At 38.6% G+C, this 144,179-nt stretch overlaps 2 protein-coding genes and 4 long non-coding RNA genes across 10 annotated transcripts; 3 read left to right on the forward strand and 3 right to left on the reverse strand.

Moving 5' to 3' along the window:
• Positions 1 to 312: 312 nt before the first annotated feature.
• LOC141385611 (uncharacterized) lies at positions 313 to 5,446 on the reverse strand. The gene is made up of 3 exons (XM_087254194.1): positions 3,987 to 5,446; positions 3,267 to 3,673; positions 313 to 3,052 (listed from the first exon to the last, which is right to left on the reverse strand). Exon 3 carries the CDS (start codon positions 2,115 to 2,117, stop codon positions 1,038 to 1,040), a length of 1,080 nt encoding a protein of 359 aa, XP_087110320.1. The 5' UTR covers positions 2,118 to 3,052; positions 3,267 to 3,673; positions 3,987 to 5,446; the 3' UTR covers positions 313 to 1,037.
• Positions 5,447 to 10,224: 4,778 nt separating this feature from the next.
• Positions 10,225 to 55,894, reverse strand: LOC108180265 (uncharacterized). Its single transcript, XR_015491817.1, has 3 exons — positions 55,644 to 55,894; positions 11,579 to 11,619; positions 10,225 to 10,734 (listed from the first exon to the last, which is right to left on the reverse strand). It is a non-coding gene; the product is annotated as an uncharacterized LOC108180265 (long non-coding RNA).
• Positions 26,626 to 31,158, forward strand: LOC110439790 (uncharacterized). The gene is made up of 4 exons (XR_015491816.1): positions 26,626 to 26,703; positions 26,831 to 26,874; positions 28,820 to 28,957; positions 29,033 to 31,158. It is a non-coding gene; the product is annotated as an uncharacterized LOC110439790 (long non-coding RNA).
• A 1,151-nt stretch (positions 55,895 to 57,045) lies between the features above and the next one.
• Positions 57,046 to 57,923, forward strand: LOC137495635 (uncharacterized). Its single transcript, XR_015491818.1, has 3 exons — positions 57,046 to 57,130; positions 57,428 to 57,483; positions 57,877 to 57,923. It is a non-coding gene; the product is annotated as an uncharacterized LOC137495635 (long non-coding RNA).
• An 8,695-nt stretch (positions 57,924 to 66,618) lies between these two features.
• Positions 66,619 to 72,785, reverse strand: LOC147844401 (uncharacterized). Its single transcript, XR_015491815.1, has 2 exons — positions 66,945 to 72,785; positions 66,619 to 66,767 (listed from the first exon to the last, which is right to left on the reverse strand). It is a non-coding gene; the product is annotated as an uncharacterized LOC147844401 (long non-coding RNA).
• A 48,968-nt stretch (positions 72,786 to 121,753) lies between these two features.
• On the forward strand, positions 121,754 to 125,520 carry LOC103911119 (uncharacterized). Of its 5 annotated transcripts, XM_087254189.1 has the most exons (6): positions 122,321 to 123,511; positions 123,598 to 124,068; positions 124,464 to 124,633; positions 124,728 to 124,982; positions 125,063 to 125,314; positions 125,394 to 125,520. In XM_087254189.1, exons 1-6 carry the CDS (start codon positions 122,851 to 122,853, stop codon positions 125,490 to 125,492), a joined length of 1,908 nt encoding a protein of 635 aa, XP_087110315.1. In that variant the 5' UTR covers positions 122,321 to 122,850; the 3' UTR covers positions 125,493 to 125,520. The 5 variants fall into 5 exon arrangements, with proteins under 5 accessions (XP_087110314.1, XP_087110311.1, XP_087110312.1 ...); XM_087254188.1 differs by having other exon boundaries at positions 121,754 to 124,068; XM_087254187.1 differs by having other exon boundaries at positions 122,730 to 123,511; positions 124,728 to 125,314.
• The last annotated feature ends 18,659 nt before the right edge of the window (positions 125,521 to 144,179 follow it).

Below are 144,179 nucleotides of genomic sequence, written 5' to 3' on the forward strand. Positions count from 1 at the left end.
CCCCCTTATTACCCAAGCTTTACAGTTTGTTCCCTTATACCTACGTAAACGTTATTTATACTTACACTATACGTACAGAAAAGTACACCGTTATTTCACTGTACTTACGCGGTAATTTTCGTGATGAACATCTGGTTGTTACCCCCTTATTACCCAAGCATTACGGTTTGTTCCCTTATACCTACACATACGTTCATTATACTTACACAGTACATACAGAAAAGTACACTGTAATTTCACTGTACTTACGCGGTACTTTGCGGGTTGTAAAAGAAAGCGTTACCCAGAAATCTTAGAGATACTGAATCGAGTGGCTCAAGGGGATCTGCTCGCAAACTCATGAGAACGAGGGCGAGATGCCAAGAGGGCATGAGAGGGAGACGAGATGGATTAATTCCTCTAGCACCCCTAAGGAACCGGATGATGAGGTTATGGTTTCCCACAGTGCCGCCAGCTACCGCGTTATGATAAGAGGAGATGGCGGCCACGTAAACCTTGAGAGTGGAGGGCGACAGCCTGCTGTCCAACTTTTCTTGAAGGAAAGAGAGCACAACACTGATCTGGCAGTTTCGGGGGTCTTCTCTGCGAGAGACGCACCATTCAGTGAATAGACTCCACTTCAGGGCGTAGGCGCGCCTCGTGGAGTGTGCTCTAGCCTGAGTGATGGTATTAATCACCGCAGTCGATAGGTTACCTAAGTCTTCCTCGCGTCTAAGGACCACACTTGGAGGTTCCAAAGATCGGGGCGAGGGTGCCAGATGGTGCCCTGTCCCTGAGAGAGTAGGTCCTCTCTCAAAGGGATCCGCCAGGGGAGGGCCGTCGCGAGGAGTGAGAGCTCTGATATCCAGGTCCGGTTGGGCCAAAGGGGCGCAACTTAGCAGAACCTGTTCCTCGTCCTCCCTGACCTTGCACAGTAACTGCGCGAGGCCAGTGCATCCGTGCTGAGAGAGCCTTCGGTCAGGGAAAAAACAACTGGCAATGAGCGTTCTCGGGGGAAGCAAACAGATCGATCTGGGCCTCCCCGAATCGCACCCATATCAGCTGAACAGACTCGGGGTGGATTCTCCATTCTCCATGCTGCACGATTGAGCGTGCCTGGAACGTGAATGGCGAGCAGGCGATTTTAGCCGCGGGTGACTCCAGAGGAGCAGACGGCGGGTGAGCTGAGACATGCGGCGAGAGCGCATACCCCCCATGCAGTTGATATACATCGCCGCCGACGTACTGTCCATTCTGACCAGCACGTGTTGCCACTCCAGCACCAGTAAAAAGCGGTGGAGAGCGAGGAACACTGCCAACAGCTCTAGGCGATTGATATGCCAATGCAACTGGGCACCCTTCGCTGCATGCCTGCGACACACGGCCCCCCAACCCGTGTTGGAAGCATCCGTTGAAACAACAACATGGCTGGACGCCTGTTCTAGAGGTTCACCGGCCTGTAGGAACGAGGGGTCGTTCCAAGGGCTGAGGGCGCGGCAACACAGCGCAGTAACAGAGACCCGTTGTGTGCCCGCGTGCCATGGGCGTCTTAGGACCCGATCGTGAAGCCAGTGCTGAAGTGGTCTCATAAGGAGCAATCCGAGCGGCGTGACGGCGGCTGCGGATGCCATATGCCCCAGGAGCCTCTGAAAGAACTTCAGTGGAACCACTAGTTTGCTGTCGAGCTCTCTCGGACAGTTCAGCAACAGGCGAGCGCGTTCCTCGGAGAGTTGCGCTACCATGGTGATCGAGTCCAGCTCCATCCCGAGAAAAGAGATCCTCTGCACGGGGGTGAGTTTGCAATTTTCTCGGTTGACCTGAAGCCTTAGTAGGCGGAGAAGAAGGATTGGTCGTGACCCACCGCTCTTTTTGGGAACGATGAAGTATGGGCTAAAAAACCCACTCTCCATCTCGGCTGGAGGAGCTGGCTTGATTGCACCCTTCGCCAGGAGGGCAGCAATCTCCTCTCGCAAGACAGGGGCGGACAGGGGGTTGACCCTGGTGAAATACACGCCCGTGAAATTGGGGGGCCGCTTCGCGAACTGAATCGCGTAACCGAGTCTGATTGTGCATATGAGCCACCGCGAGGGGCTGGCCCGCACTAACCAGGCAGGCAGAGCCCTCGCTAATGGAGTCATCGCTACAATCTCTGACGTACCAGCGGTGGGGCAGCGCGTAGTGGGTGTGCTGATCCGAGAAGCGCGAGGGTCCCATGGAAGAGCTGGAGGAGAGCGATTCGCTCTGGCTCCGCACCCTGACTCCGGAGAGGGGGCTGGAGGGTTGAGGGAAAGGAGACCGTCCCCCCAGCGCTCGTGAGTTCCCTCTTCTCCAGATGGCCTGTCCCAGGGACGTTGCTGGACTTAGCAGCATTCTGGGCAGGGGGGGCTGCCTGCTTCCGAGGTGCTCGACGCACTCGCTTCGCCAGAGGTGTGTGCGGGGACGGTGCAGCTCTCGTAGGCGGGCGCCTTCGGCGAGGAGCAGGAACGAATGGCACGGCGGGCGGAGCGGGCTTACGGACCGCCAATAAGACATCACTCATCAGACTGCTCTCTCACCGCCTCGAATTCCTGGGTGAATTCACAGACGGTGTCGCCGAACATGCCTGCTTGGGATATGGGGAAAGTCAAGAAAGCAAACTTTGTCGACTTTGCGCATATCAGCTGGGGGTGGCGCTCCTGGATCACTAGTGTGGACATTGTCCTCCCCAACGCACACGCAGCGGACTTAGTGGTCCGAAGAGCTTAGTCGGCGGCGGTGCGAAGCTCATAAGCCTGGGTTGGACCCACCCTCATGCAGCTCGGCCAGCGCCTGCGCTCGGTAGCGCTGGTAGGTGGCTATCGCATGCAAGGCGGAAGCAGCCTGGCCCGCAGCCTTGTAAGCTCTAGCTCCGAGGGAGGCAGATAACTTACAGGCTTTGGATGGGAGACAAGGCGGACCCCGCCAAGAAGAGGCGCCGCGTGGATTGACCGCCATCGCGCACTCAACCTGAGGAATCGCCACATACCCTCTGGCTGTTCCACTGTCAAGAGTGGTGAGGGTGGAGGGACACGCAGCACGAGCAGAAAAAAGTGCCCTTCAAGACTGCGTGAGCCTACTGTGCACCTCCAACCCACGGCCAAAGCAGCCCTGGAAAGCATGGCTAACATGTCCATTTCAGGATCTGTTTTGACAGCACTCACCTGCCCGGAGGGGGTGAGCAGGTCTGGATCATCATCGGACAATGAAAGCCCACCCTCCGATGCCGCGGTGGACGTCTGGTCTCCAGTGTCATCGAGCGTAAGGGCTACCATCTGTTAGACGGATTGCTTCCCCCGCCCGAAGCTTGGGTGTAGCGCTTGGAGGAGCGAGAGGTCCGGGGGGCCCGTGGGGGATGGATTATCTCTCGCTGAAACCCTCAGATCTGCCCGAGTGCCCGCTGCAGAGCAGGGGACAACTGGGGTGGCTCGCCCTTTTGCAAAGGATCTTTACTGCGCAACAGTCATGGCATCGCAATGACGACATGAACTGCCCGCGAGCAGCGCATTAACATGCTGGACCCCCCAGGCATGCAATGCAGTGCCCGTGCCCATCATCAGAGGACAGGAAACCACCGCATCCAGAAACGCACAGGACGTGAAATTCTGCTATTCAAAAAGGACGTGCTGCACTACTGTGTTGCTCTTTCTGTATAGTTTACAACTTTATACGCACCGCTCTGGAGGACCGGACCCAAAGAACGCCAGGCAAGGGAGAAACCCAGCTCGACCGTCTGCCGCTGCGTGTACACACTCTGGACCGGGAGAATGCTCTCGTTTGCTCAGAATCGCTGGATCACAGCAGGAGGAACCTTCATCGACTCGATCAGAAAGTCTCTGAAGCGAAAAGGATGCCGTTTGCTCGCTCCAGGTGTGCTTATATGCTGGGATAATTGGCAATGCAGCACACCTGCGCAAGCTTACGCCGGCCAATTAATTGGCCCATTCAATAGTCTTTCAGACAAGCGGCTTCTGAACCGAATCCTCCCATACGTGGATTTTCCCAAAGATCAAATGCACTGTATAGCACTGAAGTTCCCCAACCGAAGGGGAACCCTATTTTAAGGTGTTGATGACTGAATTATGCTTATATATTAGTAGTATCTTAGTAGAGACTGTCTAAATAAGAAAGCCCTACGCACTTAAAAACTTTGTGAACACTATAATGTATTTATTTGATTATTACATATGTACATTTTGTATATTTGTATTTGATTTATGCTTACCCCCTGGCCTGTATGTTTTTGTACTGTTAAAATGTTATATATAAAAAAATAAAAATAAAATAGTGGCTCAAACTCGTTTATTTTAAGGCAGGAACGTTGGTAAGCATTAACATGTGATTTTTGTGTTAACATGCAATTTACGTGGTAACACGTTTTTGTTTTTTTTAAACTAGTCTCATTTTTTAAAGCGCTATCATTTACTTATTTCTCCAACCTGCTCATTTTAATATGTATAATGTAATTTCACTTACATCACAATAAATGTTTTGCGATCAATGATCTGTAGCAGATATTTAGAATTATGAAAGTCCAGACATCTTCTGTAATGTTATGTGTAATGGCCTGGAACATAACAATGTTTGTTATTCAGCTGCTGAGATTTCTGTGAAATATGTGTCCAGAGAAATCAGTATGAGCTTTATTTGACAAGTGTGCACAATCACACAAAAAATGTTTTTTTTTTTTTTTTCAGAAGCACAAGACACATACAGTACATACATACAAATTAACACAAGAATACAGAATAACATTGAAATAAATGGATATAAAGTAAACAATAAAACATTTCGGTAACAAAATCATAAACAGTAAAGGTTGTGTATATTTATGACCATAAAAAAAACAGGTAGCAACTGATCTAAAAATAAATATCTATAGAGATAAAGATGTGCAAAGATCTAGAGGTTGGGCAGGTGCAAAGAAATAATCCTCTCCGCTGTCTTGACAATCCTCTGCAGTCTTTTTATGTCTGATTTGGTGGCTGATCCGAACCAGACAGTAATTAAAATTTTGTCATATGAAGTGGCTGCAGATTTTACATTCTCTTACTGTATATAACGTGATAAATTACTAAGCACATGAATGATTTAATGCAAAGTAGCCTATCTTGGTGAGGTTTATGTTGTAAATAATTCACATATTGTATAACTACACTGTAAAAATGTCTGTGATTTTAACAGTAAAAGTCTGTACTATCTACAGTGAAAACCTGTTAAACGATCAACAGCTAATTTCTGTACCAAATACGGAAAATAACTGTGACAGATCTAACCTTTGTTTTTCAGAAGCTAATTAGAGTGTCTGCAATCTCACCATACACCCTCATTCACTAGTCCCTAAATTATTCAACTGCTGCGAAACTCTTAAGCAGCTGTAAAAGTGTAATTTGTAGTTGTGAAAAATAGCTACACATGTGTATCAGTAAATTTGTACTTGCAGAGCAAATTTACAAATGTGTAGGTATTTTTTGTCTCCAACAAACACAACGCAACATTTACACCTGCACAAATCCTTCAGTACAGGTGCACAAATCCCATCGGACGAATCACAAATGCAGAAACTAATCTGCTCATGTTCTTTGCTACTATTGTTGCAGTGAATATGGTGCAAAACACATTCACACACCTGCATCCAGAAATTTGAAGTCACAGACAAAACTTGCACATCTGTAGATTAGAATGTGTATCCGCACAAAGAAAGCTGAACCTGTGTAGAATGTTTGATTTATATTTTTTCCAAGCACAAACACAAATATGTTCCTGCAACTGCTCAAATCTGCCGCTACGAGTTTCAAGCGCTGTTTTTCACTTGCAAATCTACATTTCCCTCTCTCGCTCTTCTGCACCAAACATCACTGTGACATTTGGTGCAAAAGTGACTTGTGCATCTGCCAACCAAAACAAGGGCTCTCAGAGAAATTCAGCCAATAGGGGATGGGGCATGACATCACTGCTTTAGCGCTGCGGAGGCGAGTAAGGGGAAGTTGCAGGCCCGGAGACCCAACTTTTATTGTTTTTTAAAGTTTATCAATTATTTATAAGTTCTGTAATGATTACAAACACGTTTTTTTGGCATTAAAATATCAGTTAATCTGCATAGAATTTACAATATAAGCTCTCTTAGGTGAAAACAAACATAATTTGCTTGTGGTGTGTATTTTTTCCCTGATTGATATTACATTTAAAAAGTGGGTCTCTGCCACACTAATACAATGTACCAAAGACTGCAGATATTTCCAGATTTTTACTCTAGTAATGAAAAATCTCCTCAATAAGAATGTAAAGCATTTATTTTATTTGATGTTATTTTCTACGTAAAAAATAATTATTACTCCAGTTATTATTTTTCACCATTTTTCTATGCATTGTTTACAACTTGACTTGTAGGACCTCATGAAAAAGTACATAAAATTAAAGTTTGTTGTGAGAAAATTACTTAGAGTACTATAATTGTATGTGAAGAAATTTATAGTATATAAAGATAATATTCATTCCCTCAACTCAATAGGAAAAAGTGATAAATCCTTAATGATAAAAAAACAACAACAAATGTCTGAAAATATTGAAGTAACTAAACAATATCTATTTACAAATACAATTAATAAAAATACAACAGAATTAATGCATTAAATCAAAAATCTAGGTAACACTTTACAATAAGGTTCATTAGTTAATGCATTTACTAACACAAACTAATCATGAACAACACATGTACAGCATTTATTAATCATAATTGAACATTTACTAATGCATTATTAACATCCAAGTCCATGCTTGTTAACATTAGTTAATGCACCATGAGTTAACATGAACTAACAGTAAACTCCTGTATTTTCAATAACTAACGTTAACTAACATGAACAAATACAGTAGTAAATGTATTGTTCATTGTTTGTTCATGTTAGTAAATGCATTAATTAACATTAACTAATGAACCTTATTGTAAAGTGTGACCAAAATATAGTATGTTTAATATTTCATATAATAATCTATTCAATCATAGCCTAATATTTTATAGTAAAAAATATTTTAAATTACAATTTAGAAGCAGCTGAAATCAGGTTAGTCGATCTTTTAAACAGCAGGTGGCACTGTGAAGGTCTGGAAACGCAGGTCTAGCTGTCTCAGCGAGGTGTGAGCGTGCAGTTGGGTCTCCGGGCTATCAGCTTCATACTATTAGCGGAGGCTAAACTTTGAAACCGAAACCCCCTTTGCAAGATTCGCCGCATCTATACCTGATTTGCGTTCAAAAATACCTGCTTAATTATTTCATAGTAGGAGCAAACATGGCTTAAGAAAAGGAGTACGTTTGAAACTATAGTAACCATATAAAGTCCGCCAGGTGGATGCCTTTCTACTCCAGGAAGCCGCAGCATACGACCTAAAGGAGGAAGAGGATGCGGTCAGTTTGAAATGTGAATATTAAACCAAAGACAGTTCCTTGTGTTAAACTCGTATTTGTTGAGCTACTGTACAGTGCACTGTAGAATTGCTGAGGGTGTAAAGAGGCTTTAAACTATAGTCTATTTTATTTCGATGTAAACGTTGATTACGTAATGTTACGTTCTCCAGTTAGCACATATAAAGTAACGTTTTAAAAGAAAAAAAGATTATTATTAAATGTCTGACAGAAAAATGTGAAGTATTGCAGATCACAAGACTAAACAGACATCTGAGTGAGTGATGTATTTATGCAGATGTAGAATCTGCTGTCAATTGACTGTTGCCAATACTGTTTAAATTGGATACATGTAATCTTAATAAATGAGAATAAAGGGTCATTTGTTTAATCTGTGCATCAGTGTAGTTGATCAATTGAGTAACTGTGACCGCGTGAGCTTAAAAAAAAAACACGTTTTGGCAAGCCAGACTCATTTACAATCTTGATTAAAGTGTTCTGTTTTAATAATTTTAAACAATTCAGGCTGCAAAAGATGAAAGAGAAACTAATTCAGCATAGAGCGCAGATTTCTGTGCGCATCATGCGTCTGAATGCGCATCGCTAAATGAGATCGGGTAAGTTGGTTTTTAATATCAGTTCATGCAGTTGTAATTCATACAATAGAAAGTCTTAAAGAACACAAACGGTTAAACAGCACTGTGGGATAAGTGAGAAATGTATATAATTAAACATTATAGAATTTTTCTCACGGAAAGAGCTAATATTAATCTGTTAATGACTCACAGAAACGGACAGATCACAGGCAGTTTCAGTAGTAAAGTTCGTGCAAAGTGCAACATACACAATTCAAACACCAGTGCAAAGCACTTTATTGCAGTTTGTGTCAAAAATCAATATTTCGACACATATCCACACATAATCTTGCTTTCGCTTTCCTCTCTCTAAATGCGCGCTCTTCTCTTGACGCGCGCTGCTGTGTGTACCTCATCTGTAAATTTGGAGAGGTTAGTAACTGAACTCATTTCAATATCACTGACTCGATTAATTAAATACGAAAGCCGTGTAACGTGTCATCGATTGACGTGCTGTCTTTTTTCCCCTTTGAATCTCTCAAATTATCATATGTGATCTCTCTGTTATTGGACTTTTAAACTGATAAGGGAAAAACGTCAAAATCATACACAAGATATCTTAAACTGTTACTGTTCACTGTTGTGGTCAACAATAGTGCAATACAATATTAAAAATTCAGAATTCAATAATGAATAAATCTTAATAATTCAAGATGTTTCAGGGAGCAGGTCGATGCACACAAAGAACGCTATGATAAAGCATGTGAAACGCCATGTGTGTGTCGATTAAAACATGTTATATGCGAAATAAATTCAGAATTTTTTTGATAGGCTATAAATGATACTGTATTAGCTATCTACCACTAATAAGTAGGTTAATATGCAAAGAAATTCTGCTATTCAAAAATTAGTTTGTTAGTTATAAAAAATACTAATGTCCATATTGGCTCTGGTGCATTAAATAATAATAATAACATTAAGATTTTTTTTAATCACAAAATATAGAAAATGGTATGGAATGTTGATATTTTTTAAAGGTATCATCTTAAAGTTGTAAATTCCAACACTACAGTTAAAACATATTTAATTTTTATAATTCTGCTTTTGCTGAACAAATGATAAAATTTTTTAATTTTAGGGAATAAAAAGTTTTATATTGTTTGTCAACTCTGTCATGGATGATTTTAGTAATGTTTAGAAATAATAATAAATCATAGCAAGAAAAATTGTAATGTGTAGTTACTAAATTTAAACTGAATTGACCATAATTTACAGTATTACAACTTTTTAGCCAAACCTTCTACTTGCTATAACTGCAAAGATCACATGATACTAATGAAATCAGGATTAAAATATTTTTTTTTTGTAAAATATGTAATTAATGAAATATTCAGTTTTCCTTTTGTAATTGTGATAATAATAGCATTGACAGTTTACAGTTTAAACGTTTAAAATTAAAATATTGGTGAAATTGTTTTTTAAAGAAAAGCAAAATAAAATATTTTTGCATGATGGAAAAATGCACTAATTCGTAAATCAAGAAATCGTGATTTTTTGGTAATATGATCTTTGAAAATGATGAACACATTTTAAAAATAATCAAAAATGTAACAATGTAATGTAACAATTTTTTAAAAGCTGAAAAAAAGGATGGCTTTGGTCACTAAATGTACCTGCAACTACAGAATCACCCATATAGTTCATGGAGAGCAACATGTTTTTCTGGAGTTTTCTTGCAAAACTTGGCAAACATCACTTAAGCAAGCAAACGCTGACATAAATATAATCTGCAGTTCAAATACTAGTTTTAAAATAAAAGTAGTTTGCTTTATTAAAATGACAGAGAATACTAAAAATTATTTTATTACCTTTAAAATAATTGTTTATATATATATATATATATATATATATATATATATATATATATATATATATACTGTATATATATATATATATATATATATATATACACACACACACACACACACACACACACACATATATATATATATATATCCAAGTTTCAAGCTGGAGCCGGGCCTGATCACAGAGGTGATTTATTCTAAAATCGATGTTACAGGGAGGCTTTTATTGAGTACAGTAGAGAAATTAAAAAAAAAACATATTTTACATTTGCTATTTATTGTTAGTTAATGTATTTTCAAACAGTGATTACATCAGCTTTCTGATTGCTGATGGAGCTGGACCTGTAGACAAGGGAACTGACACATTTGAGGAAAACAGAATCCAAAATAAAAGGTAGGATAATTTTATTACTAGCACTACAGAAATCAAATGACACATTGTGCAGTAAGATGACTTTGTTTTTTAAATGTTTTTTATGATCTGAAATATCTGTAGATTAGTGTGTGTGGTGAGGGTAAAGAAGTCCACAGCAGCATCCTGGAAATGCTGTAATGCAGGGGTGCCCAAACTCAATTCTGGACAGCTGGTGAAGTTTAGAGTCAACCTAAACTAAACTCTGCAAGACAGCAGCAGTTCTGGACTGAGTTTGGCCACTCCTGTTCTCCTGTAGTGAATTGAACGAGACTCTGCATCAGTCCACCTGTCCTTGTGTCCTCATCTGGACCAGATGTTGCTGTGGTCTCTTCATCATCCCTATCTCGGGCATGGACTGCCATGCATCACCGTCCTGTTTCAGTCTGACTGCAGCAATGAGGGATGTGATGATGGCGAACTCCCTCTGATCATCTGCAGAACTGGCCCAGCTGTGTGAAGACACAGCAAAACATGGGCTCCTGCCTGTAATACATCTCTGTTAGAATATAGCTTGGTTTCATGCGTTGGTGACTTGTATTTATTTGTCATGATTACTTATATTCATTCTTTTCATAATATAATAATTTTTCTGTTTGTTTTTAATAAATAATGATAATACTTTCAATATTGTATGCATTTCCATTGTTTAACAGAAATGTAAGAAAATAAGATGCATTGTCCAGTGACTTCAAGTAGATTTACTTAGTTAATTGTCCACATTTATCATTACTAGCAATGCATTCTTGGCTAAAATGTTAAGTAAACATACATTTTTTGGAGTGTAAAATTAATCATAAAAAATTGTAGCATTAGTTATTAAGGTAAAGTTTGTTTTATATTTGCACATTTAAACATTTCAATGGTCCCTATGTTGTTTACTATGGTACTTTAAATATTTGGTTTGAATGACTTCAAAACAACATTAGCACTAATATTCAATTGACAGTGGACAGTGCTGTATTTTGATAATCATTGGCTTCTAATATGATTTCCCTATATAGAATTTGAAAATCTTTTTCTGAAATTACATTAAGGAGAAAGTCAGAATGAGCAACTATAAAACCAGCTTCACCTCAATGCATTGGATGCACCCTGGTCTGCCAGTTTTCTAAAACAAATATAGCCTATGAATTAAATAGTTTAATCGTACTATGTGATAAGACTGAATAGCAAACTTGACATTAGGGCAAGCTAGCCACGTTACCTTTCGTAAAACAAGAATTGTTATCCTAGCTATGAATACTGATCACTAACATAGTTTTATTTAAACTAACATCAAACTGTACAACTATAAGTGGTTTTATAAAAAGAAGCAATGAAAACGTACCTTAACTGTACTGCTGCTTTCAGGATTTCATCGATTCAGCTCTGCAGAAAAAGCACACACACACCAGCAATCAGAAAGCTGATGTAATCACTGATTGAAAATACATTAACTAATAATAAATAGCAAATGTAAAATGTGTTTTTTTAAATATCTGTACTGTACTCAATAAAAGCCTCCCTGTAACAGAGACTAGAATAAACCACCTCTGTGATGTCACACTGTTCAAAGAAGACGTGGAGACCCAAATGCAAGCGACAGTTTATTTACAACTCAGAAGAGACAACACAGAACAAAGAGAAGCTGGCTGGGTCCGTGTATCATCCGTTCATTTGATTATTCCTTTTATTACGGAAAACGAAACATCAGAAAAACGATGAATATTTCGTTTTTCTGTTTATTCTGTAGGCAGAAAAAACGGAAACTCATCTGTTATTCTGCTTATTAACTTAAAACGAAATATTAAAACAAACACAAAACCAAAACGAAATAATGAGTCAAAATATGGTCCGTGTGCGGTCCGTGTACGTTTTGTTCATTTGTTTTCCATTTTCAAACGGAATAAAGGAAATGGAGAAAACGGCCGTTTTTCCGTTTTTCTTTTGCTCACGAGAAAACGAAAAAACGAGATTTTGGCTGGATTTTCGTTTTTTTGGATTAGGGTAGGAAAACGGATAAACGACTTTAAAATTCATTTTACACATGTAGGCGGTGCTGAAACGCCCACTTTCCTCTAATTGGTCAACCAAATCTGCGCTCGTGACGTCACCCTCAAAATAAAAGCCTTACACGCAGGCTTTTAATTATTATTATTTAATTATATATATAAACAAAGTTTACATATTCTATCATTTGAACCACACACAGTTAGCAGGCTTACATTCATTGCGTATGTATAAATTAAATAAAAACGTAAATCAGCAGTATTCTTAGACATTTGTCATTAAAATAAGGTCATAGTTCACTGCCAAGCTTCTTGCTGCTGTGCACCTGATGCTGAGCAAAGAAAGCCATTTCCGAGCAGCACCTGGTTTACATGATTGTTTTAGAGCTATTGTAGGCCTAAATATTAGCCTACTCTGTATAAAATAATAATTTATTATTATTATTATTATTATTATTATTATTATTAGGCCTATTATTATTAGTATTGTTATTATTATTATTTACTTAGTTATTTAATGCTTGTAAGAACACAATGGACCCTGCATGGGGCTATAATAAATGGTACCATTTGTTTCTATTGGATTTTCTCCTATTTTAATTTAATATATGCCTTTAGCCTATTGTAAATATTTATTTGATAATTAATACTTTTTTATTGCAACGTCAAAGTAGGCCTGTCTTATTATTATTATTTTTTGTTATTATTTTGTCGTTGTTGTTGTTGTTGTTATTATTATTGTAGCAGGGACATAGCCACAGGTGTGGCAGAGTGTGCTGGTGCCACCCAAAGTGGCATCTTGCACCTGAAAATAGATGCCTTCGCGCTCAAGCGCGCGCAAAAAACTTGCACAGGCAAAAGTAATGATGAATGTGTTGAAGGAAAAAAAAACATTCTAATTATTTGTTAATAAAATAGTGCAACATTATTCTCAGTCAGTGTAGGCTGAAAAAATTAAGATCGCCAGCATTTCAAGGGTGGTTTTATTTTTAGTTCATTGCTGTGACGCGCTATATTTCACTAAGGCTGCATGAGACTGCGCATCTTGCTTATTTTCTCTATTTTACATACAGAACATATCAAACAGTCCAGGTTCTACCGTTCTAGTGAGTGTGGGGCATTGCTTTACGGTGGTAAAGTGGATTATTTCTTGGCAAATTCATAATGATTCACTTTGTTTAGTAATAAATTTCATAGTCATAAAATAACTACATTTCAAGAATATGTTAACACTTTCAACTATTTAGGATTATTTATTGCATCAAAAGTAATTTCAAAGTAACATTAAATGTACGTATAAACTGCTTAATTTGTGTGTGTAAACACCTAAGATGCAAAAAGCTTATTTAGACCAGAATAGGCCTACTAAATGCAACGGTCAATGTATGTAAACTTATGACCAAAAATGTCTTAAATTACTAAATTTAAGTCTTTTTAAGTTTTTAAATAATTTAAGTTTAACATAAATGATTTAAACTTTAAACTTCAAATTAACAGAGTATGGCAAATAAATTGTTTATTAAATGGAGGTCAGGTGTCTATCTTAATTATAATTATTAAATATTATGACACTACAGTGGTGTATTGGAGAGTAAGCACCTTTTAATTAATTAATTTTAAATAAGTGGTTTATCCTAAATAAAATGCAATGGGATCGGTGTGCAATGAATAGTTTGAAAACCCCTGGTTCAGACTAGACGAGCTAGCTGTCTGTGCGCTGCGCTAATAACTTGGCATTTGCTCTTTTCGGTGCTGCCAGATGCATTTATAGTGCATAAAAAAAATAAAAAAGGTAATTCGGTAAAGCGCGCGATGCGCGCAGAAATAAGCGCACTATATGCATATGTCGAATTAAGTTCTCTTTTTCTTTAATCAAGACTTTTCCATTCGAGGAATTACAGTTATTAATAGCTTAGTCCTTATAAACGATCAGTTTATAAAATACACAATTTACGGATCAAGCCTAATGAAGAATAAGAAGAATATGCAACGCATTATGATCCTTGAATGATCAGAGCGCATTTATATAAACTATAAATTTTATATAATCCATAAATATTAAAAAACATTATACATTTAAAGTAATGGAACATTATATGTTATAAAATCTAAACTATTATTTAGGCTACAGGGTGTTCAGCGCGTGCGTCAAAGAAAAAACATGACACAATCTCTATAAAAACTAGTTGTTTATTTACAATATCTAAAGGGATATAAAACATCTAGCATGCATCTCCATTCTCAACGAGTTTCTGTGTCCTGCATCCTTCACAGACCGAGGTCTCATTCCGAGGTAATCTGTAAATGTTCTGGCACATTCTTGATTAAAGGTGAAACTGACCGGCGCAACGGATGATTTGTCATCTAGGGTGACTACAGTTATAATACAGGTTATGGAACTATTTCACTTTAATTTCATATTATTATTTTATTAAACAAACAAACCAGTTTTTGTTTTGGCTCTGCATCCAGCGTATTGGATCTTTGAAGCATTGCACTTCAAATGTTATTCTTTTTTTTTTTATTGCATTTTTAATATTTTTAATTATACAACACAAAATTGGTTCTAAACAGATACATTTTCCTATAGGCTATGATGAAGTGTATATTTTTGTTCACACAGGTCCTATACAAAACTGTGTGGATGGATGATTTGTTTCTCCGTGAAAATCACTCATTTAATAAGCAAAACAGGCCAAAATGTTGTTTAGCTTGCGTCAAACTGGATGGACAATTTACAAACATATTGAATACAAAGGCTGGTTATTTTATGCAATGAGGGACAATAGGCCTATTACAAATTAAATAAAATTATTTGCATATTAAAACGAAAATATAATACAACAACAGATCCTACCTCGTAAGAAATGACTTTAGATAATGTAAATAAGCATCAAGTTTTTTTTGAGATTGTGTGTCTAATTCAGTAGTGTAGTGCGTTCGCGTGGGTTTCCTCCGGGTGCTCCGGTTTTCCCCACAGTCCAAAGACATGCGGTACAGGTGAATTGGGTAGGCTAAATTGTCCGTACTGTATAAGTGTGTGTGTATGTGTGGATGTTTCCCAGAGATGGGTTGTGGCTGGAAGGGCATCCGCTGCGTAAACACTTGCTAAATAAGTTGGCGGTTCATTCCGCTGTGGTGACCCCAGATTAATAAAGGGACTAAGCCGACAAGAAAATGAATGAATAATGTGCAATACTAATTTAAAATACGTATCACTAACCTTATATGTGAAATAGCAGGGCCCGCTGTAGCACTTTCTCAAGAAGAGCAAATGTCAAATTATTAGCGCAACGCACATGTAGCGAGCTCATCTGTTTGTTGGAACTACTAGACACAAATTTTTTATCAACTATAATGTGTTTAATTAGTTAATTTGAAATTTATTTCATTATTCCAGCAATAATTGTTGAGTGAAAGAATGCGCTAGAAATATGCATTGCGGCTCTCTTTATTGTACAGGCTTATTGCACTTAAACTTTTTTAGGTTCGGCTCTCGAATTAGTAAGGTTATGAGTAAATGTTATTTAAAATATTTAAAGCCTGCCATCTAGCCTACAATAACAGCAAATTTAATAATAAAAAAATAATAAGACAGGCCTACTTTGGCGTTGCAATACAATAGTATTAATTAGCAAATAAATAATTACAATATATAATTAAAATAGGAAGAAATAAATGAAAACAAATGGTACCCTTTGTTTTTATAGCAGGGCCCAAAGTGTTCTTATTCTGGTTCTGCTATCAACTATTAAAAAGAAAAAAAAAACACACCAAACAATAAAAACACTAGTAACTGATAATAATAATAATAATAATGATAATAATAATAATAATAATAATAATAATAATAATAATAATAATTATTATTATTATTATTATTATTATTATTATTATTATTATTATTATTATAAAGCCCTTGCTCTGAAACAATAATGTAAACCAGGTGCTGCTCGGAAATGGCTATCTTTGCTCAGCATCAGGTGCACAGCAGCAAGAAGCTTGGCAGTGTACTATGACCTTATTTTAATGACAAATGTCTAAGTATACTGCTTTATGTTTTTATTTAATTTATACATACGCAATGAATGTAAGCCTGCTAACTGTGTGTGGTTCAAATGATATATGTAAACTTAGTTAATATATAATTAAATAATAATAATTAAAAGCCTGCGTGTAAGGCTTTTATTTTGAGGGTGACGTCACGAGCGCAGATTTGGTTGACCAATTAGAGGAAAGTGGGCGTTTCAGCACCGCCTACATGTGTAAAATGAATTTTAAAGTCGTTTATCCGTTTTCCTACCCTAAACCAAAAAACGAAAATCCAGCCAAAATCTCGTTTTTTCGTTTTCTCGTGAGCAAAAGAAAAACGGAAAAACGGCCGTTTTCTCCATTTCCTTTATTCCGTTTGAAAATGGAAAACAAATGAACAAAACGTACACGGACCGTACACGGACCATTTTTTGACTCATTATTTCGTTTTGGTTTTGTGTTTGTTTTAATATTTCGTTTTAAGTTAATAAGCAGAATAACAGATGAGTTTCCGTTTTTTCTGCCTACAGAATAAACAGAAAAACGAAATATTCATCGTTTTTCTGATGTTTCGTTTTCTGTAATAAAAGGAATAATCAAATGAACGGATGATACACGGACCCTGGCTGGCTGTAAGTCAGGCGATCACAAAAGGTAGATAAAGGGACAAATAGTTCTCCGTCAACAGAGCGAATCATATGTTCATTGGAGAGAACTTCACTCCCCGTCAACTAAGCGAATCAAATGTTCATCGGAGAGAACCTCAATCGCCGTCAACAGAGCGAATCAAAGTTCATCGGATATTACTTCAACCAGCGCACAACACCAGCGAACTCAACGGGGAGAGCCTGACAGAGATACAAAGACAGGTGAGGACAACAAACTGACAAGGTGTGACAGGAACCTGAACATTTATAGCCACAGTAATGCGCTACACCTGGAGCGCAATAATCAGCTGAGCGGTGCTAGGCGACCGATGACCATGATTATGTGACCGCCCAGCTGATGACATGAAAACAAGAACACTGACAGCCACGCAACTCTCACACAAACACAGAGACAAGCGCACACATACTGGGGCCTGTTTCAGTAAGGAGGTTCAAACAACTCGGAGTTTAAACTTGAACTCTGAGTTGATTTACCGAGAGATTAAAAACTCAAGAGTTTTCGGTTTCAGAATAGCTGATCTGAGCTGGGTCAATCAACTTTGAGTAGACCAACTCAGAGTTAAGCGCGCACACCGTGACTATAAAAAGGCATTATCAATAGAGCACAGATATTATGAGTGACTATGGCAACATATTAAAAAAAAGAGATCACCGTTTCTTTTTCCGGCTGAACTTGATCTGCTCATGCAAAGTTATAGCAAATATGAGTGTATATATTTAAAAAGAAGCAACCATCAGTGAAACAGAGACAGTTAGCGTGGGAAAACAGCTGCTCAAGTTAATGCGTAATTTTTTTATTTTAAGTATTTAAACATTTAAGTATAATAAAATAAGTAATGTAATGTGTGACGTTTATACTTTTTTCTAAACTTTTATAAATTTTTATCAGTTTTAATAGATTTAACAATGCACTTGTTGTGTGTCTGCCTTTTTATTGATCAAGTGATAGAGGTTGATATAACATTAAGAAGGTAAGCAGTAATAAAATAATTTTTAGACAGAATAATAATCACGTTAATCTAGTAACAGTGCATGTCGAAAGTTAAGCTAATTATTTATGAAAAAAAGGACAAGCCTCGTACGTGACTTTGTTCTGTGTGTGACAAAAAAATGTAGGCAATAGCTGTGTTTCCATCAAAATATAGGCTATTACATATTTGTGCAAAACTGGAATAACGCCTAAAAATAAAGCAGCGTTTTTATCCAAAGAGTCGAAGAGAACACAATCGTCACTTCCTGATTAACTTGCGCCAAAAATCAACAGTAAAAACAGAATTTACTGCGATAGAATACACTGCATCAATGAATTTTTATTTAATTAATGTACCTGAGCCTTAGAAGACAATTGACACATAATGAACACGTGGGGGCGTTTGAAGCCAGACGCGGAGATCTTGACACGCTCCAGACACTCAAAGGTAATTAATAATATACACTAATACTGAAACAGTTAAGGCATTTTATAATGACTAAAACAACATTTAAGATGTTCTGCAGTGTGCTCAGTCTGCTGGTTTGTCCATTCACACACATTTTCATCATCATCTCTAACAAAGTTTTTTTTAATGTACATACTGTAATTTGTTATGTGCACTTCGTAGTTTATGTGCATCTTATCAAATAAAAGTTTAACCTACTCAGTTATGCACATGTTTTATTATGCATATGTAACGTCTCCGGTCCTTCAACTCTTCTTCCTCTGCGTTGTGTGCAATGCTCTTTAATGAAGGCCTGGACACAGTTTTTGATTACTCCTTTTTACTGATATACTGAAATAATAAACAGTACAGCCCTTTTTAGTGGATTGCTTGCTGCAGACATACAACATCCACAGCATGGCTGTCTCACAGCATCTGCTGCCTATAACATCATTAATATCCATATATTAACTGATAATCATATGAACATTTAACATAAAACGTAACATTCACAATTAACAAATAAACATTGATATACCTGAAATAATAAACAGTACAGCCCTTTTTAGTGGATTGCTTGCTGCAGACATACAACATCTAAATAAAATAGAAAATCAAATCAACCGCATGGCCTTGCTAAAGAGCACAATCCAGTAGACATTTATAAAAAGCCATTTAACTTACAAAAACTACATTTCACAAGTCAAACTTAATGCTTAATGTTAATATAACCGAATTATAAACTAAATGTTTGAAATCGCAACTTTCTTAAGCTAATATTAATAAACTAAGACGGAGCATGAAAAACACCTACCCACAGCATGGCTGTCTCACAGCATCTGCTGCGCTAGGTCACCTCCTGCCTAACTTGTATGTCTGCGGTACCCAAACAAACCACATGAGGGCGCCCTTACTCTATAAAACACATAACTGCTGCATAATTCAGGAGGATTCACAATGAAAAATATAACTTCGTTACATTCACCCCCACTGAATTCTGCTGAATGATGGCAGCGGAAGTAGTAAACCAGAAAAAAACAACAACAGTACTCTTCTATACACTGTACCGATACAGAGATACCATAAACAGGTATGCCAAACACAAGGTTATCTGACAAAGATGAAGTGGAATGAGAGGAGCGCCAATCTCTCAAACCAACAACTGGCAGTAAGATGCCTACATACATCTCACAAAGTTCCACATCACGGTATATACATAAGCAAACACAAATCAAAACAAAAACAACTGGACCATATCCAGGTATGTCATAAAAAAAAGAATTACAATTGGAAGCAAAAAGGAGAAAAGAAAAACTATATAAAGTTCAATAAATAAAACCCCTAAGAACAACATGTATTGTCTTATCCATAATCTAGAAAAAGAAAACAGATGTTCAAACAGTCAAAACTCTTCCATTCTGCATTGACACAACATTTTGTCCAGACATGGTACACAAAAGTCTATTCACAGGTTTCAGTATACGTCCAAAACGAGACAGAGGGATGATAAACGTTCTGGAGTCTGAAACAGACAACCCATCATCATCATTGGAAACATCAGACAAAGGAATTGAAATGACGGAATGAGCAGGACTTGCAACTGCAAAATCAGTAGTTCCGATAGTACTCAATTCATCAGAGCAGTCATTTTTTGGACTTACTGATAAACTGATCAAAGATAGAGTTGATCCCAAATGCGAACAACTCTTGGGTAGACCTGAAACCCAGTCAGATGTACGACCATGACCATCTGCGGAAGCAGATGAAACATTGCCGTAAAGAGACAAACCATCATTATTGCCTGTAGACACTGAAATCTCAGATGACTGTGCAATCTTATCTCTGACATACAACTCAGGATCTGGACTGTCAACAATTACGCCTGTCAAGGAATCATCAGCTTCCTCACATGAGTCAGCTACGACCAAGGAAGGAACACTATCAGATCCTTCATCTTCTGCTTTGTCTAGTGGCAAAAAGTTCACAGGTAGCAACAAGTTACGATGCACCACTTTCACTTGATCAGTGTTCACATCCCTTATCTTAAAAATGTGAGTATTGACATTCTTATCTACTACAAGAAAAATAGTAGATGCCCACTTGTCAGCTAACTTCCTCTTCCCTCTTGCAGCCTTGTTCGCTAACAGCACACGATCACCAATTTCAATGTCTTAACCCTTGACTCCCCTATTATAGAGAACTGTATGTCTGTGCTGTTCCTTTTTAGCGTGAGTCTGAGCTATGGACAAGGCCACTTCCAGATCTTTCAAAAGAGAACCTATGTATTTGTCATAGCAAGTGACTGTGTGATCTTCCAAAACAGAGCGGAAAATTAGGTCTACTGGAAGGCGAGGAACTCTACCGAACATGAGATAAAACAGTGCATAACCCGTAGTCTCATGAACAGTACAGTTATACAGAAAAGTCAAAGACTGCAACTGTCTCGGCCAATTACGTTTCGCTTCAGGGGCTAAAGCACGAATCATACCACCCAGAGTTCTGTTAAACCGCTCAACACTCCCGTTTCCCATAGGATGGTAAGGAGTTGTGCGTGATTTTTGCACCCCACACACCCGTAGAAGCTCACTAATCAGCTGGCCCTCGAAACTAGCACCTTGATCGCTATGTATGCGCTCAGGAAACCAAAAAATACAAAAGTATTTATCCCACAAGACACGTGCCACCTGTCTAGCAGACTGATCATTACACTGATAGGCTTGAGCCAACCTAGTAAAGTGATCAGTAATCACTAGGACATTGACAGATCTGTTATTATGATCTTCAGCAGACCAAAAGTCAATGCACACCAATTGTAGTGGTCTGCTGGTCACAATACTCTCTAAGGGGGCTCGGCCCTCAGGCTCAGGAGTTTTGCTGACTACACACCTTTGACAATGACGTACATGCTCTCTAACATCTCTATCAAGACTCAGCCAAAAAAAACGACGTAGAGGATGCCGTCCTTCATAACAAATTTTTCCCAATGCTTAAGGTATCTGACCACCCCAACAGATTCCTTAGCTCTCTCTCGTCTGGATGGTTTGCGATGACGCTCCACATAAAAAATTACCCTCGACAGTACACTATCTGAGAGCTGTTTCTCACGTAAATCACGCTCTGAGTAAATTAGTTGACTCTCTGGCTCAGAAACTATCTGAGGAAGATGCTCTAGGATTGACAAAGCAAGAAGTCTCGCACCTTCATCCCATGCCTCTTGTAAGTCAAGCACAGCCACAACCTCCTCCTTATCCAAGCATGTTCCAGCAACACTATTAGAATTAATATGCACAAGACCACCACAAGGAGTGTTTGGCTTTCCTTCAGATCCACAAGACCACCTAAAAGCATCCTGAACCGAACCAGCAGAGAGTCCTTGCACCTCATTTAAAAGTCTGTCATACGATTCGCTTAAAAGTCTAGAACCAATATTAGATCTCACAAATGGAACTCTACTCAAAGCATCAGCCACGACATTCTGTGAGCCCGGTATGTATTTGATGTCGAAATTGTATGCTGCAAGTTTGGCGACCCAACGCTGCTCACAACAATCAAGTTTGGGCTTGGATAGAATATGTGTGAGCGGGTTGTTATCAGTCCATACCGTGAAAACATGACCTTTAAGCCAATGACTGAATTTCTCGCAGACTGCCCACTTTAATACTAAAAACTCTAAGCGATGTGCTGGGTAATTTCGCTGAGATGGGGAAAGCGACTTACTAGCAAACGCTATAGGTCTAGCTCTAGATTCTCCTGGCTGGACCTGGGAGAGAACGGCCCCAATGCCGTCTGAAGAAGCATCAGTCGAAAGAACAAAAGGGCGGCTGAAGTCAGGGTGAGCTAAGACAACCGCCTGTACCATGGCCAACTTAAGATGTTCAAATGCCAACTGTACTTCAGATGTCCAATCAGTCACACTCAACTTCCGTGGTACACAGACTCGTTTATTTGCACGACCCCGCTTGATCTTCTGTTTCTGACCCTTTAAAAGATCAAAAAGCGGCTTGGCCACAGAGGAGTAATTGGGTATGAAATGCTGATAATAGTTGACCATCCCAAGAAACGACCTTATGCGCTTCTGGGACGGTGTAACTCCATCAGCCTCCATTAAGTCCAATCCGGTCATTTTGGAAATACTGTCCACCTTACTTGGATCTGTGGACACTCCAAACTCATCAACAACATGCCCTAAAAACTGCACAGATTTCCTTAAGAAGTTACATTTCTTGGGAGCAAGTTTTAAGTTATGTTTCCTCAATCGGCTGAAAACCATCTCAAGACGATCCAGTGCTGTAATTTCATCAGGCCCAAACACTATCAAATCATCCAAATAACATAACAAACTCAAGAAGTTTTGGTCATCGAAAATGCTTGTCATAATGCGCATAAAACTTCCTGGGCTGTTACAAAGGCCTTGAGGAAGCCGATTGTACTCATATAAACCCATAGGTGTTGTAAAGGCAGAGTACTTTCGGTCATCCTCATGCAACGGCATGTTGTAAAAGCCAGAGGTCAGGTCCATTGTACTAAACAATGAATTCCCCCCTAATGCAGCTAAACAATCGGCCTGGTGGGGAAGTGGATGAGCATCTTTCAGTGTTCTCTTGTTTAACCATCGAAAGTCTGTACAGACACGTAAATCCCCATTCTTTTTCCAGACGAGGACTAAAGGAGATGCAAACTCACTGGTCGACTTGTGAATAATCTCCTTCTCCTCCATTTCAGTCAACACGCGACGCAACACTTGATATTCGCTGCGTGCAAACGCGCCGATATGGAAGACGGAAAGGTTTTGTGTCTGAAAGATGGATCCTGTAAACAAATTCAGTAGCATTACCACAATCTAAATGATGGCGTGAAATCACATCATTCTACTGTATGACCATCTCAGCCAACTTCTTCCTACAGGAATCAGACACATCACAGGAATCTAGGTCAAGCCCTTCCAGACCAACAGATTTCAGTTTCTCTCCAATACAGCACGAACCTAAGGAGACACTATCCACTGGCTGAGTTTTCTGAATCTGTGAATATAGTGCTCCGTCATCCAAATCCTCCAGTCCAACACCTGGAAACAAATCAGCTATCTTGGCATTACACTTTAGCATAACAGGTTTGTTCCATGTATTGATTAACTTCAATGGAACCCACCTGTCTCCCCATAGATGTGTGACAAGTCTGGCTACCAGAATGCCCTTAGGTGCAGAACGAGAACTTGTGGGCTCAGTCACAACAGCACTACCCGGCGACACCACTACATGCTTAGGCAGTCTTCCCCATACAAGGTACTCACGGCCAGGCTCTAAACAAACTGCTGAATTACATCTCACAGTTCCTATTTTGTCAGGAATTTCGTCACCCATCCAACGATTCAAGCCTGCAAGCATAGAAAGGTAAGTCTCAGCCATAGGATCATTACAACGAAGAGGTGTTGAAACTATCTTCCAAAGCAAGTCACATTGCTTAGAACACCATATAATGTGCTTAATGACATTCGTACCAACAATGAATTCGTCGTGCTGCCCACTGACAACCAGGGTAGGTACCAGCATTTTACATCCATAAATCTCAAGTTGAACTGTCACAGTACGTTTAGGTTTTACCTGGCTACCACCACAACCTATTAATAGCACATCTGGGCTATCTCCATTTTGATCATTGATTATACCAGCTTCCAACAGTTTTTGCTCTGCACTTTCATTCATGGTACATGCCATAGAACCACTGTCAAGCATACCATTCAAGGCTACCTTATCATCCACCATGACTGAAGTGTAGAACAAACTGTCACTGCTGCAGATAGCATTTGTGTTCTAAAACACTACATTCTCACTACAACAAGACTCTTTGGCAGACATGAAAATTTTTTCAGCATTTGCAACATCTACGACGTTTTGGGAGTTACTATCTAAACCTGCACAACCTCCCTCCATATACAGGCTGGTCAGTTTCCTGACTGAGACTGCGGACAGGCTGACTGTGCATGGCCAGGTGAAAAGCAGCTAAAACACAACCTGTCTCTCAGGCAGTGAGACTTAGTGGAATGCAAAGTATTACCGCAAACTCCACAGCCCCTTACCCTACCTCTGTACCTGGGAATTACATTCCTTTCAGGTTGGACGTTGCTACTCTGGTGCACTCTTTCCACCACCTGTTCCAGCATACCCATCATACGATTCAGGATATGTTCATTCGAATTTCCCCCCTGGTCATGTGACTGTCGAACTGCTCTTTCTGGAAAGCAAGTACTGTGCACCCGGTCTTGCACACCATCAGACACAGGAGGGGAACTCGTGTAGTGCGCAAAACTAGCATTCGTTTCCTGCGAGCGAGACATTGGCAAAAGATTGTTACATCGTAACACATCAACATTTCTCATGTCAAGAGAGCTGGCAGATGTCAGAGACGAGCGCTGCTCTCTCTGATACTCATCCAATCTCCCCTGAACTTCTTTTGCAGTCCATTCACTGATCGGCTTGTGCTTAAAAAATCAGATAATACTGGATCAGGGCAGTATTTTACAAACATTCGAGCCACCTCTGCACTGATATCATCCATAACACGACCCTGTCTACGCAAGCCTTCATCTGCTAGATCTGCCGCTTTATTGACTCTGATCCAATAATCCACTGCAGACTCACCCACCTTAGGCCGAGTTGAATAAAAGTCTGCCAAAGGAAGGCAAGATGGTGCGATACTAAAATATTTCAGGAGGATAGATTACATTTTTTCAGGGTCACTCTTCACGTTAAGAGATGTGTCGCTCCTTAAACTAATCCGCACAATATCTGCCCATTAAGCGTGACATTGTTTCATCCGCCTGATTTTCAACAGCACACTTCTGTTTGAACAAAAGTGTTTTGGTCATTTCAATCCATTCATGCACCGGGAATTTATCACTTCCGTCTCCCCTAAAAATCACAAGGTCTTTATCAGAAGTGACATGAACTGTTACACGGGAAACATCTTGCTTGGTAAAGCTGTCAGAATTTACCCCTCTGTTGACATGAGACTCTCGATTCACAGACATTGTACTGTTCTCTATTATTTTGGCAGCGACAGCATCAATAATTTGTTCACCCAGTCGCCCAAACATATCAGTTAGACAATTTAAAATTTGACTGTCACTACTGGTATTGTGTGTCGCAGACGTATTTCCAACACTGTGCTGCGCAGTCGGATCATGAACGAAAAGCCCACGACCCACACCTTGAACATAATCAGGTGTCACATGGGACAGGCCCATCCTATTGATAGTAGGTCCATCTTTGCAAGCACTGTTAGTAATGACACCCCTCCCACGTGGAATAAAAGGGCTAATAGGAGAACTAATATTGAAACGATCTACAAATTTCTCACCCATTATTTTAAAGTTAATGAAAAAATGTCAGTTCGCAAAAAAAAGAACAATAGTAGATACAAAATCAAACAAAATTGTTGCAAATTTCCCTTATTTTTTCTTTTTTTAGAAAGTCTTAAATTGCAAAAAGATGCATCCAAATGTTCATAAATCAAATTATGTCAGACAGGGACCAAAGCAGCAACCTCTCGGCGATCTTCATCAAGTTGATCAGGTGATCTGACGAGTCACGGCACCAATGTAACGTCTCCGGTCGTTTAACTCTTCTTCCTCTGCGTTGTGTGCAATGCTCTTTAATGAAGGGCCGGACACAGTATTTGATTACTCCTTTTTACTGATATACTGAAATAATAAACAGTACAGCCCTTTTTAGTGAATTGCTTGCTGCAGACATACAACATCCACAGCATGGCTGTCTCACAGCATCTGCTGCCTATAACATCATTAATATCTATATATTAACTGATAATCATATGAACATTTAACATAAAACGTAACATTCACAATTAACAAATAAACATTGACATACCTGAAATAATAAACAGTACAGCCCTTTTTAGTGGATTGTTTGCTGCAGACATACAACAACTAAATAAAATAGAAAATCAAATCAACCGCATGGCCTTGCTAAAGAGCACAATCCAGTAGACATTTATAAAAAGCCATTTAACTTACAAAAACTACATTTCACAAGTCAAACTTAATGCTTAATGTTAATATAACCGAATTATAAACTAAATGTTTAAAATCGCAACTTTCTTAAGCTAATATTAATAAACTAAGACGGAGCATGAAAAACACCTACCCACAGCGCGTGATTTTTTTCCCAAACCAGTTCAGCGCAAACCACGCCCCCTACGCGAAAACCCCACCCCGCAGCTGTGACACGCGCGATTTCATTGGGCAACGTTGTTACTTGTCGTCTGAGAAAGAAGTTCAGAGTCAACATCAATCAAGTTCGTCTCTAATGGATCTATCGTTGACAAACGGTAAACACTTCTTGCTTAATAATGTTTAATATTAATAATTTAGTCATGGAGATGTGAGTGTATGTTTTTTTTATAGTGTTCATTTTATTTATTTCATCTTTATTTTATCATTTTCGATTGCCCTCAGGAGAGTACGATTGTAGTCCCAAAGACCAAGCTGCGGGTCTAAAGGTAAAAAATACATTGTTTTTTCATTTAACACACAAATTTAGTACACAGTCTTTCAAAAATTTGGGATCAGAAAGGATTGTAATTTTGTTTATAGAAGGATGCTTCAATTAATCCAAAATACAGAATTAAATAAATGCTGAAGTTAAAATAATGCGTTTCTTATTTACTGAAAACTAATTTAATTAAACTGTTTCCAACAATGATAATAAATCAGCATTTATAATGATTTCTGAACTATGGTGTGACACTTGAGTGATACATATAGTGTGAGACTAGAGTAATAATGTTGATAATTCAGCTTTCACATCGCAGGAATAAATGATCGATTTACATCAAAATATAAATATTACTATTAATTTCATTAACATTTCACAATAATGCAACTTTCTGTATTTTTATTAAAGTGAATGCAGCCTTGGTGAGCAAAAAAAGCTAATATTGATCTCAAACGTTTGAACAGCATTAAAAGATTTATAAATAATATAAATTATTATTATTACTTTTATTGTAATAAACTTGGCTTACTGTAAAATTTTGGGATATCTCAGTTAAAATGCTTATGTGTGAACAGTCTTACAGGTAAATTATTTCTACTTTTACAGAACTGGTTGCCTCTTGAGAATAAATACCACTTCTGCACCTATCGCTTAGGCCGTACAAACAGTAAATCACATTTGGGCCACACATGTTTCGAAGCAATTCTAAAAAATGCATTGAGAGATTTGGGAAGTAAAGGAATGGGTAAAAAAACTTAGTGAGTCTTGAGTAAGTTGGAGAGTGGCAGTGACAAAACCTAAAAAGGGACAATGTAAAATCAGTTCATTCTTTTTTACACTATATAAATGTAACTCACTGAAAATAACTTTACAGTAAATATTGTAAACATACATAATTCTACTGTTTAAAACATTTTAGATTCTTCATACAAATTGAGATGTTTATTAATATATTTTGCTTTAGTGTGCCAGTTAGAAATCTCAGTTAACATTGACTTGGTTAATGGTTTGTAATAGTCCAGTGAGATTTTTACCCTTGTGATGGCTTCAGTATTTGTATAAACTTAGGACAGGTCATATGGATAGATGACTGGATAGATAGATTTTCATATGCACAGCCACAGTGATTCTGAAATCATATAGTCTCAGCCTTAGACATCATGCCAAGCAACTTCTGATGCATATGGCACACTTTTCTGGAAATCTTTTTAAAGATCCTCAGTCGTCCTCTGATTAGTTTAAATATACATGATTTCTGTGAGTTGACAGCATACCTAGAAACAAGTCTGTGCAAATAAAATAGCTGCAATGGTTATATTGATGACAGCACTTATTAATAAACCTATAACTTTTTGAGACATTTAGTGATTTACTGCCTGCATGCTTGTCTGTGATGATAGGCATTTATTCATTGGATTTAAATGCTAAATAATTAAAAGTATCCAATATTCACTGCATAAAAGCTTTAACTCACGATATTGACAAACTTGCAGGTATGCTTGTATATATGTGTGTGTGTGTGTGTGTGTGCGTGAGCGTGTGTGTGTGTATATATATATATTTTTTTCTAATGGCAGTGTAAATCTTCAAATATTCTGTCATTTTGGTCATAAAGATAAGAGAATGACCATTCAAAGCAGCAACTGTTTTTTTATTTTTTATTTGTGGATACTCACAAAAACAACAAAACTTTGCTTTTATAGAACAAAGTAAACTTTCACATCTCATCTGAGGTGATCTTTAGGTAAAAATGCTTCATCAAAATAATGAATGAATCTGAAAACAAATGCTACATACATGTCCTACAGATTTCCTGTATGTTTTGTTGACAGATCATTTAGAATATTGCTGCATCATTGTTGTAAACGTTTGAAATTTCTAAATGTAAAATAAAAATATCTAACATTTCTGCACACTTAAACATTTAAAAATTTATATTTTTCCTGTAGGCTCATTACAGGTGCCAGCACAATGTTCATGTTCGATCAGGCATGGCTAGTCAACAACGGCTGTCCAAAAACATGCTGTGGGGCAAAAAGGGTTTGCACTTTGGTAAAGACTGTAGACAAAAGGGGAGGATCAAGTAGGTGAGTTAGAAATGTCAAAATTGTACTAATAATTTTTTTTTAAGTTTCTTTGTGTAATTTATTTTCATTTTTCAGGAACAATGAACCCCATATTCCCACTTACTCAACCTCTGTGCGCTTGTAAAATGTGCATTGAGGCACAAGGTTGTAGGGGTCACTGTAGTTGCCACCGAGTTAACTCTGTTGAGATGCCACCATGTCAGAGCCTGAGCTGCCAGTTGCCACCAGAGCTATTGATGCCAGATTCACAAGAGTTATTGTCAACAGAACCGCTTACAAAGCCTCAACCACATTCAGACCCATTCCAGCAAAACTGCCAGAGCCCGTGGTGCTAGAGCTGGCAGATCTGCTGCTGCCATAGCCAACGCTTCCAGAGCCACCGATGCCACCACCTGAGCTCCAAGATTGGCCACCTCTGCTAGAACCAACTAACCTGTAAGAGCCACTCTACCTATTTCTAAAGTGAGGACAATTTATGCTTTATAAATCTCTAATAAATGACAATTCAAGGCTCAGTGTCAAATGAACAGTACAGCTTTGTAATCCTATCTAAAAATAAAATTACTGTACAGTTTAAACATTGCCGAATAACAGGAGTGTCAAAATACGACATAAAATTGGATAAAAAAATAACAACAATATAATATTTAACAATATATTATGATACAAAATTATAATGTTATTTAGCGAAGTTTAAACTGTACGGTAACTTTATTTTAGTTAAGATTGCAAAAATGTATTTTTCATTTGATGCAGATTCATTTATGTATCTTCAAATTATAAGAAATAAATCAAGTCGTGTTTTTTCCCCTGTTTAGAAGATAACTGAGCCTTAAATTGTTATTTATAAGGGATTTATAAAGCAAAAATAGTCCTCACTTTAGATTAGGTCACAAAACTGGATGAAGTTAAAATACTAAAGCATTTATTAACATACAAATTAATTATTAGTATATGCCTGAATAATAAGATATATAAATGTTAATTTGAATGGTTTATTATTTACTTATGCGTTCTAAATGATCTTTAAAAGCCACAAAGTACTCTCAAATAATTGGTTTGTAAATGATACAATACCTAAGTATTGAAAAAATTATTATTAACAAAATATGAAAATACAATCATTAAGCACATTATAGATGTGCTTATAAATCAAGAATAGAGCATTTGTATCTGTAGTTACAAACTGCTTACTAACTTCTGTTAATGTAGAGTTAATGCTTAACAAATGATGAATTAAATTTGCTAATGCTTAATAAATTATTAGCCTGTAGTTATTATAAAGTGTTACCAAAATGTGTATTGTTTATTTATTTTTTTATGGGAGGGCTCTAACAATGAATATTATTGCTGTCCAACTGATTATTCTCATGTTCTGGTCATTAAAGGTAAAACAATAGGCACTGTGAGAGGAATCATATGATCAATTTTAACTTGTTTTCAGCATTAAATGAAAGCCTTATTTGAAAGGCCTGCAGAACATATGTTGTTCTCATTTGCAGTTATTAAACATTCAAACTCTGTATAGAAACAGGTATAGTTCAATGTACTTGTGCTTCAGTTGATTTTCATCTGATATGCAGATTATGTGCAGTGTTGGGTAAGTTACTCTGAAAACGTAATTCATTATTGATTATTACTAATTATAATTTAAAAATAAATACAATTGTATTTTAAATAACTTTTTTAATTCAATTTAATTAAAAACTTAATTACTCAGTAAATTATTACTCAATATTATAAAAGAAATATCCACAAATCCCAAAGCATAGACAATAGAAATAAAAAATTTAATTCTTTAAATTTGAGTCTAACAGGACCTGTTAGTTTCATTAAACATTATATATTTCAAATATTTTCAAATTTGATACCATATTTCATACAGACCAATAAGCATGTGTAATTGTTGGACAAATGTAACATTCTTTAATTTAAAAAATAAGTTATTTTGCAAAATATCTGAATTTTGACAACAAATTATACACATTCCTATCCCACTTCTCTGAATTAATACAAGATATTGTCAGAATAAATCTTTCAATTTAACTATTTTATACTAGACAGCGAAAGATAAAGAGGTTATGTTTGCATGCAGGGGCTGTGTTAAATTTATAATAATTAAAAATGTTTTTTAAAATAAATATTATGTTTGTGTGTTTTTTGCTGGTTTTTGTACTTGAGTAAAGTTTTCTCATTGTTAAGATGCTGTTGTGTGTGTGTTTACTTCATGTATTTTTGGCACTATTTTTATTCATTAAACACAGCTTTTTATATAAGCTGTAGATTGTTTGTACTACGTTTTATTTCATACACGCACTTTGTTAACCTTTCGTATTTTAGGTCTTTTATTAAAAAATAAGTTTGTGTTCGTTGCCATTGTGATGAAGCTGGAGCTGCTGGACCAATGAAATCGAGCCACGGACGTGATTTACAGCAGCGGGGTGGGGTTTTCGCGTAGGGGGCGTGGTTTGCGCTGAACTGGTTTGGGAAAAAAAAATCACGCACCCACAGCATGGCTGTCTCACAGCATCTGCTGCGCTAGGTCACTTCCTGCCTAACTTGTATGTCTGCGGTACCCAAACAAACCACATGAGGGCGCCCTTACTCTATAAAACACATAAGTGCTGCATAATTCAGGAGGATTCACAATGAAAAATATAACTTCGTTACACATATTTTCAAAAGTTATGTGAATCATGACGTTTCCATCAATCGTTTTTAAGGGCATCTCCAAAATGAGCTCTAAAATAGGTGTGTGGAAACGTAAGGCTAGGCGAGAAATACGCTTCATCTTTAAAAAAGGGGAGGTGACCGAAAGAAACTCAGAGTTTAGAGAATAAAACCTGCTCCGGACGAGGTTAGATTCACAGAGTAAGTTACCACAGTAACTGACTCTGAGTTAAAGTTACTTTTCTTTCAGAAACAGGCTTGACTTACCCTGATTTCTCGAGTTTAACAAACCTGCCATTTTGAAATGGAAAACCCAGAGTTTCTCTAATTTCAGGGTTAAAATACTCTGAGTTTTCACTTAACCTCCTTTCTGAAACAGGCCCCAGGGGCCTCTTTCAGTAAGAAGGTTCAAACAACTCAGAGTTTAAACTTGAACTCTGAGTTGATTTACCGAGAGATTTGGTTTCAGAATAGCTGATCTGAGTTAGGTCAATCAACTTTGAGTAGACCAACTAAGAGTTAAGCGTGCGCACCATGACTATAAAAAGGCATTATTAATGGAGCGCAGACATTACGAGTGACCATAGCAACATCTTAAAAAAAAAGAGATCATTATTTCTTTCTCCAGCTGAACTAGATGTGATCATGCAAAGTTATAGCAAATATGACCAGATATTTTTAAAGAGGAAACTATTAGTGAAACAGAGGCAGCCTGGCAAAACAGCTGCTCAAGTTAATGCGTAATTTTACATTTAAATTATTTAAATATTTAAGTATGATAAAATAAGTAATGTGTGACATTTATAAAAAAAATTAGAAACTTTTATGCACGTTTATCAGTTTTAATAGATTTAACAGTGCACTAGTGTGTCTGTCTTTTTATGGATCAAGTGAAAGAGGTTGATATGACATTTATAATGTAAGTAGAACTAAACAATAGTTTTTATAAAGAATAATAATAATCCCATTAATCTAGTAACTTTACATGTCTAAGGTCAGTGAAATTAAGCTAATTATTTATTAAAAAAGGACAAGCCATTCTCGTACATGACTTTGTTCTGTGTGTGACTAAACTGTAGACAATAAGTCTCCATCCAAATATATTACATAAATTTATGTGTAAAACTGGAATAATGCAGATGCAATAAAGCAGCGTTTCCATCCAACGAGTCAAAGATAACAAAATTGTCACTTCCTGATTAACTGGCGCCAAATATCAACTGTAAAAACAGAATTTACTGTGGTAGAAGAAACTGCGTCAATTATTTCTTTATTTAATAAATGTACTTGCACCTCAGACAACAATGTTGACACACAATGAACACGTGGGAGCGTATGAAGCCATGAGAAGAAAAGACTCTTTGACACACTCCAGACGCTCGGAGGTAATTCATAATATATACTGAAACAGTAAAGGCAGGTGTGACCAAACCTGTTCCTGGAGATCGACCTCCCTGCAGATTTCAGTTGCAACCCATATCAAATACATCTGCCTGTAATTATCAAGTGCTGTTCATTTCCTAATTAATTGGTTCAGGTGTGTTTGATCAGGGTTGGAGCTGAACTTTGCAGGAAGGTCGATCTCCAGGAACACGGTTGAGCACCACTGAGTTAAGGCATTTTAGAATGACTAAAACAACATTTAAGACGTGTTACAGTGTGCTCAGCCTGCTGGTTTGTCTATTTACACACATTTTCATCGTCATATGATCTCTTATAACAAATTTTTTTTAATGTACATACTGTAATTTGTTTAGTAAAAGTGTTTCCATTGTACTCTATGTGTATCTTTTCTATCGCATAAAAGTTTATCCTACTTAGAAATGTGTGTGCTTTTTATGCATATTTTCAAAAGTTATGTGCATCATGACGTTTCCATCAATGGTTTTTATGTGCTTATCCAAAATAAACATTAAAATAGATGGGTGGAAACGTAAAGCTAAGGTGAGAAATATCGCTTTATCTTTAAAAAAGGGGAGGAGACCGACAGAAACTCCGAGTTTAGAGAATAAAACCTGCTACTGACCAGGGGGCTGTTCCAGGGAGCAGGTTATGTGACATACCCGGGTAAGTTTGAGAGTAAGTAGGTGGATAACCTCAGCTTTGGTTCCAAAATCGGAGGTAACTTCTGGGTTTGTTAAGTAGCCATAGCAACTTACTCTCTGAAGATAACCTGCTCCGGAGCAGGTTATGTTCAGAGAGTAAGTTGCTATGTTCCAGAGTTTGTCTGTTTCAGAGAGTTTACTGAGCATTGCGTGCTCTTTTGATGAGAATATTTATGGATGTGGACACACAGATACAAGTTTTTTCGTTGTGAGAGGGTTATAAGTGCAAAGTTTTTTTCATAACCAAATTTATAATGTTAATGTATTTAACAAACCTTTTTGAAATCAAATGTGACAAACCTGGGCTGGGCTTACCATAAAAAACATTTAGTGCAGCTCTTTGTATTCGCGTCAGGGCATTTTAGGCAACTGTACAATGTGGCAGTATGACCACCTGTACAGTATGCCCGGCACTGAACAGTTTTTTACACTTTTGTACAGTTTCTTGGTCATAAATCACTGCGTATCATTACACAGTTGATTCAGAGCACGGCAATAGTGTATGGACAGTGTGTCGTTAATGAGCAACGGAGCGCACAGCGGAGCGAGTTCGAATCTAACATACAGATCTTGTGTTTTTATCTCTCCTTCTGCACCCTCACATTTTTCTGTATAATATTATAAGAAGTGGCAGCTTTGTCCTTTGTAGGAAAATATATCTATAATTTAAGATGTAGGACGTCGTTCTTATGTATACATTCACGCACACACACCTACATTTTTTTATGTAATATTTTTTCAGGGTTTCCAAATGCTATTGTGTGCATTAATTGTAGCCGATTTTAAAGCTCCATCAGTCACTAAAGGACACTGATAATATGAAATCTGTCCATAGTATAAATGTGCAGGTTCAACTTAATTTTCTGTCCTTAATCTTTTGGTGTTTCAACTATTAAACTCATTACTGCTTCCACTTACCAGCTCATATGTGATGACCCACCTCATCACTATATGTTGAGGCTAAATGGCTGATTTTCAGGAAGTAATGATTCAAGTGTATAATACAAATATAGTAAAAAATAAATAAATAAATAAATAAATAAATAAATAAATAAAAAAGTAAAAAACTATAAAGCAAATGTTGCTTTACACAATATTTATTTTTATTATATTTGTATTATTCAATAGAATCATTACTGGGCACTACATTATTACTTGCTGGAGGACAAAACATACCCTTTTCTGCCTTATACAATGACACCCTACCTGCAGCCTGACCCAGAGGAAATCTCAGTGACCCAAGCAGACAAAAGAGATGGAAGAGTGCTAAGAAATATAATTTGTCAAAAAACTGTTTAATCAAATAGTTTGGTCTGTTCATTTCTTAATTTCCTGAAATAAAAGGAAATCATCCTTTTATAGGAAATATATCCGATTATATTTTTCATATACATTTCTCACCTTAAGGTGATGCTCATGTGACTTTATTTATCTTTGAAGATGGACCCTATACAGCTACTTTAGAATTTAAATATATAGATATAAAAGATTTTGTGATCAAAGAGTAATATTCAAATATGGAAAAGTGCAGACAAATTCCTACACTGCTTGTTAGTTGAGGCAGAAGGAACTTCGTCAGCATGCAAAATAAAAAGCATAAAAAGAACCTAAAGCTACCTGACAACAATCACTTACAACAGTGACAGATTGAGTGGTTTAAGTCAAAAACTCAACCACTGATGAGCCTTTAAAGGACACAGCAGCTCCTGGGGGCTATTCCAGAAAGCAGGTTATGTGACATACACGGGTAAGTTTGAGAGTAAGTAGGTGGATAACCTCAACTTTGGTTCCAAAATCGGAGGTAACTTCTGGTTATGTTAAGTAGCCATAGCAACTTACTCTCTGAAGATAACCTGCTCCGGAGCAGGTTATGTTCAGAGAGTAAGTTGCTATGTTTCAGAGTTTGTCTGTTTTAGAGAGTTTACTGAGCATTGCGTGCTCTTTTGATGAGAATATTTATGGATGTGGACACACAGATACAAGTTTTTTCGTTGTGAGAGGGTTATAAGTGCATAGTTTTTTTCATAACCAAATTTATAATGTTAATGTATTTAACAAACCTTTTTGAAATCAAATGTGACAAACCGCGGGTCTGCGCTTACCATAAAAAACATTCAGTGCAGCTCTTTGTATTCGCGTCAGGGCATTTTAGGCAACTGTACAATGTGGCAGTAGGACCACCTGTACAGTAAGCCTGGCACTGAACTGTTTTTTACACTTTTGTACAGTTCCTTGGTCATACATTACTGGGTATTATTACACAGATAATTCAGAGCACGGTAATAGCGTAGTGGACAGTGCGTCTATAATGAACGACGGAGCGCACAACGGAGCGAGTTCGAATCTTACTTACAGATCTTGTGTTTTTTCTCTCCTTCTGCACCCTCACATTTTTCTGTATCATATTATAAGTGGCTGCTTTGTCTTTTGTAGGAAAATATATCTTTAATATAAGATGTAGGACGTCGTTCTTATATATACATTCACGCACACACACCTACATTTTTTAATATAATATTTTTTTCAGGGTTTCTAAATGCTATTGTGTGCATTAATTGCAGCAGATTTTAAAGCTCCATCAGTCACTAAAGGACACTGAAAATATAAAATTTGTCCAAAGTATAAGTGTGCAGGTACAACTTAATTTTCTATCCTTAATCTTTTGGTGTTTCAACTATTAAACTCATTACTGCTTCCACTTACCAGCTCATCACACACCCCACCTCATCACTATGTTGAGGCTAAATGGCTGATTTTCAGAAGGTAATGATTCAAGTGTATAACACAAATATAGTAAAAAAAACTATAAAGCAAATGCTGCTTAACACAATGTTTATTTTTATTATATTATAAAATAGAATCATTACTGGGCACTACATTGTTACTTGCTGGAGGACAAAAGATACCCTTTTCTGCCTTATACGATGACACCCTACCTGCAGCCTGACCCAGAGGAAATCTCAGTGACCCAAGCAGACAAAACAGATGGAAGAGTGCTAAAAAATATATAATTAGTCAAAAAACTATGTTTAATCAAATAGTTTGGTCTGTTCATTTCTTCATTTCCTGAAATAAAATGAATGATTTTGTACACTGTTTTATACACACACCTTTCAACGTGTAACATATTTTTCATATACATTTCTCACCTTAAGTTGATGCTCATGTGACTTTATCTTTGATGGACCTTATACAGCTACTTTAGAATTTTAATATGTAGATAAAAGATTTTGTGATCCAAGAGTAATATTCAAATATGGAAAAGTGCAGAAAATTCTTACACTGCTTGTTAGTTGAGGCAGAAGGAACTTCGTCTGCATGCAAAATAAAAAGAACCTAAAGCTATCTGACAACAATCACTTACAACAGTGACAGAGTGTGTGGTTTAAGTCAAAAACTCAACCACTGAAAAGCCTTTATTATAGGACACAGCAGTTAGACAGGCCTCTTTCTATTAGCTGCATGTCAGAAAGAATATTCTAGAGTGTTAAATACAGAGCTCCAGTAATTAAATATTACCTTTTATGATAATGTTTCTGTGTTTAATGACTTTGGACAGAGTTCTAGCTCCAGAAAGATTACAATTTCTATAAGCCTTATTAGTCAATACACATATTGTGGCCTTAAGAAATTAATGGTAAGAAAAATAAATGCATGAATGGTTACACAACATACTCAAAAAGGATGTTAAAGAGTAGTTTAATTTATCATTACAATAAAATGGAGGATGGCATGTGTAATTTAATGAACTAATACATTTTCTTATTATTTATTTTTTCTTTTCTTATCTATTTCTTATTCTATATTTCTTTCCTTCGTTGAAGCAGATGTGTAATCTCTGTTTAAAACCTCCAGCTTCGCCTCTGTAAAGTGCGTTGCCCTTTTTTTCTCACCGTGACTTTCTATGGTGACTCGTGAATTCGGCGATCTACTGAAAATGCCTTCAGGTGTGTGCCGTGCACGCGCATTAACCCGCGGTTATCTTCAGGAGGTTGATTTAACTAACTCTTGTCACCTGTTTTGGAACCAACATACTCGCGGTAAGCAGGTTTTGGGTAAATCAACCGAGAGTTTAGGTTTTAGCAGATGGTAAGTTAACCCAGCTTTCTGGAATACCCCCCTGGTGATGTTCATGTTGCTATTAAATGGTAGAGTCTGTTCTCATTTCGTGTAATAAAATTTACTGCTCCTATTCAATGTTATATTTATTGTTTTACATTATATGTATATATATATGGCAATGATTTCTGGAAGTTTTTAAGAATATCTTGGACAATAACACTGCTCTATGGTGTAAATTGCACTCAAAGAGACATCAATAATCAGCATATGAACCTCAATAATGGTAACAACAAATTTAACAAAATTAACTGTTTAACTCACAAACAGGCAACTGAAAGTCTAAACATAAACAACAGCAGAATCAAACACAAATAAAGAAAACTGTTAGACCATTATACAACAGCTGCGTCCCAAATCGCATACTTATGCACTATTTTACGCCATTTTGTAGTATAAATAGTGTAAGTAGTGTGTTCACATTGAAAACTCTCAAAATAATAAGTGCACTTTAATTACCCGGATGATGCACTCATTCAGCCGCTAAAATGAAGTGTGTAATGATGGACACTTCACGCACTCAACGACCGCAGGTTTGCTTACGTAGCGGAAGGGGCGGAGCGATCGGAAGCACATGTTGAATAACTTTATTTATTTTGGATAGTGAAAGCAAAATTCTCCTACGAGAGTGATTATAGCGCCTCCGGATGGTAAATGCGGCAATACTCACGGCAGGTATTATCTGATAATTCGGTCGTTTATTTCACTGATTTGGCAACAGTCAAACGTCATCAGGGAAACGGTTTGAATTTCCGCTTAGTAAAAAAACATTAGTGTGCCATTTGGGACAGCACTACATACATTTACTATCCTGTTGAGTGTGTAAGTGCATAAGTACATAGTGCATAGTGTATAGTGTGCCATTTGGGACGCAGCTAACATTTATTTATACTGCAATGCATGCTGGGATAGTTGTACAGTGCCACTCCCAGCATGCATTGCAGCATGAAGCATTTGAGATGTTACCATTGTTGAGATACAAGGTCAGATTCATGAGGTCTGAGTGTGTATTTGTCATAACTACACTATTTTTGTATGTTATTTCCTAACTGTTAAGTAATTACAGAGGTATCTTTTCTGTTTACACTTTTATTAATTAAATTAATACCTGCAACTAGCATAAAATCTATTGAATGAAGCCCTTCTTCCAGATTTATACCAAAACATTTATCAGAACTAATGTCAGATAAATAGATTTCTCTATTTTTTGACTTCCCAACTTTATTGCTATAGTACAAACGTTTTGTAAACTCCATATTCAAGCTGTTGGAAAGTCTTCTTAAATGAGTTCAAGGGTGAAGAGCCCAACTAAATCAGCCCCTCACTCCACTACGGTGACACAAAAAACACCTTAATTTCTGTTGGATCTCAATGAGAATAGTATGGAAGTCAAATCAGTCAGTAATAAGTGTGTGTCTGCTGTTGTTTGTGGAGTTGTTTAATGATCCTCTGCTGAGACTGAAGCTGTTTTATTTTATTTGATTTTATTTAATGCTGTAACTTAAGTCACTGTTTGTATTTCTTGTTTATTTTCTTCAGTAATTGTAATTATTAACAGCAGGTGTTCATCAGTGTCTGAATTCACTCATTAGTGTTTTATTAGTGTAAAACTGTCAGGTGAACTATATTAGTTAACTAGTGTATGAAATAGTGAACAAGGACACAAAGTGTAATTTCAAACACAGATTTCAAAACATCGAATCTGAACTCTGTTCGCTCACAGTTTTCTGCAGTTGGTTACTTTCTCGAAAACAAAAATGTTACCCAGAAAGCACTGTTTTTAACAGAATATTACTGTTTTAGTGAAAAAACATTATTTTACCATAGAATCTGACCGTTTTTTAACAGCAATTTTTTACAGTGTGTAACTAGATTAATGGGATTATTATTCTTTCTAAAAATTATTTTTAGTACTGCTTACCTTCTAAATGTTATATTAACCTCTATCACTTGATCAATAAAAAAGGCAGACACACAAGTGTACTGTTACATCATTTAAAACTAATAAATGTATAAAAAAAGTTTAGAAAAAAATATATAAACGTCACAAATTACATTACTTATTTTTATTATACTTAAATATTTAAATTCTTAAAAAGTGAAATTAGGCATTAACTTGAGCAGCTGTTTTCCCACGCTAACTGTCTCTTCTTCACTGATGGTTGCTTCTTTTCAAATATATACCCTCATATTTGCTATAACTTTGCATGAGCAGATCAAGTTCAGCTGGAGAAAGAAATGGTGATCTCTTTTATAAGATGTTGCCATAGTCACTTGTAATGTCTGCGCTCCATTGATAATGCCTTTTTAAAGTCATGGTGTGCACGCTTAACTCTGAGTTGGTCTACTCGAAGTTGATTGACCCAACTCAGATCAGCTATTCTGAAACCGAAAACTCAGAGTTTTTTAATCTCTCGGTAAATCAACTCAGAGTTCAAGTTTAAACTCTGAGTTGTTTGAACCTCCTTACTGAAACAGGCCCCAGGGGTCCGTTCTTCGTACGTGGATTACTCAGTTAGCTGGATTTGGATGTTGACGATTTGACACGATCCAGGATCGTTTCGTTTGTCAAAGCTGATCCGAGAGTTGTTGTCATGGCAACAGTTCTGCCAGGTCAAACCTGATCGGAAGCAGGTTCAATTCATATAAACAGGATTAGATCGGCTCAGTTCAAGCAAAGATAATACAGAAAGTTTTTTCCGAATTCTGATATTTTCTTACAGTAGTAGTTATACACACTTGGGAAAATGGTACATATTTTTTAACTATATATATAAAGTTATAGTCATTAATAAAATAAATAAAGTTATACATATTAATAAAACTTATGCAATCTGCACCCTCGAAATGAAAGTACAAAGACTGCCATCTGGTGCAAAGAGAAAACTTATTGATATGAACTTTTTAGATCGCTTTAGTACAAATTGTGTATAATAGAAATACACAATATGTGACTTTTTTTTTAAAGCAATAATACATTAATACAGTCATAAACATGTTTTGATAGTTAATATGCCAGTGATTTGATGCTTCACAAAAGTTGCAGACACCTTTACCAATATGAAAATGCTTTTGTAAACAACCAGTTATTCTTTACACCGATTAAAAAACGGCTACTATAATAAAGAAAATATTTTCTAAATGTAGAACTAAATACATTGATTTGCATTGAAATACATGATGAATACTCTTGTCTTGACAAATGAAAGAGTAAAGCCTGCAGCTCACAACAAATGTGTAAAGTTCTTGCGTGTCATATTTAACAAACCGTCGACTGCTAATTTGATGTAATTTTGCTCACATGGATAATTGAATATTAATCAGATGATGTCATTACGCTGCTGTGCCGTCAGCCAATCGTTGCATTGCTGATCATGATTTCGAGGATCGATAGATCTGTCCTTCATAACACACGCAGCGATCTCAGATCAGTTCATCCAGACATTCTAATCTGATTCGCGAACTTGTTTGAAGAACCAAATTAGCGAGAGATAAATTATCAAGATTAAAAGATCCAGGATCTGCCAAATAATCTTAGATCATTTAAGCGAGGTACAAAGAACGGACCCCAGGTCACAAACGCACCGCAAACACAAATAAACAATCGCACCACGCAGACACATCATTGAAGAGCAGATAGATCCACAACCGTGATGTGATTCACATGCTCAAATAACATGTTGGTGTAGTTGCTGATGTAAACCTTCATCAATTAATCAACTATACTGATGCACAGATTAAACAAATGACCCTTTATTCTCATTTATTAAGATTACATGAATCTAATTTAAACAGTATTGGCAACAGTCAATTGACAGCAGATTCTACATCTGCATAAATACATCACTCACTCAGATGTCTGTTTACTCTTGTGGTCCGCAATACTTCACATTTTTCTGTCAGACATTTGATGATAATCTTTTTTTCTTTTGAAACGTTACTTTATATGTGCTGAGTGGAGAATGTAACATTACATAATCAACGTTTACAGCAAATTAAATAGACTATAATTTAAAGCCTCTTTACACCCTCAGCAATTCTACAGTGCACTGTACAGTATCTCAACAAATACGAGTTTAACACAAGGAACTGTCTTTGGTTTAATACTCACATTTCAAACTGACCGCATCCTCTTCCTCCTTCAGGCCATATGCTGCGGCTTGCTGGAGCAGAAAGGCATCCACCTGGCGTACTTTTTATGGTTGCTAAAGTTTCAAATGACTCCTTCTATTAAGGCATGTTTGCTCCTACTATGAAATAATTAAGCAGTTATTTTTGAACGCAAATCAGGTATAGATGCGGCGAATCTCGCAAAGGGGGTTTCGGTTTCGAAGTTCAGCCTCCGCAATGCTAGAGCGGTGACGTCACGCCCCATCCCCTATTGGCTGAATTTCTCTGAGAGCCCACATTTTGGTTGGCAGATACACAAGTCACTTTTGCACCAAATGTCACAGTGATATTTGGTGCAGAAGAGCGAGAGAGCGAAACGTAGATTTGCTAGTGAAAAACAGCGCTTGAGACTCGTAGCGGCAGATTTGAGCAGTTGCAGGAACATATTTGTGTTCGTTCTTAGAAAAAAATAAATCAAACATTCTAGACAGGTTCAGCTTTCTTTGTGCGGATACACATTCTAATCTACAGATGTGCAAGTTTTGTCTGTGACTTCACATTTCTGGATGCAGGTGTGTGAATGTGTTTTGCACCATATTTACTGCAACAATAGTAGCAAAGAACATGAGCAGATGAGTTTCTGCATTTGTGATTCGTCCGATGGAATTTGTGCACCTGTACTGAAGGATTTGTGCAGGTGTAAATGTTGCGTTGTGTTTGTTGGAGACAAAAAAATACCTACAGATTTGCAAATTTGCTCTGCGAGTAAAAATTTACTGATACACATGTGTGGCTATTTTTTACAACTACAAACTTTTACAGCTGTTACAGCGGAGTTTCGCACCAAATATACCTTCATAGTTTAGTTCACTAGACAGAGTGAATGACCACAAATGAGTGAATTCAGACAGTGATGAACACCTGCTGTTAACAAGCACAATCACTGAAGGTAAGAACAAGAAATAAAACTATACAGACGCAGCCTTACACTAAACCAACTGAATTAAAACAGAGGATTAAATAACTCCATTAAATAACAGCATTAGCAGCTTACCTGATTACAGTTTGACTTCATTTCTTTAAGAATATTTGATAATTAACAGAGGTTTATATATTTTTTTGAAAATGTTTAATTTGACCTCACCACCATGGAGATCAGAGGCTGCTTTAGTTGAGCTCTTAAACCTTTACTCTTCTAGCTTAATGTTTCTTTGGTTGTTATAACTGTTTCTGAAACTAATTAGTTATAGATTATCAGGAAAGGGAAGTGATACACAGCTTTTTCTCCAAGAACAAATAAGTCTTATGCAGTCCATGTTTAGATTGTGAAGGAAAATATTACACCCACTCACTGCTTTAGTGTCAAAAAGGTTTGCACATTTACATACAAACTGAAGCATTTTCACTTTACTACTGGCTATCCCAAGGATATAGCCCGTGACTTATTTGAATGTTTAATTTCTGTGGAGCTAGCAGTGTGCCGCTGTTATATTGATGAAGAAATATTTCACTTTAACTGAACTCAATGAGGCAATTGCACTTTCCTTACAAATGAACATTTTTGCCGCACACCAAAGTGTTGGGGGTAGTAAACTGGGCTCTCATTAGACTTCTGCAATTTTGATTGGGTCCAAGATACCATTAAATGAACCTGCTTAGCAAATCCTTGTGACTCTAAAGGATCTTGTTGAACTGGTTTTGTCACCTGTCCACATCATTGAAGGTATTAGTTATCTTGATATCAGAACTCCAAGATATCAGAACATTGACATAAATTTATTTTTCCATATGAAAGACTGCTCCCAAAACACCAATTCTCGGAGCATTATTCTCAATTGATTGAGTCACTTGGTGCAGATATTGGATTCTAGACCATACAGTTTGAATACTAGAATATCTTTTAGCGAGTAGTGAGACATGGATGTCTCTTGCCACAAGGCGATTAACTAATGAAGGCTCACCACGCCAGTCTAGAGAAAACCTCACTGCATATTACTAAAGTTTCCAATATACCATTGAAACTTCTGTATGTATACATACAGTAGGCCATAAGGAACATTCCAAATGAAACAAGTGTCTCTTTGACCACCTACTTGTCTTACCTTGGAACACTATACAAAGTGGGCATGATTCTGCCTTATGGTGGCACTGGAGATTTACCTGGCTTTGCTGAAATAATTGTTCTCCTGTATAAATGCGACAGAATCTTATGATACAATAACGCCGCATTACAATAGCAAGGACTGGAAAAGTTCTGTCACATGTGCTTTTTCTTCTTCAATTTAATGGCGGTTGACAAACAACAAAATGGTGTATTTCCGCTTCCAACTGGTATGGAGTGTAGATCATTAAGATTTAGCCCTCACCTACAGCTTTTTTTTATCAAATCCTCCCCCATAAATGCGAATTTTTAAGATATTTCAATAAAAAGGTAAAACATTTATTTCCTGAGTTATTTTGTAGGATGTCATCTAATTTGAATTGAACTTTTATTTCTTCTAAATTCTTACTAAGTTCTCTCCTTTCATCTTTATATTTCTTGCAGAGTAATATCACATGTCTAACTGTCTCCTCTTGTCCACAAAACTCACATTGTCCTGTGCCATGTTTCTATATTTTAAAAAGTGTACTATTTAGTTTTGTGTGTCCAAATCTCATCCTGGATATTATTGTCTCCTCTCTCCTGTTTTTTCCTACACTTCTTATTTCTCCTACTTTCTTTTGAATTTTATAAAACCACCGGCCCTTTTTTCATTGTCCCATTGTCTTTGCCACCTTTCCTTCATTCTTTCCTTAATAATACTCTTGACTTCACTTTTACTTATACTTACATTTAGACTGATGTCATTATTTTTAACAGCTTGTTTTGCTTCCTTCTCTGCAATTTAATTTCCTTGAACACCTATATGCGCAGGAACCAATAAAAATATTACTAGTCCCATCATTTGAATTCTGTACAAGGTTTGCATTATTTCTAATAAAATGTCTGGTTTACTTTCTGAATTACTATACTGTAAGCTTGTAAGCAGGGTTGGATTAACCAATGGGCCTTATGGGCACAGGCCCAGGGGCCCGTGCGCACTAGGGGCCCCTGCGAGGGGAAAGAAAAAAAGACAATTTCGGAGTGTCTTTTTAGGCTAATTGCAAATAGCGCATCTAGTTGGACTAAGCTACTCAGGGTTTACGCCCATCGATGCCTGATTGATAGAGACAAGATGAGTAAAGAGCAGTGAAAAAATACAGCCGCAGTGGCGCACCTTGTAAGGCACACGGCATCATCTTTTGACGCGATTAATCATAATATCGGTTCGAATCCACCATCAATTGAACTCGTGCTACTTTTTTTTCTCCCCATTACATATCAGATTGGAAATATATTTATTTTTAACAGGAAAGAAACATTTTTTAAAAATAAGAAAATGTGATATAAAGTCACAAGTGTCTCGTGGGTATTTAATAATGTTTAGCCTTATTATAGGCGCCTGCCGCGCCTCCCTCTCTTCAAAAACTCTATTGCTCAGACAACTGTATTTCCTCTGAGCAAAAAAATCGTGATCACATATTATTATTATTATATTTAAATTGCCTTTCTTTCTTAAAAGTAAATAGAATGCTGTCAAGTGCGGAAACGTCAGTTTTGTAATAACCCGCACTAAACTGAGCGGACTGTAGTGTAACGTTATATCTGTCATAGATCAAAAATGAGTGGACAAGTGGATTTAGCAAACGCGAGAGAAAGAGGAGAGGAGGCATCTTTATTGAGGCATTTTCCATACACACCTTCTTTAAACAGACCCGTGATCAGGAGAATGAGGGTACAGAAGAAGACGTTAACTTTAAATGATGAGTAGCTAGCATTAACCAGGCGGAGGAGGCTAACGGCAGCGCAGCGCGGACTGAATTCATCATGTGAGAGACAGACAGAAAGGGAGAGAGAGAGGGAGAGAGAGAGAGAGAAAGGCCAAGAGGAGAGAGAGAGGAGAGAAGAGGTATAGTGTCTGTGATTTCGGATACTTTTAGGTTTATAATCAAGTCTTCATCACGAGAAGAGTAGAGAAAATACACGGAGAGGAGGAGAGAGACAGTAAATTAGTGTTTGTATTATGAAAGACTCAGATTCATAGAACTCAGATTCATAGAACTGGATTGGAGAAGCATTGTGCGTTATATGCCATGGCAATAATATGCTTTATAAGTTTGTAAAAGCAATACACTAAAATACCCTTAATATATATATATATATATATATATATATATATATATATATATATATATATATATATATATATATATTGTGACAAGCATCCCATGAAGCTATCAGCATCGTCCTGGAGAGGAACGAGGAACACCTGGGCCCTCTCATTCCCAACTAATCAGCACCAGCTGCAACTCATCCAAGACCGGCTACATAAGCCACACCAAAAGAACCAGAAAGGGAGAAGCATACGAAGGAAACAGAGCAGTAACATTTATTCTCCATTTCTTTCCTCTAGACAGCAGTTGGTGACCGATCGGGTTCCTAGACCCATCTCACAGACACTGAGCACCCCACGGATGAAAGAACATCACCCGCTGGAGCACCCCTTTGGATCTTGCACTCATGCACCTTTGTAAATAAATCCACCCTCTGGGATCTAAACTTTAATTCTTTTGTCGTGTGATTCTTCAGCCCATCACACTGGTGGAGAATGCAGGCAGAAGAGTGAAGAATCACCGACACCCAGACTCCCACTCATCTATTAAAAAAAAAAAAAAAAAAAATATATATATATATATATATATATATATATATATATATATATATATATATATATTTTTTTTTTTTTTTTTTTCTCTTCCTTTTGTGTGCAGGCGAGCGCTCACTCCCCCTACAGGATGGATGAACTTCTCCAGCGACTCACCGAGGTCAGCATCCGCCAGCAGCAAGTGGCCGAGCATCTGGCAGCTCGTCAGGACCAGACGGAGCAAGAACTTTTTGCCCTGCGTCTGGCTGCTGCACAACGTGTTCCGCTACCAGACCCTCGTGCCCGAGCCACTCAACTCCTTCCAAAGCTAACCCCTCACGATGATATTGAATCTTATTTACAAATGTTTGAAACCACTGCTACGAATGAAGGGTGGAATGTCGACGACTGGCCGCAGGTCCTGGCTCCCCTGCTGACTGGTGACGCCCAGCGCACCTACTTTTCTCTCCCCGATGGTGCAGCTACCACTTACCAGGACCTGAAACGGGAAATCCTGGCCCATATGGGACTGTCATCCACATGTGCAGCTCAACAGTTTTTTGAGTGGACATATAAGCCCCATCTGCCGGTCCGTGCCCAAGCAGCGGGTCTCACACGACTTGCGAGACATTGGCTCTTGGCGGAAGACCCAACGCCGAGTCAGGTAGCGGAACGGGTGGTCATCGACAAATTGCTCCGGGCTCTTCCCCGATCCCATCGACGAGTAGTCGGAATGAGAAACCCCTCAACCACCCTGGAGCTCATTGAGGCGATTGAACTGGCGGATGCGACCATACATCGGGAAGGAGGGGAGAGAGCGCCGCCTTTTCCCCAGAGGGTGGTCCAGGAGCGACGAGCACCAGAGGGCCCTCAACGACCGGTGAGCAGGCCCAACCGAAGACCTCGTCAGCGACCCGTCCTTCTGACATCAGACAGCGGGAGAGATGGTGAGTCCCCCTCTCATAATAATAACCTGTTTTATGATGTCTTTCAACAGGTCACAGGAGGGGGCTCATTTGCTAAGGAACAACAGGGAGACAATAGGTTGAAACATTGCTGGACCCAAGTCCGAGTCATAGAGGGAAAAGAAAGTCAGCCTGGTCCCCACCCTCTCCCATACTTTGCTGTCCAGAATGGCCTGCTTTACTGGGTCGCACAGCGGAGGGGGGAGGAAAAACTACTGCTGGTCGTACCCCGATCCAAGACTGAAGCAATACTGGAACTGGCCCACTCCCATCCCATGGCAGGACACCTTGGGGTGGCCAATACAGTCCAGCGGATACGGGACCGTTTCCACTGGCCAGGACTGGAGGCAGATGTAAAGCGGTTCTGCCAGGCCTGCCCCACCTGCCAACGAACCTCACCAAGGACACCTCCCCCGAGTCCTCTAATTCCATTACCAATTATTGAGGTGCCCTTCGAGCGCATTGGGATGGACCTGGTTGGGCCATTGCCTAAATCTGCCCGGGGACATGAGCACATCCTGGTGATTTGTGACTATGCTACCCGTTACCCAGAGGCGGTGCCCCTTCGGAAAGCCACCGCCAAAGCCATCGCCCAGGAGCTCTTCTTGCTCTCTAGCCGAGTCGGCATCCCCGCAGAGATCCTGACCGATCAGGGTACCCCCTTTATGTCCCGGCTAATGGCTGACCTCTGCAGGCTGCTGAAGGTGAAGCAGTTGAGGACCACTGTCTATCACCCCCAGACAGATGGCTTGGTTGAACGCTTTAACCAAACACTAAAGCAAATGCTAAGACGGGTCGCCGCGGAGGACAAGCATGACTGGGACCTTATGCTGCCCTACATTCTCTTCGGGATCCGGGAAGTTCCCCAGGCCTCAACTGGCTTCACCCCCTTTGAGCTCCTCTTCGGACGACAACCCCGTGGCCTCCTGGATGTGGCAAAGGAGGCCTGGGAGCAGCAGCCGGCGGCCCATCGGTCTGTGGTGGAACACGTCAAGCAGATGAGGGAAAAAATCGACCGTGTCATGCCGTTAGTCCGGGAGCATCTGATTACAGCACAAAAGGCCCAACAACGCCACTACAACAGAGCAGCACAAGCACGGGAATTCCAACCAGGAGATCGGGTCATGGTCCTAATTCCAAATGCAGCATGTAAGTTCCTGGCCACATGGCAGGGCCCCTACACGGTATTGGAAAAAATCGGACCAGTGACCTACCGGGTGCAACAACCAGGAAAACGAAAGGCAGATCAGTTGTACCACATTAACCTTCTAAAGAAATGGATTGGAACTAGGGTCCAACTCGCTGCCCTCGCCACTTCTGAACCCGTGGTTGTTGACATCAACCCCCATCTCTCGGCTGCTCAAAAGGGGGATCTGCGGCACCTGATCGGTCAGTTCCCAGATGTGTTCTCTTATCTCCCCGGGCAAACCAGCCTTCTCCAACATGATATACGAACACCGCCAGGAGTCATCATACGGCAGCGGCCCTATCGAGTCCCTGAGGCTCGTCGGCAGGCTATAGAAGAGGAGATAAAACAAATGCTAAAATTAGGGGTGATAGAACCCTCATCAAGTCCATGGTCCAGCCCATTCGTGATGGTCCCCAAACCTGATGGCACCCTCCGGTTCTGCAATGACTTTCGTCGGCTTAATGAAGTCTCAGAATTTGACAGCTACCCCATGCCTCGTGTGGATGAGCTGTTGGACCGCCTGGGAAGGGCCCGGTACATCTCTACCATAGACCTAACCAAAGGCTACTGGCAAGTACCACTGTCTGAGAATGCCAAACCTAAAACTGCCTTTTCCACCCCCAGTGGTCATTGGCAGTACCGGACCCTTCCCTTTGGCCTGCACGGGGCCCCTGCCACATTTCAACGTATGATGGATATCATACTCCGGCCCCACCACGCATATGCCGCAGCATACTTAGACGACATTGTGGTCCACTCGGAGACATGGGAGGATCATCTGGACCGTCTACGGAGGGTGCTGTCTGAACTCCGGAGGGCTGGACTCACGGCCAACCCTCATAAGTGCCATCTTGCTCTCTCTGAAGCGAAGTACCTGGGTTTCCAAGTGGGAAGAGGACTCATCCAACCCCAAGAAAAAAAGGTTGAAGCTGTCCGCATTGCTCCCAGGCCGGTGTCCAAAACCCAGGTAAGAGCATTCTTAGGGTTGGCAGGGTACTATCGCTGTTTTATCCCTAATTTCTCCTCTTTAGCCGCCCCTCTGACAGATCTGACCAGGAAGGGGCAACCAGAGAAGGTAAACTGGACGCCGGCAGCCGAGGAAGCCTTCAGGAGCATAAAGACAGCACTGACCTCAGAACCAGTACTTCGAGCTCCTGATTTTGGCTGTCCCTTCCTGCTGCAGACAGATGCCTCTGACACAGGACTAGGAGCTGTTCTGTCACAGGTTCAGGAAGGGGAAGAGCATCCGATCCTATACATCAGCAGAAAGCTGACCCCAGCCGAGAGAAAATACTCCGCCGTAGAAAAAGAAGCCCTTGCCATCAAGTGGGCAGTCCTGGAGCTGCGGTACTACCTCCTTGGCCGCCAGTTCACCCTGGTTACCGATCATGCACCTCTGCAGTGGATGGCCAGGGCAAAGGACACAAATGCCAGGGTGACAAGATGGTTCCTCGCGCTCCAGGACTTCCACTTCAATGTGCGTCACCGGGCCGGGACTGCCAACGCCAACGCTGATGGACTCTCTCGGATCTGGGCGGCTTTTGCAGGTCTGTCAGGGGTCACTCCCCACCCAACCCTTAATTCTCCCCTATTGTCTCATATCATCCACAGGACCAGGACGCCACTTAGGGGAGAGGAACGAGGAACACCTGGGCCCTCTCATTCCCAACTAATCAGCACCAGCTGCAACTCATCCAAGACCGGCTACATAAGCCACACCAAAAGAACCAGAAAGGGAGAAGCATACGAAGGAAACAGAGCAGTAACACTTAATCTCCCTTTCTTTCCTCTAGACAGCAGTTGGTGACCGATCGGGTTCCTAGACCCATCTCACAGACACTGAGCACCCCACGGACGAAAGAACATCACCCGCTGGAGCACCCCTTTGGATCTTGCACTCATGCACCTTTGTAAATAAATCCACCCTCTGGGATCTAAACTTTAATTCTTTTGTCGTGTGATTCTTCAGCCCATCACAATATATATATATATATATATATATATATATATATATATATATATATATATATATATATATATATATATGTATATGTAGTTTTATTAGTATTTTTATTTAATGCTTTGAAAAATAATTTAAACCTTTGCAGACTATAAATACATATGTACTGTATATCATTTATTTAAATATGTGGGCAACAAATTATAGATTCATTTTATTTAAAAATTATTATATTATTCTTATTTTTTAAATTCAACTATAGGGGTGCGGCCAGGTAGGGGGCCTTACAAGATAATGTGCCCAGGGGCCCCTGAGTTCTTAATCCGGGCCTGCTTGTAAGTGAAGAAACTCGAGTCTGAACAGATTACTTATTTCAAAGGTCTTATCTCCTCTACCCATTGAATTGCTAATAAAAGTGCTATCATTTCTCCTGTATATACAGATACTTCGTCACTATTTTTTTTCCCTACTGATATTTGAAATTCAGGAACTGTAAAAGCCACACCTACTCGATTTAAACTCTTAGATGCATCTGTATATATTTTAACATGACTGTAAAATTCATTAATATATTTTTACACATAAAATAGATTACACTCCTCATCCTTTTCTCTATTTTCTAATATTGTAAAATCTACCGATGCGTCTGGTAGTAACCATGGTTTAACTACTGGTAGGGGTACAGTAGGACTTATATTTAATTGACTTAATTTTATTTCTGTTGCTTTTTTTTAACACTGTCCACCCAAATCTTTTATTTTCCCTCCTCTCTTTTTCCCAACATGGTTTTAGCGTTTCTAATGTTGGATGTTCTTGATTATTCACTTTTAAATTTACCTAGTAACTTACTGACCGTTGGACTCTTTTCATTTCCAAAGACATTTCCACCATTTCAATTTGTAGTGCTGTAATCGGTGTAGTTTTAATTGCTCCTGTACTTAATCTTAATACCTCATGTTGTATTTTGTCTAGTTTTTTAAGAGATGTCTCTGCTGCTGACCCGTATACAACGCACCCATAATCTATCACCGATCTAATCAACCCACAATAAATTGCCTTTAATGCTTACCTATCTGCTCCCCATTCACTACCTACTAGACATCTCATTATATTTATTATTTTCTTACATTTGTTTATTATTTTCTGAATATGAACTGTCCATGTAATTCTCTCATCAAATCAAATTCCTAAAAACTTAAAATGTTTAACTCTTTCTAGTTCTTGATTATATAATTTTACGTTAATATCATCTCCGATTTTTTTCCTTGTAAAAAACATTATTTTTGTTTTATCCACTGAAAATTTAAAACCCCATTTATGTGACCATTTCTCTACATTATTTATAGCTTCTTGTAATTTCCTAACAATGTATTCAATATTCCTTCCTCTTTTCCAAACTGCCCCATCATCTGCAAAGAGTGACATTCCCAGCCCACTCTCTACCTCTTCAAACACATCATTTATTATTATCGAAAATAATATTGGGCTTATTAGACTTCCCTGAGGAGTTCCATTTTCGACTGTGAATTTTTCTGAATAACTATTTCCTATTCTCACTGTTATTATTCGATTTTCTAAAAAATCCTTAATCCATTTATACATTTGTCCTTTTACACCTAACTTCCATAGTTTAATTAATAAACCTTCTCTCCACATCATGTCGTAAGCTTTTTCTATATCAAAGAAAACAGCCACTACACTCTCCCTATTTATTTGTGCTTTTCTAATGTCATGTTCAAGGCACACAACTGGATCCATTGTATTTCTTCCTCTCCTAAACCCACTCTGGTATTAAGAAATACATTTGTTATTTTCTACATAATACATTAATCTTTCATACACCATTTTCTCCATTATTTTCCCAATATTATATGTTTAAGCAATTGGTTTGTAATTTCCTGGATTTGTCTAATCTTTTCCTGGTTTATGTATAGGTATTATCATTGCTTCTTTTCATGTTTGTGGTATTTTCCCTTTCTCCCAAATTTTATTGTACATTCTTAATAGCACTTCTTTGGATATTTCACTAAGATGACTTAACATTATGTACCATATTTGATCCTTGCCTGGAGCTGATTTCTTTGTTTTCCTCAGTAAACGATTTAACTCCGTCTTCATAAATGCCATGTTTAATTGTTCACTGTTGCCTTCTTCAATTTGTATTAGTTCCTTATAATGTTCTAATGTTCTTAACTTTCCTCTTTTTCCCTCTTCACAAATATTGTCAGATTTATGAATTTTGACAAAAACTTTTGCCAACATTTCAGCTTTCTCCTCATCCCTCACAGCAGTTTTCTTTTCATGTCTCAATACTGGGTAATTCTCTTTTTATTCCACTCATTCTTTTTATCATTCCCCATACTTGACTAGTTTCCCTTCCTACTGTATTACAGAATTTACTCCAATATTCCTTTTTTATTATTTTTTAAAACTCTTCTTACATTTGCTTGTTCCCTTTTATATTCAATAAAATTCTGAAAACTATGATTCTTTTTAATTTTTTTAAAAGCTTTATTACGCATTTTAATTGCTTTACCACATTCATTTGTCCACCATGGTACAATCTTCTTATTTTTCTTATGCCCCTTCTTCAGAATAGCCTGATTTGCTGCATAAAAAATAGCATTACAAATATCATTATTCACCTTGTCAAGATCTTCATCAACTTCAATATTTATCATTTTTTTCCTCACTTAAATCTCTGAATGTTTCCCAGTCAGCTTTTTCAAAACAACATCTTTCTGTTTCTCCTACATGATAATCTTCTATACTTATTCTTATTTCAATTACTATTGGGTAATGGTCACTTCCTATCGTTGTTTCCCTAAGCATATCCCATTAGCATATTCCTGCTAAGGAATTTGAAACAAGCGTTAGGTCAGTGGCAGTTTCTTTTCCTGATCTTACATTAATCCTTGTACCTCTTCCGTCATTTAAGCATACCATTTCTTTAATCTCCAATAATTCCTCTATAACTAATCCATTCCCATCATTCTCTTCACCCCATATCGTGCTATGAGCATTAAAATCTCCACAGCATATAATTTTCCCTTCTAAATGTACCATCAATTCATCTAAAATTTCTAGTGATAATCTTTTACATGGGTTATAAAAATTAATAATTTTAATAGTCTCTTCATTTATAAATACTTCTATTACTATTAGTTCAAAATTTTTACCTTCCTCTAAAACTTTATATTGTATACCTTTACTGTAAACGATTTCTGTTGTTTTCACAGTATTATACTGCATTTCTCAACAGTTTTTTACTGTATAAGCTGTGCACAGTGTGTTACTGTATATATTGTTGTTTTCACAGTAAAATAATGTATTTTCAACTTTTCTATACTGTGAACATGGTTAACAGTATGTTACTGTAGATTTTATAATGAATTTTGGGGAAAAATCCGTTACTGTGCATCTAAATACAGTACTGCAAATGACCAAGAACAACTCCACACACACTATATATTATGATTATTATGTTTATTTATTTTTAGACAAATTATTTTGTGAAGTAAATAACCTAACCAGTTTCTTCAGACTGTTCAGTGCATTAAACTGTCCCCTGGTTTTCCATTTTTGGGTGCACTTTATAAGGCAACATGGAAATATTAAATAATATTTAATAAACATAACTTTGTGCTAAACCAAAAACGTAAATTGGAACAAAAATAAATTGATTCACGTAACCAAAGACTGTTAAACACACAAAATGATTTCAAAGTCAGCTTAAATGTCAGAGTGACCAACCTGCTTTAGATGGATTCAAGAATATTGGCCGCCCATATTGGCCACCGTAGAGGTCACATATCTCCGCATTTTCAAAACAACATTTTAAAATACGCACTATCTTAATAAATAAACCACAGAATTGAGTTTAAAACAACTACATTCTCGCATGAAAAACGGTTAAAACTTTATTTCATAACACATTTATTATCTAGTCATCGAAGACAGGGCATGTCTCAATAATGTCTAGGCCGATTAAAGCGTGAGGTTTGCCGGATACATGAGTGATGGAGCGCCGTCAACCCCTGGAGGTCAGAATCTCCCCTATCGGCAAAGCACACTTAAAATTAGACATGATATCTAAAAACAAACCACAGATTTGAGTTTGGAAGAACTACATTCTCGCATGAAAAACTGTTGTAGCATGAAATTAGCTCATTTTATGAATATTAATAATCAACAATAACGGTTTATTCTTAATTATTAATATTCCGGCTTAAGCTTCAGTCAGTTTGGTCAAACAAACATATGATTGTAAATGATCATGCTCGCGCGACCGAGCGGATTCCCAGATTATGAATATTAATTATCAACAATAACGAATTATTATTAATCATTAATATTCCGGATCAATTTATTGTTAATTTGACCAAACGAACACAAGCAGAGCCGCCGCTCTTCCGAGCGGACACTGTAATTTATTCATTTAGAAAAAGGGAATTTAATTGCTACTTCTTGTGAAGTAGATTAATCATTCAAAAGTTTTAAACAACTTATAATAGCTAGGCAGGGGAATCTGTATTTCAGTGACATTTTCTCGTGAGGCAAACAATACAATTCATTTGATTATAATGGAATTTATTGACTAGTCAGACGTAACGAACAAACAAACGCACAAACATACATTTAACACAAAACAAAGGTAAACCACGTGGAGATATCGGGTCTATAGAACGTGTAACAGCAAAGAGAAATAGTAAAGCTAGAAAATATAGATTTCAGATTAAAGAGTGACAAAACTTTCAGTTCCACACGCACCATTACGGACCACCAAGGTTATAAAAAACACCTTTTTGATAAGGGGCACAGCTTAATCGCATAACTAAAATCACCTGGTCTTTCATGTCTGGCGGTCTCTCTTATGCGTCTCTCTTCCGTCGTGATGAAACTACTCTTGATGTCCTTTGATGCGTGGAGTTTGTAATGCAGTTCGGACGAACACGATCGCAAACTTTAAACTGAATTTACTTTGCCGGAAAATAAAGAAAGCGTGGCGGGAAAAAGTCCATGCGGCTTAGAAAGCCACGTGTGGCCCGAGGGCCACCGTCAATGATGTTCCTTTTTGGGACGTTCTCTTTCTGCCCAGATGTTTGGGGGGAAGTGTGCTTATACCTGCGGGTCACGTGACAACCCGTACAGCATTCTGACCAATGATTTCAGGGGAAAGTTTGCGCGCGAACCTTCCTTTGTCTCTGGGCTGCGCGTATGCAAATTTGAGCGCCCGCCTAAAGCATGCAGACAGGCATTTAATACAGGGCTTTAAAGAATAAAGCAATGCGAGTTATGGTCTCGATCTATGCATCATGTGTTATAAAATGTCGAGGGCATTCTATTGACACCAAACACTCTACAAGTACATCACATTAAAGGTACATTAACATAATTCCCATATCTTTACATCATTGATGCTTTTAAAAAGGCCTGAATGGAACATGCATACAGAATAAAGAGAGGTTACACAGGTAAGAAAAGTCAGAAATGAGATACAAAGTTTACAAAACATAACACATTGGTTTTGTGCTGGTTCTGGATTTGATGAGTTCATTTTCTTTCTGTCGGAACAGCCTCGTGGGGGTGTATGTGTGTGTGTGAGGGTATTTCGAAAGGAATGTCTTTGAAGTTTTCCTGCTTATCTATCCAGGCCCCCTGAACAACTTAAGCTGTCACGAAAATCCAGACTTCTTGGAGCCAGGAGTCGTAAAACCGTTCTGTCGGACCGTGATAAAATCAATAAGAAATTTTATCTGTGGACTGTACGCTACACTGTTAAAACTTCATTTCGTGACATATTAAACGCAATATTTATGATATGATCTGGCTTTTCTCATCCGCCATTATATTTGCTTGTTGGTGTGAAATGAACTCTGGGAGAAAAAAATATTAATTCTCAAAACACTTCAAGCGAACCTTATTCTTATTGTATATGTAATATTTTCGCTGGTAAAGTGAGAAGAAAAAAACAATATTACTATTTTATCAATATCACGTTTGCACTGGTTCGGTTCAGCACACAAACGACACCGAATCGGATTGAACCGTTTGCTCGGGAATTATTTTATCACACGTGTTCACAAGCACATTCAGCAATATGTGTATAAATGTGTGTGGCCGAGCAGTATAACGAAATAGTAATGATTCATTGTTGTGTCTTACAATAATATACAAAAAGGAATCGGTTTTAGGCGGATTTGACTCTTTACTGTTCTAAGGAGCCGATTCATAAAGCCGAGCCAACTCGATTCGACCTTCACCAGGCAAGCAACGGCTCTTCTAATTTGAAATCCACCTGTCGCCTTTTCTTCCAGTGAATTCATCCTCGGTAAGTGTTTAAAAGTCAAATTCTGTTCGTTAAAATATTGTTTTGTGTATATTTCCGTGTAGTGTGTGTGTGTAATTTAAAATAATTAACCAAGTTACTTTAGTTGTACTGTAAGTTAGGTACTTATGTCACGTTATTCGACGCCAGACCGTGTTTGTAGTGTTTGCGAGGTATTAGATAAGGTAATTACAGTGAGTTTATCTTGAGTGAGTTTTTGACCATAGTAACGTTAAGTTACCTGAAAAAAAACGTAACTTTTACTTTGGGTTAACTGCATTAATGAATTCTCTATTTCAGCACAACACTGAGATGAAGGCAAAGTCACCATGAAAAGTTAAACGTTTAACGTTAAGGTAAGCGTTATGTGGTCATTATGACCAAGTTATCATTATGGTTAAATTTGTAAACTGTAAGTTAGTTATTCAAACTAAACTCACAATGAAACAAGTCTAACTGTTTTATTAAATTGAGCTGATAATAAAATTCAGTTGATGTCTTTTAAGCTAACGTTAATATTAACATAATACATATTAATTGTCTATTTCTCACTGGTTAATGAGCTTATTGTATAACGTTATTGTGTCATTAATTGTACATTTTATTTTTGGTGTTCAGGTGTAGGGAATGATTTGTATACAAATTTATTTGAACCCCATACAGATTTGTATGGTTGTACCATAGATTTAGATTATTAAATGTTAAGTCTTATTTTACTCTTATTATATTTATCTTTTTTGCAACTACAGCAATTGATGCTGAAAAACTGATGCTACCAATCTCTCCTCACTTGATTTTTCAAGGTAATGTTGATGTCTTCCTCATTTTGATTAGATTTTGAAATGTGAAGTTGTTCACAGATTTTTTGTGAGGAGTTTCATGTACAACCTCTTTTTCTTCTTCTTCCAGTAGCGACGCAGTGGCACAGTAGGTAGTGCTGTCGCCTCACAGCAAGAAGGTTGCTGGTTTGAGCCTCGGCTGGGTCAGTTGGCTGAATACAATGGCATAATGATTCTGCTTGCTCACAGGAGGTACTTGATTTAGTTTTCCTCAAGCGATACATCAGTTTTTATGAGTAATGCGTGACACTTGAATTGAAGGGACGGTTCACCCAAAAATGAAAATAATGGCATCTTTGGCATCCTCCACTTGTTTCAAAATAGTTAGATTTTTTTTTTGTTCCATTGAACACAAACTCATATATTTTTTTAAAGAAATTTGGTTCAAATATGTATGTCAATAGTTTCTGGTTTCTAACATTCTTCAAAATATCTGCTTTAGTGTTCAACAGAAATTTAAATGGATTTAAAACACATGTAGTAATGGTGGCAGAAAAGTAAACTATCCTTTTAAATATTTTATTCTGAGACTTATTTAAATGTGTCTTGTCTTTTGCCATATTGTCTTTCTAGCTCAGATTGTGAAGGACCTGGAATGTGACACCAGTTACTCTTAAGTCAAGAACCAAATAAAGCACAGATGTGGAGGGATCTGCAACTAAACTAACTGGAGAAAGTAAAAAAAAATCATTTTGAAAACGAAATGCATTGATTTTATTTTTTTGCTGTTTGAAACAACTAACACTCATTTGGGGGATGGTGGGTCTCTAGCGGGGGGGGTCTTTGGAACGACCGCTGGCAAACGCTATGGATGAGCTCACCGGGGGCGTTGGTTGGACCAGGGGGAGAGCCCACCAAGCCATGCCCGGACAGAGACCACTCTCTCCGGCATGACCCGCGCCTGGAGGGGGGGTAGCGCGTCCCTGGGTTTCGCTGACCTGCCGTCGAGATTTCGATAACAGACTCAAATGAAGGACTTAGTGCAATTTTCGATTTCGCGGTTGAACGAACCAGGGGTCTAACGAGGGCCCCGTTGCCCCAAAACAAGCGTTCAAACCCGGGCAAACCAAGTGCGCGCTGCTGCCCTGGTCCTACCAAGGACCCAGGCCTCAAAGGCCGCCAAAGCTACCCCAAAACAAGCGTTCAAATCCGGGCAAACCAAGTGGGCGCTGCTGCCCTGGTCCTACCAAGGACCCAGGCCTCAATGGCCAGCAAAGCTACCCCAAAACAAGCGTTCAAACCCGGGCAAACCAAGTGGGCGCTGCTGCCCTGGTCCTACCAAGGACCCAGGCCTCAATGGCCAGCAAAGCTACCCCAAAACAAGCGTTCAAACCCGGGCAAACCAAGTGCGCGCTGCTGCCCTGGTCCTTCCAAGGACCCAGGCCTCAAAGGCCGCCAAAGCTACCCCAAAACAAGCGTTCAAATCCGGGCAAACCAAGTGGGCGCTGCTGCCCTGGTCCTACCAAGGACCCAGGCCTCAATGGCCAGCAAAGCTACCCCAAAACAAGCGTTCAAATCCGGGCAAACCAAGTGCGCACTGCTGCCCTGGTCCTACCAAGGACCCAGGCCTCAAAGGCCGCCAAAGCTACCCCAAAACAAGCGTTCAAATCCGGGCAAACCAAGTGGGCGCTGCTGCCCTGGTCCTACCAGGGACCCAGGCCTCAATGGCCAGCAAAGCTACCCCAAAACAAGCGTTCAAATCCGGGCAAACCAAGTGCGCACTGCTGCCCTGGTCCTTCCAAGGACCCAGGCCTCAATGGCCAGCAAAGCTACCCCAAAACAAGCGTTCAAATCCGGGCAAACCAAGTGGGCGCTGCTGCCCTGGTCCTACCAAGGACCCAGGCCTCAATGGCCAGCAAAGCTACCCCAAAACAAGCGTTCAAATCCGGGCAAACCAAGTGCGCACTGCTGCCCTGGTCCTTCCAAGGACCCAGGCCTCAATGGCCAGCAAAGCTACCCCAAAACAAGCGTTCAAATCCGGGCAAACCAAGTGCGCACTGCTGCCCTGGTCCTTCCAAGGACCCAGGCCTCATTGGCCAGCAAAGCTAACCCAAAACAAGCGTTCAAATCCGGGCAAACCAAGTGGGCGCTGCTGCCCTGGTCCGACCAAGGACCCAGGCCTCAATGGCCAGCAAAGCTACCCCAAAACAAGCGTTCAAATCCGGGCAAACCAAGTGCGCACTGCTGCCCTGGTCCTTCCAAGGACCCAGGCCTCATTGGCCAGCAAAGCTAACCCAAAACAAGCGTTCAAATCCGGGCAAACCAAGTGGGCTGAACACCATGGGAGTCAGGGGTCCATGGCAGTCCACCGCGCGCAAAGGCCTATTTGGGTCACCAACGGTAAGCGATGGGTCAGAAAGAGCCAGGGGGGGGGGGGGGGTGTCTTTGGTGATCAGTGCTTGCACGGGATAAGTGAGGGTGTATTGGGCAGAGAGCGCGTGACATGAAGCCTCGGAGGCCAATGGTTCACCAGCGGCACCATTTACGCACCAGCTGAGACCTAAGTGCGCTCACCGGGGGCGTTGGTTGGACCAGGGGAAGAGCCCACCAAGCAATGCCCGGAAAGAGACCACTCTCTCCGGCATGACCCGCGCCTGGAGGGGGGGTAGCGCGTCCCTGGGTTTCGCTGACCTGCCGTCGAGATTTCGATAACAGACTCAAATGAAGGACTTAGTGCAATTTTCGATTTCGCGGTTGAACGAACCAGGGGTCTAACGAGGGCCCCGTTGCCCCAAAACAAGCGTTCAAACCCGGGCAAACCAAGTGCGCGCTGCTGCCCTGGTCCTACCAAGGACCCAGGCCTCAAAGGCCGCCAAAGCTACCCCAAAACAAGCGTTCAAATCCGGGCAAACCAAGTGGGCGCTGCTGCCCTGGTCCTACCAAGGACCCAGGCCTCAATGGCCAGCAAAGCTACCCCAAAACAAGCGTTCAAATCCGGGCAAACCAAGTGCGCGCTGCTGCCCTGGTCCTTCCAAGGACCCAGGCCTCAATGGCCAGCAAAGCTACCCCAAAACAAGCGTTCAAATCCGGGCAAACCAAGTGGGCGCTGCTGCCCTGGTCCTACCAAGGACCCAGGCCTCAATGGCCAGCAAAGCTACCCCAAAACAAGCGTTCAAATCCGGGCAAACCAAGTGCGCGCTGCTGCCCTGGTCCTTCCAAGGACCCAGGCCTCAATGGCCAGCAAAGCTACCCCAAAACAAGCGTTCAAATCCGGGCAAACCAAGTGCGCGCTGCTGCCCTGGTCCTTCCAAGGACCCAGGCCTCAATGGCCAGCAAAGCTACCCCAAAACAAGCGTTCAAATCCGGGCAAACCAAGTGCGCGCTGCTGCCCTGGTCCTACCAAGGACCCAGGCCTCAATGGCCAGCAAAGCTACCCTAAAACAAGCGTTCAAACCCGGGCAAACCAAGTGGGCGCTGCTGCCCTGGTCCTACCAAGGACCCAGGCCTCAATGGCCAGCAAAGCTACCCCAAAACAAGCGTTCAAATCCGGGCAAACCAAGTGCGCGCTGCTGCCCTGGTCCTTCCAAGGACCCAGGCCTCAATGGCCAGCAAAGCTACCCCAAAACAAGCGTTCAAACCCGGGCAAACCAAGTGCGCGCTGCTGCCCTGGTCCTACCAAGGACCCAGGCCTCAATGGCCAGCAAAGCTACCCCAAAACAAGCGTTCAAACCCGGGCAAACCAAGTGGGCGCTGCTGCCCTGGTCCTACCAAGGACCCAGGCCTCAATGGCCAGCAAAGCTACCCCAAAACAAGCGTTCAAATCCGGGCAAACCAAGTGCGCGCTGCTGCCCTGGTCCTTCCAAGGACCCAGGCCTCAATGGCCAGCAAAGCTACCCCAAAACAAGCGTTCAAATCCGGGCAAACCAAGTGCGCGCTGCTGCCCTGGTCCTTCCAAGGACCCAGGCCTCAATGGCCAGCAAAGCTACCCCAAAACAAGCGTTCAAATCCGGGCAAACCAAGTGCGCGCTGCTGCCCTGGTCCTACCAAGGACCCAGGCCTCAATGGCCAGCAAAGCTACCCCAAAACAAGCGTTCAAACCCGGGCAAACCAAGTGGGCGCTGCTGCCCTGGTCCTACCAAGGACCCAGGCCTCAATGGCCAGCAAAGCTACCCCAAAACAAGCGTTCAAATCCGGGCAAACCAAGTGCGCGCTGCTGCCCTGGTCCTTCCAAGGACCCAGGCCTCAATGGCCAGCAAAGCTACCCCAAAACAAGCGTTCAAATCCGGGCAAACCAAGTGGGCGCTGCTGCCCTGGTCCTTCCAAGGACCCAGGCCTCAATGGCCAGCAAAGCTACCCCAAAACAAGCGTTCAAATCCGGGCAAACCAAGTGGGCGCTGCTGCCCTGGTCCTACCAAGGACCCAGGCCTCAATGGCCAGCAAAGCTACCCCGAAACAAGCGTTCAAATCCGGGCAAACCAAGTGCGCACTGCTGCCCTGGTCCTTCCAAGGACCCAGGCCTCAATGGCCAGCAAAGCTACCCCAAAACAAGCGTTCAAATCCGGGCAAACCAAGTGCGCACTGCTGCCCTGGTCCTTCCAAGGACCCAGGCCTCATTGGCCAGCAAAGCTAACCCAAAACAAGCGTTCAAATCCGGGCAAACCAAGTGGGCGCTGCTGCCCTGGTCCTACCAAGGACCCAGGCCTCAATGGCCAGCAAAGCTACCCCAAAACAAGCGTTCAAATCCGGGCAAACCAAGTGCGCGCTGCTGCCCTGGTCCTTCCAAGGACCCAGGCCTTAATGGCCAGCAAAGCTACCCCAAAACAAGCGTTCAAATCCGGGCAAACCAAGTGCGCACTGCTGCCCTGGTCCTTCCAAGGACCCAGGCCTCATTGGCCAGCAAAGCTAACCCAAAACAAGCGTTCAAACCCGGGCAAGGACAGTGGTCTGAACACCATGGGAGTTAGGGGGTCCACGGGAGTCAAGGGTCCATTTCTGAGCTGCTAACCCGTCTCCCAGCGTCCGTCACCCCGCAGCAAACATAAGACCCCATCGCAGACGGAGGCTAGTACGACGTGCGGCTGGTGCCCCATACACGAGCCCAGGACCGGTGGTGACCCATTCACAAACCCAAAGACCGATTGGGTCACCAGCGGTACGTCTTGGCCAGTTGGGTCACCAGCAGCACGTCTGTCTGATCCATGCGGTTTGGAGGAGTTAGTGTCCCCGGGCTTAATAGTGGGGTGCCCGGGCACGGCTGGTGATTAGGTGCAAATCTAGGGGGTCCTTTGGAACCAGCGCTTGCCGCCGGAGAGTGCGTGTACCTCGGGCAGAGCGTGCAGGGCACGGCCCCCCCCCCCACCGCTGGATCTCAGAGGCCCCAGGCCAGGGAGAGGGGCCGGGCTCGCTCCCCAAGAAGGGTGCGTGTGCCTCGGGCAGAGCGCGCAAGGCACAGGCCCCCCCCACCGCTGGATCTCAGAGGCCCCAGGCCAGGGAGAGGGGCTGGGCTCGCTCCCCAAGAAGGGTGCGTGTACCTCGGGCAGAGCGCGCAAGGCACAGGCCCCCCCCACCGCTGGATCTCAGAGGCCCCAGGCCAGGGAGAGGGGCCGGGCTCGCTCCCCAAGAAGGTTGCGTGTGCCTCGGGCAGAGCTCGCAAGGCACAGGCCCCCCCCACCGCTGGATCTCAGAGGCCCCAGGCCAGGGAGAGGGGCTGGGCTCGCTCCCCAAGAAGGGTGCGTGTACCTCGGGCAGAGCGCGCAAGGCACAGGCCCCCCCCCCTGCTGGATCTCAGAGGCCCCAGGCCAGGGAGAGGGGCCGGGCTCGCTCCCCAAGAAGGGTGCGTGTACCTCGGGCAGAGCGCGCAAGGCACAGGCCCCCCCCACCGCTGGATCTCAGAGGCCCCAGGCCAGGGAGAGGGGCCGGGCTCGCTCCCCAAGAAGGGTGCGTGTGCCTCGGGCAGAGCGCGCAAGGCACAGGCCCCCCCCCACCGCTGGATCTCAGAGGCCCCATCAATGGTTCACCAGCGGCTCCATCAATGGTTCACCAGCGGCTCCATCAATGGTTCACCAGCGGCACATCTTTACGCATCTAGCGTCAAAGGTCCAACAGGAATACGTTATGCCTGGCGCTCACCGGGGCGTTGGTTAGACCCAGGCCCGAGCCCACCAAACCATGCCCGACGGGAGACCACCCTTCCCGGCCTATTTGTGGGGACGTCCCGCGCCTGGAGGTTTTTGCCCGACACCCACAATCTCTGACCTGCCATCAGGCTTTCGGGGAAGGCGAAGAAATATGGACTTAGTCTCTGGCAGTCCAGTCGCCAGACCCTACGGTGACTGATCGATAGGAGCTAGTGTGGCGCCCCAGGGGCTAGGCCCCCACCCAGGCCCCCCAAAGCACCAATGGGGTCGGCCTCTATGGGTGTGGCAGATCCTCCCTGTCCTGGGCGCTCTATCAGGGAGGCGTGGGGGGTGTCCCTCCGCACACAGCGCCCCCCCTTCCCGCCCCGATCTGTGGGTAAAGGACCCAGATGGCCCGTCTGGCTAAATGACCCAGAGCTTGTCTGCTGCTCAGCCTGCCCGCCAGCCCGCCCCCCTGGACTCCGTTTCCCCCGCGCCGATACTCGGCCCGTGCCCCCGCCCCACGCCCCTCGCCCTGCGAGGGCTGGGGGATGTTCGGTGGGTTCGGTCGAGTCACCCGGCGTGGTGAATCGAGGCCCCAGGGGCAGCGTAGGGTACGAGCTGGTGTGGGCTTCGATTCTACCCCCGCCCGAGTGTGTGCGTCTGCATCCCGTCCGTCCGCCCGCAACGCCGCCCACCCCCTGGGTTTATCCTTGCTGGCTCCCGGCTGACCCCCACCCCGCCTACCCTGCTCCCGGGGGAGTGAGGGTGGTTGGTTGGGAGGGGAAGCTAGTGGACTCCGACGAGGTGAAACGTGCCAGGGTCAGTGGTGCCGGGGTTACGGGCTGTCTGGACCCCCCTTTCGATGGTTGGTGCGTATCCCATGTTGGTTGTAGCAGATCACAAAAGCTCAACAGCTTGACTCTGCCGAAACACTCTGGAGTGAGTCATACATTCCCGCGTTCGTCTCGGCGCCGCGATTCGGATAAACGTAACTTTTTTGTATGGAACGTATTTTCAGAGTCAAGCCTAAAAATTTACCGATCGGCGACCGACGACCCCGACCATATATGGCCTAGCGGGGTAACCGCGCGCGGGGCGCAAAAACGACCTCCGGGGGCAGAAGCCTGATCGCCGGGACTGCGCGCGTGCCGACTCTCAACGTTCTGACGCGATTCGTCAACGTTCTCACTATTGCTCAGTGAGTGAATCGGCCTCTCACTGAAAATTTTAAAATACCAACGGAGCGCGCGATCACAGTGAGATGGGCGTCGCCGCGTCCGGGCCGCTCCCCCGAGAACATCGGCATCTCGTTTGTCGACGTGCGACTTAGCGTTTTCGTTTTAGGACCAATAATGTGGTTTTGACCCCCCTCAGGCCAGACAGTCGCCGATGGGCTACTGGTCAGGAGCCGGAGGTCGGCCAAATTCTCCTTCCAATTCCCACTCTTCCGAAAACGCTGGAACAACGAGTCGGGGCTCAGTGGAAAGCAGACAATCTGAGCTCTCCAACGATACCAATTATTTGATTATAGCCTTCAAACTGGCGGAATTATGAGCAAAACGCTAACGGCAAATTTGGACTCTCGACACCACTGAAAAAAACTGCTCGGTTACAACGGCTCCTGTACAACTTCAGAACGGGATAGAGGAAGTTAATTGACCTCATTGGAAAACTGGGAATTTGCCGTTTCTGTTAATGTCAGTTGTTCGATGACAGCATTTTAACTCACATAATTATGAGTCAAATTATGAAGGTCAAATTTGGACGTTCGGAGAACTAGGAAAAAACAGCACAATTTGACAAACGATTTTGCAAGTTCCAAACAAGATACAGCTGAATCCATGGTGTTCCTGGAAAGAGGGGATTCTGGGGTTTACATTGATGTGAGTAGATTGACTGGGGCACCAAAAATGGCAAAGTTATTAATTTTTTAATACCGGCCAAATAATGTGTTCCACTACCAAACATTGTGTTCCGATGGTAATTTCAAAAGATAGGAACCTCCTACAGCTTCATGCCATACCTTGATGGAAAGCTCAGGGAAAGAGCTAAACAATGGTGTATATTACTTAATTTTTGCATAAGCACAACCAAAGTTATGAATTTTTTAATACCGGCCAAATAATGTGTTCACCTACAAAATATTGTGTTCCAATGGGGATTTCAAAAGATAGCAACATCCTACAGCTTCATGCCATACCTTGATTGAAAGCTCAGAGAAAGAGCTAAACAATGGTGTATATAACTTAATTTTTGCATAAGCACAACCAAAGTTATGAATTTTTTAATACTGTTTACTAACCGGGCTCCTGCAAATGACTGAAAACTGGCTCAATTTGAACAGGGATTTTAAGAGACAGGAACAACATAGAGCTTAATCCAATACATCCCAGGAAAGCTTAGAAAAATTGTGATACAATGGTGTTAATTTGGTCACTGTAGCATTAAGACTCTTAAAGTTATGATCAAAATACTACTAGCATAAAAAAGCCCTTTCCATAAATGAACTTGAAAAGCACTTTAAAGGTCAGGAAAAAGATACAGCTAAAAGCTTTACATTTCTGGAAAGAAGAGGAAATTTGCAGTTCATTGATGTGAGTAGATTGACTGGGGCACCAAAAATGGCAAAGTTATTAATTTTTTAATTCTGGCCAAATAATGGGATCCATGCAAATGGCAAAATTGAGCCAATTTGAATGGGGATTTCAAAGGATAGCAACATCCTACAGCTTCATGCCATACCTTGATGGAAAGCTCAGGGAAAGAGCTAAACAATGGTGTATATTACTTAATTTTTGCATAAGCACAACCAAAGTTATGAATTTTTTAATACCGGCCAAATAATGTGTTCACCTACAAAATATTGTGTTCCAATGGGGATTTCAAAAGATAGCAACATCCTACAGCTTCATGCCATACCTTGATTGAAAGCTCAGAGAAAGAGCTAAACAATGGTGTATATAACTTAATTTTTGCATAAGCACAACCAAAGTTATGAATTTTTTAATACTGTTTACTAACCGGGCTCCTGCAAATGACTGAAAACTGGCTCAATTTGAACAGGGATTTTAAGAGACAGGAACAACATAGAGCTTAATCCAATACATCCCAGGAAAGCTTAGAAAAATTGTGATACAATGGTGTTAATTTGGTCACTGTAGCATTAAGACTCTTAAAGTTATGATCAAAATACTACTAGCATAAAAAAGCCCTTTCCATAAATGAACTTGAAAAGCACTTTAAAGGTCAGGAAAAAGATACAGCTAAAAGCTTTACATTTCTGGAAAGAAGAGGAAATTTGCAGTTCATTGATGTGAGTAGATTGACTGGGGCACCAAAAATGGCAAAGTTATTAATTTTTTAATTCTGGCCAAATAATGGGATCCATGCAAATGGCAAAATTGAGCCAATTTGAATGGGGATTTCAAAGGATAGCAACATCCTACAGCTTCATGCCATACCTTGATGGAAAGCTCAGAGAAAGAGCTAAACAACGGTGTATATAACTTAATTTTTGCATAAGCACAACCAAAGTTATGAATTTTTTAATACTGTTAACTAGCCGGGCCCCTGCAAATGACTGAAAACTGGCTCAATTTGAACAGGGATTTCAAGAGACAGGAACAACATAGAGCTTAATCCAATACATCCCAGGAAAGCTTAGAAAAATTGTGATACAATGGTGTTAATTTGGTCACTGTAGCATTAAGACTCTTAAAGTTATGATCAAAATACTACTAGCATAAAAAAGCCCTTTCCATAAATGAACTTGAAAAGCACTTTAAAGGTCAGGAAAAAGATACAGCTAAAAGCTTTACATTTCTGGAAAGAAGAGGAAATTTGCAGTTTATTGATGTGAGTAGATTGACTGGGGCACCAAAAATGGCAAAGTTATTAATTTTTTAATTCTGGCCAAATAATGGGATCCATGCAAATGGCAAAATTGAGCCAATTTGAATGGGGATTTCAAAGGATAGCAACATCCTACAGCTTCATGCCATACCTTGATGGAAAGCTCAGAGAAAGAGCTAAACAACGGTGTATATAACTTAATTTTTGCATAAGCACAACCAAAGTTATGAATTTTTTAATACTGTTAACTAGCCGGGCCCCTGCAAATGACTGAAAACTGGCTCAATTTGAACAGGGATTTCAAGAGACAGGAACAACATAGAGCTTAATCCAATACATCCCAGGAAAGCTTAGAAAAATTGTGATACAATGGTGTTAATTTGGTCACTGTAGCATTAAGACTCTTAAAGTTATGATCAAAATACTACTAGCATAAAAAAGCCCTTTCCATAAATGAACTTGAAAAGCACTTTAAAGGTCAGGAAAAAGATACAGCTAAAAGCTTTACATTTCTGGAAAGAAGAGGAAATTTGCAGTTTATTGATGTGAGTAGATTGACTGGGGCACCAAAAATGGCAAAGTTATTAATTTTTTAATTCTGGCCAAATAATGGGATCCATGCAAATGGCAAAATTGAGCCAATTTGAATGGGGATTTCAAAGGATAGCAACATCCTACAGCTTCATGCCATACCTTGATGGAAAGCTCAGAGAAAGAGCTAAACAACGGTGTATATAACTTAATTTTTGCATAAGCACAACCAAAGTTATGAATTTTTTAATACTGTTAACTAGCCGGGCCCCTGCAAATGACTGAAAACTGGCTCAATTTGAACAGGGATTTCAAGAGACAGGAACAACATAGAGCTTAATCCAATACATCCCAGGAAAGCTTAGAAAAATTGTGATACAATGGTGTTAATTTGGTCACTGTAGCATTAAGACTCTTAAAGTTATGATCAAAATACTACTAGCATAAAAAAGCCCTTTCCATAAATGAACTTGAAAAGCACTTTAAAGGTCAGGAAAAAGATACAGCTAAAAGCTTTACATTTCTGGAAAGAAGAGGAAATTTGCAGTTTGTTGATGTGAGTAGATTGACTGGGGCACCAAAAATGGCAAAGTTATTAATTTTTTAATTCTGGCCAAATAATGGGATCCATGCAAATGGCAAAATTGAGCCAATTTGAATGGGGATTTCAAAGGATAGCAACATCCTACAGCTTCATGCCATACCTTGATGGAAAGCTCAGAGAAAGAGCTAAACAATGGTGTACATTACTTAATTTTTGCATAAGCACAACCAAAGTTATGAATTTTTTAATACTGTTAACTAACCGGGCCCCTGCAAATGACTGAAAACTGGCTCAATTTGAACAGGGATTTTAAGAGACAGGAACAACATAGAGCTTATTCCAATACATCCCAGGAAAGCTTAGAAAAATTGTGATACAATGGTGTTAATTTGGTCACTGTAGCATTAGGACTCTTAAAGTTATGATCAAAATACTACTAGCATAAAAAAGCCCTTTCCATAAATGAACTTGAAAAGCACTTTATAGGTCAGGAAAAAGATACAGCTAAAAGCTTCACATTTCTGGAAAGAAGAGGAAATTTGCAGTTCATTGATGTGAGTAGATTGACTGGGGCACCAAAAATGGCAAAGTTATTAATTTTTTAATTCTGGCCAAATAATGGGATCCATGCAAATGGCAAAATTGAGCCAATTTGAATGGGGATTTCAAAGGATAGCAACATCCTACAGCTTCATGCCATACCTTGATGGAAAGCTCAGAGAAAGAGCTAAACAACGGTGTATATAACTTAATTTTTGCATAAGCACAACCAAAGTTATGAATTTTTTAATACTGTTAACTAGCCGGGCCCCTGCAAATGACTGAAAACTGGCTCAATTTGAACAGGGATTTCAAGAGACAGGAACAACATAGAGCTTAATCCAATACATCCCAGGAAAGCTTAGAAAAATTGTGATACAATGGTGTTAATTTGGTCACTGTAGCATTAAGACTCTTAAAGTTATGATCAAAATACTACTAGCATAAAAAAGCCCTTTCCATAAATGAACTTGAAAAGCACTTTAAAGGTCAGGAAAAAGATACAGCTAAAAGCTTTACATTTCTGGAAAGAAGAGGAAATTTGCAGTTTATTGATGTGAGTAGATTGACTGGGGCACCAAAAATGGCAAAGTTATTAATTTTTTAATTCTGGCCAAATAATGGGATCCATGCAAATGGCAAAATTGAGCCAATTTGAATGGGGATTTCAAAGGATAGCAACATCCTACAGCTTCATGCCATACCTTGATGGAAAGCTCAGAGAAAGAGCTAAACAACGGTGTATATAACTTAATTTTTGCATAAGCACAACCAAAGTTATGAATTTTTTAATACTGTTAACTAGCCGGGCCCCTGCAAATGACTGAAAACTGGCTCAATTTGAACAGGGATTTCAAGAGACAGGAACAACATAGAGCTTAATCCAATACATCCCAGGAAAGCTTAGAAAAATTGTGATACAATGGTGTTAATTTGGTCACTGTAGCATTAAGACTCTTAAAGTTATGATCAAAATACTACTAGCATAAAAAAGCCCTTTCCATAAATGAACTTGAAAAGCACTTTAAAGGTCAGGAAAAAGATACAGCTAAAAGCTTTACATTTCTGGAAAGAAGAGGAAATTTGCAGTTTATTGATGTGAGTAGATTGACTGGGGCACCAAAAATGGCAAAGTTATTAATTTTTTAATTCTGGCCAAATAATGGGATCCATGCAAATGGCAAAATTGAGCCAATTTGAATGGGGATTTCAAAGGATAGCAACATCCTACAGCTTCATGCCATACCTTGATGGAAAGCTCAGAGAAAGAGCTAAACAACGGTGTATATAACTTAATTTTTGCATAAGCACAACCAAAGTTATGAATTTTTTAATACTGTTAACTAGCCGGGCCCCTGCAAATGACTGAAAACTGGCTCAATTTGAACAGGGATTTCAAGAGACAGGAACAACATAGAGCTTAATCCAATACATCCCAGGAAAGCTTAGAAAAATTGTGATACAATGGTGTTAATTTGGTCACTGTAGCATTAAGACTCTTAAAGTTATGATCAAAATACTACTAGCATAAAAAAGCCCTTTCCATAAATGAACTTGAAAAGCACTTTAAAGGTCAGGAAAAAGATACAGCTAAAAGCTTTACATTTCTGGAAAGAAGAGGAAATTTGCAGTTTGTTGATGTGAGTAGATTGACTGGGGCACCAAAAATGGCAAAGTTATTAATTTTTTAATTCTGGCCAAATAATGGGATCCATGCAAATGGCAAAATTGAGCCAATTTGAATGGGGATTTCAAAGGATAGCAACATCCTACAGCTTCATGCCATACCTTGATGGAAAGCTCAGAGAAAGAGCTAAACAATGGTGTACATTACTTAATTTTTGCATAAGCACAACCAAAGTTATGAATTTTTTAATACTGTTAACTAACCGGGCCCCTGCAAATGACTGAAAACTGGCTCAATTTGAACAGGGATTTTAAGAGACAGGAACAACATAGAGCTTATTCCAATACATCCCAGGAAAGCTTAGAAAAATTGTGATACAATGGTGTTAATTTGGTCACTGTAGCATTAGGACTCTTAAAGTTATGATCAAAATACTACTAGCATAAAAAAGCCCTTTCCATAAATGAACTTGAAAAGCACTTTATAGGTCAGGAAAAAGATACAGCTAAAAGCTTCACATTTCTGGAAAGAAGAGGAAATTTGCAGTTCATTGATGTGAGTAGATTGACTGGGGCACCAAAAATGGCAAAGTTATTAATTTTTTAATTCTGGCCAAATAATGGGATCCATGCAAATGGCAAAATTGAGCCAATTTGAATGGGGATTTCAAAGGATAGCAACATCCTACAGCTTCATGCCATACCTTGATGGAAAGCTCAGAGAAAGAGCTAAACAACGGTGTATATAACTTAATTTTTGCATAAGCACAACCAAAGTTATGAATTTTTTAATACTGTTAACTAGCCGGGCCCCTGCAAATGACTGAAAACTGGCTCAATTTGAACAGGGATTTCAAGAGACAGGAACAACATAGAGCTTAATCCAATACATCCCAGGAAAGCTTAGAAAAATTGTGATACAATGGTGTTAATTTGGTCACTGTAGCATTAAGACTCTTAAAGTTATGATCAAAATACTACTAGCATAAAAAAGCCCTTTCCATAAATGAACTTGAAAAGCACTTTATAGGTCAGGAACAAGTTACAGCTAAAAGCTTTACATTTCTGGAAAGAAGAGGAAATTTGCAGTTCATTGATGTGAGTAGATTGACTGGGGCACCAAAAATGGCAAAGTTATTATTTTTTAATTCTGGCCAAATAATGGGATCCATGCAAATGGCAAAATCTAGCCAATTTGAATGGGGATTGCAAAAGATAGCAACATCCTACAGCTTCATGCCATACCTTGATGGAAAGCTCAGAGAAAGAGCTAAACAATGGTGTATATAACTTAATTTTTGCATAAGCACAACCAAAGTTATGAATTTTTTAATACTGTTAACTAACCGGGCCCCTGCAAATGACTGAAAACTGGCTCAATTTGAACAGGGATTTCAAGAGACAGGAACAACATAGAGCTTAATCCAATACATCCCAGGAAAGCTTAGAAAAATTGTGATACAATGGTGTTAATTTGGTCACTGTAGCATTAAGACTCTTAAAGTTATGATCAAAATACTACTAGCATAAAAAAGCCCTTTCCATAAATGAACTTGAAAAGCACTTTATAGGTCAGGAACAAGTTACAGCTAAAAGCTTTACATTTCTGGAAAGAAGAGGAAATTTGCAGTTCATTGATGTGAGTAGATTGACTGGGGCACCAAAAATGGCAAAGTTATTATTTTTTAATTCTGGCCAAATAATGGGATCCATGCAAATGGCAAAATTGAGCCAATTTGAATGGGGATTTCAAAGGATAGCAACATCCTACAGCTTCATGCCATACCTTGATGGAAAGCTCAGAGAAAGAGCTAAACAATGGTGTACATTACTTAATTTTTGCATAAGCACAACCAAAGTTATGAATTTTTTAATACTGTTAACTAACCGGGCCCCTGCAAATGACTGAAAACTGGCTCAATTTGAACAGGGATTTTAAGAGACAGGAACAACATAGAGCTTATTCCAATACATCCCAGGAAAGCTTAGAAAAATTGTGATACAATGGTGTTAATTTGGTCACTGTAGCATTAGGACTCTTAAAGTTATGATCAAAATACTACTAGCATAAAAAAGCCCTTTCCATAAATGAACTTGAAAAGCACTTTAAAGGTCAGGAAAAAGATACAGCTAAAAGCTTCACATTTCTGGAAAGAAGAGGAAATTTGCAGTTCATTGATGTGAGTAGATTGACTGGGGCACCAAAAATGGCAAAGTTATTAATTTTTTAATTCTGGCCAAATAACGGGATCCATGCAAATGGCAAAATTGAGCCAATTTGAATGGGGATTTCAAAGGATAGCAACATCCTACAGCTTCATGCCATACCTTGATGGAAAGCTCAGAGAAAGAGCTAAACAATGGTGTATATAACTTAATTTTTGCATAAGCACAACCAAAGTTATGAATTTTTTAATACTGTTAACTAACCGGGCCCCTGCAAATGACTGAAAACTGGCTCAATTTGAACAGGGATTTCAAGAGACAGGAACAACATAGAGCTTATTCCAATACATCCCAGGAAAGCTTATAAAAACTGTGATACAATGGTGTTAATTTGGTCACTGTAGCATTAAGACTCTTAAAGTTATGATCAAAATACTACTAGCATAAAAAAGCCCTTTCCATAAATGAACTTGAAAAGCACTTTATAGGTCAGGAACAAGTTACAGCTAAAAGCTTTACATTTCTGGAAAGAAGAGGAAATTTGCAGTTCATTGATGTGAGTAGATTGACTGGGGCACCAAAAATGGCAAAGTTATTAATTTTTTAATTCTGGCCAAATAATGGGATCCATGCAAATGGCAAAATTGAGCCAATTTGAATGGGGATTTCAAAGGATAGCAACATCCTACAGCTTCATGCCATACCTTGATGGAAAGCTCAGAGAAAGAGCTAAACAATGGTGTACATTACTTAATTTTTGCATAAGCACAACCAAAGTTATGAATTTTTTAATACTGTTAACTAGCCGGGCCCCTGCAAATGACTGAAAACTGGCTCAATTTGAACAGGGATTTCAAGAGACAGGAACAACATAGAGCTTAATCCAATACATCCCAGGAAAGCTTAGAAAAATTGTGATACAATGGTGTTAATTTGGTCACTGTAGCATTAAGACTCTTAAAGTTATGATCAAAATACTACTAGCATAAAAAAGCCCTTTCCATAAATGAACTTGAAAAGCACTTTAAAGGTCAGGAAAAAGATACAGCTAAAAGCTTCACATTTCTGGAAAGAAGAGGAAATTTGCAGTTCATTGATGTGAGTAGATTGACTGGGGCACCAAAAATGGCAAAGTTATTAATTTTTTAATTCTGGCCAAATAATGGGATCCATGCAAATGGCAAAATTGAGCCAATTTGAATGGGGATTTCAAAGGATAGCAACATCCTACAGCTTCATGCCATACCTTGATGGAAAGCTCAGAGAAAGAGCTAAACAATGGTGTACATTACTTAATTTTTGCATAAGCACAACCAAAGTTATGAATTTTTTAATACTGTTAACTAACCGGGCCCCTGCAAATGACTGAAAACTGGCTCAATTTGAACAGGGATTTTAAGAGACAGGAACAACATAGAGCTTATTCCAATACATCCCAGGAAAGCTTAGAAAAATTGTGATACAATGGTGTTAATTTGGTCACTGTAGCATTAGGACTCTTAAAGTTATGATCAAAATACTACTAGCATAAAAAAGCCCTTTCCATAAATGAACTTGAAAAGCACTTTAAAGGTCAGGAAAAAGATACAGCTAAAAGCTTCACATTTCTGGAAAGAAGAGGAAATTTGCAGTTCATTGATGTGAGTAGATTGACTGGGGCACCAAAAATGGCAAAGTTATTAATTTTTTAATTCTGGCCAAATAACGGGATCCATGCAAATGGCAAAATTGAGCCAATTTGAATGGGGATTTCAAAGGATAGCAACATCCTACAGCTTCATGCCATACCTTGATGGAAAGCTCAGAGAAAGAGCTAAACAATAGTGTATATAACTTAATTTTTGCATAAGCACAACCAAAGTTATGAATTTTTTAATACTGTTAACTAACCGGGCCCCTGCAAATGACTGAAAACTGGCTCAATTTGAACAGGGATTTCAAGAGACAGGAACAACATAGAGCTTATTCCAATACATCCCAGGAAAGCTTATAAAAACTGTGATACAATGGTGTTAATTTGGTCACTGTAGCATTAAGACTCTTAAAGTTATGATCAAAATACTACTAGCATAAAAAAGCCCTTTCCATAAATGAACTTGAAAAGCACTTTATAGGTCAGGAACAAGTTACAGCTAAAAGCTTTACATTTCTGGAAAGAAGAGGAAATTTGCAGTTCATTGATGTGAGTAGATTGACTGGGGCACCAAAAATGGCAAAGTTATTATTTTTTAATTCTGGCCAAATAATGGGATCCATGCAAATGGCAAAATCTAGCCAATTTGAATGGGGATTGCAAAAGATAGCAACATCCTACAGCTTCATGCCATACCTTGATGGAAAGCTCAGAGAAAGAGCTAAACAATGGTGTATATAACTTAATTTTTGCATAAGCACAACCAAAGTTATGAATTTTTTAATACTGTTAACTAACCGGGCCCCTGCAAATGACTGAAAACTGGCTCAATTTGAACAGGGATTTCAAGAGACAGGAACAACATAGAGCTTATTCCAATACATCCCAGGAAAGCTTAGAAAAATTGTGATACAATGGTGTTAATTTGGTCACTGTAGCATTAGGACTCTTAAAGTTATGATCAAAATACTACTAGCATAAAAAAGCCCTTTCCATAAATGAACTTGAAAAGCACTTTAAAGGTCAGGAAAAAGATACAGCTAAAAGCTTCACATTTCTGGAAAGAAGAGGAAATTTGCAGTTCATTGATGTGAGTAGATTGACTGGGGCACCAAAAATGGCAAAGTTATTAATTTTTTAATTCTGGCCAAATAACGGGATCCATGCAAATGGCAAAATTGAGCCAATTTGAATGGGGATTTCAAAGGATAGCAACATCCTACAGCTTCATGCCATACCTTGATGGAAAGCTCAGAGAAAGAGCTAAACAATAGTGTATATAACTTAATTTTTGCATAAGCACAACCAAAGTTATGAATTTTTTAATACTGTTAACTAACCGGGCCCCTGCAAATGACTGAAAACTGGCTCAATTTGAACAGGGATTTCAAGAGACAGGAACAACATAGAGCTTATTCCAATACATCCCAGGAAAGCTTATAAAAACTGTGATACAATGGTGTTAATTTGGTCACTGTAGCATTAAGACTCTTAAAGTTATGATCAAAATACTACTAGCATAAAAAAGCCCTTTCCATAAATGAACTTGAAAAGCACTTTATAGGTCAGGAACAAGTTACAGCTAAAAGCTTTACATTTCTGGAAAGAAGAGGAAATTTGCAGTTCATTGATGTGAGTAGATTGACTGGGGCACCAAAAATGGCAAAGTTATTATTTTTTAATTCTGGCCAAATAATGGGATCCATGCAAATGGCAAAATCTAGCCAATTTGAATGGGGATTGCAAAAGATAGCAACATCCTACAGCTTCATGCCATACCTTGATGGAAAGCTCAGAGAAAGAGCTAAACAATGGTGTATATAACTTAATTTTTGCATAAGCACAACCAAAGTTATGAATTTTTTAATACTGTTAACTAACCGGGCCCCTGCAAATGACTGAAAACTGGCTCAATTTGAACAGGGATTTCAAGAGACAGGAACAACATAGAGCTTATTCCAATACATCCCAGGAAAGCTTAGAAAAATTGTGATACAATGGTGTTAATTTGGTGACTGTAGCATTAGGACTCTTAAAGTTATGATCAAAATACTACTAGCATAAAAAAGCCCTTTCCATAAATGAACTTGAAAAGCACTTTAAAGGTCAGGAAAAAGATACAGCTAAAAGCTTCACATTTCTGGAAAGAAGAGGAAATTTGCAGTTCATTGATGTGAGTAGATTGACTGGGGCACCAAAAATGGCAAAGTTATTAATTTTTTAATTCTGGCCAAATAATGGGATCCATGCAAATGGCAAAATTGAGCCAATTTGAATGGGGATTTCAAAGGATAGCAACATCCTACAGCTTCATGCCATACCTTGATGGAAAGCTCAGAGAAAGAGCTAAACAATGGTGTACATTACTTAATTTTTGCATAAGCACAACCAAAGTTATGAATTTTTTAATACTGTTAACTAACCGGGCCCCTGCAAATGACTGAAAACTGGCTCAATTTGAACAGGGATTTTAAGAGACAGGAACAACATAGAGCTTATTCCAATACATCCCAGGAAAGCTTAGAAAAATTGTGATACAATGGTGTTAATTTGGTCACTGTAGCATTAGGACTCTTAAAGTTATGATCAAAATACTACTAGCATAAAAAAGCCCTTTCCATAAATGAACTTGAAAAGCACTTTAAAGGTCAGGAAAAAGATACAGCTAAAAGCTTCACATTTCTGGAAAGAAGAGGAAATTTGCAGTTCATTGATGTGAGTAGATTGACTGGGGCACCAAAAATGGCAAAGTTATTAATTTTTTAATTCTGGCCAAATAACGGGATCCATGCAAATGGCAAAATTGAGCCAATTTGAATGGGGATTTCAAAGGATAGCAACATCCTACAGCTTCATGCCATACCTTGATGGAAAGCTCAGAGAAAGAGCTAAACAACGGTGTATATAACTTAATTTTTGCATAAGCACAACCAAAGTTATGAATTTTTTAATACTGTTAACTAGCCGGGCCCCTGCAAATGACTGAAAACTGGCTCAATTTGAACAGGGATTTCAAGAGACAGGAACAACATAGAGCTTAATCCAATACATCCCAGGAAAGCTTAGAAAAATTGTGATACAATGGTGTTAATTTGGTCACTGTAGCATTAAGACTCTTAAAGTTATGATCAAAATACTACTAGCATAAAAAAGCCCTTTCCATAAATGAACTTGAAAAGCACTTTAAAGGTCAGGAAAAGGATACAGCTAAAAGCTTTACATTTCTGGAAAGAAGAGGAAATTTGCAGTTCATTGATGTGAGTAGATTGACTGGGGCACCAAAAATGGCAAAGTTATTAATTTTTTAATTCTGGCCAAATAATGGGATCCATGCAAATGGCAAAATTGAGCCAATTTGAATGGGGATTTCAAAGGATAGCAACATCCTACAGCTTCATGCCATACCTTGATGGAAAGCTCAGAGAAAGAGCTAAACAACGGTGTATATAACTTAATTTTTGCATAAGCACAACCAAAGTTATGAATTTTTTAATACTGTTAACTAGCCGGGCCCCTGCAAATGACTGAAAACTGGCTCAATTTGAACAGGGATTTCAAGAGACAGGAACAACATAGAGCTTAATCCAATACATCCCAGGAAAGCTTAGAAAAATTGTGATACAATGGTGTTAATTTGGTCACTGTAGCATTAAGACTCTTAAAGTTATGATCAAAATACTACTAGCATAAAAAAGCCCTTTCCATAAATGAACTTGAAAAGCACTTTAAAGGTCAGGAAAAGGATACAGCTAAAAGCTTTACATTTCTGGAAAGAAGAGGAAATTTGCAGTTCATTGATGTGAGTAGATTGACTGGGGCACCAAAAATGGCAAAGTTATTAATTTTTTAATTCTGGCCAAATAATGGGATCCATGCAAATGGCAAAATTGAGCCAATTTGAATGGGGATTTCAAAGGATAGCAACATCCTACAGCTTCATGCCATACCTTGATGGAAAGCTCAGAGAAAGAGCTAAACAATGGTGTATATAACTTAATTTTTGCATAAGCACAACCAAAGTTATGAATTTTTTAATACTGTTAACTAACCGGGCCCCTGCAAATGACTGAAAACTGGCTCAATTTGAACAGGGATTTCAAGAGACAGGAACAACATAGAGCTTAATCCAATACATCCCAGGAAAGCTTAGAAAAATTGTGATACAATGGTGTTAATTTGGTCACTGTAGCATTAAGACTCTTAAAGTTATGATCAAAATACTACTAGCATAAAAAAGCCCTTTCCATAAATGAACTTGAAAAGCACTTTAAAGGTCAGGAAAAGGATACAGCTAAAAGCTTTACATTTCTGGAAAGAAGAGGAAATTTGCAGTTCATTGATGTGAGTAGATTGACTGGGGCACCAAAAATGGCAAAGTTATTAATTTTTTAATTCTGGCCAAATAATGGGATCCATGCAAATGGCAAAATTGAGCCAATTTGAATGGGGATTTCAAAGGATAGCAACATCCTACAGCTTCATGCCATACCTTGATGGAAAGCTCAGAGAAAGAGCTAAACAATGGTGTATATAACTTAATTTTTGCATAAGCACAACCAAAGTTATGAATTTTTTAATACTGTTAACTAACCGGGCCCCTGCAAATGACTGAAAACTGGCTCAATTTGAACAGGGATTTCAAGAGACAGGAACAACATAGAGCTTAATCCAATACATCCCAGGAAAGCTTAGAAAAATTGTGATACAATGGTGTTAATTTGGTCACTGTAGCATTAAGACTCTTAAAGTTATGATCAAAATACTACTAGCATAAAAAAGCCCTTTCCATAAATGAACTTGAAAAGCACTTTAAAGGTCAGGAAAAAGATACAGCTAAAAGCTTTACATTTCTGGAAAGAAGAGGAAATTTGCAGTTCATTGATGTGAGTAGATTGACTGGGGCACCAAAAATGGCAAAGTTATTAATTTTTTAATTCTGGCCAAATAATGGGATCCATGCAAATGGCAAAATTGAGCCAATTTGAATGGGGATTTCAAAGGATAGCAACATCCTACAGCTTCATGCCATACCTTGATGGAAAGCTCAGAGAAAGAGCTAAACAACGGTGTATATAACTTAATTTTTGCATAAGCACAACCAAAGTTATGAATTTTTTAATACTGTTAACTAGCCGGGCCCCTGCAAATGACTGAAAACTGGCTCAATTTGAACAGGGATTTCAAGAGACAGGAACAACATAGAGCTTAATCCAATACATCCCAGGAAAGCTTAGAAAAATTGTGATACAATGGTGTTAATTTGGTCACTGTAGCATTAAGACTCTTAAAGTTATGATCAAAATACTACTAGCATAAAAAAGCCCTTTCCATAAATGAACTTGAAAAGCACTTTAAAGGTCAGGAAAAGGATACAGCTAAAAGCTTTACATTTCTGGAAAGAAGAGGAAATTTGCAGTTCATTGATGTGAGTAGATTGACTGGGGCACCAAAAATGGCAAAGTTATTAATTTTTTAATTCTGGCCAAATAATGGGATCCATGCAAATGGCAAAATTGAGCCAATTTGAATGGGGATTTCAAAGGATAGCAACATCCTACAGCTTCATGCCATACCTTGATGGAAAGCTCAGAGAAAGAGCTAAACAATGGTGTACATTACTTAATTTTTACATAAGCACAACCAAAGTTATGAATTTTTTAATACTGTTAACTAACCGGGCCCCTGCAAATGACTGAAAACTGGCTCAATTTGAACAGGGATTTCAAGAGACAGGAACAACATAGAGCTTATTCCAATACATCCCAGGAAAGCTTAGAAAAATTGTGATACAATGGTGTTAATTTGGTCACTGTAGCATTAGGACTCTTAAAGTTATGATCAAAATACTACTAGCATAAAAAAGCCCTTTCCATAAATGAACTTGAAAAGCACTTTAAAGGTCAGGAAAAAGATACAGCTAAAAGCTTCACATTTCTGGAAAGAAGAGGAAATTTGCAGTTCATTGATGTGAGTAGATTGACTGGGGCACCAAAAATGGCAAAGTTATTAATTTTTTAATTCTGGCCAAATAACGGGATCCATGCAAATGGCAAAATTGAGCCAATTTGAATGGGGATTTCAAAGGATAGCAACATCCTACAGCTTCATGCCATACCTTGATGGAAAGCTCAGAGAAAGAGCTAAACAATGGTGTATATAACTTAATTTTTGCATAAGCACAACCAAAGTTATGAATTTTTTAATACTGTTAACTAACCGGGCCCCTGCAAATGACTGAAAACTGGCTCAATTTGAACAGGGATTTCAAGAGACAGGAACAACATAGAGCTTAATCCAATACATCCCAGGAAAGCTTAGAAAAATTGTGATACAATGGTGTTAATTTGGTCACTGTAGCATTAAGACTCTTAAAGTTATGATCAAAATACTACTAGCATAAAAAAGCCCTTTCCATAAATGAACTTGAAAAGCACTTTAAAGGTCAGGAAAAGGATACAGCTAAAAGCTTTACATTTCTGGAAAGAAGAGGAAATTTGCAGTTCATTGATGTGAGTAGATTGACTGGGGCACCAAAAATGGCAAAGTTATTAATTTTTTAATTCTGGCCAAATAATGGGATCCATGCAAATGGCAAAATTGAGCCAATTTGAATGGGGATTTCAAAGGATAGTAACATCCTACAGCTTCATGCCATACCTTGATGGAAAGCTCAGAGAAAGAGCTAAACAATGGTGTATATAACTTAATTTTTGCATAAGCACAACCAAAGTTATGAATTTTTTAATACTGTTAACTAGCCGGGCCCCTGCAAATGACTGAAAACTGGCTCAATTTGAACAGGGATTTCAAGAGACAGGAACAACATAGAGCTTAATCCAATACATCCCAGGAAAGCTTAGAAAAATTGTGATACAATGGTGTTAATTTGGTCACTGTAGCATTAAGACTCTTAAAGTTATGATCAAAATACTACTAGCATAAAAAAGCCCTTTCCATAAATGAACTTGAAAAGCACTTTAAAGGTCAGGAAAAGGATACAGCTAAAAGCTTTACATTTCTGGAAAGAAGAGGAAATTTGCAGTTCATTGATGTGAGTAGATTGACTGGGGCACCAAAAATGGCAAAGTTATTAATTTTTTAATTCTGGCCAAATAATGGGATCCATGCAAATGGCAAAATTGAGCCAATTTGAATGGGGATTTCAAAGGATAGCAACATCCTACAGCTTCATGCCATACCTTGATGGAAAGCTCAGAGAAAGAGCTAAACAATGGTGTATATAACTTAATTTTTGCATAAGCACAACCAAAGTTATGAATTTTTTAATACTGTTAACTAACCGGGCCCCTGCAAATGACTGAAAACTGGCTCAATTTGAACAGGGATTTCAAGAGACAGGAACAACATAGAGCTTAATCCAATACATCCCAGGAAAGCTTAGAAAAATTGTGATACAATGGTGTTAATTTGGTCACTGTAGCATTAAGACTCTTAAAGTTATGATCAAAATACTACTAGCATAAAAAAGCCCTTTCCATAAATGAACTTGAAAAGCACTTTAAAGGTCAGGAAAAGGATACAGCTAAAAGCTTTACATTTCTGGAAAGAAGAGGAAATTTGCAGTTCATTGATGTGAGTAGATTGACTGGGGCACCAAAAATGGCAAAGTTATTAATTTTTTAATTCTGGCCAAATAATGGGATCCATGCAAATGGCAAAATTGAGCCAATTTGAATGGGGATTTCAAAGGATAGCAACATCCTACAGCTTCATGCCATACCTTGATGGAAAGCTCAGAGAAAGAGCTAAACAATGGTGTATATAACTTAATTTTTGCATAAGCACAACCAAAGTTATGAATTTTTTAATACTGTTAACTAACCGGGCCCCTGCAAATGACTGAAAACTGGCTCAATTTGAACAGGGATTTTAAGAGACAGGAACAACATAGAGCTTATTCCAATACATCCCAGGAAAGCTTAGAAAAATTGTGATACAATGGTGTTAATTTGGTCACTGTAGCATTAGGACTCTTAAAGTTATGATCAAAATACTACTAGCATAAAAAAGCCCTTTCCATAAATGAACTTGAAAAGCACTTTAAAGGTCAGGAAAAAGATACAGCTAAAAGCTTTACATTTCTGGAAAGAAGAGGAAATTTGCAGTTCATTGATGTGAGTAGATTGACTGGGGCACCAAAAATGGCAAAGTTATTAATTTTTTAATTCTGGCCAAATAATGGGATCCATGCAAATGGCAAAATTGAGCCAATTTGAATGGGGATTTCAAAGGATAGCAACATCCTACAGCTTCATGCCATACCTTGATGGAAAGCTCAGAGAAAGAGCTAAACAACGGTGTATATAACTTAATTTTTGCATAAGCACAACCAAAGTTATGAATTTTTTAATACTGTTAACTAGCCGGGCCCCTGCAAATGACTGAAAACTGGCTCAATTTGAACAGGGATTTCAAGAGACAGGAACAACATAGAGCTTAATCCAATACATCCCAGGAAAGCTTAGAAAAATTGTGATACAATGGTGTTAATTTGGTCACTGTAGCATTAAGACTCTTAAAGTTATGATCAAAATACTACTAGCATAAAAAAGCCCTTTCCATAAATGAACTTGAAAAGCACTTTAAAGGTCAGGAAAAGGATACAGCTAAAAGCTTTACATTTCTGGAAAGAAGAGGAAATTTGCAGTTCATTGATGTGAGTAGATTGACTGGGGCACCAAAAATGGCAAAGTTATTAATTTTTTAATTCTGGCCAAATAATGGGATCCATGCAAATGGCAAAATTGAGCCAATTTGAATGGGGATTTCAAAGGATAGCAACATCCTACAGCTTCATGCCATACCTTGATGGAAAGCTCAGAGAAAGAGCTAAACAATGGTGTACATTACTTAATTTTTGCATAAGCACAACCAAAGTTATGAATTTTTTAATACTGTTAACTAACCGGGCCCCTGCAAATGACTGAAAACTGGCTCAATTTGAACAGGGATTTCAAGAGACAGGAACAACATAGAGCTTAATCCAATACATCCCAGGAAAGCTTAGAAAAATTGTGATACAATGGTGTTAATTTGGTCACTGTAGCATTAAGACTCTTAAAGTTATGATCAAAATACTACTAGCATAAAAAAGCCCTTTCCATAAATGAACTTGAAAAGCACTTTAAAGGTCAGGAAAAAGATACAGCTAAAAGCTTTACATTTCTGGAAAGAAGAGGAAATTTGCAGTTCATTGATGTGAGTAGATTGACTGGGGCACCAAAAATGGCAAAGTTATTAATTTTTTAATTCCGGCCAAATAATGGGATCCATGCAAATGGCAAAATTGAGCCAATTTGAATGGGGATTTCAAAGGATAGCAACATCCTACAGCTTCATGCCATACCTTGATGGAAAGCTCAGAGAAAGAGCTAAACAATGGTGTATATAACGTAATTTTTGCATAAGCACAACCAAAGTTATGAATTTTTTAATACTGTTAACTAACCGGGCCCCTGCAAATGACTGAAAACTGGCTCAATTTGAACAGGGATTTTAAGAGACAGGAACAACATAGAGCTTATTCCAATACATCCCAGGAAAGCTTAGAAAAATTGTGATACAATGGTGTTAATTTGGTCACTGTAGCATTAGGACTCTTAAAGTTATGATCAAAATACTACTAGCATAAAAAAGCCCTTTCCATAAATGAACTTGAAAAGCACTTTAAAGGTCAGGAAAAAGATACAGCTAAAAGCTTTACATTTCTGGAAAGAAGAGGAAATTTGCAGTTCATTGATGTGAGTAGATTGACTGGGGCACCAAAAATGGCAAAGTTATTAATTTTTTAATTCTGGCCAAATAATGGGATCCATGCAAATGGCAAAATTGAGCCAATTTGAATGGGGATTTCAAAGGATAGCAACATCCTACAGCTTCATGCCATACCTTGATGGAAAGCTCAGAGAAAGAGCTAAACAATGGTGTACATTACTTAATTTTTACATAAGCACAACCAAAGTTATGAATTTTTTAATACTGTTAACTAACCGGGCCCCTGCAAATGACTGAAAACTGGCTCAATTTGAACAGGGATTTCAAGAGACAGGAACAACATAGAGCTTATTCCAATACATCCCAGGAAAGCTTAGAAAAATTGTGATACAATGGTGTTAATTTGGTCACTGTAGCATTAGGACTCTTAAAGTTATGATCAAAATACTACTAGCATAAAAAAGCCCTTTCCATAAATGAACTTGAAAAGCACTTTAAAGGTCAGGAAAAAGATACAGCTAAAAGCTTCACATTTCTGGAAAGAAGAGGAAATTTGCAGTTCATTGATGTGAGTAGATTGACTGGGGCACCAAAAATGGCAAAGTTATTAATTTTTTAATTCTGGCCAAATAACGGGATCCATGCAAATGGCAAAATTGAGCCAATTTGAATGGGGATTTCAAAGGATAGCAACATCCTACAGCTTCATGCCATACCTTGATGGAAAGCTCAGAGAAAGAGCTAAACAATGGTGTATATAACTTAATTTTTGCATAAGCACAACCAAAGTTATGAATTTTTTAATACTGTTAACTAACCGGGCCCCTGCAAATGACTGAAAACTGGCTCAATTTGAACAGGGATTTCAAGAGACAGGAACAACATAGAGCTTAATCCAATACATCCCAGGAAAGCTTAGAAAAATTGTGATACAATGGTGTTAATTTGGTCACTGTAGCATTAAGACTCTTAAAGTTATGATCAAAATACTACTAGCATAAAAAAGCCCTTTCCATAAATGAACTTGAAAAGCACTTTAAAGGTCAGGAAAAGGATACAGCTAAAAGCTTTACATTTCTGGAAAGAAGAGGAAATTTGCAGTTCATTGATGTGAGTAGATTGACTGGGGCACCAAAAATGGCAAAGTTATTAATTTTTTAATTCTGGCCAAATAATGGGATCCATGCAAATGGCAAAATTGAGCCAATTTGAATGGGGATTTCAAAGGATAGTAACATCCTACAGCTTCATGCCATACCTTGATGGAAAGCTCAGAGAAAGAGCTAAACAATGGTGTATATAACTTAATTTTTGCATAAGCACAACCAAAGTTATGAATTTTTTAATACTGTTAACTAGCCGGGCCCCTGCAAATGACTGAAAACTGGCTCAATTTGAACAGGGATTTCAAGAGACAGGAACAACATAGAGCTTAATCCAATACATCCCAGGAAAGCTTAGAAAAATTGTGATACAATGGTGTTAATTTGGTCACTGTAGCATTAAGACTCTTAAAGTTATGATCAAAATACTACTAGCATAAAAAAGCCCTTTCCATAAATGAACTTGAAAAGCACTTTAAAGGTCAGGAAAAGGATACAGCTAAAAGCTTTACATTTCTGGAAAGAAGAGGAAATTTGCAGTTCATTGATGTGAGTAGATTGACTGGGGCACCAAAAATGGCAAAGTTATTAATTTTTTAATTCTGGCCAAATAATGGGATCCATGCAAATGGCAAAATTGAGCCAATTTGAATGGGGATTTCAAAGGATAGCAACATCCTACAGCTTCATGCCATACCTTGATGGAAAGCTCAGAGAAAGAGCTAAACAATGGTGTATATAACTTAATTTTTGCATAAGCACAACCAAAGTTATGAATTTTTTAATACTGTTAACTAACCGGGCCCCTGCAAATGACTGAAAACTGGCTCAATTTGAACAGGGATTTCAAGAGACAGGAACAACATAGAGCTTAATCCAATACATCCCAGGAAAGCTTAGAAAAATTGTGATACAATGGTGTTAATTTGGTCACTGTAGCATTAAGACTCTTAAAGTTATGATCAAAATACTACTAGCATAAAAAAGCCCTTTCCATAAATGAACTTGAAAAGCACTTTAAAGGTCAGGAAAAGGATACAGCTAAAAGCTTTACATTTCTGGAAAGAAGAGGAAATTTGCAGTTCATTGATGTGAGTAGATTGACTGGGGCACCAAAAATGGCAAAGTTATTAATTTTTTAATTCTGGCCAAATAATGGGATCCATGCAAATGGCAAAATTGAGCCAATTTGAATGGGGATTTCAAAGGATAGCAACATCCTACAGCTTCATGCCATACCTTGATGGAAAGCTCAGAGAAAGAGCTAAACAATGGTGTATATAACTTAATTTTTGCATAAGCACAACCAAAGTTATGAATTTTTTAATACTGTTAACTAACCGGGCCCCTGCAAATGACTGAAAACTGGCTCAATTTGAACAGGGATTTTAAGAGACAGGAACAACATAGAGCTTATTCCAATACATCCCAGGAAAGCTTAGAAAAATTGTGATACAATGGTGTTAATTTGGTCACTGTAGCATTAGGACTCTTAAAGTTATGATCAAAATACTACTAGCATAAAAAAGCCCTTTCCATAAATGAACTTGAAAAGCACTTTAAAGGTCAGGAAAAAGATACAGCTAAAAGCTTTACATTTCTGGAAAGAAGAGGAAATTTGCAGTTCATTGATGTGAGTAGATTGACTGGGGCACCAAAAATGGCAAAGTTATTAATTTTTTAATTCTGGCCAAATAATGGGATCCATGCAAATGGCAAAATTGAGCCAATTTGAATGGGGATTTCAAAGGATAGCAACATCCTACAGCTTCATGCCATACCTTGATGGAAAGCTCAGAGAAAGAGCTAAACAACGGTGTATATAACTTAATTTTTGCATAAGCACAACCAAAGTTATGAATTTTTTAATACTGTTAACTAGCCGGGCCCCTGCAAATGACTGAAAACTGGCTCAATTTGAACAGGGATTTCAAGAGACAGGAACAACATAGAGCTTAATCCAATACATCCCAGGAAAGCTTAGAAAAATTGTGATACAATGGTGTTAATTTGGTCACTGTAGCATTAAGACTCTTAAAGTTATGATCAAAATACTACTAGCATAAAAAAGCCCTTTCCATAAATGAACTTGAAAAGCACTTTAAAGGTCAGGAAAAGGATACAGCTAAAAGCTTTACATTTCTGGAAAGAAGAGGAAATTTGCAGTTCATTGATGTGAGTAGATTGACTGGGGCACCAAAAATGGCAAAGTTATTAATTTTTTAATTCTGGCCAAATAATGGGATCCATGCAAATGGCAAAATTGAGCCAATTTGAATGGGGATTTCAAAGGATAGCAACATCCTACAGCTTCATGCCATACCTTGATGGAAAGCTCAGAGAAAGAGCTAAACAATGGTGTACATTACTTAATTTTTGCATAAGCACAACCAAAGTTATGAATTTTTTAATACTGTTAACTAACCGGGCCCCTGCAAATGACTGAAAACTGGCTCAATTTGAACAGGGATTTCAAGAGACAGGAACAACATAGAGCTTAATCCAATACATCCCAGGAAAGCTTAGAAAAATTGTGATACAATGGTGTTAATTTGGTCACTGTAGCATTAAGACTCTTAAAGTTATGATCAAAATACTACTAGCATAAAAAAGCCCTTTCCATAAATGAACTTGAAAAGCACTTTAAAGGTCAGGAAAAAGATACAGCTAAAAGCTTTACATTTCTGGAAAGAAGAGGAAATTTGCAGTTCATTGATGTGAGTAGATTGACTGGGGCACCAAAAATGGCAAAGTTATTAATTTTTTAATTCCGGCCAAATAATGGGATCCATGCAAATGGCAAAATTGAGCCAATTTGAATGGGGATTTCAAAGGATAGCAACATCCTACAGCTTCATGCCATACCTTGATGGAAAGCTCAGAGAAAGAGCTAAACAATGGTGTATATAACTTAATTTTTGCATAAGCACAACCAAAGTTATGAATTTTTTAATACTGTTAACTAACCGGGCCCCTGCAAATGACTGAAAACTGGCTCAATTTGAACAGGGATTTTAAGAGACAGGAACAACATAGAGCTTATTCCAATACATCCCAGGAAAGCTTAGAAAAATTGTGATACAATGGTGTTAATTTGGTCACTGTAGCATTAGGACTCTTAAAGTTATGATCAAAATACTACTAGCATAAAAAAGCCCTTTCCATAAATGAACTTGAAAAGCACTTTAAAGGTCAGGAAAAAGATACAGCTAAAAGCTTTACATTTCTGGAAAGAAGAGGAAATTTGCAGTTCATTGATGTGAGTAGATTGACTGGGGCACCAAAAATGGCAAAGTTATTAATTTTTTAATTCTGGCCAAATAATGGGATCCATGCAAATGGCAAAATTGAGCCAATTTGAATGGGGATTTCAAAGGATAGCAACATCCTACAGCTTCATGCCATACCTTGATGGAAAGCTCAGAGAAAGAGCTAAACAACGGTGTATATAACTTAATTTTTGCATAAGCACAACCAAAGTTATGAATTTTTTAATACTGTTAACTAGCCGGGCCCCTGCAAATGACTGAAAACTGGCTCAATTTGAACAGGGATTTCAAGAGACAGGAACAACATAGAGCTTAATCCAATACATCCCAGGAAAGCTTAGAAAAATTGTGATACAATGGTGTTAATTTGGTCACTGTAGCATTAAGACTCTTAAAGTTATGATCAAAATACTACTAGCATAAAAAAGCCCTTTCCATAAATGAACTTGAAAAGGACTTTAAAGGTCAGGAAAAAGATACAGCTAAAAGCTTCACATTTCTGGAAAGAAGAGGAAATTTGCAGTTCATTGATGTGAGTAGATTGACTGGGGCACCAAAAATGGCAAAGTTATTAATTTTTTAATTCCGGCCAAATAATGGGATCCATGCAAATGGCAAAATTGAGCCAATTTGAATGGGGATTTCAAAGGATAGCAACATCCTACAGCTTCATGCCATACCTTGATGGAAAGCTCAGAGAAAGAGCTAAACAATGGTGTATATAACGTAATTTTTGCATAAGCACAACCAAAGTTATGAATTTTTTAATACTGTTAACTAACCGGGCCCCTGCAAATGACTGAAAACTGGCTCAATTTGAACAGGGATTTTAAGAGACAGGAACAACATAGAGCTTATTCCAATACATCCCAGGAAAGCTTAGAAAAATTGTGATACAATGGTGTTAATTTGGTCACTGTAGCATTAGGACTCTTAAAGTTATGATCAAAATACTACTAGCATAAAAAAGCCCTTTCCATAAATGAACTTGAAAAGCACTTTAAAGGTCAGGAAAAAGATACAGCTAAAAGCTTTACATTTCTGGAAAGAAGAGGAAATTTGCAGTTCATTGATGTGAGTAGATTGACTGGGGCACCAAAAATGGCAAAGTTATTAATTTTTTAATTCTGGCCAAATAATGGGATCCATGCAAATGGCAAAATTGAGCCAATTTGAATGGGGATTTCAAAGGATAGCAACATCCTACAGCTTCATGCCATACCTTGATGGAAAGCTCAGAGAAAGAGCTAAACAACGGTGTATATAACTTAATTTTTGCATAAGCACAACCAAAGTTATGAATTTTTTAATACTGTTAACTAGCCGGGCCCCTGCAAATGACTGAAAACTGGCTCAATTTGAACAGGGATTTCAAGAGACAGGAACAACATAGAGCTTAATCCAATACATCCCAGGAAAGCTTAGAAAAATTGTGATACAATGGTGTTAATTTGGTCACTGTAGCATTAAGACTCTTAAAGTTATGATCAAAATACTACTAGCATAAAAAAGCCCTTTCCATAAATGAACTTGAAAAGGACTTTAAAGGTCAGGAAAAAGATACAGCTAAAAGCTTCACATTTCTGGAAAGAAGAGGAAATTTGCAGTTCATTGATGTGAGTAGATTGACTGGGGCACCAAAAATGGCAAAGTTATTAATTTTTTAATTCTGGCCAAATAACGGGATCCATGCAAATGGCAAAATTGAGCCAATTTGAATGGGGATTTCAAAGGATAGCAACATCCTACAGCTTCATGCCATACCTTGATGGAAAGCTCAGAGAAAGAGCTAAACAATGGTGTATATAACTTAATTTTTGCATAAGCACAACCAAAGTTATGAATTTTTTAATACTGTTAACTAACCGGGCCCCTGCAAATGACTGAAAACTGGCTCAATTTGAACAGGGATTTCAAGAGACAGGAACAACATAGAGCTTATTCCAATACATCCCAGGAAAGCTTAGAAAAATTGTGATACAATGGTGTTAATTTGGTCACTGTAGCATTAGGACTCTTAAAGTTATGATCAAAATACTACTAGCATAAAAAAGCCCTTTCCATAAATGAACTTGAAAAGGACTTTAAAGGTCAGGAAAAAGATACAGCTAAAAGCTTCACATTTCTGGAAAGAAGAGGAAATTTGCAGTTCATTGATGTGAGTAGATTGACTGGGGCACCAAAAATGGCAAAGTTATTAATTTTTTAATTCCGGCCAAATAATGGGATCCATGCAAATGGCAAAATTGAGCCAATTTGAATGGGGATTTCAAAGGATAGCAACATCCTACAGCTTCATGCCATACCTTGATGGAAAGCTCAGAGAAAGAGCTAAACAATGGTGTATATAACGTAATTTTTGCATAAGCACAACCAAAGTTATGAATTTTTTAATACTGTTAACTAACCGGGCCCCTGCAAATGACTGAAAACTGGCTCAATTTGAACAGGGATTTTAAGAGACAGGAACAACATAGAGCTTATTCCAATACATCCCAGGAAAGCTTAGAAAAATTGTGATACAATGGTGTTAATTTGGTCACTGTAGCATTAGGACTCTTAAAGTTATGATCAAAATACTACTAGCATAAAAAAGCCCTTTCCATAAATGAACTTGAAAAGCACTTTAAAGGTCAGGAAAAAGATACAGCTAAAAGCTTTACATTTCTGGAAAGAAGAGGAAATTTGCAGTTCATTGATGTGAGTAGATTGACTGGGGCACCAAAAATGGCAAAGTTATTAATTTTTTAATTCTGGCCAAATAATGGGATCCATGCAAATGGCAAAATTGAGCCAATTTGAATGGGGATTTCAAAGGATAGCAACATCCTACAGCTTCATGCCATACCTTGATGGAAAGCTCAGAGAAAGAGCTAAACAACGGTGTATATAACTTAATTTTTGCATAAGCACAACCAAAGTTATGAATTTTTTAATACTGTTAACTAGCCGGGCCCCTGCAAATGACTGAAAACTGGCTCAATTTGAACAGGGATTTCAAGAGACAGGAACAACATAGAGCTTAATCCAATACATCCCAGGAAAGCTTAGAAAAATTGTGATACAATGGTGTTAATTTGGTCACTGTAGCATTAAGACTCTTAAAGTTATGATCAAAATACTACTAGCATAAAAAAGCCCTTTCCATAAATGAACTTGAAAAGGACTTTAAAGGTCAGGAAAAAGATACAGCTAAAAGCTTCACATTTCTGGAAAGAAGAGGAAATTTGCAGTTCATTGATGTGAGTAGATTGACTGGGGCACCAAAAATGGCAAAGTTATTAATTTTTTAATTCTGGCCAAATAACGGGATCCATGCAAATGGCAAAATTGAGCCAATTTGAATGGGGATTTCAAAGGATAGCAACATCCTACAGCTTCATGCCATACCTTGATGGAAAGCTCAGAGAAAGAGCTAAACAATGGTGTATATAACTTAATTTTTGCATAAGCACAACCAAAGTTATGAATTTTTTAATACTGTTAACTAACCGGGCCCCTGCAAATGACTGAAAACTGGCTCAATTTGAACAGGGATTTCAAGAGACAGGAACAACATAGAGCTTATTCCAATACATCCCAGGAAAGCTTAGAAAAATTGTGATACAATGGTGTTAATTTGGTCACTGTAGCATTAGGACTCTTAAAGTTATGATCAAAATACTACTAGCATAAAAAAGCCCTTTCCATAAATGAACTTGAAAAGCACTTTAAAGGTCAGGAAAAAGATACAGCTAAAAGCTTTACATTTCTGGAAAGAAGAGGAAATTTGCAGTTCATTGATGTGAGTAGATTGACTGGGGCACCAAAAATGGCAAAGTTATTAATTTTTTAATTCTGGCCAAATAACGGGATCCATGCAAATGGCAAAATTGAGTGAGCCAATTTGAATGGGGATTTCAAAGGATAGCAACATCCTACAGCTTCATGCCATACCTTGATGGAAAGCTCAGAGAAAGAGCTAAACAATGGTGTATATAACTTAATTTTTGCATAAGCACAACCAAAGTTATGAATTTTTTAATACTGTTAACTAACCGGGCCCCTGCAAATGACTGAAAACTGGCTCAATTTGAACAGGGATTTCAAGAGACAGGAACAACATAGAGCTTATTCCAATACATCCCAGGAAAGCTTAGAAAAATTGTGATACAATGGTGTTAATTTGGTCACTGTAGCATTAGGACTCTTAAAGTTATGATCAAAATACTACTAGCATAAAAAAGCCCTTTCCATAAATGAACTTGAAAAGCACTTTAAAGGTCAGGAAAAAGATACAGCTAAAAGCTTTACATTTCTGGAAAGAAGAGGAAATTTGCAGTTCATTGATGTGAGTAGATTGACTGGGGCACCAAAAATGGCAAAGTTATTAATTTTTTAATTCTGGCCAAATAATGGGATCCATGCAAATGGCAAAATTGAGTGAGCCAATTTGAATGGGGATTTCAAAGGATAGCAACATCCTACAGCTTCATGCCATACCTTGATGGAAAGCTCAGAAAAAGAGCTAAACAATGGTGTATATAACTTAATTTTTGCATAAGCACAACCAAAGTTATGAATTTTTTAATACTGTTAACTAACCGGGCCCCTGCAAATGACTGAAAACTGGCTCAATTTGAACAGGGATTTTAAGAGACAGGAACAACATAGAGCTTATTCCAATACATCCCAGGAAAGCTTAGAAAAATTGTGATACAATGGTGTTAATTTGGTCACTGTAGCATTAGGACTCTTAAAGTTATGATCAAAATACTACTAGCATAAAAAAGCCCTTTCCATAAATGAACTTGAAAAGCACTTTAAAGGTCAGAAAAAAGATACAGCTAAAAGCTTTACATTTCTGGAAAGAAGAGGAAATTTGCAGTTCATTGATGTGAGTAGATTGACTGGGGCACCAAAAATGGCAAAGTTATTAATTTTTTAATTCTGGCCAAATAATGGGATCCATGCAAATGGCAAAATTGAGCCAATTTGAATGGGGATTTCAAAGGATAGCAACATCCTACAGCTTCATGCCATACCTTGATGGAAAGCTCAGAGAAAGAGCTAAACAACGGTGTATATAACTTAATTTTTGCATAAGCACAACCAAAGTTATGAATTTTTTAATACTGTTAACTAGCCGGGCCCCTGCAAATGACTGAAAACTGGCTCAATTTGAACAGGGATTTCAAGAGACAGGAACAACATAGAGCTTAATCCAATACATCCCAGGAAAGCTTAGAAAAATTGTGATACAATGGTGTTAATTTGGTCACTGTAGCATTAAGACTCTTAAAGTTATGATCAAAATACTACTAGCATAAAAAAGCCCTTTCCATAAATGAACTTGAAAAGCACTTTAAAGGTCAGGAAAAAGATACAGCTAAAAGCTTTACATTTCTGGAAAGAAGAGGAAATTTGCAGTTCATTGATGTGAGTAGATTGACTGGGGCACCAAAAATGGCAAAGTTATTAATTTTTTAATTCCGGCCAAATAATGGGATCCATGCAAATGGCAAAATTGAGCCAATTTGAATGGGGATTTCAAAGGATAGCAACATCCTACAGCTTCATGCCATACCTTGATGGAAAGCTCAGAAAAAGAGCTAAACAATGGTGTATATAACTTAATTTTTGCATAAGCACAACCAAAGTTATGAATTTTTTAATACTGTTAACTAACCGGGCCCCTGCAAATGACTGAAAACTGGCTCAATTTGAACAGGGATTTTAAGAGACAGGAACAACATAGAGCTTATTCCAATACATCCCAGGAAAGCTTAGAAAAATTGTGATACAATGGTGTTAATTTGGTCACTGTAGCATTAGGACTCTTAAAGTTATGATCAAAATACTACTAGCATAAAAAAGCCCTTTCCATAAATGAACTTGAAAAGCACTTTAAAGGTCAGAAAAAAGATACAGCTAAAAGCTTTACATTTCTGGAAAGAAGAGGAAATTTGCAGTTCATTGATGTGAGTAGATTGACTGGGGCACCAAAAATGGCAAAGTTATTAATTTTTTAATTCTGGCCAAATAATGGGATCCATGCAAATGGCAAAATTGAGCCAATTTGAATGGGGATTTCAAAGGATAGCAACATCCTACAGCTTCATGCCATACCTTGATGGAAAGCTCAGAGAAAGAGCTAAACAACGGTGTATATAACTTAATTTTTGCATAAGCACAACCAAAGTTATGAATTTTTTAATACTGTTAACTAGCCGGGCCCCTGCAAATGACTGAAAACTGGCTCAATTTGAACAGGGATTTCAAGAGACAGGAACAACATAGAGCTTAATCCAATACATCCCAGGAAAGCTTAGAAAAATTGTGATACAATGGTGTTAATTTGGTCACTGTAGCATTAAGACTCTTAAAGTTATGATCAAAATACTACTAGCATAAAAAAGCCCTTTCCATAAATGAACTTGAAAAGCACTTTAAAGGTCAGGAAAAAGATACAGCTAAAAGCTTAACATTTCTGGAAAGAAGAGGAAATTTGCAGTTCATTGATGTGAGTAGATTGACTGGGGCACCAAAATTGGCAAAGTTATTAATTTTTTAATTCTGGCCAAATAATGGGATCCATGCAAATGGCAAAATTGAGCCAATTTGAATGGGGATTTCAAAGGATAGCAACATCCTACAGCTTCATGCCATACCTTGATGGAAAGCTCAGAGAAAGAGCTAAACAACGGTGTATATAACTTAATTTTTGCATAAGCACAACCAAAGTTATGAATTTTTTAATACTGTTAACTAGCCGGGCCCCTGCAAATGACTGAAAACTGGCTCAATTTGAACAGGGATTTCAAGAGACAGGAACAACATAGAGCTTAATCCAATACATCCCAGGAAAGCTTAGAAAAATTGTGATACAATGGTGTTAATTTGGTCACTGTAGCATTAAGACTCTTAAAGTTATGATCAAAATACTACTAGCATAAAAAAGCCCTTTCCATAAATGAACTTGAAAAGCACTTTAAAGGTCAGGAAAAGGATACAGCTAAAAGCTTTACATTTCTGGAAAGAAGAGGAAATTTGCAGTTCATTGATGTGAGTAGATTGACTGGGGCACCAAAAATGGCAAAGTTATTAATTTTTTAATTCTGGCCAAATAATGGGATCCATGCAAATGGCAAAATTGAGCCAATTTGAATGGGGATTTCAAAGGATAGCAACATCCTACAGCTTCATGCCATACCTTGATGGAAAGCTCAGAGAAAGAGCTAAACAATGGTGTATATAACTTAATTTTTGCATAAGCACAACCAAAGTTATGAATTTTTTAATACTGTTAACTAACCGGGCCCCTGCAAATGACTGAAAACTGGCTTAATTTGAACAGGGATTTCAAGAGACAGGAACAACATAGAGCTTAATCCAATACATCCCAGGAAAGCTTAGAAAAATTGTGATACAATGGTGTTAATTTGGTCACTGTAGCATTAAGACTCTTAAAGTTATGATCAAAATACTACTAGCATAAAAAAGCCCTTTCCATAAATGAACTTGAAAAGCACTTTAAAGGTCAGGAAAAGGATACAGCTAAAAGCTTTACATTTCTGGAAAGAAGAGGAAATTTGCAGTTCATTGATGTGAGTAGATTGACTGGGGCACCAAAAATGGCAAAGTTATTAATTTTTTAGTTCTGGCCAAATAATGGGATCCATGCAAATGGCAAAATTGAGCCAATTTGAATGGGGATTTCAAAGGATAGCAACATCCTACAGCTTCATGCCATACCTTGATGGAAAGCTCAGAGAAAGAGCTAAACAATGGTGTATATAACTTAATTTTTGCATAAGCACAACCAAAGTTATGAATTTTTTAATACTGTTAACTAACCGGGCCCCTGCAAATGACTGAAAACTGGCTCAATTTGAACAGGGATTTTAAGAGACAGGAACAACATAGAGCTTAATCCAATACATCCCAGGAAAGCTTATAAAAACTGTGATACAATGGTGTTAATTTGGTCACTGTAGCATTAAGACTCTTAAAGTTATGATCAAAATACTACTAGCATAAAAAAGCCCTTTCCATAAATGAACTTGAAAAGCACTTTAAAGGTCAGGAAAAAGATACAGCTAAAAGCTTTACATTTCTGGAAAGAAGAGGAAATTTGCAGTTCATTGATGTGAGTAGATTGACTGGGGCACCAAAAATGGCAAAGTTATTAATTTTTTAATTCTGGCCAAATAATGGGATCCATGCAAATGGCAAAATTGAGCCAATTTGAATGGGGATTTCAAAGGATAGCAACATCCTACAGCTTCATGCCATACCTTGATGGAAAGCTCAGAGAAAGAGCTAAACAATGGTGTATATAACTTAATTTTTGCATAAGCACAACCAAAGTTATGAATTTTTTAATACTGTTAACTAACCGGGCCCCTGCAAATGACTGAAAACTGGCTCAATTTGAACAGGGATTTCAAGAGACAGGAACAACATAGAGCTTAATCCAATACATCCCAGGAAAGCTTATAAAAACTGTGATACAATGGTGTTAATTTGGTCACTGTAGCATTAAGACTCTTAAAGTTATGATCAAAATACTACTAGCATAAAAAAGCCCTTTCCATAAATGAACTTGAAAAGCACTTTAAAGGTCAGGAAAAAGATACAGCTAAAAGCTTTACATTTCTGGAAAGAAGAGGAAATTTGCAGTTCATTGATGTGAGTAGATTGACTGGGGCACCAAAAATGGCAAAGTTATTAATTTTTTAATTCCGGCCAAATAATGGGATCCATGCAAATGGCAAAATTGAGCCAATTTGAATGGGGATTTCAAAGGATAGCAACATCCTACAGCTTCATGCCATACCTTGATGGAAAGCTCAGAGAAAGAGCTAAACAATGGTGTATATAACGTAATTTTTGCATAAGCACAACCAAAGTTATGAATTTTTTAATACTGTTAACTAACCGGGCCCCTGCAAATGACTGAAAACTGGCTTAATTTGAACAGGGATTTCAAGAGACAGGAACAACATAGAGCTTAATCCAATACATCCCAGGAAAGCTTAGAAAAATTGTGATACAATGGTGTTAATTTGGTCACTGTAGCATTAAGACTCTTAAAGTTATGATCAAAATACTACTAGCATAAAAAAGCCCTTTCCATAAATGAACTTGAAAAGCACTTTAAAGGTCAGGAAAAGGATACAGCTAAAAGCTTTACATTTCTGGAAAGAAGAGGAAATTTGCAGTTCATTGATGTGAGTAGATTGACTGGGGCACCAAAAATGGCAAAGTTATTAATTTTTTAGTTCTGGCCAAATAATGGGATCCATGCAAATGGCAAAATTGAGCCAATTTGAATGGGGATTTCAAAGGATAGCAACATCCTACAGCTTCATGCCATACCTTGATGGAAAGCTCAGAGAAAGAGCTAAACAATGGTGTATATAACTTAATTTTTGCATAAGCACAACCAAAGTTATGAATTTTTTAATACTGTTAACTAACCGGGCCCCTGCAAATGACTGAAAACTGGCTCAATTTGAACAGGGATTTTAAGAGACAGGAACAACATAGAGCTTAATCCAATACATCCCAGGAAAGCTTATAAAAACTGTGATACAATGGTGTTAATTTGGTCACTGTAGCATTAAGACTCTTAAAGTTATGATCAAAATACTACTAGCATAAAAAAGCCCTTTCCATAAATGAACTTGAAAAGCACTTTAAAGGTCAGGAAAAAGATACAGCTAAAAGCTTTACATTTCTGGAAAGAAGAGGAAATTTGCAGTTCATTGATGTGAGTAGATTGACTGGGGCACCAAAAATGGCAAAGTTATTAATTTTTTAGTTCTGGCCAAATAATGGGATCCATGCAAATGGCAAAATTGAGCCAATTTGAATGGGGATTTCAAAGGATAGCAACATCCTACAGCTTCATGCCATACCTTGATGGAAAGCTCAGAGAAAGAGCTAAACAATGGTGTATATAACTTAATTTTTGCATAAGCACAACCAAAGTTATGAATTTTTTAATACTGTTAACTAACCGGGCCCCTGCAAATGACTGAAAACTGGCTCAATTTGAACAGGGATTTCAAGAGACAGGAACAACATAGAGCTTAATCCAATACATCCCAGGAAAGCTTATAAAAACTGTGATACAATGGTGTTAATTTGGTCACTGTAGCATTAAGACTCTTAAAGTTATGATCAAAATACTACTAGCATAAAAAAGCCCTTTCCATAAATGAACTTGAAAAGCACTTTAAAGGTCAGGAAAAAGATACAGCTAAAAGCTTTACATTTCTGGAAAGAAGAGGAAATTTGCAGTTCATTGATGTGAGTAGATTGACTGGGGCACCAAAAATGGCAAAGTTATTAATTTTTTAATTCCGGCCAAATAATGGGATCCATGCAAATGGCAAAATTGAGCCAATTTGAATGGGGATTTCAAAGGATAGCAACATCCTACAGCTTCATGCCATACCTTGATGGAAAGCTCAGAGAAAGAGCTAAACAATGGTGTATATAACGTAATTTTTGCATAAGCACAACCAAAGTTATGAATTTTTTAATACTGTTAACTAACCGGGCCCCTGCAAATGACTGAAAACTGGCTTAATTTGAACAGGGATTTCAAGAGACAGGAACAACATAGAGCTTAATCCAATACATCCCAGGAAAGCTTAGAAAAATTGTGATACAATGGTGTTAATTTGGTCACTGTAGCATTAAGACTCTTAAAGTTATGATCAAAATACTACTAGCATAAAAAAGCCCTTTCCATAAATGAACTTGAAAAGCACTTTAAAGGTCAGGAAAAGGATACAGCTAAAAGCTTTACATTTCTGGAAAGAAGAGGAAATTTGCAGTTCATTGATGTGAGTAGATTGACTGGGGCACCAAAAATGGCAAAGTTATTAATTTTTTAGTTCTGGCCAAATAATGGGATCCATGCAAATGGCAAAATTGAGCCAATTTGAATGGGGATTTCAAAGGATAGCAACATCCTACAGCTTCATGCCATACCTTGATGGAAAGCTCAGAGAAAGAGCTAAACAATGGTGTATATAACTTAATTTTTGCATAAGCACAACCAAAGTTATGAATTTTTTAATACTGTTAACTAACCGGGCCCCTGCAAATGACTGAAAACTGGCTCAATTTGAACAGGGATTTTAAGAGACAGGAACAACATAGAGCTTAATCCAATACATCCCAGGAAAGCTTATAAAAACTGTGATACAATGGTGTTAATTTGGTCACTGTAGCATTAAGACTCTTAAAGTTATGATCAAAATACTACTAGCATAAAAAAGCCCTTTCCATAAATGAACTTGAAAAGCACTTTAAAGGTCAGGAAAAAGATACAGCTAAAAGCTTTACATTTCTGGAAAGAAGAGGAAATTTGCAGTTCATTGATGTGAGTAGATTGACTGGGGCACCAAAAATGGCAAAGTTATTAATTTTTTAGTTCTGGCCAAATAATGGGATCCATGCAAATGGCAAAATTGAGCCAATTTGAATGGGGATTTCAAAGGATAGCAACATCCTACAGCTTCATGCCATACCTTGATGGAAAGCTCAGAGAAAGAGCTAAACAATGGTGTATATAACTTAATTTTTGCATAAGCACAACCAAAGTTATGAATTTTTTAATACTGTTAACTAACCGGGCCCCTGCAAATGACTGAAAACTGGCTCAATTTGAACAGGGATTTTAAGAGACAGGAACAACATAGAGCTTAATCCAATACATCCCAGGAAAGCTTATAAAAACTGTGATACAATGGTGTTAATTTGGTCACTGTAGCATTAAGACTCTTAAAGTTATGATCAAAATACTACTAGCATAAAAAAGCCCTTTCCATAAATGAACTTGAAAAGCACTTTAAAGGTCAGGAAAAAGATACAGCTAAAAGCTTTACATTTCTGGAAAGAAGAGGAAATTTGCAGTTCATTGATGTGAGTAGATTGACTGGGGCACCAAAAATGGCAAAGTTATTAATTTTTTAATTCCGGCCAAATAATGGGATCCATGCAAATGGCAAAATTGAGCCAATTTGAATGGGGATTTCAAAGGATAGCAACATCCTACAGCTTCATGCCATACCTTGATGGAAAGCTCAGAGAAAGAGCTAAACAATGGTGTATATAACTTAATTTTTGCATAAGCACAACCAAAGTTATGAATTTTTTAATACTGTTAACTAACCGGGCCCCTGCAAATGACTGAAAACTGGCTTAATTTGAACAGGGATTTTAAGAGACAGGAACAACATAGAGCTTAATCCAATACATCCCAGGAAAGCTTAGAAAAATTGTGATACAATGGTGTTAATTTGGTCACTGTAGCATTAAGACTCTTAAAGTTATGATCAAAATACTACTAGCATAAAAAAGCCCTTTCCATAAATGAACTTGAAAAGCACTTTAAAGGTCAAGAACAAGATACAGCTAAAAGCTTTACATTTCTGGAAAGAAGAGGAAATTTGCAGTTCATTGATGTGAGTAGATTGACTGGGGCACCAAAAATGGCAAAGTTATTAATTTTTTAATTCTGGCCAAATAATGGGATCCATGCAAATGGCAAAATTGAGCCAATTTGAATGGGGATTTCAAAGGATAGCAACATCCTACAGCTTCATGCCATACCTTGATGGAAAGCTCAGAGAAAGAGCTAAACAACGGTGTATATAACTTAATTTTTGCATAAGCACAACCAAAGTTATGAATTTTTTAATACTGTTAACTAGCCGGGCCCCTGCAAATGACTGAAAACTGGCTCAATTTGAACAGGGATTTCAAGAGACAGGAACAACATAGAGCTTAATCCAATACATCCCAGGAAAGCTTAGAAAAATTGTGATACAATGGTGTTAATTTGGTCACTGTAGCATTAAGACTCTTAAAGTTATGATCAAAATACTACTAGCATAAAAAAGCCCTTTCCATAAATGAACTTGAAAAGCACTTTAAAGGTCAGGAAAAAGATACAGCTAAAAGCTTAACATTTCTGGAAAGAAGAGGAAATTTGCAGTTCATTGATGTGAGTAGATTGACTGGGGCACCAAAATTGGCAAAGTTATTAATTTTTTAATTCTGGCCAAATAATGGGATCCATGCAAATGGCAAAATTGAGCCAATTTGAATGGGGATTTCAAAGGATAGCAACATCCTACAGCTTCATGCCATACCTTGATGGAAAGCTCAGAGAAAGAGCTAAACAACGGTGTATATAACTTAATTTTTGCATAAGCACAACCAAAGTTATGAATTTTTTAATACTGTTAACTAGCCGGGCCCCTGCAAATGACTGAAAACTGGCTCAATTTGAACAGGGATTTCAAGAGACAGGAACAACATAGAGCTTAATCCAATACATCCCAGGAAAGCTTAGAAAAATTGTGATACAATGGTGTTAATTTGGTCACTGTAGCATTAAGACTCTTAAAGTTATGATCAAAATACTACTAGCATAAAAAAGCCCTTTCCATAAATGAACTTGAAAAGCACTTTAAAGGTCAGGAAAAGGATACAGCTAAAAGCTTTACATTTCTGGAAAGAAGAGGAAATTTGCAGTTCATTGATGTGAGTAGATTGACTGGGGCACCAAAAATGGCAAAGTTATTAATTTTTTAATTCTGGCCAAATAATGGGATCCATGCAAATGGCAAAATTGAGCCAATTTGAATGGGGATTTCAAAGGATAGCAACATCCTACAGCTTCATGCCATACCTTGATGGAAAGCTCAGAGAAAGAGCTAAACAATGGTGTATATAACTTAATTTTTGCATAAGCACAACCAAAGTTATGAATTTTTTAATACTGTTAACTAACCGGGCCCCTGCAAATGACTGAAAACTGGCTTAATTTGAACAGGGATTTCAAGAGACAGGAACAACATAGAGCTTAATCCAATACATCCCAGGAAAGCTTAGAAAAATTGTGATACAATGGTGTTAATTTGGTCACTGTAGCATTAAGACTCTTAAAGTTATGATCAAAATACTACTAGCATAAAAAAGCCCTTTCCATAAATGAACTTGAAAAGCACTTTAAAGGTCAGGAAAAGGATACAGCTAAAAGCTTTACATTTCTGGAAAGAAGAGGAAATTTGCAGTTCATTGATGTGAGTAGATTGACTGGGGCACCAAAAATGGCAAAGTTATTAATTTTTTAGTTCTGGCCAAATAATGGGATCCATGCAAATGGCAAAATTGAGCCAATTTGAATGGGGATTTCAAAGGATAGCAACATCCTACAGCTTCATGCCATACCTTGATGGAAAGCTCAGAGAAAGAGCTAAACAATGGTGTATATAACTTAATTTTTGCATAAGCACAACCAAAGTTATGAATTTTTTAATACTGTTAACTAGCCGGGCCCCTGCAAATGACTGAAAACTGGCTCAATTTGAACAGGGATTTCAAGAGACAGGAACATGTGCTTGGAGTGCCTGTTTGATGGTAGCTTTTTTTGATAACTCAGCATGCTGGAGTCTCGTTCGTTATCGGAATGCACCTAACAAATCGCTCCACCAACTAAGGCCGGGTGAGGTTTCCCGTGTTGAGTCAAATTAAGCCGCAGGCTCCACTCCTGGTGGTGCCCTTCCGTCAATTCCTTTAAGTTTCAGCTTTGCAACCATACTCCCCCCGGAACCCAAAGACTCGTGGTTTCCTGCACGCTGCCCGGCGGGTCATGGGAATAACGCCGCCGGATCGCGGGTCGGCATCGTTTACGGTCGGAACTACGACGGTATCTGATCGTCTTCGAACCTCCGACTTTCGTTCTTGATTAATGAAAACATTCTTGGCAAATGCTTTCGCTTTCGTCCGTCTTGCGCCGGTCCAAGAATTTCACCTCTAGCGGCGCAATACGAATGCCCCCGGCCGTCCCTCTCAATCATGGCCCCGGGTTCCAGAAACCCACAAAATAGAACCGGAGTCCTATTCCATTATTCCTAGCTGCGGTATTCAGCGGCGGCTGGGCGGCCTGCTTTGAACACTCTAATTTTTTCAAAGTAAACGCTCCGGGCCCCGAGGTACCGGACACCCAGCTAAGGGCATCCGGGGGGCGCCGGGAGGCAGGGTCCGGGACAGGCGGTGGCTCGCCTCGCGGCGGACCGCCAGCCCACTCCCGAGATCCAACTACGAGCTTTTTAACTGCAGCAACTTTAATATACGCTATTGGAGCTGGAATTACCGCGGCTGCTGGCACCAGACTTGCCCTCAAATGGGTCCTCGCCCATGGGTTTAGGATACGCTCATTCCAATTACAGGGCCTCGAAAGAGACCTGTATTGTTCTTATTCAGTGTCTGTTTAAAAGCGGGATTTTTTTTTATAACTCAGGGAAGATTTAAGCTATTTTTAAATAACCAACATCATTAAAAAACACATATTCTTAGCTTTCTAATGAGCCCACATGCACTACTGTATCTTGTTCAGAAATATTAAGGTCACAAGGTTAAACTGGCCTAAAGTCAGCGCACCTCTACTGTTGAAATAATTAAAATTCAACTCGACAGATAACCCAAATTTAACATTTTCAGAAGTAGAAATATTGGATAAATAGATACAAGTTGTGGGTTTTCTGCATCTCACTGAGTACTCTGACACTATAGAATGTAAAATTAAGAATAAACACACACATGTTGGTCATACAATTAAAATTTGACCTTTTTTTTTGCGCATGTGCTTGGAGTGCCTGTTTGATGGTAGCTTTTTTTGGATAACTCAGGGAAGGTTTAAGCTATTTTTATATAACCAACATCATTAAAAAACACATATTCTTAGCTTTCTAATGAGCCCACATGCACTACTGTATCTTGTTCAGAAATATTAAGGTCACAAGGTTAAATTGGCCAAAGGTCAGCGCACCTCTACTGTTGAAATAATTAAAATTCAACTCGACAGATAACCCAAATTTAACATTTTCAGAAGTAGAAATATTGGATAAATGGATGAAAGTTGTGGGTTTTCTGCATCTCACTGAGTACTCTGACACTATAGAATGTAAAATTAAGAATAAACACACACATGTTGGTCGTACAATTAAAATTTGACCTTTTTTTTTTTTGCGCATGTGCTTGGAGTGCCTGTTTGATGGTACCTTTTTTTTGATAACTCAGGGAAGGTTTAAGCTATTTTTATATAACCAACATCATTAAAAAACACATATTCTTAGCTTTCTAATGAGCCCACATGCACTACTGTATCTTGTTCAGAAATATTAAGGTCACAAGGTTAAATTGGCCAAAGGTCAGCGCACCTCTACTGTTGAAATAATTAAAATTCAACTCGACAGATAACCCAAATTTAACATTTTCAGAAGTAGAAATATTGGATAAATAGATACAAGTTGTGGGTTTTCTGCATCTCACTGAGTACTCTGACACTATAGAATGTAAAATTAAGAATAAACACACACATGTTGGTCATACAATTAAAATTTGACCTTTTTTTTATTGCGCATGTGCTTGGAGTACCTGTTTGATGGTAGCTTTTTTTTTTGATAACTCAGGGAAGGTTTAAGCTATTTTTATATAACCAACATCATTAAAAAACACATATTCTTAGCTTTCTAATGAGCCCACATGCACTACTGTATCTTGTTCAGAAATATTAAGGTCACAAGGTTAAATTGGCCAAAGGTCAGCGCACCTCTACTGTTGAAATAATTAAAATTCAACTCGACAGATAACCCAAATTTAACATTTTCAGAAGTAGAAATATTGGATAAATAGATACAAGTTGTGGGTTTTCTGCATCTCGCTGAGTACTCTGACACTATAGAATGTAAAATTAAGAATAAACACACACATGTTGGTCGTACAATTAAAATTTGACCTTTTTTTTTTTGCGCATGTGCTTGGAGTGCCTGTTTGATGGTACCTTTTTTTTTGATAACTCAGGGAAGGTTTAAGCTATTTTTATATAACCAACATCATTAAAAAACACATATTCTTAGCTTTCTAATGAGCCCACATGCACTACTGTATCTTGTTCAGAAATATTAAGGTCACAAGGTTAAATTGACCAAAGGTCAGCGCACCTCTACTGTTGAAATAATTAAAATTCAACTCGACAGATAACCCAAATTTAACATTTTCAGAAGTTGAAATATTGGATAAATAGATAAAAGTTGTGGGTTTTCTGCATCTCACTGAGTACTCTGACACTATAGAATGTAAAATTAAGAATAAACACACACATGTTGGTCATACAATTAAAATTTGACCTTTTTTTTTTTGCGCATGTGCTTGGAGCGCCTGTTTGATGGTAGCTTTTTTTTTGATAACTCAGGGAAGGTTTAAGCTATGTTTAAATAACCAACATCATTAAAAAACACATATTCTTAGCTTTCTAATGAGCCCACATGAGCTACTGTATCTTGTTCAGAAATATTAAGGTCACAAGGTTAAACTGGCCTAAAGTCAGCGCACCTCTACTGTTGAAATAATTAAAATTCAACTCGACAGATAACCCAAATTTAACATTTTCAGAAGTAGAAATATTGGATAAATAGATACAAGTTGTGGGTTTTCTGCATCTCACTGAGTACTCTGACACTATAGAATGTAAAATTAAGAATAAACACACACATGTTGGTCATACAATTAAAATTTGACCTTTTTTTTTTGCGCATGTGCTTGGAGTGCCTGTTTGATGGTAGCTTTTTTTGGATAACTCAGGGAAGGTTTAAGCTATTTTTATATAACCAACATCATTAAAAAACACATATTCTTAGCTTTCTAATGAGCCCACATGCACTACTGTATCTTGTTCAGAAATATTAAGGTCACAAGGTTAAATTGGCCAAAGGTCAGCGCACCTCTACTGTTGAAATAATTAAAATTCAACTCGACAGATAACCCAAATTTAACATTTTCAGAAGTAGAAATATTGGATAAATAGATACAAGTTGTGGGTTTTCTGCATCTCACTGAGTACTCTGACACTATAGAATGTAAAATTAAGAATAAACACACACATGTTGGTCATACAATTAAAATTTGACCTTTTTTTTTTTGCGCATGTGCTTGGAGCGCCTGTTTGATGGTAGCTTTTTTTTTGATAACTCAGGGAAGGTTTAAGCTATGTTTAAATAACCAACATCATTAAAAAACACATATTCTTAGCTTTCTAATGAGCCCACATGAGCTACTGTATCTTGTTCAGAAATATTAAGGTCACAAGGTTAAACTGGCCTAAAGTCAGCGCACCTCTACTGTTGAAATAATTAAAATTCAACTCGACAGATAACCCAAATTTAACATTTTCAGAAGTAGAAATATTGGATAAATAGATAAAAGTTGTGGGTTTTCTGCATCTCACTGAGTACTCTGACACTATAGAATGTAAAATTAAGAATAAACACACACATGTTGGTCATACAATTAAAATTTGACCTTTTTTTTTTGCGCATGTGCTTGGAGTGCATGTTTGATGGTAGCTTTTTTTTTGATAACTCAGGGAAGGTTTAAGCTATTTTTATATAACCAACATCATTAAAAAACACATATTCTTAGCTTTCTAATGAGCCCACATGAGCTACTGTATCTTGTTCAGAAATATTAAGGTCACAAGGTTAAACTGGCCTAAAGTCAGCGCACCTCTACTGTTGAAATAATTAAAATTCAACTCGACAGATAACCCAAATTTAACATTTTCAGAAGTAGAAATATTGGATAAATAGATAAAAGTTGTGGGTTTTCTGCATCTCACTGAGTACTCTGACACTATAGAATGTAAAATTAAGAATAAACACACACATGTTGGTCATACAATTAAAATTTGACCTTTTTTTTTGCGCATGTGCTTGGAGCGCCTGTTTGATGGTAGCTTTTTTTTTGATAACTCAGGGAAGGTTTAAGCTATGTTTAAATAACCAACATCATTAAAAAACACATATTCTTAGCTTTCTAATGAGCCCACATGCACTACTGTATCTTGTTCAGAAATATTAAGGTCACAAGGTTAAACTGGCCTAAAGTCAGCGCACCTCTACTGTTGAAATAATTAAAATTCAACTCGACAGATAACCCAAATTTAACATTTTCAGAAGTAGAAATATTGGATAAATAGATAAAAGTTGTGGGTTTTCTGCATCTCACTGAGTACTCTGACACTATAGAATGTAAAATTAAGAATAAACACACACATGTTGGTCATACAATTAAAATTTGACCTTTTTTTTTTTGCGCATGTGCTTGGAGCGCCTGTTTGATGGTAGCTTTTTTTTTGATAACTCAGGGAAGGTTTAAGCTATGTTTAAATAACCAACATCATTAAAAAACACATATTCTTAGCTTTCTAATGAGCCCACATGAGCTACTGTATCTTGTTCAGAAATATTAAGGTCACAAGGTTAAACTGGCCTAAAGTCAGCGCACCTCTACTGTTGAAATAATTAAAATTCAACTCGACAGATAACCCAAATTTAACATTTTCAGAAGTAGAAATATTGGATAAATAGATAAAAGTTGTGGGTTTTCTGCATCTCACTGAGTACTCTGACACTATAGAATGTAAAATTAAGAATAAACACACACATGTTGGTCATACAATTAAAATTTGACCTTTTTTTTTTGCGCATGTGCTTGGAGTGCATGTTTGATGGTAGCTTTTTTTTTGATAACTCAGGGAAGGTTTAAGCTATTTTTATATAACCAACATCATTAAAAAACACATATTCTTAGCTTTCTAATGAGCCCACATGAGCTACTGTATCTTGTTCAGAAATATTAAGGTCACAAGGTTAAACTGGCCTAAAGTCAGCGCACCTCTACTGTTGAAATAATTAAAATTCAACTCGACAGATAACCCAAATTTAACATTTTCAGAAGTAGAAATATTGGATAAATAGATAAAAGTTGTGGGTTTTCTGCATCTCACTGAGTACTCTGACACTATAGAATGTAAAATTAAGAATAAACACACACATGTTGGTCATACAATTAAAATTTGACCTTTTTTTTTGCGCATGTGCTTGGAGCGCCTGTTTGATGGTAGCTTTTTTTTTGATAACTCAGGGAAGGTTTAAGCTATGTTTAAATAACCAACATCATTAAAAAACACATATTCTTAGCTTTCTAATGAGCCCACATGCACTACTGTATCTTGTTCAGAAATATTAAGGTCACAAGGTTAAACTGGCCTAAAGTCAGCGCACCTCTACTGTTGAAATAATTAAAATTCAACTCGACAGATAACCCAAATTTAACATTTTCAGAAGTAGAAATATTGGATAAATAGATAAAAGTTGTGGGTTTTCTGCATCTCACTGAGTACTCTGACACTATAGAATGTAAAATTAAGAATAAACACACACATGTTGGTCATACAATTAAAATTTGACCTTTTTTTTTTGCGCATGTGCTTGGAGCGCCTGTTTGATGGTAGCTTTTTTTTGATAACTCAGGGAAGGTTTAAGCTATTTTTATATAACCAACATCATTAAAAAACACATATTCTTAGCTTTCTAATGAGCCCACATGAGCTACTGTATCTTGTTCAGAAATATTAAGGTCACAAGGTTAAATTGGCCAAAGGTCAGCGCACCTCTACTGTTGAAATAATTAAAATTCAACTCGACAGATAACCCAAATTTAACATTTTCAGAAGTAGAAATATTGCATAAATGGATGAAAGTTGTGGGTTTTCTGCTACTGTTTTCAATTTCTCAATTTTAGCATAAGGACAACCAAAGTTATGATTTTTTTGTCTTTTCTTTTGTAATGAATTGAATAATGATTATTTATGCAATGCCATTTAAATCAAGTTTTTTCTAAGCAAGAACATATATAGTCGTTTTTTAAAGTGTATGTTAATTGTATATAGTTGCATTTTGTTTAAGATTGTATATAGTTATTATTGTATTTTTTATATTATTATGTACAGACTTGGACAAAGCCAACAAAGACAAGGCAAAGCAAAACTTCTCTCCCAATTTTAAGGTGAAAATGTTTTTCACGAACGCCTTGTACTCCAATGCTTATAACCTCAGAAATGAAGCATATAGTTCATTGTGTATATAGTTATGATCATGTTTAGTGTTTTATTTTTGTCTTATTATTTTGTATGTTGTTATCTTTTTAGTAGTGTGTATTTTATGTAGATTTTTTGTTGAATATTAATATTATATGTATTCATTTAAATTAATTAATTTATTGAAGGAGTAAATCTGTTTTAGGGATGTGCAAAAACCTCATTGTTTTGTTGTTTTGGCCATTCTATAAGTCACTACAAAACCGACCAATCCAGTTAGGCCCATTTTTTTTATTATATCAATTTTTTTGTATATATGTTTATAGCCTTGTTTTAAAGTGTTTGTTTTTTGTATATAGTTACAGATTGCAAATTAATTATGATTATGATTAAGAGTGTATATAGTTATTTATTATTTTTTATATATTATTGTGTATATATGTAATGATTATGTTTAGTTTTTTAATTTGTGTAATTGCCATTTAGCAATGATTATGATTAAAAGCATATATAGATTTTCTTGTTTATTTTACAAAGCAAACAGATATTTCTCACCCAACTTTAAGGTCAAATTGTATTTCACGAACATCATGTAATGTCTTTGGTGATAATGAACCAGACCATTACCGTTATTCGGACATAATGCAGCAGGTCACCTAAAGAAAACCACAAGAGGAATTCTACCAGGAGTAGAGCATGCGACCTGAAGTTTAATGATTATGATTATTGGTCACCGTGAACAATGAAAAGGCAAAGCAAAACTTCTCTCCCAATTTCAAAGTAAAAATGTTTTTCACAAACGCCTTGTACTCCAAAGCTTATAACCTCAGAAATGAAGCATATAGTTCATTGTGTATATAGTTATGATCATGTTGAGTGTTTTATTTTTGTCTTTTTATTTTGTATTTTGTTATCTTTTTAGTAGTGTGTATTTTATGTAGATTTTATGTTGTTAATTTTAATATTATATATATTTTTTTTAAATTAATTAATTTATTGAAGAAGTAAATCTGTTATAGGGATGTGCAAAAACCTCATTGTTTTGGCCATTCTATAAGTCGATCGACTACAAATCCAGACAATCCAGTTGGGCACATATTTATTATTATATCATTTTTTATATATATATATATGTTTATAGCCTTATTTTAAAGTGTTTTATGTATATAGTTACAGAGTGCAAATTAATTATGATTAAGAGTGTATATAGTTGATCATGTTTAGTGTTTTATGTTTGTGTCTTATTATTTTGTATTTTGTTATCTTTTTAGTAGTGTGCATTTTATGTAGATTTTATGTTGAAAATTTTAATATTATATATATATTTTTTATATTAATTAATTTATTGAACAAGAAAATCTGTTATAGGGATGTGCAAAAACCTCATTGTTTTGGTCATTCTTTAAGTCGATCGACTACAAAACCGGACAATCCAGTTAGGCACATATTTTAATATTATATCATTTTTTATATATATATATATAATGTTTATTGCCTCTTTTTAAAGTGTTTTATTTATGTATATAGTTACAGATTGCTAATTAATTATGATTAAGAGTGTATATAGTTATTTATTATTATTATATATTATTATGTATATATGTAATAATTATATTGAGTTTTTTTTATTTGTGTAATTGCCAATTAGCAATGATTATGATTAAAAGCATATATAGTTTTTCTTGTTTATTTTATTTTATTAATTTGGTAATAATGAACCAGATCACTACCGATATTCAGACAAAATGCAGCAAGTCACCTAGAGAAAACCACAGGAAGAATACTACCAGGAGTAGAGCATGCGACCTGAAGATTAATTTGACTCAACACGAGAAACCTCAGATGGCCAGGACTTGGGACAATGAGCTTGTCCTAAACCCACGGGCGAGGACCCATTGGAAAGCAAGCCTGGTGCCCCGCTGTAAGAAGCCACATGCAGGCAGAACTGCTCTATGCTTTTCTTATATGACTATATCTTGTTCAGAAATATTAATGTCAAAGATTAAATTGTCAAAAAAAGAAAGACAGTGCAGCAGTATTGTTGTATGGCTGCAGATGAGCACAGGCCTCAGTGACACATGACCTTTATCCAGCAGAGGCCCTTTTGTTCTTTTGTTTAAAGGTGAGAAGATGCTGGTGTGTGTGTGTGTGTGTGTGTGTACACTGAAACAACATTTAATGTGATAAATAAATGCTGTTGTTTAGACAGAGATCTGCATCTGAAAAAAGCTTAGTCTTTTAAAAGATATCAGAGTGCCTATCACCATGTGTGTTCATGGAGCTTGTTTCCAGCAGAGCACTGAAGAGGCACTTATCCTAAAAGGCTGCATAGGTTTAAAATAATGAAGTGTATTTTCTTAATTTAAGGATGGCACATTTTTAAATGACATAAATAGTTTGAATAATCATTTAATATATCTCAAACACTGACTCTGTGTTGAATTATTTGTTTAGTTTAAATGCCATACATGAATATACTGAAACAGAGCTTGATGACACAGACTATTTAAATTAATTAATTTTTTTTAAGAATATAAAATAACAGCACAGTGGAGGACTGTTAATTTTGCCTCAGTGTAGCAGATCCCAATCTGTACATAACAAACAATCACACCGGAAACAGCAGGACAGCTTTGCATCACCTTTTCTACTTTCACACACACAAAATAGAAACACAAGTGCAGGAGAAACTTTTGCACGTCCTTCCTCGTCAGCGTCTGAACTCCGGCTGAGGCTGACGCAACTCTCCCGTACTCTCCGAGAGCAACGCGTGCAACGCTAATTGCGGTCCCACTTAAACAAATGCCGAAATAAGGTTCCTACGCCCGGTAGGCATATGATACATAAATTACTTGTTTTTAGTTTTGGGAATAATATTCACGAATATTATTATAAAAATGAACATACCTCTTCCCTACTGGCTACATTAGCACACTGTTATAAATGTCAGTGTGTGTGCTTGAATATTAAATGTCATGTAAAAAACAACACCTCAAAGCAAAAATAAATTATTTTATTAAAGAGAAACACTTTTTTTTAGGTTTGAGGTGAAATGGGACTATTGTGTAAATGTTTTAGAGCTGTAGTTTTCAGTGTGGTCTTTACTGTAGTTAAAACAGCATTTATTAAAATTTAGAAACATGGTTTGTGTTCAAGCTTGATCACATGATGATTCAACATGTCACATGATGACATTTTTTAAATAATTCAGATGCTTTCCCCTGTCATTTTCAATATTAATATATTTAAAATAATGGTTTTCTCAAACTATTTATGAATCCACTCCCAAGTGTGTTACATGTCTGTACACTTTGGCTATTTTTTAGTCAGGCTGCAGATGAGCATAGGCCTCAGTGTCACATGACCTGTATCCAGCAGAGGCCCTTTTGTTCTTTTGTTTGAAGGTGAGAAGATGCCGGTGTGTGTGTGTGTGTGTGTGTGTGTGTGTGTGTGTGTGTGTGTGTGTGTGTGTGTGTGTGTCAGTGGAGTGCCTTCTACACTTAATCTTTCAGCAAAGAGTTTACCTGTACCCTGAAACAACATTTAATGTGATAAATATATACTGTTGTTTAGACAGAGATCTGCATCTGAACAAAGCTTAGTCTTTTAAAAGATATCAGAGTGCCTATCACCATGTGTGCTCATGGAGCTGCCTGAAAAAGGCTTGTTCCCAGCAGAGCACTGAAGAGGCACTTATCCTAAAAGGCTGCATAGTTTAAAACAATGAAGTGTATTTTTTTTAATTAAAGGATGGCACATTTTTAAATGACATAAATAGTTTAAACAATCATTTAATATATCTCAAACATTGGCTCTGTGTTAAGATATTTGTTTAGTTTAAATGCCATACATGAATTTACTGAAACAAGGCTTGATGACACAGACTATTTAAAATAATTTTTATTAAGAATATAAAATAACAGCACAGTGGAGGGCTGTTAATTTTGCCTGTGTAAAACACTGTTTGTGTTCAAGCTTGATCACATGAGGATTCAAAATGTCGCATGATGGCATTTTTATAAATAATTCAGATGCTTTCACCTGTCATTTTTTATATTAATGTGGCATTTTCACTTGACAACAAGTGTTTTTTTCACATGACACACATTTAAAGCATTTGTTTTCCTCTGCCGGCACGGTTGACATGGAATTGGCGCAGGTCTGAACTCTCGTGAGCCGATTATACAGCACATTTTCAGCTGTGTATTGATATAGCTTTTTTATTGTTATAGCTGATTATTTGAGATCATCCAGCATACTTTAAACAGTCCATGCTATTTTAAGCTTTTAATACATTTTTGCGCTGGGTACACACCGTCCTGTTCAGCACATTTTAGGTTGGTTACATGCAGTATGTTGTGGTCCCAGTGGAGCAGACAGGACGTGAGGACAATCACAATTTATTTTGGTGAGTGATTTTAAATAAACTTTAAAATTTTTAAAGCACACAAGAGTAAAATACACAAGGAGCATAACCCTGCTGAAAAATCCAGCTTAAACCAGCCTAGGCTGGTTGGCTGGTTTTAGCTGGTCGACCAGGCTGGTTTAAGAGGGGTTTTGGCCATTTCCAGGCTGGTCTTAGCTGGTCAGGCTGGGAGATGACCAGCTAAAACCAGCTTGACCAGCCTAGCCAGGCTGGGAGCCCAGCCAAAACCAGCTATGTCCAGCTTAAACCAGGCTGGTCAAGCTGTTTTTAGCTGGATTTAGCTGGTCATCTCCCAGCCTGACCAGCTAAGACCAGGCTGGAAATGGCTGGTAACCAGCCTGGAAATGGCCAAAACCCCTCTAAAACCAGCCTGGTTGACCAGCTAAAACCAGCCAACCAGCCTAGGCTGATTTAAGCTGGATTTTTCAGCAGGGAACTGTTTTGTTTTTCCCTTGTTTTATATTTCAGGTTTATTTCAACTTCAAATAATGGTGGGTAAAATATCACAAAGAGAGCTTCCATAATGATCTTAAAATTACTCTCCAGATTTGATGAGCGTCTTTAGGAAAAGGAACCATGTTGCTGGTCAGCTTTTAGCTGAGCTCTTACGTCAGACAAAGGTGTTTTTTTTTGTCTACATGAGTCTACCCGTTGCCCATTTTCATCTCTTTTATTCCGGCATATTTATAGTTGTTTAACTAGTATCATCATATTTGTCTTTTTTTGACTTTCTTCAAAATGATGTCTTTCATGAGGACCCATACTACTGAATTTCCATAGGAATCATCTTCATTGAAGAAAAAAGTCCACATCTTAACCCATCCAGAGTGTTCATCATCTTTCATCATTCATACACACCTGCCTCATGTATCCCCTGCTCTTAAAATAAACAAAGGGTCATCTTGCTGTCACAGTGTAAAGACCAGCTTACAGTTACAGATCTTTATATTAATTTTAAATATTATTTATTGTGCATGGTAATGTGAAAAAAGGCCCAACATTACAGGTTGGTCAGTACATATACGTTTATTTACAATAGTAAACATTCATTCTGTGAAGTTTCATGAACACATTTTCTCTTGAATGTAAACACAGTATACATTGACCTCTACAATATAGCCCTATGTGTTTAAAAGGATAGTTCACATAAAAATGGAAATTGTCATCTATTTTGAAAAAAAGCTATACATTACTTAAACATGTGAAGGGAACTATTTTTCTCTTTTAAATTAAACTCAACTAATGCAGTTTTAGAGTCAGGCTGCAGATGAGCAGAGGCCTCAGTGACACATGACCTGTATTCAGCAGAGGCCCTTTTGTTCTTTTGTTTGAAGGTGAGAAGATGCCTGTGTGTGTGTGTGTGTGTGTGTCAGTGGAGTGCCTTCTACACTTAATCTTTCAGCAAAGAATAGATGATCAGAAACAAGTTTACCTGTACACTGAAACAACATATAATGTGATAAATAAATGCTGTTGTTTAGACAGAGATCTGCATCTGAACAAAGCTTAGTCTTTTAAAAAATATCAGTGTGTCTGGCACCATGTGTGTTCATGGAGCTTGTTTCCAGCAGAGCACTGAAGAGGCACTTATCTTAAAAGGCTGCATAGGTTTAAAACAATGAAGTGTATTTTCTTAATTTAAGGATGGCACATTTTTAAATGACACAAATAGTTTGAATAATCATTTAATAAATCTCAAACATTGGCTCTGTGTTTAATTATGTGTTTAGTTTAAAAGTCATACATGAATATACTGAAACAGAGCTTGATGACACTGACTATTTAAATTATTTTTTTATTAAGAATATAAAATATCAGCACAGTGGAGGACTGTTAATTTTTGTCCCAGCAGACTGTTATAAATGTCAGTGTGTGTGTGTGCTTGAATATTAAATGCATGTAAAAAAAAACATTTTCAGTACAAAAATCAATCATTTAATTAAAGATGTGTGGTTTTTACTGTAGTTAAAACAGCATTTATTAAAATTTAGAAACATGGTTTGTGTTCAAGCCTGATCACATGATGATTCAACATGTCACATGATGACATTTTTAAATCAATCCAGATGCTTTCCCCTGTCATTTTCAATATTTGTGTATTCAAAAATAATAGTTTTCTCAAACTATTTATGAATCCACTCCCCAAGTGTGTTACATGTCTGTACACTTTGGCTATTTTTTAGTCAGGCTGCAGATGAGCACAGGCCTCAGTGACCCATGACCTGTAGCCAGCAGCGGCCCTTTTGTTCTTTTGTTTGAAGGTGAGAAGATGCAGGTGTGTGTGTGTGTGTGTGTGTGTGTGTGTGTGTGTGTGTCAGTGGAGTGCCTTCTACACTTAATCTTTCAGCAAAGAGTTTACCTGTACACTGAAACAACATTTAATGTGATAAATATATACTGTTGTTTAGACAGAGATCTGCATCTGAACAAAGCTTAGTCTTTTAAAAGATATTAGAGTGCCTATCACCATGTGTTCATGGAGCTGCCTGAAAAAGGCTTGTTCCCAGCAGAGCACTGAAGAGGCACTTATCCTAAAAGGCTGCATAGGTTTAAAACAATGAAGTGTATTTTCTTAATTTAAGGATGGCACATTTTTAAATGACACAGATAGTTTGAACAATCATTTATTATATATGACAAACATTGGCTCTGTGTATAATTATTTGTTTAGTTTAAAAGTCATACATGAATATACTGAAACAGAGCTTGATGACACAGACTATTTAAATTATTTTTTTATTAAGAATATGAAATATCAGCACAGTGGAGGACTGTTAATTTTTGTCCCAGCAGACTGTTATAAATGTCAGTGTGTGTGTGTGCTTGAATATTAAATGCATGTAAAAAAAAACATTTTCAGTACAAAAATTAATCATTTAATTAAAGATGTGTGGTTTTTACTGTAGTTAAAACAGCATTTATTAAAATTTAGAAACATGGTTTGTGTTCAAGCCTGATCACATGATGATTCAACATGTCACATGATGACATTTTTAAATCAATCCAGATGCTTTCCCCTGTCATTTTCAATATTTGTGTATTCAAAATTAATAGTTTTCTCAAACTATTTATGAATCCACTCCCAAGTGTGTTACATGTCTGTACACTTTGGCTATTTTTTAGTCAGGCTGCAGATGAGCATAGGCCTCAGTGTCCCATGACCTGTAGCCAGCAGACGCCCTTTTGTTCTTTTGTTTGAAGGTGAGAAGATGCCTGTGTGTGTGTGTGTGTCAGTGGAGTGCCTTCTACACTTAATCTTTCAGCAAAGATTAGATGATCAGAAACAAGTTTACCTGTACACTGAAACAACATATAATGTGATAAATAAATGCTGTTGTTTAGACAGAGATCTGCATCTGAACAAAGCTTAGTCTTTTAAAAGATATTAGAGTGCCTATCACCATGTGTTCATGGAGCTGCCTGAAAAAGGCTTGTTCCCAGCAGAGCACTGAAGAGGCACTTATCCTAAAAGGCTGCATAGGTTTAAAACAATGAAGTGTATTTTCTTAATTTAAGGATGGCACATTTTTAAATGACATAAATAGTTTGAATACTCATTTAATATATCTCAAACACTGGCTCTGTGTTTAATTATGTGTTTAGTTTAAAAGTCATACATGAATATACTGAAACAGAGCTTGATGACACAGACTATTTAAATTAATTTTTATTAAGAGTATAAAATAACAGCAACGTGGAGGACTGTTAATTTTGTCTCAGCACACTGTTATAAATGTCAGAGTGTTTGTTTGAATATTAATGTCATGTAAAAAAAACAGCATTACAGTAGAAAAATTTAATATTTTATTAAAGATACACTTTTTGAGATTTAAAGAGAAAAGGAAACTTTGTGTAAATGTTCTAGAACTGTATTTTTCTACATGGTCTTTACTTTAGTTAAAACAGCATTTATTAACAGTTAAACATTGTTTGTGTTCAAGTTTAATCTGACTGAAAAATCTGCTCTGACAGGTAGGTGTGAATTGCCCTTCACCCCAGACACAAAGTCTGTGTGTGTGTGTGTGTGTGTGTGTGTGTGTGTGTGTAAGCTATTGTCTGCCCACACCCATCCCCCTTTACCTGTTTAACTTGTGTGTCAGTGCGCCATCCAGTGGAAATCCATATGTTTGCAGTCTGACTAATTTAAAAAAGTTAAATGTTTTTAATTTAATGTAATAAGTAGGTGAACTAGTAAGATACAATCAAATATATCATATCATTTAAAAGTACAAATTTCCAGCTTTCCAACAAGTCCACATATGTTACTGTACCTTACTGTATACACATTTGGTGAATTAATTTTTTGTGCATGTGCAGAAAGTGCAGGTTTGATAGTATTATAATAAAATATTTAAGCTATTATTAAGTAACTATCATTATTTAAAAAGGAACACTAACTGTAAGCTTTCAGAAGTAGAAATCTCACTTACTGTTTGCTTTTCAATGAGCTCATAGGAAAGTCAGCGCAGCAGGATTGTTGAAGTAACCCTTAGTCACTTTCCAAAATTCAACATTTGTTTGCCACCATCAGAAGTAGAAATAATAGATAAAATGTGTGGGTTGTCTGCATCTCACTGAGTGATTTGGCATCATATAATCTAAAAATGAAAAAATAAACATTTGTTGGGCATATGAAATAAAATTGGGCACATTCATGTTTTTTTTGTGTGTGTGTGTGTGCATGTGCAAAAAGTGCACATCTAATGGTATTTATTTTTAATTAAATATTTAAGCTATTTTTAAGTAATTAATATAATTTAAAAAGAAACACTTACTGTTAGCTTTTCAATGAGCTCATAGGAAAGTCAGCGCACCACTATTGTTGAAAAAAACCTGAAGTCACTCTCCTAAATCCAACATCCATTTGCTATTGTCAGAAGTAGAAATAATAGATAAAAGGATAGTCTTATTAAAGTTTCAAAGCAAATAAAAATAAAATAATAACGTTTATTTCACACATTTGGCTAAATATTAATATCCCCCTTTACCTGTTTAACTTGTGTGTCAGTGCGCCATCCAGTGGAAATCCATATGTTTGCAGTCTGACTAATTTAAAAAAGTTAAATGTTTTTTATTTAATGTAATAAGTAGGTGAACTAGTAAGATACAATCAAATATATCATATCATTTAAAAGTACAAATTTCCAGCTTTCCAACAAGTCCACATATGTTACTGTACCTTACTGTATACACATTTGGTGAATTAATTTTTTTGTGCATGTGCTGAGAGTGCAGGTTTGATAGTATTATAATAAAATATTTAAGCTATTATTAAGTAACTATCATTATTTAAAAAGAAACACTAACTGTAAGCTTTCAGGAGTAGAAATCTCACTTACTGTTTGCTTTTCAATGAGCTCATAGGAAAGTCAGCGCACTACTATTGTTGAAAAAACCTGAAGTCACTCTCCTAAATCCAACATCCATTTGCTATTGTCAGAAAAAAGTGCACATCTCATGGTATTTATTTTTAATTAAATATTTAAGCTATTTTTAAGTAATTAATATAATTTAAAAAGAAACACTTACTGTTAGCTTTTCAATGAGCTCATAGGAAAGTCAGCGCACTACTATTGTTGAAAAAACCTGAAGTCACTCTCCTAAATCCAACATCCATTTGCTATTGTCAGAAAAAAGTGCACATCTCATGGTATTTATTTTTAATTAAATATTTAAGCTATTTTTAAGTAATTAATATAATTTAAAAAGAAACACTTACTGTTAGCTTTTCAATGAGCTCATAGGAAAGTCAGCGCACTACTATTGTTGAAAAAACCTGAAGTCACTCTCCTAAATCCAACATCCATTTGCTATTGTCAGAAAAAAGTGCACATCTCATGGTATTTATTTTTAATTAAATATTTAAGCTATTTTTAAGTAATTAATATAATTTAAAAAGAAACACTTACTGTTAGCTTTTCAATGAGCTCATAGGAAAGTCAGCGCACTACTATTGTTGAAAAAACCTGAAGTCACTCTCCTAAATCCAACATCCATTTGCTATTGTCAGAAGTAGAAATAATAGATAAAAGGAGAGTCTTATTAAAGTTTTAAAGCAAATAAAAATAAAATAATAACGTTTATTTCACACATTTGGCTAAATACTTATAGGAAAAAACATAGATAAATTGCATTGACTTATTGGAAAGAAGAACATGTGTGCTTTCAGCTGACATGAGCTGATATTGATTGTAGATTGAGAATACCCTTAATAAAGAGGAATTCAGGCATGCACATCTGTAAAATTTTACAAATTTTGTGTTTTTCTCACCCCTTTCTGTTTCTTTGAAGGCATTTTTAACCCATGGGTTAACCCAGAAAATGCAAAGCAGTGAGATGCGCAACTCGCAGTGCCAAAACTGGACAGTCGCGCGCCTGATGAATTCAAATGTACATATTTTCATAAATTTTAAAATTGTGTGTTTTTCTCACCCCTTTCTGTTTCTTTGAAGGCATTTTCAACCCATGGGTTAACCCAGAAGATGCGAAGCAGTGAGATGCGCAACTCGCAGTGCCAAAACTGGACAGTCGCGCGTCTGAGGAATTCAAATGTACATATTTTCAAAAATTTTAAGATTTTGTGTTTTTCTCACCCCTTTCTGCTCCTTTGAAGGCCTTTTCAACCCATGGGTTAACCCAGAAGATGCAAAGCAGTGAGATGCACAACTCGCAGTGCCGAAACTGGACAGTCGCGCGCCTGATGAATTCAAATGTACATATTTTCAAAAATTTTAAAATTGTGGGTTTTTCTCACCCCTTTCTGCTCCTTTGAAGGCCTTTTCAACCCATGGGTTAACCCAGAAGATGCGAAGCAGTGAGATGCGCAACTCGCAGTGCCAAAACTGGACAGTCGCGCATCTGAGGAATTCAAATGTACATATATTCATGAATTTTAAAATTGTGTGTTTTTCTCACCGCTTTCTGCTCCTTTGAAGGCCTTTTCAACCCATGGGTTAACCCAGAAGATGCAAAGCAGTGAGATGCGCAACTCGCAGTGCCAAACCTGGACAGTCGCGCGCCTGATGAATTCAAATGTACATATATTCATAAATTTTAAAATTGTGTGTTTTTCTCACCCCTTTCTGCTCCTTTGAAGGCCTTTTCAACCCATGGGTTAACTTACGGGCACCAGAGGGTGCAAAGCAGTGAGAAGAGCAACTCGCGGTACCAAAAACGTACAGTCGCGCATCTGAGGGACCCAGGCTCGCGCATATGAAAAATGATAAAAAATTTCGCACTCTTCACCAGATTGCACCCAAGTCTGGTTAACCCATGGGCTAAGGGAACCTTGAGGAAACAGTGAAGGGATTGCGACGGGGCTGTACGCGGCTTGGGGTGTGAGCCTGAGGTCATAAGGTTGTCATAACCATGTCATCTATGAAAATTTGCATATTCCTCACTTTCATCTGCGGGCCAGGTGACCCATGGGTCACCCAAGAAGAAGAAAATGTGAAAGGCATGCAGAGGATGAAGAAAGTTGTAGGAAACAAAGCCTCATGACCAAAAACAAACATTTGGAAATTTTGGGCCCTCTGCGCTAAGCCCCTCCCTTTAGTCACCGGTCACCCCCATGCAAAAGGGTCAAAAATGTGAAAAAGCGTAAATTCGCAACAAAGGCGACGTGGGCACGCATCTGAGGTGCCAAAGTGACGAAACAGAGCGTCTCGACGTGCGTGCGAGGTCGGGGCATATCCGCCGGGCAGCCAGAGAAGTTTCCGAGCGACCCATGGGTTAAAAAAATTTAAAAGTGACAAAAGTGTCAAAAATGTCATGCAGTGTCGAGCCTTACCACTAGCAGAGTGGGGTATGAGCGAAAAAGGGGCAAAAAACGCACCACGGGGTTGCCCAGGGGGCGATTTACCGATCGGCGACAGGCCAGTCGCCGATGGGCGACTCGAGTCGCCGATCGGTTACAGAGTCAAGCTCCCGCGGCTGGCGCGTGTGGAGCTGTCCCCCCCCGATGGGGCTCAAACAATCAATCCCCTTTTTGGGGTGGAAAAAGTGAACGTGAATGGCTGTGGAAAAGCTCCCGCTGGCCAGAACAGCAAAATGAAGGGGGGATAGGGAGTGAGGTGGGACACCCCTTCCCCAACTCGAGTCGTGACAAGAGAGAGAGGTGTTGAACCGCTGACCGGGGCAACGATGAAGGGGCGGTGGGGTGCATTGTTTAACGGGACACACCCTCTGGTTCCTTTGAAAAGGGGGGAAGGGAGTGAGGTGGACACCCCTCTCCCCCCTACTTGAGAAGTCGTAACAAAAGAAAGCTTGAACCGAATGGATCTCCGTAGGGCATCGGCTTACACCTCCTGGTGCGGGGGGGTGTCCTTCCCCTTTAAGAAATACGAGTCCACCAACGTCATGACGCGGAAGTGGACGCCGCCTCCGGCCGCTTATTAACCGCCGCACGTGGCGTGCGGGCCCCTTTCCCCCTCTGCATTGGCTCTGGCACGGTCATGGCTGAATGTGCCCTATGCTTCAACGTCTACAGCCGGCTTGCGCCTCACCTGACGGCCGTTCACAAGGTGGCCAACTCGGACGAGAAGCGGCTGCTGCTCGCGCTGGCCGCCGGCCGCGTGGACACGCGGAAGACACCGTGCCCGGTCCCGGGCTGTCGCCGGACGCCAGCCCGCCTAGACAGGCACTTGAGGCAGCACGCGGAGCTCTCGACCTCGGGAAGGAAAGAGGCTATGGGGAGGGCGAAACGCCGGAAAGTAGCTCGGGAGTTGCAGTGGCTGCGGTCCACCCAGCCTGCAATCCCTGTCGTGTCCCAGCTAGCATCGTCCTCCGAGGGGGAGCGGGACTCGGAGGACCCAGAGACCGGCCGCCCGTGCGCCGACCGCGGCTGCAGGCGCGCCACCGAGCGCATAAAGGCTCAGCTCACGGACCTGGGGAAACAGGTTACCAAGATGCGATCCACCCTGCTCCAGATCACACGCCTCTACCGAGAGCTGAGGAAGGGAGAAGGGGGGAGAAGGAGGAGGAAGAGGGCGAGGAGAACCAGGTCGCCTCCTGCACCACCGGCTCCCGGGCGAGGCGCGGCCGGAGGTCCGACGCCCCCCGAGCCTCCGGAGGCTTTGGAACCCTACCCGTTCCCGGACCACGTCCCCGCGCTGAGTTGAGTATATTTCAGGCACGTCACTGTCGCTCTGCTGGCTGTGTGCCTTCGGGGAAGTTGACTCTTGGTTGTGCTCGTTCCACAGACCTTCTCTTGGGGGAGTTCGAAGGGTACCAACTGGGCAGCGAGCCCACCGCGCGCCTGCGGAACAACGTCACTTCGAAGCTGGGGAGAATCAAAGCCTTCCTTGGTTACATGGCCAGGGGCACCGCGGAGCCAGGTGACTTCCTTTTCCTCAACCAACCAGCCCGAATCCGAGCGTGGGCCGCCCGGCTAGGTCAGACGCGCATGGCCGAGCCCACCAGGCAGCACTACCTGAAGAACGTGGCTCAGTTCCTAGACTACCTCTCGGAGACGCCGCCGGCCGCCTGTCAGCTCTCCAGCACGGCTCTGGTTCTGATTCGAAGGGAGGTCAGAGCCCTCATCCGCGGCATACGCCGGCGTGTCGTCGTGCACGAGGTAAGGACCAAGCAGGCGAAGGAAAGCCGACTGATCCCCAAGGCCAGTCTGGTGCGCTGTCACCGGACCGCTGGGAGGAAAATTCCCGCCCTGCTAGGTAAGCAAGCCCTTCCGCCGTTCCAGCGATTCCCCCTGTTTGTTCTTCCGGGGCACCAACAGCCCTTGGTTCATTCAGCCACGTCTGTCTGCCCCTCTCCCCCGCGAATGGGACTCATTCGGGGGGGAAGGGGGGCAGACCGACGTGGCTGGATGAACCAACAGCTGCTGGTGGCCCGGAGAGGAATTGTGCGTTTCTTCTTCAGGGGCACCAGCAGTCCATGAACTGCTGGTGCCCCTGAAGAAGAAACGCACAATTCCTCTCCGGGCCACCAGCAGCTGTTGTTTGAGCTGCTGGCGCCCCGGAGAACAAGTCACCAGCAGCCAAGAGCTGTTGGTGACCCAGAAAGGAAATAGAACCGTCGGTGGTCTAATCTGTCTAATGTCCTTCACCAGATAGCCTCGAATCCAACCCAAGCACTAGGCAACAGTGGCGCTTCTATGGCTTTCTGACTGGCTACCTAACCTCCATCTCTGGGCACCGCTGTGGAGTCTTCCAGAATCTCACAATCCAGGAGGTTGAAGAGGCCTCCAGAAGCCCCAACGAGTCTGCTTATGTCATTAACGTGAGTATGGCGCAAGTAAGGTGGGGGTCACCAGTAGCATGCTCTCTCACTCACTCACTCACTCACTCACTCACTGCTTGTTCTCTGATGGCAGATTACCACTCACAAAACAAACAGAGCCTTTGGGGCGGCTCAGCTGTCCCTAAACAGGGAGGAATACAGCTGGTTCCGCAGGTTTTTGGCGCTGCGGGCTGGTCTCCCCGGAGGGAGCCAGGCTACCTATTTCTTTTTCACTTCCAGAGCCAGTCCTTGTCGGACCCTGAACAAGTACTTTCAGTCTGCTTGGCTCAGTATGGGCCTTCCAGGCAAACCCACCTTTACTGACGTACGCACTGCGATCGCGACTCATGTGAGTAGGCATTGTGACGCCCCTGTAACTACCAGCGGCGGCTTCTATCCTAATCAAGCTTCTGTCTCTCTCCGACGCAGGCAAAGAATGCACACTCTTCAGAGGATCGCCGCAAGGTGGCGCAATTCATGTGCCATGACACTTCAACCTCAGATAAGTTCTACGCACTTCACCTCGGACCTCTCCAAGCACGCGAGCGCCGCAGACTCTTTGAAAGGGCCCTGGTGGAGGAGGAGGAGGAGGAGGAGGAGGAGGAGGATGGGGAGGCAGCGGGCACTGAAAGCCCCCCGCGGAAAGGGCGCAAGAGGACAGAGACTTCCGTCTCTCCCCTGGTAAAAATCACATTCTCTTTGGCGTGGACAGCAGAACGTGTGGCATTGGCTAACTTCCCTTTATGTGTCTCTTTTCCAGGAGGGAACCAGCAGGAGGACGCTGCCATGGCGCCCTGCCAAAGGGAAAAGCCAGGGCGCTCGCCCGCTCGAACAAACAGAAGACTCTGAATCGTCCTGAATAAATATTGTACAACTTAACGGTCAAATGGTGTTCAGTGTCTTCATTATTCCTTTTATTTATTATCTGTGTGGTAAAAGTAAATTCAGTGGGGACAAAAATGAGCCCTGTCTTCTTAGTTCAACGCTGTATGCCTGCTGCGTCCAGGTCCTGCCTTGGCTACGTTCCGATTGGGACAGATTAGCCCTAACTTGTGTGTTAAAAGTGTCACGTGGGATGCCCTCGTCCAGGTTCTGCCTTGGCTACGTTCCAATTGGGACAAACTATCCCTGCCTTGAGTGTTAAAAGTGACTCGCGGGACGCCCCCGTCCAGGTTCAGCCTTGGTTGATAGCTCATAGGGAGAATGAATCCCTTTTCCAGCACAAGGGGGTGATGGGCTGGACAAATCTGTCCAGGTCTGCAAATGCTTTGAACGCCCAGAAGGCCTTGAGTCCAATTCTGTATATTAGCAAGCTTCTCCCGGGACAGCTCGGTCCTTAGAGATGCATGAATAGGTCAGGACAGGGCAGCTGTGGAGTGGAGGTTAACTTTATGGAGGAAAGGAACCTTTAGGTAAAAACACCTGCTTTATTTAGATCTGAAGTATTTTATTTGGCATAGACTAGAGTATTATTTTTTTATTCTTATTCTAATTTTATGTTATGTATATACTGAATATAAGTCATTTAAATTTCACAAATGATTGAATATAACAGGGGTGGCGAACCCGCGGCTCGCGAGCCGCTTGCGGCTCTTTTACTGCTCTTGTGCGGCTCAACCTCTCGCGCGATTTAACATACATTAACCAATTGACTAACGCCCCATTTACACGGGGCTTCTGCGTCTCTTTCTGCTTTTGTGCGGCTCAACCTCTTGCGCGATTTAACATATAATAACCAATTGACTAATGCCCCATTCACACGGGGCTTCACGTTGCTCGCTGCAGAAGCTGGGAGTAGCTCAACTTTTCAAGCGCTTACGGACGCGTTAGCCAATCAGATCGCTGTATGCAAATACACCTGCTAGAAAGTGGCCTATTGCTGACTGAATTTTATTTTCTGACGCTTCCATTCAGACACGCCTTCAGTCAAGGGTTGACACTGAAGCCCCGTTTGATTGGGGCGCAACACGAGTGACGTGCAGTTCGTTAATATCAATCGTCATGGCAGAGTCAGGAAAGCGTACAGCTAAGCGTAAATACGAAGATGAGGGCAGAACATTTTTATCTGAATGGGATTTTACACTGAAACTAGTGAAATCAAAGCATCGCTCTGTTCTTACTGACACACATGTGAAAGAGATACTACGAGTAGCCACAACTGAATACGAGCCAGACCTGAAAAAGATTGTGGAAACCAAGGAATGTCAGGTGTCCCACTGAGTCAAGTAAAATGAGGTAGGCTAATTTAAATCCATGAAAACTATTGCGTTATATAATTAGGTGTATAAGTTCAGAAATAGATTCATTAGGATCAATGCTTAAAGTAAATGTTTACTTCTCTCTGTAGACCAAACATGCTTAGTATCCCACACATTTTAATGAATTATTTATTTTGGTTACTTTTACATCTATATATGGGTAAGCAAGTATTTAATAAATAAAATTATTTTAAACCACTTAACCAAATGACTCTATTATAAAAACATGTAAAATAACAGATTTTTTTTTTTTTTTACAGTGTGGGTGAACCTACTACCTTGATGTCCAACAAAGACTGCACAAGAGCTCATTTGATGGCACATATTCTGTCCTGTCTACATCTCTGACGTAGTGCTTCGACATCAGTGAGTAATAAATCTTCATATTATCATGCATTCAGGATTTCTGTAAGCCTATCTTTAATGTTAGTTTGTAATCAGCAGTGACTGTTTTAAAATTTGGTATTTAAATTATTCTTAACGTTTTACTGATGCTGTGCACAGTAACGTTATGATGATTTAATTTGAGGAAATGTCACTGGAGAGGTGTAATAATATTTATTTGTCTCACTGACATGCCATCACTGCATATTGAAATACAGTAACACCAAATTGACCGCAGAATATTATCACAAACATTTCATGAAGTAGACTGCTTGACTACTCTTCATTTCTTTGCTTAACTTTAACACATTTGATCGTGTTGCTGTGCCTTTCGGCAGATTTTGCCAAAAATTGAATGCTTAGTGATTACTTTGTTTTATGCGAACCAAATGTCAGTAACTTATCATTAGCATTATTTTTTTTTTAAATCACCCATGGCTTTCATGTTCTCTAACGTAATCTTGTCTGTAAGTTAGAAGTAGATTTTCACATGTTAAAAGCCTAAAAGTACTTGATTAACATTAGTCACATTAAATTAATTATTTTATTTATTTATTTATTTATTTTTTATATGTAGCCTCTTAAGGTCAGAATTCATCCCTCTTAAATTCGTGGAAGCGCTAGTGTGGTCATGGAATCAGATATTCATGCTATACAGAGTCAGACATTAAGTTAAGATGAGACTTTATTTTTTACATACCTGTGTGGACACTTGAATGGTGTTGACTTGACTAATCTTTTCCCCATTAACGTTAGTGTAATTGTAAATAGACAACAATCTGTATTTTGCCAACAAAAACGATAAAAAACAGTGTTTTATATATATAAAACAGCAGTGCGGTGTTTGGTTTCTGAATGAATGTAATAATTTGAGGCATGATTAGTTTTTACTCCAGTGATTGATTTGCTTGTCGTTTTTGCAGGATCATCAGAAGTGCTCCTGCCCTTTTTCACTGTCCCTTTTCCACAACATCATTTGGCCTTCATCATTTCGTGTCTTGTAGCAGTATTTTCATCTGTCTTTAAAATTGTAATACTTTTTGTTGCATTAATTGTTGACTGGTTTTACTGATCAATTTTTCATTAGTGTTCTGTTGCTGTGTTATATTGAATAATTGCTACTGTTTCAGTAGGGTTTACACAATAAACTTTTATTGTGAAGTTAAAATTTCAGTTTCTTTATTTTTCTTGTATTTCTTGAACAGTTAAAATAACATTTGTGCAATTTTTGAACTTTTTTTGCTCATTATAAAGTAGCACTGTTAAATACAATAAAATAACATTTAATAACTGTAAAATACTATACAGTAATAATGAAAGTAACGTTATAATACCGTAGTTCTGCATGGTAAAAATGTACAGTAAAACACTGTTTTCAGTTTTGCAGTATGTGTATCACTACTGTAATTGGTGTTACAGTATAAAAAGAAAACAGTAAAATGATGTATTACATTTTACAGTAAATCTAATACTAAAGTAATTAGTATTACAGTAATGTTACTGTTTTATGAAATACAGCAGCTACTGGATAATTGTTGCCAGTAACTTACTGTTAATTTAACAAGAAATCGTTTACAGTGTTAACAAATATTATACATTCACCCCTAATCTCTTCCTCTCTATCTCTACGTACATTCTCATACCCTTTAATATTAAAATCCAATTCTGGTTTAAGCCAGGTTTCTTGAATGCATATTATGTCTGGTTTATCCTTAATTCCTTGTATAAAACCTTTAAATTCTTGCCCGTTAGTTAATAGGCTTCTTGCATTCCATTGTATAATTTTCAAATTGGTTTATCTCCCGCTCCTCCTGTTCTACCCTCTGCTTCAAGTCTTTTATTGATTACCTCCCATTATATATTGTTTATTCCAAAAAACTTTTCAGCTCCTTTAACAATTATTTTAATTTCCTCGGTTTTGTGTTTGACTTGATCAGTACAGTTAATTACATAGGCAATGAACAAAATCAGTTTATCAAGTGTCAGTGTTGTACTTTCTTCTAATTGGTCATCCTCTTTCCTCACCATTTCTTTTGCTTTTCGTGTACTTACACTTTTCCTTTGTTCTTGGACTTTCTTTACTGCCTCTGCATAACTTAGATTGATTACAGTTCTCATTTGTTCAATTTCAACTGCTTTCTTCCTTACATCACATCCACTGTATGTTACCCGATGATGGCCCCCACAATTACAGCATTTATATTGTTCTTTCTCCTCACAGTTTTCAAAACTATGCTTACCTCCACACTTTGGGCATCTTTGTTTCCCTCTGCATACCGCTGCTATATGTCCATATCTTTGGCATCTATAGCAGCGGAGTGGGAGAGGAATATAAGGCCTGACTGTAAAGCTCATGTATCCAATTTTAATTCTGTCTGGAATTACAGTCTCTTGGAATTCCAGAAGAATTGATTGGCTATCAACTCGTTCCCCATTCATTGTTTTTTGCAACCTTTTCAGTCTAATCACTTCACCTTCCGAAATACTTTGTTTGAGTTTTTCTAGATCTTCTTCAATTGGAATACCAGTTATCACTCCCTGTTTCGGCCGATTCTGACCCAAAATCTTTCTTTCATTTACTTTTTTCTTGCAAACATTGTCCAGTTTTAATGCTTTGTTTTTTTGATCCTCACTTTTGCAAATCAGTAGCAGGCTGCCATCTCTCAAAATCTTTGCTGTATCTACTTCTCCTAACTTTTTCTTTAGCTCTTTTGGTACTGCTATTGGGCTTAAATCCATATGTTCATCCTCTCTTCTGAATTTTAGAATTAATTTATATTCCTCTTTTACTACCTTTTTACGAACAGTTCTATTTTCTTCATCCGAACTGCTTCCATCCAATGCCTTTTTACTAACACTAGTCTCCAAAGTTCATTCATGTTGTGCATTTCTTCTCCTTTCATGTCCTTTTCCTCTTTAACCTGAACTCCAGTCATCTAACTCCATTTCATCTTCATTGGTTACCCCCATAAATCACACAATTCAGTCACAAACCAGTTTATGTCAACCGCCGTCAATTTCAAACACAGCTCTAAACCTCCGATGTCGTTCGTGAAGTTCCATGTCATCCACCGGAAGCTCCTGTTCCGTGCTCCTGTCACATGTGCTGCAAATGAGAGCCGTATATGAATCTCACACAGGTGCTCATTTGTCAGAGCTCATGTCTCATGTTGTGGAGGAATGTCAGCTGTCAGTAGGGATGGCTGACGTGAAACTGACGTTTCAACACTATGTTGAGATCCCGAAACGCAAGTGTTTCGAAACACTGCACCGAAGCATGATCCGAAGCACCCAAGTCACGTGACTAAATCGTTTTGAAACACTTAGTCACGTGACTAAAGCGATTCAAAGCATTGATCACCTTAGAAGGGTTTCGAGACCTGGCAAATCTCCATTTGGCTGCCAAAATGGGGAAAATTCCGTTCATATGGCCTAGTGGACTGTGCATGTGCACGATGTTACTATGCATCACATGACTTTTTGGGTTCGAATCCCGACTTGTACAAATACTCCGAAATCCATTTAATAATCCGAATGCCATTTAATATTTTCTTCTAAAATGAGCATTTTTCTCCAACTCCTATGTGACAAAATGGTAGGAAATAGTTTTGGTACATTAAAAAGTGTAGTTGTAATAACTATACAACAAGATTATCCAGCAAAAATTAGTTCTTAATATGTCACTAAAATATATTATTTATACCTCAATTAAACAGAAAATCAGGTGAATAACTGCAAAAAGGTTCAGTTTTTCAGAAAACAAATAACCCCTTTCAATAAGCTGGCTACAGGCCTGAAAGTGTCATGTTAAAATAATGTTTATTAACTGATAAAGAGAGAGTTTAATAAAGACTTTCGTTTATTTTTCGTACAAATTAAACATGTCTCATAGTATTATTTAAAGATGGAGCACAGGCTGTAGTTTTTCTGACAAATTGTTTCAACCAAAATTGGAGATGTTACTCTAAGAGATTAGGAGAACTGGCAGGGTCATATACGTTTACATGTAGGTGTTTATTCTGCAGTTAGTTTTTTTTTTTTTTTTAGTATTTTATTTAAAGCTTTTCACATTTTAAAGAACAAACCCCAAATCCCTCCCATGCCAGCAAATAATAATAAAGAAACATATTTGAAATGTAGATACATATGCACATGTACATCCACAACTGTACAGATACCTAATCATATTCCTCTATGAAAAATCTATACCTGCACATATCCACAAGTTCAGTCGAATATCTGCATATGTACATGACATATAGAGCATATATACATATGAGTACAAATCAATACAGATAACAAGAGAAAGGAAAAGAAAAAATGATAAAATAAGGAAAAGAGATAAATAAAAATAATAATAATAATAATAATAAATAAAAAAAATAAAAATAAAATTGGATAATTGAAAACCTATACATACCTAATTATTGAGAATTATTATTTTGTTCACATTGCTATGATTCAGAATCTTCCATACCAATCAGTTTTCATTAATCATTCAGTAGACATTCAGAAAAGGGCTTCCAAATTTTTGAAAATTTCTTTGGTTTACCTGCAATCTCATATCTAATCTTTTCCATGTGTAGTCAAAACTCTGTGAGCCATGTCTCAAATTTAGGTATACACTCTTTGTTCCACGTCAATAATATTACCTTTTTTGCCATAGTCATTCCATATTGAACTGTCTGGATTTGATCCAAGCTAAAGTTTTGAAAGGGAAGAGCCCAGCCTAATATTGCAATAAGAGGGTCAGGTGGAAAATCAGTCCTTAGTACTTCAGAGTAAAAAGAGAACACCTCCATCCAAAATTTTGATATTTTTGGGCAGAACCAAAATAAGTGTGCCAGTGTACCTTCATTGGACTTGCATTTAATACAAAGAGGCGATACAGAGGAGTATATTGAGTGTAATTTAGTGTAGAATAGTGTAGTCTATGGACTACCTTATATTGGATCAGCTGGAGGTTGGAGTTAATGGAACAGGACCTAATAACTTGAAGAGCATTAGTCCAATTATCTTCTGAGATCTCTAATCCCAGGTCCTTTTCCCAAGTCATCTTTAGATTTTCTGTTGTAGGGATTCTGATATCATTAAAATATTCAACATATCTAGTGACAAGACCCTTCAAGTTAGGTTCCAATGTCATACATGAATAAAGGTATTCAGGTTCTTTATATGTTTCAAAATTGGACATTTTTTTTTTTTTACATAGTTCCGTATTTGTAAATATTCTACAGTTAGTTTTCAGGGAATATTGTTTATAGACTAGTCTGCTTTAACGTTAGACTGAACGTAACACTAGCATAACGGCATTATAATGATGGACTCATTCAGTAGCGAACTTGAGTTTATGTGACTTACACTTCTCGTTGGAAAAAGCTATTTATGTCCACCTCTTCTTGCTACCTCCATCCTCAATTGTGCGAGGCACACACCTTACACATCGGGAAATTCCCACCGCGCACGGCGCGCAGTTGTTTTGGCACTGTTTGTATCTGAAACTATGATCTGAAAGCAGCCACTCACATGACAGCAGGAAAAGGCACAGCCAATCACAATGTTTATATGTGTTTGGGGGCGGTGCACCTCGAGGAGAGAACGTGATTTAACCCTTTCGGCATGTCTAGCTTTATACTGACAGCGCAATGTTTTTAAGTGAATTAAATTATTGGTGGGGACATTTCGGTAGTTTGTGAATATTGGTGGGGACACGTCCCCACCGTCCACCCTAAATCTACGCCCCTGGCTCAATTAAGAGAGGGACCAAATGTTCTCTGAACTGAGTAAATTTTACTCTGAAGATTTTACTGTGCACATACAGTGAATCTGGCATCCCAGCGCGCGCTTAAAGTGGCAATGCTTTCCAGGCTTTTGGCGAGAATTTAACGAATGTCATCATTCTTCCATCACAGCAACACAGCGAGTCAGTTCAAAAGTAAAACAGCAATGTCTTGGCTTAAAAAATCATAAGCTAATAACTGACGTTGCAACAAGAACAGCGCAAACGACATGGTCGAGAGGTTCTTGGAACAGCAACCTGCAATTTGTGTCACCTTGTTGTCACCAGAAGTTAGGAAAGGAGAAGCAGATCTGTGCACTCTCACAGAAACAGATGTGACACACACAGAGGATGCTGTGAAGGCATTAAAACCAATGAAGTATGTGACTACACTGATGTGAGAAGAGTGCAAACAGTGTCTCTCATTACTCCTCTAAATGCACAACTCATCCAGAGTATGTCATACACTCACAGGGACTCGCACATGATCCATGAAATCAAAAATGCTATTAAAGCAGATCTCATGAAAAGGTACAATTGCGAATCAGAGAAGAGGATTCTTTACACAGCCTCTGCCTTGAACCCCAGATTTAAATGCTTTTTCTCAAAGGGGAGGAGTGATTGGATGTGTACAGAGCACTGACAGAGGAGGCTGGATCCTTGGAGGTAATTCTATCATAATTCTTGTACAATATTTAAAAAATAGGTCATGTTATTAATTAATAACGGCAAACTATTATCATTGTTAATATTAATGCCATGATATATTATTGCAATTTTAATTAAAACAACATCAACAAAAAAACTATTTCAAAACTAATTTTAATATGGGCTGTTTTATTGAGTTCACCGCCAGTTTATTATTGTAATTGTACTTTCAATTAATTTGTTCAAACACTTTTTTTGAAAAACATTGAGTGCACACCTGCTAGAAGAACAGAAGAGGATGAAGCACCTAAGACAGAAACTTTGGAAGAAGAAACTTCAATGAAGGACACCACCTCTCCTACTCTCCTCTCCTCGCTCGGCTGTCAAAGAGGTACTCTTGTATTCCAGGCACAAGAGTGTCAGCAGAGCAAGTTTTCTCCACACCAGGAGATGTGGTCAATGTGAAAAGAAGCACTCTTAAACCAGAGCCTGTGGACCAGTTAGTGTTCTTAAAAAAAAAAAAAACTCCAAATTCCCAAATGCTAAGAATAACTCATGCTTAGCAGTTTGTGATGTTTCAGGAAGTTTCCTGTACCCAGTGCTTTGAATTTTCTATTTGTACTATGATTTATTTCATGCTTAAATAGTTGTAAAGCATGCTCTTTTGCACTTTACTTGTTTATTTTGTGTATTTTTTTCTTAAATGCTCATGTTATCTTTTGTGGCCAGGTTTCTGCACATAAAGATATTCAAGAACCTTGTGTTATAGCAGGTTAAATTAAAAGATTAGTTCATATATTTGACTGTTTGTGTTTATTGACTAAATAAATACATTTATTAAATATTTTAAAATGCATTTGAACTAAAATTGAAAATTAGTATATGCACCGTCAATGCACAGAGATATCGAATTGAACCTGTGGAAATATAAATTTATATAGTCTAGTTTCAAATGAACAATAACCTACATATAACTGAAAAGTTATATTTGTTGGTTTTTGATTATATCATTTCATTAATAGCCCAGCCATGAGAGACATTAAACCTTTGTCTTTCTGACCACTGGCTAAGCCAAAGTGACGCAAATGCTATGGTCAGGCTTTAAACGACTGCCTTTGTCTTCGGGTGATACTTACAGTTTCCTAAAACTATCGTTAGCCAACTAAGGTCACAAGTTGTTAATTTCCAAAAATAGTTTGTTGGTTTCCCAAATCCTTTGCTCCAACGAACGTTCGCAAACTGCGTCACAAACTTGAGCACTCGCAACTACAGCTCTGAAGCTGTAGTTTGAAACAGTTCCTGGCTGTGTTCACTTAGCCTGGCTGTGTTCACTTAACCAGCATACATTGCAGCATGAAACATTTAAATTGTTACCATTGTTGAGGTACAAGGCCTGATTCAGGATGTCTGAGTGTGTCTGTCATAACTAAACTGCTTTTGTTTGTTATTTCTTAAATGTAAAGTAATTAAATAGGTATGTTATCGGTTTCCACTTATTATTTTAATTAATATCTGCAACTAAGTGTGATGCGAGGAAATATGGGGGGAGAGAAGAGAAACTAAAAAAACCTCAGATTTTAAGAAATCATCCACATATATCAAATCCAACTACGCCACCTGAGAAATTTTCTCCCAGGAAATAGAAACTGGCTCAAACATTACTATTAGTAGTGGTGGGCAAAGCGAGGCTTCGTGAAACACTGAAACAGTCAAAGCAAATGTGTCGAAGCTTCGAAACGTTTCGAAACCTCACTCTACAGTGACATTTAGTGGTCATTTTTTATGTATTGCACTGAAACAGCTTCAGCAAAGAACGATTGAACAAATTGAGGCATTAAACCCAACTTCGTACGTGATTGCCTTCAGGTGACATAGTACAGTGGTTAAGGTGTCAGACTTCCATGCAGGATTAGTAGGTTTCGAAATCAGTCTGTCGCAGTTGTTTTGAAAAGCTTTAATACCAGTTGGTAATGCTTTGCTCTTGTATCATTTTGTTTCAACATTGGTCTGATATCCGAATAAACAATTTTTGAAAAAATATGTCTTGTTTTTGTCTTAAAAAAGGGTTGTTGCTAGATCAAAAACGGTGGCCTGAAGTTATCAAGAATTATTTATATTATTCATTAAATTTCCCATTTATTGTATTTTATTAATGTCTACCCAAACCCTAAACCCAACCATACTGTAAAAATATTTATTATTGTTTTACAGTGTTACAAAAATGTTGCTAAATTGATGGCGTAACTGCAGCTGTATCCTACTTAGGCTACACAAAACAGAATGATAAAACCATAAATCCATGATTTCAGAGTATTTGTACAAGTCGGGATTCGAACCCAAAACATCATGCCAAGCATACATTCAATTTGCTAACACACAGTCCTCTAAACCAAATGAGACAGAGATTGTTTGGAGACCTTGGCAGTCAAATGAGGATTCGCCAGGTCTCGAAACGTTTCTAAGCTGATCGATGCTTTGAATCGCTTTAGTCAAGTGACTATGTGTTTCGAAACACTTTAGTCACGTGACTTGGGTGCTTCGGATCATGCTTCGGTGCAGTGTTTCGAAACACTTGCGCTTCGGGATCTCGACACTGTGTCGAAACATCAGTTTCACGTCAGCCATCCCTAACTATTAGGCCACACAGGTTCAGTTCTTATATGAATAGGCAAGAGACGTGAGTAAAGTATAAAAGTGCAAAAAATTTTTTCATAATTTGTGGCAGATAAAAATAGTCACATATATTTCTCAAAACATTCTGCCAGCACCACCCTCCAACGTAACTGCAGTAAATCCATAATAAAGAAAATTAATTTATAGAAACAATAACAACAACTAATTACAAAGTAAATATGAAAATTAAATTAACCTGAGAAATAAATTGGATAAACTAACTTACAGGGCTGAGGTCACGCATAGGAGGGATCACCAGTGCTCCATTGTGTTCAAAAAGCACACTTCCACACACACACCCCACACTTGCACACTAGATCCACACACTCCACACTCCCAAACTGTCCAAAGCAAATGTCAAGTGCAGTGACACCACTACCTCAAGATCCTGCACCCGTGAGACCACAGTTCTTGCAAGGAAAATCAAATCAATATGTGATATAAATTATACAAGAGAAAAACAAACATACCAAAATTATATCAAAACACAAGAAAAGAAAACCATATACAGCTCCTGTAGTTTAGCTATAGAAAAGCAAGATTAACACAGGACACCTGCACACACATAGAACTCACTCTGATGTCGCACACAGAATCACACAACAAAACAGAGCTAATCACAAATAACATAACATTAGCAATGGTAGCCAGCAGTAGGAGATAGTAGTAGCAGGTAGCAGTAACTGTAGCAGGTAGTAGTAACTGCAGCAGTAAATGTAGCAGCAAGCAGATAGTAGTAGCAGTAGCCAAAGTAGGCAGGAGTAAACATCAGTAGAAGTCCTTTTCATTAGAGATCTCAGGATAACAGAACTTTTCAAAAACGACCGGAGTAAGAGACTTACCAAGCCGGGAATAGTACACTCATGTATTCACAAATTAGTCATCTTCATTAATGCTACAAGCAAGCTGAATGGATGGCAGTCATTAACTCCATGGCAATCGACAGGAAAACCAACGCAAAACAGGCTAAAAATGAAACAGCGAAGATTAATCCACAAACGTTATTGCGAGATTATTGTTAATTTGAAATTAGATGATATAAATTTATATTTCCACAGTGCTTAAAGAGCACTTCTACTTCTACTCAAGTCAATTTTTGATAAAGCACTTGTACTTTTACTTAAGTATGGGTCTCTAGTACTTTATACATCTCTGCCCACTACTAACCTGTGGTGTTTCAGGCACTAAAACAAACAAGTCTCCCTCATCTGAATCCACCTCACGAGACAGCACAGGTTCCACCAATGGAACATTTGTTTCTTTTGGGAGCGGGTCTCTACCAACCTGATGTTTTAATTGGGATCAGTGCACATGCTTTATCTTAAATCTGTAGTCGGCGCAATGGTGTACACTACACCCCCCTACTTAGGTGCCTTCACGACCTGGTACACCACCAAGCTCCAAAGGTCATGGATCTTATGTCTACCTCTCACACTACAATCACGAAGATACACTTGCTGACCCTCCCTCAGAGGCACGTTACGTACCTGCAGGTCAAGCCTAGTTTTTCGGCGATCGGCTACAGCCTCCAAACGCCCACGAGCACCCTCAAAAGCAACCTGCAGCAGATTCTGATGCTCTGAAACCCACCAATGAACACTACCTGCTAATGGTTCTTCAACCCTACCAAGCAAAAAGTCAATTGGCAGTCTAGGCTCTTGCCCAAACATCAGAAAATAGGGGGATTCCCCCGTAGATTGGTGAGGTGTAGTGTTATAGGCAAAAAGGACCTGGGGGAAACAAGATGGCCAATCCCCTTTCCTAGACAAAGGCAAAGTGCGCAAAAGATCATGTAATGTCCTATTAGTAGGGATGTCCCGATACAACATTTTAACTTGCGATACAATTCCGATATTGCAGCCTTCAGTACGAACCGATACCGATATAAATCCGATATCAGCACCAGAGATGTATAGTAACGAAGTGGAACTACTTCACTACTGTACTTTAGTACTAAAAGGCAGTATCTGTACTTTACTGGAGTATTGTTTTTTTCTCCTACTTCCACTTTTACATATTTTCCATGAGTTTAATACTTTTACTCCGATAGATTTTTTGTGTGGTGCATCATTACTAGTTACTAGGGGTGTCAAAATGATTGATATCAGTTCAGTAGTAATAGGTCATAACCGGTTATTACGTGATGACGTCATTTATATCCTATGCGCGACGTCGCAATACTATGGCGAAGGACGGAGGCGCGAGGGCGAGGCGGCACAGCATACCAGCCGCTAGTTTACTATTAGGGAGAAATGTTGTAAAACTTCACCTCTGCCTATCTCTCGCTCTCTCACTTTGGACATTTGATTCGCTGGCCAGTTTGTAAGGTAACTTTTCCTCTCTTCTTAGCTGTTAAGCTTTGGATCCAGACATGAGCGTGCCTCATGTGCAAGTTTTCTCCACTGTGTCTATTACCTGTGATAATCGCGTATTCTTCCCGCCATGGGTGAACAGCGCTTATATTTCTAAAGCCCTTTCTGTTGAGGACAATAACCAATCATAGCCGTGTAAGATCCGCCTGTCAGCGCTCAAAAAGCAGGCGGGATAATATTGACATGAGTTTATTAGCTGTAAATGCTCGTGCTGTCTTCTGTGCATGAGTTTTGTTTGATACATCCAGAAAGAGTGTTTTCTTTGAGCAGGTCAAAGGACAAAATTGTATTACAAAAAACCCTTTAACTGTCAAACCAAGACAAAAGCAATATAATTTTTTTGATTGCATTTCTTAACTCTTAATTTCTTAACTGATTAATTTCTTAATCAGCCTCTACCAAATGGTTGAGATTTTAGTTTATGGTAAAAGTACCAGAATTAATAAATATACTACAGAAAATATGAACTGTAAGACCAATTTAATTAAAAACATAATAAAAATAAATAAAAATGAATACTAAACCATAGCCATAAGCCATAAAATATTTCAGATTTTTATTTAACACAGTAATATACACGTTTTCCTGTTTTTTTTTTTTTTTTACAATAAAATCAAAATCAAGTGAATTAGTGAAGCAGGATTTAGTTTGCTTGTTTAGTTAAGTTTCACGAGTGCTTCCTGAAGACAGAACTCCTGTTTATTGTGGTATTAACCAATCAAACTTCAAAACTCCCTAAGTGTGAGTGTGTCTGTGTGTTTGTGAGTGAGAGTGAATAATGTGTGCGTAAGAGAGAACAACAGTGTGATTGTACGTATGAAAGGCTAGATCAAACTGAGAACAAAAGTCAGCAACAGTAAGTATGGAAAAAAAACAGTTTATTAACTATTGCTTGCATAAATGTGAACCTTTTACATAAGAATATATAAAAAGAATATAAGAATAAATTTTAAGACCCTGAAAAATATCTTAATTGAATAAACAAAAATACATTTTTAAAGTGCAAAATGCTAATTAAAGTACACTTCAGTTATTTATTTTTTTACCATCAGCAAATAGTAGAAACAGCTGACAGCAGGAACATAAAAAAAAATGTTAATTGAACAACTGCTAAAGGTTAAGTGTCCAAAATTTCAATTTCACACCGCTTTTTGGTGAATTTTTGATCCAGTTGAGCTGAAAAATATCTTTCAAACTGGGCAGCAGAAATAAGTTATTGTTAAGTTAATAAAAACGTGCAGTATGGTTAGTACAAACATTTTCATGATCTGATCTATTTCACTTGTGTGTGTATCAAAAGAACATTATTGCTGTATCAATGTTCCCAAACATTATTAATTTTATAATAATATATATTGCACATATTATCTTTAACATAAATATACTTGCAGAAGCTGGATTGAAACACACCTTTTCTCCACAGCACATGAAATAATGTGACTTTTAAGAATAATTTTATTCATGAAAATTCATTATATGTGCATAATATATTGTACATATTCCACCCTACTGCCCACATGGGAAAATTAGACAATGTAAATAGAGACAGAACTTCAAACTGATGTGCAAAGCTGACACTCTTTATCAGAGCACTTTAACTTTCTGGGCTTTTTAAAGAAGAGTTAAACATGGGAATGTCTGTAATTAAATTTTCCTTCTGCCCTAAAAGTAATACCATTCTTTCTTTTAAACTGTAATAGCCCTCAGTCACTGAATAATTTCTTATTCTTATTTAACAGACAATTAAAAAAATAATAATGTTTAGTATTTTACATGACACTGTTTCCTTTTAGAGTGTTTAAGTGAAAAAATAAATAAATAAAGAATAAGAAATCCACTATTTCACTCCTATTAATGTGCACCACTGACAGACAACACTGCTCCCTCTCTAGTCTTGGTGCTGCTGAGAGATTGAGATTGAAAGTTTGTTGATAAAATAATGTAGAAACGCAGCTAAAGAAACCAGAATCCGGGACATGTTCGGCGATTTAGAAATCTGAATACAATTTTTAAGTCCCAAATAGAGGACATGTCCAGGAAAAAGAGGATGTATTATCACCCTAAATAATGAGCTTACTAAGTAAATGAGTCTATTTACTTAGTAAAAGGCTTTTTTTTCCACGTGTCCTCGTGCTCTTCTTAAAGCTAAAGTCAGAGCAGGTGTCCAGCACGTCTCTGTGGATCTGCAGCAGCACAGCACGCGGAGACGGCGGGGACTTTTCTCACACACACAGAACCGGGCTGCTGAGGTAAAGTCTTTTGTGTGGGAAGCGCTGGTGATGTATTAGGTATCACACTGGATGAACCACGATATGCCATGACCGAGTTGAGGCTCGCACGATGTGTGCTTCGTCGCCATTCGGTGCCGGTGTTGCTTAGCAGCATAACGTTATGCAAAACAATGTAAAGATTGACTGACGTGAAGTACATAAACCAGTAACATTAGAGATGTGCTGTTGTAGCTAGCGTCAGCGTGTGCTACCGTCACAATAGATTTTTATCGTAATACACCATAACTTAGTGTGAAGAGCATGTTAAATCTTAGAGACTTTTCTAGCAAGCAATGTTGTGATCACGTGGGTTTTGCACGTTGGCTCTGGACGAATAGCTGGATAGAATAGCTGTAACGGAGTTTAGAGAGTTTTGGACTGCTTATATTGGAGATTTTTAACACAGTCCGATATAGTTTTTCGGACTGATATCGGACGGATTTCCGATATCAATATCGGATCAGGACATCCCTACCTATTGAAGCGCTCACACTGGCCGTTTTCTGCTAGCTGGTATGGGGTTGTGTGTGACTTTTCAATCCCATATAAATGACACAACTGCAGAATGACAAAAGACTTAAAATTACGGCCTTCGTCTGAATGGATACAACCTGGCACCCCAAAATTACAGAGCCATTCAGCCACCAGAATCTGGGCCACAGTCTCAGCTCGTTGGTCCCTAGTAGGTATAGCTAAGGTGTACTTGGAAAAGATGTCAGTAATTCTATTACAGAGTGTGAAGGCTCCAACACCGTGAAGTCCAAAGCCACAATCTTGTTTGGCCTGCAGCCAACAAATGTCCCATGAAGCTAACTGGGGTGGGCTGAACACCCTTGGCACACTGACACCTTTCACACTCCTGGCACCAGAGGGTAGTGTCCCCCGACATGCCTGGCCAGTAGCACTGCTGCCACACAAGCTGGGTGGAACGCTCTACCACCTGGTGCCCATGCTGTTGATGCAGTTGGTCATTACCTCAGACTTCATGGCCTATGGCAGCAAAACTTGAAGGACTTCTTCCGCACTGTCAGGGCGAAACATTTGCCGATAAAGCACTCCCTCGATCTTCCTCAGACGATCCATCTGTTTAAGCAACATCACCGCAGACCTGGAGAGTTTCTTGCGCTCCTCAGGACTTGGTGGAAATTTCCGCCTCCAGAAAACCAATAACTCTGATAACTGGATCAGCCTGCTGCTGGACACATATATCATTCTCAGAAGAACATGGAAATGATACAATTTGGTTTACTTGGGTCACCAACTGCCTTTGACTAGCTTGGCATAATGCGGCTGGAACAACCAATCCAGGAACAATATCCTGAACCTCTGTCACAGAGAAATCCGGAAGCGACAAAGCAACAGCATTTCGGTTAATCTTACCTGATCTATACTTGACCTCGAAGTTGAACGCAGCTAACTGGGCGGCCCAATGCTGTTCCATGGCACCCAGGTCAGGTAGCTAAGAGGATTATTATCGGTATAGACTACACACTTATGACCCAGAAGGTACTCCCTAAACTTCTCAGTCATGGCCCACTTGAGCGCGAGGAACTCCAGCTTCATTGAACTGTAGTTAGAGGTATTGCGCTCAGTGGGCCTAAGACCACGACTACCATAAGCTATGGGACGCACTTTACCCTGCTGCTCTTGAGAGAGGACTGCCCCTAACCCAATGACTGAAGTGAAAAGTCTGCATAGGTGAGTACAGAGGCTGTGGTGAGTCTATACCTTAATACTTTAAAGCTACTCTGGCACTCACTAGACCAGGCCTGTTCAAATTCTTAGGGGCCATGCTTGGACCTTTTTGGGGCTGCCAGTTTCGCCACCAGCCTGTGGAGGGGAGCCACCAACCTCACAAACCCCTCCACAAAGCGCCGATAGTAGCTAGCAAACCCCAAAAACGACCGCAACCCTGAAACACTATTAGGCTGAGGCCACTGTAAAACTGCCTCAATCTTCCCTGGGACTGTAGAGACCCCTTCTGAAGAGATCATATGACCCAGGTACTGTACTTCACGCTTAAAGAAAGCACATTTTGATAATTTTTCTTTCAAGCCCTCTCTAAGCAACCGGCTTAAGACAACCTCCATCCGGGCTAGATACTGATCTTCTGAACCGGAAGACACCACAATATTGTCCAAGTACAAAAGCAGAGACTGGCACTGTTGATCTCCAAACAACCGTTCCATTAAACGCTGAAAGATGCTAGGGGCATTACAAAGGCCAAACAGCATCCGATTTCATTCAAATAGCCCGATTGGAGTACAAAAAGCAGTCTTTGGTTTATCTGCCTCACCTACAGGGACCTGATTATACCCGCTAGCAAGGTCCATGGTAGAAATCCAGCGTGCCCCCGCCAGCGAGTCTAAAGTCTCCTCAATGCAGGGTAAAGGAAAAGCATCCTTCCTTGTCTTAACATTTAAACGATGATAGTCTACACACATACGTAGACTACCATCCTTCTTTTTAACCAAGACAATGGGTGACACATACAGACTGTAACTATCTCTTATTACTTGAGCCTCGAGCAAATGATTTATGTGTGCTTTGACTACCTCGTATTCAGACGGGGGAATGCGTCTATACTGCTGCCTCACAGGTACGTCATCCTTCAAGGGGATCTCATGGAAAATGAGACTGGTACATCCCAAATCACCCTCATGTATGGAAAACACGGATGCATACTTCCCTCAGTAGTTCCCTCACCTTGCCTTGCTCGTTCGCTGAAAGTACAGACAAATCAATTGCCCTCATCTGTTCTTGTACAGACTGGACAGCCTGTGCAACCTGTATACTCACCCTAGCCGAAACTACTGGAACTTCTGAGATCTCTGGAGGTATGCGAACAACATAAACCTGTCCCCACAACTGTGCTAGCATACACCATTACATCTGCTGTGCTAACATTCACCACAGGTACGTAAGTGGTTCCACGGTCTACATGGACCAGTGCAGGGGATGCCAACAAACCTGCTGGAAGACCAGATTCTGGTGGCTCAAACAAAACAGTGCCACTTGAGTATTGGGTTGAACAGGTTACAGCAACCAATTTGATGGTGCCTCCGGGGATGCGGCACAACTGACGTCCTAGCACCTTAACTCTACTTCCCTGATCCAAATCTGGCTGAACTTCAATGTGGTGGCAGTGTTGTAAAGCCTGAA

Source organism: Danio rerio, chromosome 5 (genome assembly GCF_052040795.2).
Source record: "Danio rerio strain M-AB ecotype USA chromosome 5, GRCz13ab, whole genome shotgun sequence".
In the NCBI taxonomy this organism is placed as follows: Eukaryota; Metazoa; Chordata; class Actinopteri; order Cypriniformes; family Danionidae; genus Danio; species Danio rerio.

Coding starts and splice junctions, on each gene's coding strand:
- LOC141385611 (XM_087254194.1), bottom strand. CDS start 2,117: ATGACTCCATTAGCGAGGGCTCTGCCTGCCTGGTTAGTGCGGGCCAGC.
- LOC103911119 (XM_087254185.1), top strand. CDS start 122,859: ATGTGCCCTATGCTTCAACGTCTACAGCCGGCTTGCGCCTCACCTGAC. Junction 124,069..124,463: donor GAAAATTCCCGCCCTGCTAG/GTAAGCAAGCCC, acceptor GTCCTTCACCAG/ATAGCCTCGAATCCAACCCA. Junction 124,634..124,727: donor AGTCTGCTTATGTCATTAAC/GTGAGTATGGCG, acceptor CTCTGATGGCAG/ATTACCACTCACAAAACAAA.